This window comes from Thalia democratica, chromosome 2 (assembly GCF_965202585.1).
Source record: "Thalia democratica chromosome 2, ktThaDemo2.hap1.1, whole genome shotgun sequence".
Lineage (NCBI taxonomy): Eukaryota > Metazoa > Chordata > Thaliacea > Salpida > Salpidae > Thalia > Thalia democratica.
This window is the reverse complement of record NC_139166.1, coordinates 49,867,219-50,011,397: the sequence shown is the minus strand read 5'-3', so window position 1 is coordinate 50,011,397 and position 144,179 is coordinate 49,867,219. Positions and strand designations below refer to the sequence as shown.

The 144,179-nt window shown below is 25.6% G+C and overlaps 6 protein-coding genes across 6 annotated transcripts; 5 read left to right on the top strand and 1 right to left on the bottom strand.

The window, feature by feature from the left end:
* Positions 1-15,519: 15,519 nt before the first annotated feature.
* Positions 15,520-23,043, top strand: LOC145829409 (interferon-induced protein 44-like). Its single transcript, XM_082937189.1, has 8 exons — positions 15,520-15,571; positions 16,511-16,571; positions 17,069-17,273; positions 17,528-17,680; positions 19,163-19,334; positions 19,751-19,860; positions 20,386-20,555; positions 22,118-23,043. Exons 1-8 carry the CDS (start codon positions 15,553-15,555, stop codon positions 22,425-22,427), a joined length of 1,200 nt encoding a protein of 399 aa, XP_082793315.1. The 5' UTR covers positions 15,520-15,552; the 3' UTR covers positions 22,428-23,043.
* A 24,263-nt stretch (positions 23,044-47,306) lies between these two features.
* Positions 47,307-64,266, top strand: LOC145830284 (splicing regulator ARVCF-like). The gene is made up of 18 exons (XM_082938240.1): positions 47,307-47,549; positions 50,133-50,267; positions 51,365-51,432; positions 51,848-51,913; positions 52,158-52,337; positions 53,818-53,907; positions 54,902-55,009; positions 56,423-56,568; positions 56,904-57,098; positions 57,821-57,995; positions 59,154-59,274; positions 60,104-60,257; positions 61,531-61,715; positions 61,933-62,083; positions 62,351-62,543; positions 62,716-62,871; positions 62,992-63,091; positions 63,270-64,266. Exons 1-18 carry the CDS (start codon positions 47,337-47,339, stop codon positions 63,324-63,326), a joined length of 2,493 nt encoding a protein of 830 aa, XP_082794366.1. The 5' UTR covers positions 47,307-47,336; the 3' UTR covers positions 63,327-64,266.
* Positions 64,267-72,521: 8,255 nt separating this feature from the next.
* On the bottom strand, positions 72,522-102,230 carry LOC145828656 (uncharacterized). The gene is made up of 11 exons (XM_082936412.1): positions 101,768-102,230; positions 101,281-101,447; positions 101,094-101,212; positions 88,558-88,698; positions 87,797-87,997; positions 80,791-80,917; positions 77,540-77,638; positions 76,924-77,007; positions 76,484-76,591; positions 76,055-76,286; positions 72,522-72,634 (listed from the first exon to the last, which is right to left on the bottom strand). The coding sequence occupies exons 1-10, from the start codon at positions 102,228-102,230 to the stop codon at positions 76,059-76,061; spliced, it is 1,737 nt and encodes a 578-aa protein (XP_082792538.1). The 3' UTR covers positions 72,522-72,634; positions 76,055-76,058.
* A 1,655-nt stretch (positions 102,231-103,885) lies between these two features.
* LOC145828655 (tubulin alpha-2 chain-like) lies at positions 103,886-113,455 on the top strand. Its single transcript, XM_082936411.1, has 7 exons — positions 103,886-103,897; positions 110,481-110,697; positions 110,973-111,274; positions 111,791-112,022; positions 112,341-112,606; positions 112,888-113,081; positions 113,314-113,455. Exons 1-7 carry the CDS (start codon positions 103,886-103,888, stop codon positions 113,453-113,455), a joined length of 1,365 nt encoding a protein of 454 aa, XP_082792537.1.
* Positions 113,456-124,815: 11,360 nt separating this feature from the next.
* LOC145829239 (PSME3-interacting protein-like) lies at positions 124,816-125,830 on the top strand. The gene has a single exon (XM_082936982.1). The coding sequence runs from the start codon at positions 124,849-124,851 to the stop codon at positions 125,461-125,463; it is 615 nt and encodes a 204-aa protein (XP_082793108.1). The 5' UTR covers positions 124,816-124,848; the 3' UTR covers positions 125,464-125,830.
* Positions 125,831-127,545: 1,715 nt separating this feature from the next.
* LOC145828654 (methylated-DNA--protein-cysteine methyltransferase-like) lies at positions 127,546-128,094 on the top strand (the record flags this gene model as incomplete). The annotated part of the gene is made up of 1 exon (XM_082936410.1): positions 127,546-128,094. A coding segment is annotated over one exon (549 nt), but the record flags the coding sequence as incomplete, so codon positions are not given.
* Between the last annotated feature and the right edge of the window lie 16,085 nt (positions 128,095-144,179).

Below are 144,179 nucleotides of genomic sequence, written 5' to 3'. Positions count from 1 at the left end.
AAAGACATATGTTCAACTTTTAACTAAGCTTATAAGTATACCGATCTTAGGTTAAGAAAACTTTATTAACTAAAAAATATATTTTTAACAATACTAATTGTTTTTTAACTTACACAGAAATCTTATTCTTAAAAGAAGATTATAAGAACAAAGACTTTATGTTTCTTATAACTTGTTAGGTTTTTATGTAAGGAACACTTTTAAACAAACCTTAAAAATCAAAAAAGTTTTATTTCTACTGGTTTTAATAAAAACAGTATTAAAATTAAAAAAAAAGAAAGTTTTAAATTTAATTATAAAAATCTACTACTCATAAACTTAATAATATTTATTAAACTTAATTTTTTATTTATTAATAAAAAATTAGTTTTTTATTGCTTTATTTTATTTTTATTGATCTTTTTTAATTTTGATACCACATAAAAGTGTCCTTTGAAAGTATATGACTACTATATTTCAATTTGTTGCTATTGAAACAAACTTGTAAATTATAGAATTAGTTTTTACAATATTCACAAAAATATTAATTTTTTATAAATGCTTTCAAAACTAATTGATATTGTTTTTATATGTTACTGTTATTGTAACTTAACTTAGTATACTTTAATATTTGATACAAGGATATTCTACATTTTTCGAAAGTTTTAAAACTTTATACAAATTATTTGAAACTTTATAACTAATTTAAAACTAATGTATTTTCGAGTCTTAAGTAGTTACGAAAATTTGTTAAATTTGTTTACTTTTAAGAAGTTTTTTCTTTGTACTTGTTTTTAAGTTTCTTAAAATAAAACAAGTCTAGTAGAACAGGTTTTCGCTAAAATAAATTTGATTAAAACAAAAATTTCACCCTTACTTTACCAAGCAAGCCACTTTGAGTTATAAAGTATGATCTATTTTTTGTTTAAAACTTTTATGACAATTTGTTTTTTAGTTTTTCCAACTTTTAATTCTAGTGTTTTAATTAACTTTTTAACAAATAATTTATTTTATCAAACAGTAAAACAAAGTTTTATTTAACAACTTACAATTTTGTACTTGCAAACTATTTTTATCATAAATGTTTGTAAAAAGTGTTGATATTTCCTTAACTTCCTTCTAGATATCGAAACAATAAACCGGATTCCCATTGTGTCACACCTGTAAAAATCTATAAATATTCTCCCAAATTTATATTTTAAGAACAAAGAAAAGAACAAAAGTTCGGTGGTCTGTTTAGTTCTTACATAAACAGTTCCGGTCTTAACTTAGTTTAAAATATTGCAAAACCTATTTATATAAGAGAAACTTACTGTAAGAAATACAACATGTGGTCTTGAGTGAGCTTCTTTTTAAGTCGGAAGTAAAAGAGAAACACATTTTAAGCGGTTTATTTCGCGTTAAAAACCCGTTTAGGTATTAGCAAACATCCAATCATAGCAAATAAAGCAGACCTAAAAATAAGACTGCCCTAAACAGAATCGATTTAAATTTGAAAATTTTCTATTCATTTGTTTGTTTGCCCTTAGATAAGTTTAAGTTAATATTGTGTCAGGTGAAAAAACTATAGTACAGTAAACATGTTAGCAGTTAAACACTTTGTGAATTAATTTATGAGCATCAATATAACTTGTTTAGTAACGTACTTTACTAACAAGTATGATATTTGCTAACTTTAGTTTACTTGTTGTTCAAGGTTGATACGTTTATTGTATTGGATAAACAAACAAATAACTTATTTAAAAGTTATTTTGGCACTTTGGCAAATAAAAAGTTAGCTCTTGTTAAAAAGCTTTCGGAAACTTGTGACCTATTGTTTCTTTCAAGAAAAATTTATTAATGGAGCGGTAACTATAAATAAATACTGGTTTAACAACAAAGTCTTATAAACGTTTGATAAAAGTTTTACATTTACTGTAGTATAATAAAATAAACTTATTTTTATTTTAAAATCTATCTTTTCTGTTACGAAAGGTACCGTAAAAACTAAATTGATTTAAAACTTAAAAATTCTAACTAATAGTTTCTAGTATCTTAAAAACTAAATGGGTTACAATTATATAAAAAATTCAAGAGTTTTAAAATTTCATGAACACTTTTTAGGTGTAACTTGCATTAATTATATACTACAAAAAAGTTTTAACACCATTTAAACCTAAGATTAGCGAATGATTGATTTAATTTACCTAAATAGCAGTACAAAACAATAAATAAACTTTAAATAGTAACATCTGAAGTTAATGAACCGTTAAATTAAACTTTTAACCCTAGAAACAATTTTTTAAAAGCATAAGTGTGTAAAAATAAATTTATTATATATAGTAACTTCACGTAGATAAATAAAAAGATTAATACTACATATATAAAATGAAAATATCAATTAATAAACATTGAATAAGTTTTAGTTGTATTTATCTTTTTTGTCTCCTTCAAATAATAAAGTTATATTTTATTATTGTAAGGCATTAAATATGAACTAAAGTAAATCATAAAAAATAGTTTTACTTAAAAAACGTCGTTAATTCTAAAATTAATGCAGTCTTACGTCCTTTATTATCAATGTTTTAAAATCTTTTAATAATCGATGTATTGTACAATTAGAATGTTTCAAATAAAACCACGATTACTTTTTATATATTTTTATTCTTTTAAAGCAAAATAAATATGTCTAATGAAAACTTATTGTAATTAAACGATTTTGTAGAAAATTTGTATTTGTTTAACAAATATCTTTCTTGGTTGAGTTTATTAACAAATTAATTACAAGAATGATAAAATCTGAAATAAAACAAAATATAATGAAAATAGGTAAATAACTTATACATTTATTATACCTGGTTTTATATTATTAAGTGACACTTTTACTAAACTCTTCAAACTTTGATAGCTTTTCTTTGTTTTACTTTGGAAGTCTTTTTTATTTTCTGTAAAGTATATAAAAAACTTTACATATTTCTTATTTATAAATTTACCAAGTTTGAAACTATCAAAAGTTAACATTGCAATAAAGTACTTTTTTAGTTTCTTTTTTAAAATTTAATGCAAAGTTTAAATTTAGTAGGTCGGAAGTTGTATTAAAACACAAGTTTTAAAAGTAAATCAAAAAGTTCAGCTTAACTTAGTCTATAAACATTCCTAATTAACAGTGTATAGTTGTAATCCTGTATATATATATATATATATATATATATATATATATATATATATATATATATATATATTAAATGCAACTTAACGTTTAAAAGTTATCAGAAAAAGTCATAAAGTGTAGCCATATATTTAACAAGTTATCGTAATTAGTATCTATAAGCTTTATTAACTAAATGCACTTTGAAATACCGTTTTTTTAGCTAAACATGAAAATTATATTTACATTACCTTTCAAACGTCACTCACTTGTTTTGAGTATCTTGTTTACTTAATTCAAAGTTTGACAGTTTTATTACTAAAATGTTGCTTAATTAATCCTTTGTTAAATAGCTAACATATTAATTAAAACTAACTCTTCGAGGTTACTTATATGTTAATTATAAGGAAGTTTAGTTTATTTTTACTGTTGTTACAACTAGTGTTCAGTTTTTTTTTTCAACAATTTATTTTAGTTGCACACTTTTAAAAGGTTTGAATAAGAGCAACAATATAAAAATTAAATAATAGTATCAAGTTTTTAAATCTTTTACTGTTACAATTTTTTTTTAAGATAATTAAATTCTTGAGTAACAATATATTAGTATAATTAAATTAATTTAAAGCTTTATTTAAAACATACGTTCGTTATAAAATTTGATTCAGTGCAATTGTATTAAAAATATTACGCTATAATTTAATTTTAAAAATTAATAAAAGACCACAACAGCCCCTTTTTAAATCTTACATAAATTAGGTTCTAAGAAAATATAAAAATTTTAAAAATAGCTTAAATATTTTTGAGAACATTTTTATTCAAACCCCAAACTTCATACCATAAATATTTTTTAAGCATTTTTGAATAGTTGAAAAATTGTTTATAAGTTTAGTCTAACTTAATTAAAAAATTAACATTTTAATGAATCAATTTCGTCAATAAATTTAGTTATTAAATACATTAAAATATAAATTTTGAATTAACAAAGTGGTAACTTAATCACGATTAATATGATAAAGTAACTTTTTTATGGTCAAACGTTCAACTTAAAACATTTTGATGCTTGATTTATAGGCTTTCTAAAGAATAAAAGTAAAATTATGCTATTTTGAAATACAAAGCAAAACTTGTTGTATACAAAATAAATCTTTATTATTATTTTTATGTAATGAATTAACTTGCTATCAAAAAAATTAATAATCATATTAGACTACATTATCCAGGACATATTGTTAATTAATTTTAATATATACAATATAAATTAAGTTATCTGTAAAAATGTTGCAATTATTCCTCTGAAATTGTAAAATTAATCACAGTTGTTCTAAAAATCACTTCTTTAAAATTCTTAAAACCTTTTTAACAAAAGTACTTATAATTTTTTTTTTTGTAAAAAATTTCAGCGTATTACATTTACTTTTTTTAAAGAAATTGTAGCCTATATGTTAGTGTTGTTTATCTACTTCTAAAAGTTAATCTAAAGTTTTATATTTTTTTTTAGCTCACATGTTACTAAACAAGATTCATAGTAGATTATTAAACACAAATTTCAATTAATTTTCGTTTAACTTTATTTTCTTTCATTTTTCTTTTCGTTTAACTGATTGTTAATTACTGAAGATTAAATATTTAAATGTTAAAAAAATAATGTGTAATAGCTCGTAAGAAACTTTATAAGCATGTCGTGTACGGCTCGATAATCGAAAGGTTCCTTTGTACACCAGGTCCTTAGACCAAACTTTTTGAGCGCTTTTTTATCGTTCAATAAACAATAATAGTATACTTCATAAAACTTAACAATTATAAATAGAAAGAATTAAATATTTTTAGGTTTGTAGTTTGGTTGTATTTCTAAGATATAATTTTTTTAAATATATACAACTATTTCGATATAGTCGAAACACAATTAAAAGTAATTGTTTTAAGTTCTGGAAAACACAATACCTTAAAGTTCTTTACACTTATATCAGCTGTGAAAACACATAAATTTATTTTAAACTTATTTTATTTATTCTATTTTATTATAGTTTATTGTTTTTGCAAAACTTAGTACTAAAAACAATTCCCAGAACACATTAAAATCATCAGATTTTTTTTTAAGTATAATTTTTATAAAAAAAAAGTTTTTACAACTGTTTTAATTTCTCACGAAAAGTTTTGAGTTACAAGTATATTTATTTATCTTAATACAAATATACAAAATATAGATTGTAACTTTTTAAAAAAATGTTACTTGCAAGTTAACTTTTTTAAATCAACCTTTTTCTAAGTTGATTTCTTTTTTATTAATTTTTTAGCTTATTTGTATAAAGTTAAATCAAAAATTCACATTCGTTAGTAAATCCCGCAATAAACAAACATTTACAAAACCATATAAAAAACAAAGTCTTGTAGCCGTAAAAGTTAAAAAAATAAGAATAAACTTTTATTGTTATAAATAAAAGTGTACGATTTATATGTAAAAAAAACTTAAAGTACAAGTAATCACATAAACTCTTTGACTTTAACGTTTTTAGCATTATATTTTCAGTAGTTTAAAAACTCATTTTTGAACAAACAGTTGTAAATAATGTGTTAAATAAGTAATTTGGTTTTAATTTTCGTTAGCTATAAGTTTTAACATGCTCTGTGAATAAAAAGTTTAAGCTAACTTGTTTAGACCATGGGAGTGTAAGAAAACAGCTTTTTGTATATGCTTTTTATTGATAATTTTTATGCTTTTGTTACCACGAAACTAATGTCTTAAAAATTATCGGATTTCGGCTGTTAAACACTGTCTAAAAAATAGATTTTTCAGCTTATGTGTTTAAAATTAAGTCGGTAAGATGAGCGAATTTTTTTTTTAACGATCATGAACATTTTTTGCAAAATCTAATACAAACTTCAAAAATGATAGTTGTTATAAAACTAAAAGTACTTTTTTTGATAAAAACGTTTTAAAAAAAGTATCTGTTAGATATAAATAATTAATTTTTACTGAAAATATTTTAAATTGAATAACTCTTCGTTTAGTATCATATACCTTTGTTTTAAGTAACAAAAAAATGTAAACGTCTCGGTTTTTGCGGTTCTTTCATTAATTTGTACAGATTAGGTTAGTTTTTAATTATCTTAAACTTAAGTTTTTCTTTTAAAATCAAATCAACTAACGATTCTGATAATTTTTTTTTTTTTATAAAAAACTTTTTTATTTGTAAATACACAACTTCCTTTTTTGTGGTTACGGTAATTGTAGCAGCCAAAATTTTTGTTTTTTAGGAGAATATTTAACCTTAAATAAATAGTTTTTATATAATCAGTTTCCTGTCAAACATCGAAACAATAAACCGGATCCTCATTGTTTTGCACCTGTAAAAATTAAATTCTCCTCAACCTTTATTTTAAAGAACAAAGGAAAAGAAAAATTGTTTGGTCTGCTTTTAAAGCCGATATAAATAGTACACAAACAAACAGTTCCGGTCTGTTTTTTTTATTGCATAATTTTAGTTGCGTAAAGAGAAACATACTGTAAATAGTATTGGTCTAATCTAGATTGAACATCTTTTAATGTCGGTTGTAAGTAGAGAAACACATTTTAATCTGTTGGTTTCGCATTAACAAACCGCTTACCTTAGATTAGATAATACAAAGCAACCAGCAGTTTAGTTAAAATAATGCGGTCTTTCCATACTCGAAAAATATTTGCTAAGTTTAAACGTAGTACTTATTTATTTACGGTTTTGATGGTAAATGGGTTTAAAAAAGTACTTTTTTAGGCAAAAAGTTAAAATTAAGCAAGTTTTTAAACAATTGAAACAATTTTAAAGCACTAAAAATAAATAATGAAAAAGATTTATAGAAAGGAAAACATTCTTTTTACCTCCAATTAACATTTTAGTAATTTCTTACTTTTATATTTATAATTAATTTTAATACATTTTACTGGTTAAAGTCTTTACTAACTTACAAATTACTTTTTTAATAATAACTTAGTTATCACAAACATATCAAAACTAAATTTAAACGAATAAGTTAGGAAACAAGTAAAGATGTGTATTTTATTGTGTATGATACATACTTACGTAAAAATTACTTTTGCTACGCATAATTCAATTCATATCAAAACAATACAGTAACAAAAGCGCTTTTCACCACAACTCATCAATCTTATTTTTGTTGGAAATTTTCTGTAAGTACTAAACTTAACTTTTATTATAACAAACTCAATTTATTCTTAATAGAATCAAGTTTAATTACAAAAGTTATGCAAAAATACTCTATAAATGAGTGAAACTAAAAAATTAATGAGCCAATTAGTTGCCTACCAAAGCTAGACATTACCCTAAAATTTTTGAAGAAATAATGAATTCAGCTTGTACAGGATTTTTTTCGAAAACAAAAGTTGATTAAATTTTCATGTTTTCACCATTAGGACCAAATATTTTTTACATACTTGTATATTGATATTTAAATTTAATACAAACTTTATAAAGTTAAATTACTAAATGAATAACCTACAGTTTATTATATAAGTTATGCTTACGAAACGTTTACGATTTGAAAAATATTGTTCTTAGATGATCTTTATAACATGCACAAAATCAACGAGAGTACTATAGAAAATTCAGTTAACAATAATTTTATTTTTTTACGTACTTTTATATTAAAATAAGCAAAACTTTTTACGACTAATTACAGAAAGAGTACACTAAAGATAGATTAAACTCATTTTAACTCTTTCTGCCCTAAAAGAAAACTAACTTGATAAATTGTCTTACTTACAGAGCTACGAAAATATGTTGTGATATGTAATTAGAAAATCTATTTTATAACGTTGAAATCTTTTCAGCACTGTGGGGTATTCAACTGCTACGACTATAATTCTTAAGATCATAATAAACATTTCAACATCAAAAAAAAGGTCCTGAGAATTTCTGCTTTTCCATTGTATTTAGCATTAACTTATATTAATAATTAGGTTTTTCAAAACTATATAAAGTAGTTCCTTAAACAAATAAACTGTCTCCGTTGATTAACAAAAGCGACTTCCCACTAAAGTAACCTTATATACAAGTTTGTAAATGAATATAATAACCGGAAAGCAGGAAGTACAGGTTTTTTTTACTGAACAAAATCAAATTATTCTTGTCAAATAGTTTATTTAGTTGGATTGGTTGTACAAACTAAAACACCAAGATTAATGATTTAAACATTAAACTTAGTAATACATCTTAAAATCGACAAAACTTTATTCAAAAATTGAACTGTTGAAAAATTTGTAACCTGAAAGGAAATACCTTTGATAGTATCTATTGGTAGAAATTATTATCATTAGAAAAATTAGAAACCAATAGTGATGGTTTTTCATATACACCAAGACGTTCTTGATAAAGTCTCTATAATCATGTTATTTCTTTTTATTTTACATTAAGTTATGCTTTAAGGTTCTGAACATAAAATTTTGTTAACAGTTACTTAAAACAGCTTTTAAGCATAGTGTTTTTGAAGCTTTACATCTAAACAGCTTCTTTAACTCTAAACTCTATAAACAGTGTGACTTTATCCTTATGGTGAAAATTTTTTTGAGCTTTAAGCAAATAGATTTACATTCCAATTCAGGGGCGTGTTTTGACTGGTTTCCTGTGAACCCCCTGAAAAAAAAATAAAAAATAAAAAAAGATTCATAGAATATCACAAAAAACGTAGTTTATTGACTTTATTTGATATACTTTGAATAATGAATGTTGAATTTATAACAATGAAAGATTGTTAAGTTTCCTTAAACAAAAAATGCTCTATGTTGTCTAGCTGAAATATATTTTAAATAAATTTTTAATAATGACGTCATAGTAGGTAAAAGTTTTAAAGTTTCTTTTTTTTTCTGGGAAACATTTTACTAAGATGCTCTTAGTTTCAATCAAAAATTGTTACTTAGTGTAAATAACTTTTGATTAACTATTTTTTTCAACTCGTAAGTACAATTTTACTTAATAAATGTCCAATATATTCACTAAAGTTTTATTTTACTTAGTTAATTGTATATAATAATGTTGAGTGAAGCTTTTAAACCTTGAAAAGTTCAATTCAAAGAGTTTTCAAATCATTATCATTATTTCAAATCAAAATCTACTACACCACTTGGCAATTTATTCTTTTATTATTTAATGGTATTTTAATACTTTTATTTAAGTTATTTTATTTTTGTATATCTGTTGGCCACAAAGTTGATTCTTTATATTTTGAAATTTTTAAGTCAGACAGATTTCAAAACCATTATTAGAATTCCTGCACCATCAAGCAAACATTTGAATATAATTTAAAGTTATTTTAATTTAGTTGTATAAGTGTAAACACTTTTTTTAGTAAAATTCTTGATTAAGTATTGTTTTTCAACTAGTAAGCATAATTTTACTTTAAAAATATCGAAAATAATCACCTAAGTTTTGTTGTACTTAGTTGATTGTTTATTATAATGTTGTGTGAAGCTTCTAAAACCTTGAAAAGTTGAATTCAGAGAGTTTTCAAAATCATCTTTAGACCAATACACCACTTAGCAATTTATTCTTTTATCATTTAATGGTATTTTAATTTTTTTTCAAAGTTATTTTATTTTTGTATATCTGTTGGCTAGAAAGTTGGTTCTTGATTTTTAGAAATTTTCAACTCAGACAGATTTCCAAACCATTATTAGAATCCCTGCACCATCAGGCAAACATTTAATTATAATTTAAAGATATTTTATTTTAATTGTATAAGTCTAAACCTTTATTTTTGTAAAATATAATTTTTTATAGATTGAATAACTTTAAAAAAAATACTTTTATTATAAATAGATATATAAATGTAAAGAGATGAAAGTTTAAAATAAAATAAACTGTATTATAAAATAAACTAATATAATAAACTGAATGTATTATATTTGTTTTAAATAACGGATTTGAATTTTTATATACAATTTGTAATATCATAACTTTTTCAGGTTCTTTTAGTTTTAATTTATCTAAATTTAATACAGTATAATACATAAATAAATATAATATTTTTCTATAACTACTTACATTTTTAAACACAGAGTTTTTTGGCTAAATATTGCGTAGTACGCACAATGCGTACTTAACTGGCATGCATACCTAAGAAATGCGTACTTAAGTGGCAAATTAAGAACAAAAAAAAATTGTGAACCCCCATTGAAAATGTCTAGACACGCCCCTGTTCCAATTGTTTCTTCACCTAGTTACTTAATGATATTTTTACTTTATTCGCAGTTTGAAATCTTAAATACGGATATTTTTTTAATTAACTTGCTATTTTTAATTAATCGACAAAGTCATAAAAATTCATTTATATACTTTTGAATTTCACTGAATATTGAAAAGTTTTTGCATTGTTTTCAAAATACAACCATGCTTATTTTTCTCAACTCTTTCATTTAGTAACACACTTAAGAAAAAACTTTTTTTAAATATGTAAGTGATTTTTTTTTTGTTTGATTAACTTGTAATATTCTTTATGATTAAAAATGATTTAAACAAGTGCAACAAATCAAAAAAAAGTAAATTAATTATTTTTAAATATATGATTAACAACTGTTTGATGTGGTTTTCGAGTATCCATTTTTTACCTATATCGAATAAAACTCAAATATTACTGAGTTATGTTTATAAACTATTATAAAAATTTTAAAAAGTTTATGTCTAGTGTTCTCTTTAAACATTAAAATTTAAACAAAAAATTAAAAGATAAGTTTGTATAAAATATTGCAAAAACTTCTCCTTTATTGTTAAATTAAGAAAAAAAAGTCTTTAAGCTATTTGTTTAAAAAAGGGCAAGTTATTGGTTAAAAAAGCTTAATAGTTTTAGTTTTCAAAATAGCAAATAATAAGAAACTATTATGTTTGAGCTCCCTTGAACAACTTTGGTGATATATCTTTTCAACTTTTTAATAAATTCAAAGTTCAAATCCTTTATTTAGCTTTGTAGAATTATGTGTTACTAAAATATTAGAAATTACAATTATTTGTGTAGATATCAGATGACATTATCAAGCTTTTTAGCCTATTGCTTAATATAGATTTATTTTAAAATTAACTATAATCTAATCTATCTTTTCTGTTCTTAAATTTTTGTTGGTATTGAAAACATAGTGTAGTAACGTTTTATCAATGTTTATTTTTCTTTTTAAAATGTGACCGCTCACAGTTATGGTCGATTGATTAATTGGGAGAAAACTTTTTGGTCATCGTGCAATAAACCATTTGTTTGTAAACACTGTTTTAGCTGTTATAATTTTTAAAGTAATAAAAAAAACAATTTAAGATAAAGAAGATGTTTTATTTAACAAATAGAATATTAAATATTAAGCACTCTCTTTAAAACCCACTAAAGCCAATATTGACTATAAAAATCATAGTACAATGATAGGTGAATTATACTGTCATAAAACCAGTGTGTCTAAATATGGTTTTTGATACTATCAAGCTTTTAATTGTCTAAAGTTAGAGCTAAGCTTTACTGATGCTTGTACTCATTAGCTACTTTTATCATAAAAATATTTTAATAATTCTTAAAAATCTGCAACACAATAGCATTCTTTAGAAACTGAACTCTGTAGAGCTGTTTATATTTAAAGAGCAGCGAAACCTCATCATTCAATAAATTCTTGCGTACAATAACAGCTGTTTATATGTTATATGCGTTACAATTTCTTCCTTTTATAAAGCAAGTCATTTATAATAATCAGCCTTTTGGTTCTGCTTGAGTTTTTTTAATTGCATACTTTTTGTAAAAATGTATCTAAGTAAAAATTTTGTATTAAAATAATTTTAGCTAAAAAATTAAATATCTTGAAATTGAGAAAAAAATCTAAACATGTTAATGATCTTACAAACTTAGTTTTAGAAATAATACTCACAAATAATCATTGGAAAATGGTAACAACAGAAAAAAAGGCAAATAAGAATTCAGTGGACGATCAAGTATGCATGTATGGTCACTTTTGCACCAGAATAAAAATATATATATATAAAAATACCGATCAAAGCTAAGTTATAATGATAAAGATGATTGTATAAAAGAGATAAATAAAATAAAAGATAAAAAAAGATATAAAATTTTTTTAAATAAATAAACAAAAATACCGACCAAGGGTAAGGGTAAGTGGTTAAAGTGAGAGTAAAAAATAAAACAAAAACAGATAAATAAAAAACAAAAGAATAATACTAAGAAAAAAAATGACCAAGGGTTAGGGCAACAGTGTTAGTAAAAAAAAGAAGAAGAAAAAAAGTTATCCGCCAAGGGTTAGGGTTAATACTGAAAGTAAAAAATAAATAATTAATTAATTCAACCTATTAAAACTATCTTCGTGTAAACAATACCCTTGGTGCAAAAATATCTTCGTACAAAAGTGACTCATTGTGCAAAAGTAACGCCGTGCAAAAGCGTCTTCGTACAAATGTGACCCTTCGTGCAAAAGTGTCCCTTCGTTCACTTTTGTCAGCTATTCAAGAACTCAATTTTACCTTTAATTTTTGTATCAAAGGTGCAAGTTTAAAACTTCATTAAAATTAAAATATATTTTCAAACTAACAAAAGCAAAGTTAAGTTATCTTTTTGTGATTCTTTTTACTGTTGCAACTAGTAATAACTAATATTTTATTAACTTGATATAGTTAGAAAAGTTTTATAAAAGTAATCTTTTTAGTTAATTTTTCACTTTATTTTTTTTACCTATAAAAAGGTCAAAGTTAAAAGTCTTTCTGTCTTTATTTTAAAAAACCATGGTTATAATTAGTATTAATGATAGATTTCGAAATGTTTAAAACACTAATTTAATAAAAAGAAGTTTGTTTTTATATGATTGACTTATATTTAATTAAATAAAATCAGCTCATAATGAACAACTATTCTGCTTTATAGTGTTTCCATTTTAAGACTAAGTACTTTTATTTAATTTTTTTGTTACTTCAAAAAATACTTTGAATTCAGGCAAACTCAAATACACATAGTTATAAAATAACATGCTTTATTGGTACTTAACTTGTACCTAGCTTTAAACAGGAGAATATTTTTTGTTTGTAGTTGGTTTACTTTATTTTTTTTCAAACTAAGTTTTTTAAACTATTGCAACTAAATAATAAATTTAAATTAAACTAATTAGTTATCGAAAATAGTTATGTTATGCAGAAAAATATTAGCAACGAAATCAACGCATTTTTAACTTCAATTAACTTCAAAGTTTACTTTTTATATTCAAAACATTGCTATAGCTGCTTCTCTTATTCGTTTAATTCCTTATTTGTATTTTCGCTTACAGTGTCTATAACAATGAAGTTCAGTTTTATCAAAAGGAAATAAACAAAAATTCACAACTGTTATTTTAAATTATTAATAACTTCACTTTTATTAACTCGCAAAAAAAAGTGAATTTTTACACGAAAACAAGTTTTGAAAGCGCAAGAAAAATAAGTTGTGGGCTGCACAAAACTTTAAGTTGTAGCAAAGCAAAATTAAATAATTGATGAATACTTGTCTTTTTCTAAATTTTGTTACATTGCATTTCTTATCGTACAAAAACTTCTGTTTATTACTCAAGTCAAGTTTATTACTGAAGTCTTAGCATATTTTATGTTAGATGTAGTTATGTTTTATAGAAGTGACTTTTATTTAAAAATTATCTTTGGTGTATATTTTACCTCATTGAAATCATTGGAGTCGTTAAAATTTATTTCTCAATTTACTAAAAATTGTACGAAAAACACTAAAGATCTATAACTTTTCTATGGTTTTGGTTAATAGTCATAAGCTTCTTAGAGTATTTTTAATTCTAAAGTTTAAGTACTATATTTATATACTTCGTTGTAACTGTTAAAAATATAGGTTTAATCGTTTGCTAACAAAAGATCCTAGGGAAATAACTTCACTGGAATATAAATAAAATCAAATTGTACAGTAATCTTCCTTTATTGTACTAACATATGTTTCTGTGTGTTAACGAATCAACACACTTCAACAAACTTTCATTACAGTAATTATTTTTTTACAGAACCCAGTTGAAGTGTGTTGATTCGTTAACACACAGAAACATATGTTGGTACAATAAAGGAAGATTACTGTACAATTTATACTTCGTTGTATAAATAAAAAAAATGCTCTAGGCTTTCTCTGATATAGACTTCAATATAAATTGCACGTTTTTTAGCGAACTTATAGTTTCTGAATTTATCCCAAATATACTAAAAAAAGTGTTAAATCTAATAATTATTATTTTTTTCAGAAATTAAAATACTTAACTTTTGTCTTTAAATAACAAGTGTTTTAGTTTAGAAATTAAAGTAGATTCGTTAAAAATATAACTGCAATTAATGAACTAGAATTGTACTGTAGTTGTTAGACAACGATAAAAAGTCATATCATTGTTATCTATCAATTATATAGGTTAAAACTTTATAAATTACTTTACCTTTACTTATAGCACTAGTTTTAAACAAATTTTAAAACGAGTGGCTTGAGTAAAAGTAAAGCTAAATCATAAAATTATACTTTTTAGTTTAATTAAGTTGTTTTTCTGTTTTATTTGCTTTATAATGTTTTTATGCAAGAAAAAAGCAGATTGTTATTTTGTTGTAACTTTTCTTTTAATTCAATTTAAAATACATGTATATAGAGTACAAAATCGAACTTAAAATCATATAATTTATATGATATGTATCATTGATATTAAAACACTTTTCTAAATTTTCAAAAAAAATTTAAACTTTTTAAGGGTTATAAAAACAATCTTAAAGTATATTCAGTCTTTTATAAAAACTTTTACTTCGTTGAATGTTTTTAAAACTTACTATGTTTTAGAAGGTTTAAAGTTTTAGATTAAATACAGAGAAAAACATACTAAAATTAAATTTTTGATTGTCAACTTTATTAATTTTTAAATTTAAATGCATACTTAAGTTCTTATACATTAAAATCTTTTACAAAAAACCTGGTAGCTACGATCATGGTAAGAAAATATATATTTTAAAATCACAAGGTATGCTTATCTATTGCCGTATAGTTTTTAATTGTCCGTTAGAGTTCAAATCATCAAAAGTTAAATCAATACGGTGCTTGTTCTGTTCTCAGTAAACGAAAGTTTATGCTTGTTACTTAAAGTATTTTTTCCCTTGAACAAATGTGTCAATTAAAATAAAATGTCTTCCACTTCATAAACACATTTAAAGAAGAAATATAAGAAACTTTTTTTTAAACATTTGTATTTATTTTTTAAAAGATATAAAGAAAGTATAAATGTTACAAAACTTTTCGAGTTTTATAATTTATCTAAACTACGATTCTAGTTATATAATGTAAAGTTTTATGAAAATAATACTCGGTACAATCAATAAAATTAACAAGTCTTATCTATTTATTGTTTAACAAATAGTTTTATTTTTTTTCAGTATAATAAATGGTAAAGTAACCAATCTGAGAAGAAAATGGGAAACAACATTCCTCGTTAGTAACTTGATATTTCAAACTCTAAATTAACTATTCATATCAAGTTTGTGTTACCTTTCTGGTGAAAACTATTCGTTTCATTATTTTTAAGTTTTCTCTAATACTTCTGCAAGCTTCCAATTCTGATTTAAAAGTTAAAAACAATTTATTTTTTAAAACATAACTAGTGTTAATAAATTATTAAAATTTGGGTTTAACCAACAGTTTGCTACTTTCAGTTTTGAAATTAGTAAATTTGGAGTTTATATTCTTTTCAAACTTATAAAGTCAGTGTTTCTAATGTAAAACTGTTACTGATGAATTGTTGTTTAGAAACTAATTGAAAAAAAAATTCTATCAAGAGTGGTTTTTAAAGCTAAATTAACATCTAGTAAATTTAAAAAAAATAATACATAAACGGCAGTAAAATAAAAAGGAGACATTTACAAAATTACTTAACCCTTACAAGTATTGTGAATTGAATTAAAAGTAAGATTAGTTAACATTTAAAACAAAATAGATTATAATCTTTAAACCATTTTTTGTTATTAATTAGTAAAACTTTTATAACTTTTAGAAACTCTTTTAGGTAGTTTTCAATACTTGTACTATTTTCTTATTTTCTAATTTTCAAAGTAAAAGTTTCAAATGCTAACGATTATCTTTGAAAAATGTTAACAAAATATATATTCAAGTTGATTTTAAAACTATTTAGTTTTAGTAACTTGCTGTTTTTTCAAACCTATTTTGAGAAAACTTTAAAACTATTTAAGTTTAACAAAAACTGTTTATTCTTCTTTAGTTATATGAAATTACTAAAAGAAAGTTTTAATTAAAAAAAAAAACGTTTTGTTCAGTTTAATTTTTTTAAGGATAGTGATTAAGTTTTTTTAAATTATATTAAACTTTTCTAACTATATAAAATATTTTTTTAATTCTTTTTTATAAATTTTTTAGGGAGTTTGAACCACTCAACTCTAGTTAAAAATCAATGGCGGCCTTTAGAATGGAAAGATCAGTAAGTAATAATTTCACTTTTGTTATTTTCATTTATCAGTTTATTACTTTTACGAAAAGTTATCTAAAAACGCCGTTTCTATTGGGTGCACGACTATTTAAATTCGCACAATTGAAATGCCAACACTTCAAATTCTTTAAAAAAAAGTAAAACGGAACACAAATCGAAAAGTTGTTTATATTCAAAAAAAATCATTTTAGGTATAATTAATACTTAAAAAACTTTTTTTCAATGTTTAAAGATTTTTTTTGAGGTACGGCCAAAATACGTTTTAAAATATAGTGATTTTAGGTTTTCTTTAAAATGAACTTTTAACAATTTTTTTTTTAATTAATTTTTAACTATAACAATCTTTTCAATAAGTCCTACAACCCTTTTTTTTTTCTTAAAAGCATGCATTATTTTTTGAGTTCTAACCTTTTATAAATTTTTTTAAAGAATTTTACTTGTCATTTAATCGTTTTATTTGACTAATGTAGCTTGAATATATCACGCAGAACAAGGTACGAGCTCATCGAAACCATTAGAGAGTACAAGCCTCTCGATCAGGTGGGAGTGAAGCAGGCTCGCATCCTACTCCTCGGACACACCAACGTCGGCAAGTCCTCCTTCTTCAACACAATCAACTCCATTTTTCGGAATCACGTGACCGCACAGGCGGTTGTGGGCAGTCCGGATGACCAACGAACCGTAACGACTAAGGTTGTATAGTACATTTTAAAGTTTTTAATTCTTTTCAAATCTATTTTGTACTATAGTTTAAAGCTGTTGAACTTTTTATCTTAACTTTTAACATGTTTGAGTAAAAACAAAAAAAAAGTCATATAATTTAACTAAAAGTTCTTTTAAACGGATTGTACAATTCAGTAAGGTTTTATTAAATTTTTATTCTAACAATTTTAATTACTATTTTCATTCACAAATGCTGGTGCATATTATTATAAACCTGAATTAAGATGCGAAGTTATCAAGTTCGCGATGGTAGGGAGGGAAAAGTTCTGAACTTTGAAATAGTCGACACGATGGGGGTTGAAGGGAACAGCGGGGAAGGTTTCGACCCGGCAGAGCTTCCTTACATACTCGACGGGCACGTCCCTGATAACCATCAGGTGTTATTGAAATATTAACTTACAGTGTGGTATAGTATAAATTAGTTCGTAATATCTTTTTTTAATGACAATGGAAAAACTATTCTTCAACCTCTATGCATAAATCGTATTCAAGTCGCAAGCAAAACAGTTTAACTAGTTTTACTTTTTATCCTGTCTTAATTCAAAACATGTTTTGTACGATTAAGTAATAGAATAATTACTACTCACCAGCTATGACCACTCAGTAAATTCTATATCATTTACTATTTTAAACAACTACAAACAAGTTTTAGTAAACAACAGTCGTACAATAAAAAAGGCATTTAAAATGTACAGCGTGTTTGCAGACTTTATAAACTTACTAAACGAGCCAGGTTTAAATTTCAGTTTGAGTATTACGTAATGATACTCATGAAATTCATATAATCTATTTTTTTGCAATAAACTTATTGTTGGCTGAAGATGATATAATTATTTAAAAAATAATAATTTCTAAACGGTATTAAAAAGAGTATGTACTTGATTTTATTTATAACTGCAATGCAGCATATAACTATTTTATTTAACTGATATTATAATTAAGCTAGTTGTAAATTAATATCTAGTCATTTAAATTTATAACAATTAAGTATTCAAATATTTCAGAATTTAACTTTTTTTAATCTAACCAGCAGTTTTTTTTTATAATACTTTTTGTCTTTTTGTTTATTATTAGAAACTTATACAGTTGTGTCTAAAAAAAAACATTAAAGTTTTATTTATAAGAAGTTAGTAGACAAGCCGTAGTCGTTTCTAGTTTTAAAAGATGTCAGTAATTGATTATATACGACTAATAATAAATTACCGTGTCACCATAGTTTCTTATTCAAATATTGGTAGAAGTTAATAATGCATTAGAGAGGGAGAGCGTTTTAGCATGGAACTTATTTATTTTAGGTTGTAAAACTTAAACTAAAAAAGGTTAAAGCAGTTTATACTGAAGTCAAAAAGATTAAGAACAATGTTTTTATACATAACAAATGCAATTGTTGTTTTAATTTTCTGTTGACTTGAACCCACTATAACTTTTTTTACTACTTACGTTTAAAATGCTTAAAATTTAAAATTAAATTATGTATACTTGATCTTTTGTCGAAAAGTGTTTATAAATATACTAGTGCAAAAAGTATAATATTAAAAACCTTGTAAAATTTAATTAGCACAAAAATAAAATATATAACAAGACATATATATTTATATACATTGATTTTTTTACTAGAATAACTTTGAGTAATGAATATATATCCATGTATGTATATTGAAAATAGAACAAATTAATTTCGTGGTTCACAGTAACCTTTTTTAACATTGTGTAGTTAAAAAATAACAAAAAAGTGTTATTTAATTAGCGCTAAATACCGAATTACTACTAAAAAGTATCTTAAGAAACAAAGATTACTAAGACTAAGTTTACTTACTAGTTTTTGAAACAGATAACTAGAAGTTTTTCTTTCACTACAGTTTGATTCTAAAGGCAATATTTCTGCTGATATGCACGGGTTTAAAAAGTCACCGGGACTAAAAGAAAAAATTCACTGCTGTGCATTTGTGCTTGATGCTACTAAAATTGAAAATATGGATGAAGGCCTAAAGCGAAAGTTGTCGGAAATGCGGAAAAAAATTACTTCGAGGGGTTAAAAAAATACTGTACTAACACATTTAACATACTCTTATTTAGCCAGAGACTAAGTTTTTTATGTTTTAGTTTTTAAAGATAATCAACTTAATCTTTTTAACATTTTTTGAAAAAAATGTTTTGTTTTCCTTTTGCACAAAAAAAAATTTTGCAAGTAAATTTTTCAAATTTAGATTTTTAATTCTTTTGTTTAAAATTTAAAAAAAAATTACTCAAATCAAATAAATGTTGACCTTTTTATAGTTCAAATCATTTTAAATTAATAAATGCTACATAAGAGTCGTTGTTTAACTTAATCAATAAAATCATTACAGTTTTTTAATTTACTAATACTACAACAATAAAACTTAAAGTAAGATATTAATACATTTAAAGTTATTTATTTGTACTAAACTTTAATTGATAAACTAAAGGAATTCCATTGCTTGTCCTTGTCAGTAAGATAGATCAAGCTTGCTCGCACACATTAAAAGACATTTCACTTGTGTACAGAAGTTCGAAGGTTCAACAGCTTATTGCACAAGTAAGATAACTACATATACATTCGTTGATTATAGTTTTATTAATTTGTTCGTTCGTTTTAGTAAGATGAAAAAGCTATAGTAATTTTAAAATTTGCACCACAAGTGAGAACTTTACAATGGTAATCGAAATGTTAAAATAAAGTATCTTCTGGTTCGAAATTGACATTTATGTAAATTTTATGTTCTCTGTTTTTCAATGTTTATTCAATCCTATATAAAAATATATTTTGTTTAAAATATTTATTTTTTTCTTTTAGAAAGTTATGTGTCTACATATAACTTTTATTCATATAATATTTTACAACAAAATGTTTCCTAATGTATTTTCCATGAATGCTTTATAATAAGTAATGTTAGCATTAATCTTTCAAGTTCTAATAAAATAAATGTGTCACTAATATTTTCAAAACGCAGCTTTTCTTCATGAAAGTAGTATTCAAAAATAATGTTAGAATATAAAACTAGCCTTGATTTAAAACTAATCAGTAGATGTAATGTACAACAAAAACTTGTTTTTTGTGTAGGCCAGCCTTAAAATCGGCATACCAGTTTGTCATATTCTACCAATAAAAAATTACACCCATGAAATAGAATTAGATACTTGTGTAGACATTCTTTCGTTATCTGCACTTCAACAAATGCTTCGATTTACCGATAACTATTTTGATGAATCCCTAGTAACTCTTGGAAAAGGGTTTGTATTTGTTTTTTGTTATCAAAACAGTTCTTTTTTAAAACCTAAAATTTAAATTATGAGATCAAGGTACTTTTGAACATGTTTAAGTTTTAATATTATTATACTATAACTATATTTATTATTTCAATTATAGTAGTGTAAGCTGATACAGTTCTATCAGAAAAGATACTTTGTAAAAAATAACCAAAGTTTATTTAGTTTTATTAGACCTATGATCAAACTACAAAAAAAATTAGTGAATTTAATAAATTTAATAAAGCAATAATTTATAAAAGTATTCTAAACAATGAAATGTTTATTTAGGACCGTTATAATAATATTTTGAAGAATATATTAGGTTAAATAAACTTTTTACACATCAAATGGTATTTTTTTTATAAAACTTTTAAAGCTATAAAAAGTGGAGTTTTTTTTATCAAAATTAATGACTTAAAAAACTAGTATGTTTGGTAGCGTTTATTAGTAAAAAGTGTACAGAAAACTGTTAAAAGCTATCAAGAAATTTAAGATTTTAAGAAATTTTCGTTCTGTAAATTATTTATCAACTTCTATCAGATAGTCAAATTAGTTGGAAAGTGTTAAATATTTATGCTAAGTTTTAACAGGATGCTCTTTTACACCATTAAAAACACTTAGCAGGTTTAAGTTCATAAATTTTAGTACAATTTTTTGTCCTAAAATTTTATATATAATTCAATTTATCTTTTATTATAATAGTCCTAACTACTAAAACGAAGTGTAGTATCTTTTAATAGATAATAAACTTAATTATAAAAGCATTTTCTAAATAATATTAAATAGAAAAGTTTTGCAACTAAACTTTAACTTTACTTTCCGAACTAAGTAAATCAAATTTCTTAATAACTTTTTCATTTAAAACTTAGAGCTCAAGACTTAAGGACTTATTTTTAGTTTAATTTTTGTTTAGATTTTAATTTTTTACGTTTTAAATTATTTTTTCTAAAACACTAAACTATTTAAAATATTAATTATACTTAATAAACATTTTTTATAAATAATTTCTGTAACTGCAATAAGTACTCCATAGAAACTACAGATACAGAAAAAATAAAAACTTATAATGCAACAAAAATACCTTTTGTTAAATTTGTTAATAAAAGTATTTTAAGTTAAAAATTTTGTTATAGTGTTTTGAAAAACTTAAACTGTCACATAAGATTTTCCAAATACTATCTTAAGTTTTTGGACAGCAACTTTTTAACAAAAGCACAACATTTTTACTCATTTTCTACAACTAAACTATTAAATAATCATAGAACAAAAATGGCATTAAAATATTGTAAGTTATGTTTTATTTTAAAAATAGTAATTTGTTATTTTCATACCCTTATTAAAAGACAAAAAAGGACTCAAAAAATTTGGTCTAAATCCTTTTGTACTAAAAAACCTTTTGGTATCGAGCCATTTACCACAGATACAATTTGTTATCTTTCCTAGGATTCAAGTACTATTATACTATTCAAAGCACTCGCGCAATTTAAAGTAATGCAAGAGAAAAACGTTTACAATATAATAAAAATCATTTTCATTCAACGCAGATATGTACAGCCAAGTGAGACAAGCAATGACGCTTGGACAAAAAGTGCCACTAGAAATCACACTCCAAGCCCTAAAATAAATGGAGGAGTCGTGTTACGTCCTGAAAAAGAAATAAAGGTGGCTTGGGTCAACGGCAACACTTTAGCTGTTCCGGCTCAGGAAGACCCAAAAGCTTCTAGTGGCGCGGAACAAGGTATTCCAAACCAGATCGTTGATGTCGAAGTTGATAAACCAGCTGATAATGACGTGCAAGATAAAAACGAGAAAGTTTCGGATCTTCAGCCAGTAACTGCTGATGATACTTCTTAAACTTTGTATGAGACAATAACTCATCCATATTTCTTAATAAATTTTTTTTATTACAGTGTCTTTCACAATTTTTATGAATTTAAACGCTATAAAATAAGATTTGAGTTTAAACATTTACATTTCTACAATATATCTGATACTTTACATATATGTGATAGTTAAAGAAACACTTGTAACGAAACAAATAGATTACTTATAAAAACTGTATAGACATAAATGTTATAAAAGTAAATATAACAAAATCATCCAGCATCGTAAGTAACTTAATTAACTTTACATTTAAATTTTTTTGTTTTTTTTTCAAATTTTTTTCAAAAAAATATCTTTTGTAGTGCTAGTTGTGATAATTTTAAAAAGTTTATTAAGATATTTAACAAGTTTTCGTCAAATTTAAACCTAGAAAGATTTTGAAGCCCATTTATATTTGATGAAAATATACAGCAGTAACGTTTCATTTAAAGTGTAATCATTTATAATGCATGCTAATCCTATTATTTTATCTCTGTTTAAGCTGTATCTTTCATTTGAAATGTCATGGAACTTAAAATAAAAGGAAGTATAAACTCCTAAGCATACTATTTTATCAGTTTGATAAACTATAATAATAAAAACTGTCAACAATAGGTAGTTCTAGGTTCATAAAAGAACATTTAACTTTGCTGTATCTTTTCTAAAATAGTTTAAATAAAATTAAATAACAACAATACACCTTTGCTACATACTTTGAGTTAGTGTATTTCTACTTTTTAAACAAAGAATCCTCACAAATTACTTTAAAAATAAATACTCGCATTGCAAATAAAAAGTTCATGACAGTTTCTACAATATGTAGATATACTTTTAGTTTTTTAATAGTTGTAGAAAATAAATTACTTTGCAAGATATATTAAATAACATAGTTATACTTTTATACAACAATTATGACCGTTTTTGTTCAATTTTATTTTTCTACAAATATACAATTTTAGTACTAAGAATATAAAACTAATTGTATAATAAGTTTATGCTGCTGTCTTTATTATACTTTATCTATGGATTTTCATTTATTTATAAAAATCAATAAAACAGGTTCTTAACTTTATTAAAAATCATTATTGTTGTAAAATTTTATTTTATCCCGTTTAATAATTAGAAAGGGTGTATTTGTTAGATGAATCAAAGGAGATATTTGATATAAAAACACACTTAAGACTATTTTGATTTTTTTTTACTTTACTTTGCATTGCCTCTCAAACAAGAAAAAACAACTAAAGCCACCAGTGGCGTAGCGTGGTATTTTGGTCAGGGGAGCGCAAATTTTTTTTTTTCAAAAAATCCCCTTAATTAAAACTTTTGGGCCGCAAATTTTTCGGGGTCAATTTTATCGGAAATTCAAAAAATTACTAAAAATCTATCTCCTACTTCATTTTTCAAGCAATCTTCTTCAAATTTAAGAAAATGTTTCTTAAATTACAAGAAAAAAATGTTACTTATGAATTTAGATAATTAAAATAAATAAAAATTTTATCACAAAAATTTAAAAAACTCTTTTTCTTTCAAACAAAATATATTTTTACTACAAATTTTCAAATTCACAAGTAAGGTTTTTCTGTTATTGTATAAAGATCAAACTGTTAAAGTTTGAAGAAGATTGCTTGAAAAATGTAGGAGGAGATAGATTTTAAACAAACTAGCCTTTTTTCGCTGTTTTAGTTTTTCCTTCCAATAGGTAACCTATTATGCGGCCCGACTTTGACTGGTCATATCTAAAAAATAATTCGAATTTTTTAAAACAATAAAAAGCATCTTAAAGCTTAAAAAGAAATATTTCAAATAAGATCAACTTCTAAAAAACATGGCTTAACCCCCCTATGGCATTAAACTACAAATAAATAGTCAACTAAGTATAACAAATAATACCTCAAAGGATTTTTCTCTGTGCAAATTCTAAATAATGTTCAATATCTATTTTATATCAACAAAAAAGAATTGTATTAAACTCAAAATGACTCATACGTTTAGTTTGTTGCAGCTTTTAATATACTATCTTTATCTTTTATATAAAAATGTTAAATCTTTAGTATTAAAATTGAAAATTTTTAATTTTTTTTACGAGAAGTCTAAAGAGCTAGCTTTTTTTAACTTCTACATTTTTACCTATATTACAATGTAAAACTTTAAAAATAAATCTTAATAAATGAAGAAAATCTGAAATATAAACAACATTAAAATAAAAAAATTCATACCACTTGAACTGCAGTCTTGAGTAATAGTAATATCTGGTGTTGGTCTGCTATTTTTCAATTCAAGCTTTTGAACTTCAGATAATTTTCCTACCTGACATATTTTTATACTAGCAACATTCCATACAATATTACTTTGCATATTTTTTATTAATAATCTAAAAATTAATGAAAACAAATATTTACTTTTTCTTTAGTATTATAAAACATATTTTACAAAAAAAAAACAAAAAATAATTAACTTTGAAGATATCAGGATTGCCTTACCACTCTTTGAGTCAAAATAACTGTCCTGAGTTAGTTTAAAAATGTCATGTGTCATCATAAGCATTTTAAATTCTTTTACAGATTTTTTAAAGGTTTTTAAACTAATAGAAACTAAGCTTTATAACAAAGCTTTTAAAACCACTAAATCTACCCTGAGTTTAAAAAAAAACAAATCTATCCTTAGTCAGCCTGAGCTTAAAAATACTTAAAACATTCAGAGTTATCATGATTTTTACTCGGTCATACTAAAGTTTTCCAAAACTTCATAAAATCCTGAGTTATCCTGAGTGTGTGGAAAGATTTTAATTAATGTTTCTGATACAAAACAAAATGTTTGAAAGATAAATTTTTCAAGTTCAACTTTTTCAATGCTTTTAAAAATTCACAAGAAATATAACTTTTCACTTATCTTAAAGTCAGTTTTTCTAAGATCTTTAGGGAATAGCATTTTTTAAATACTACAAACAGTTGGTAGAAAGAATTTTTTTTTATTAAAATTTGATTTAAAACAAAATGAACTTAAATTTAAAATTAATCAATTATTTCTTTTAGAATAAAAATTGATTGTAAAAAATTCTGTTTTACAAGTTGCTACAAATTTATTCATGATGTGACTAAAGAAATTTTAAAATAGCTTGCTACAAAAATTGATTAATTTTTAAACTTTATGGCTGGTAAAATAATAAAGTTCGATTTGTTTGTTATCATAATAATAAAAAATTACTTAAAAAAAAATTTAAGTTTAGTTAATTTAAACAATACTTTTTGTATAGTGAGATTAAAACTGTAATCACAGTATGAACTGTTTGTTTATTATTTGTTTTAATTTTATTTTTTTTCTGTTTTTTATTATTTTTCTTTTAAATTATGTTGTTAGTGTTTTCTATTTTTATTATCAATTTATTTTTATTTTATTAGCAGTTGTTTATTGCTATTTTTACTACAGTTTGTTTATTCTTGAATCATTATCACTATAAAACAGGTTTAGCTTTATGATTTGTTAACAAAATGTTAGCATTTGTCTATCTAAAAAAATCCGTCATAAGGTTATACTACTGCGGTGCACTAACTAGTTGCGTACTGTTTGAGTCTAAATTCTTATGAAGTTAATGAAGTTACAACATTTTTCCTTATGGAGTTTTTCATTAACATCGGTGCGCATTTGCAATTACGCACCGAATCAGTATACTGGGTAATTTCCCTAACTTGTCACTAACTGGTATTCGAAACTTCGTTTTACTTTTTGAATAGTAGAAAAACATAGTTGAAAAAAGGCAAATTAAGCGAAAAAAAAAACAATAAAGGATAAAGATATTGCATTTTTTTTTTTAATTATTTTTTTTTGGGTGGCACGCATGCGCCAGCGTCCCTCCTCCCCTGATTCAGATTAAGTAAACATTTTATTTACTTATATTAAAAGATCGATTTGGCAATTTACCGCGTTAATAAGTTTTACCGTAAGATAGAATTATTAAGACTTTGAATTTATTTCTTCTTTTTTCTCAGTTCAATATAAGAAAAAATTCTTATTTGTAATTTTTTTCATCATTGTTTGCAGATAAATTATAGCTAAATACCGACTTTTTTTGTGTTATTGTATTTACTAATAAATTTTCAAAGTATAATTATTGACTTGTACCTTAAGAAGAGTTAGTGATCAAACAAAAAACATAATGCTATACTTTACTAACTGTTTTATTTAAAATATTATCAACAAGTAAAATAAAAAGAGTTTTGTCTTTTCAACCGTTGTAATTTTAGGCTGATTAATATATTTTGTAATCGGTATTACTATCGAAGTAATAAAGTTGATGTAAACTGTTATTGTTTATTGAACAAGTAAAAAAAAGCGCTAAAAATATTTTGTTATAGGACCTGGTGTACAAAAAACCTGTAGGTTATCGAGTCGTACACCACTTGGATACAGTTTAATGTCTTGTCCAGGACATACGTAATCAACTATTTTGTGAAAAAAACAGTATTTATTTGTGTGATTGATTAAATTTTGTTGCATTAATCATCAAATTCAATTTTTGAATGAAGACTAAATTAACGATTTTGTTCTTTAGATAAATTTTAATATTTAAATTTTAGTGATAAACAACGAACTTCACCGCACGATCAACAACAACAGCATCCGAGACAATCCTACGACCGGTATCGTCCTAATTAGGACTCATCATGTAGGAATAGTCGCGAGAAACCGCTGTTGTGATCTAACCAAGCGGGCTTAAGTACTGGTTACATTTTAGTAAGAAAGACTAAAGTAAAGTGAAAAGATACGACAATTAAAACAAATATATTTTTAAAATATTTTGATAGTTACTTGCTAATAAAATTTTAAATGTAGAAGTTTTTAAAACTTGGTTTACTTAATAATAAAAAATAAAACCGATTTACTAAAGCAACAAACTTTGTTATTTTAATTAGTTAATTTTTTGTAATAAGCAAGCTGATTTTAAACTTAGTAAGTAAATGTTTTTCTAGGTATGATAGAAACTTATAGGGTTATTAGTTTTATGGTATACAAATATATGTATTGTTAAACAAAAACAAGTAATTTTCGAACAAAAGTATACTAAACAATCGAAGTGTTCATAAATTTTACCTTCACAGTTTTTAAAGACATTTGAAACCATTCATATAAGGTATCATATGTTAAAAGCTTTATTATTCTAGATAAAAGACAAAGCTTGTAAGAATTCAAGTTAATATAATTATTAGGTCAGTTTGAGTTTTTACTTTAGGTATGAAGATGTTTGTTACACAGATATTTAGATTTGTAGTAAATCAATAATTGTAAAAAATAAAATAACTTAATATTAAACTTACTAAAATAAAGCTACTCTAAATATAAATTTAAGCGTTTGTTAACTGACATAGCGAAACAATTTCACTGGAATGTATAATAATAACAAATTATACAGTATTCTTCTTATATTACACTGACATATGTTTCTGTGTAGTAAACGAGTCAAAACACTTAAAGTGAGCTCTGTAAAAAAATAAGTACTGTAAGGAAAAAATAGAAGGTAAAGTAGGTATATAATTCATTTAAAATAAAAATAATTGCTATAGGTTTTTATAAGTTAATAATAGATAAAATACTTAATGTTAAATCCGACTGTTATAAAACTATATAATATTTATAATTATTAAGTCTAAGTTAAATAAATTAGAGTAAAAATTCAAAATAAAGTAACAAATCAGAACATAAACTACTTACATCAAAATGAAGGAAGTGCTATGAATTAGCACTTCCTTCATTTTCATGTAAGTAGTTTATATTGTGATTAGTTATCTTATTTTGAATTATTACTTTAATTTATATCAGTGTTATAAAAGAAGGATACTGTATAATTTGTTATTATAACATATAACTATCTTTTAGTTTTGACGTAGAACAGAATTATAAATATAATAAAGCATATCTTTAAAACTTTTGAACAATCAGACAGCTTAATTTTTTATTACATTAATAAATTCAAAATAAATAAAAAATAATTTACTGATGGATTAATTAAAAAATTAATTTAAGTTTTATGCCTTATACAATTTGAGCTACAAAAAACCAAACTTTTTTTAATTCCAATTCAAGCTTTATCTTTATGCAGTAAATACATACAGAACACAAGTTTTATGCATATAGAAAAGTTATAAAAACATATTAAGAGGTAACTATAAAAATCAAGAATTGAAGTATGCATTTGAATTTTTTGTTTAATTATATGATTAGAAATTATAAAATATTCTCTTATCTCTAGTTTAAACTCGAAGTTATTAAGGTGTTTAAGTGAGAAATATGTTTAAGGAAATATAAATAGAACAATGAAAAGAATTAATTTAAAAAAACCAAGTATACTGGCGTTATTGTTTTTACTTATTGTTATTGTTTGTATTTATATGAGTAAAAATGTCGATGAAACACCAAGAGAAACGTAAGTTACTGAGATTTTGTGAAATTACATAAGAAATGTTTTATTTATTTATATTTTTTAACGTTTATAAAATACCTCGTTCTTTTAACTGTAAAAAAACAAATTATTTTTGTTGTTAAAAAGTTATTTTACAATCATTAACTTTTCTAAAACTTTAAGCAGTTTCATACACTACTTTTAAACATTTATAAGCATTTTATTTTATTTATAACGTTTTGAAATGTTGAATATGTCTAAAAAGCTTTTATAATCTTTCAGGATCTTTAAACCAAAAGTCGTAGACGTATTTTCATCTGGAAAAATAAATGAAAAAGAGAAAGAACTAACTATATTTTCAAAGCAAAAAACCACTACTGTCAACAATTTTTATGATAAAGTAAATGGTTTAAGATGTGAAAGTGAGTATTTACTATTCAAATTACACAAAATAAACTAAGTTAAAAAAAATCAATACTTTTTATTTTATTTTAGGACTCAGTTTTTCCAATAAAACTCTTAGAATGTTCAGGTTGTCTGTTAGTTAAAGTATGAAAAATCCTAACAAAAGTAAAAATCAAACTTTATAAACTTAACTCTTTTACCAGCTATATTTTTGTATATGAAAACTTAACAATATATTTTTCTAGTTGTGTATTTAAAACCAAATAGTGTTATAAGAAAAAAAAACTATTAACAAAAATAAAAGAAAACTATGAGTTTTAGTGCTTATAACTTTGTAATTCTATAGCTTAAATAAAAATTTAATTTATTTAAGTATTGCTTAGATTTAATAATTAGCTAACCAGTTTTTGACCTTAAAATCATAGCTAAAGTTTAACTTTTTGAAAGGTTTAAGCTTCTTATTTTTTGCTTTTTTATTTTTTTATTTAATTTTTTGAAACAACTATAGTTTCAAACAAGTTTTACATAAAACAGGTCAACTGTTCGGATGTTTTAAGTTTAAACTAAATATAAAAAAGAAAAAAAGTTTCTCAAGTGTAACAAATATTGATTTTGGAGAAAAGGCAAGTAGAAAAAAGTGCATTCAGTATTGCTCAGAAAGGTTTTAGTAAATTATATATAGTTACCTTATGTTTTGAAATTCCGAGTTAATGTCAAGTAACTTATCGTACATAACATAAGTTTTTACAAAGTTAATTATAGATATTTTTTTTTGCAATAGCGTGTTAAACAAAAAAAAACTTTTAGTTTAAATTGTAATAAACTTAGCATAAAAAAACTGACAGATCAAAAACAAAACTTTTCAAAATTTATTTATTTCAAATAGCATCTTAAACTACAACCAAAATATAAATTAACAGAAATACAAACTACGCTGGACTGAGGTACACAACATGTTTTTGTTCAAATAAAGTGAAAAATTTTATAAACATCAAAAATGTTGATAGTTGCGATACAAAATGTTCAGGAAATTCAGAAGATAGTTGTGGAGGAGAGAGTGGCGTAGATTTGTACTTTATTACGTCACGATGCAATAAAAGTTTGTACAGTTTGCTTATAAGCTTTTCAAAAGTAAACAAGTTAAGAAACTAAAAAAAATAGCAGTTGTATTACTTATGTACTTTTCTATTAAAATAAACTAGTTTACTAACTAGTTTACCTTTAATATTAAACATACAATAAATTATTATACAATGAAATATGTTATGTAATAAGAGATTTTACTAATGACTTTCATTTTTATTCTGAAATAAAACTTTAGCAAAATGTTAGCATATGTAACTATTCAAAGTACTAATAAAAGTAAATCTAACAAGAATTTTATTTAAAATAGAAACAATTAAGTATTTGTTTTTATGTTAAACTTTTTAAGTTTTAAAATACAGCATTTTTTTTTTAATTAACTATATAATTGAAGAATTGGTTAGCTGTAAAATTTGCACGAGCGTACAAAATATTGCACGATGGGATAAAATTGTACGAGTGCACAAAATTGCACGAAGACAATTTTGCACGAGCAGCCAATTTTGCGCTGAGACATTTTTGCACGGGTTTTAATTTTATTTTTATTTTTAAAATTTTTATCATTAACTTTAATATATACTTTTTTAATTATTATTTTTACTACCACTGATACCCCTAACCCTTACCCTCGGACGGTAACATATATATTTTTTTTTTGTGTACTATCACTGTTACCCCTAACCCTTACCCTCGGTCGGTAGCTTTATTTTTTATTTATTTATTTTTTCTTTTGATAATAATTTTTATTAGTTTTTTTTTTTGACTATCACTGTTACCCCTAACCCTCACCCTCGGTCATAATTTTTTTTTTCTTTTTGTTTCTAATATTTTTTTTTCTGTAAATTTTTACTCTCGTGCAAAACTAACCCTTTGTGCAAAATTATCTTTGTGCAATTTTTTTCTCTCGCGCAATTTTGTGCCCACGTGCGAATTTGACTTCGTGCAAAAGTATTTTGTGAACTCGTGCAATTTTATCTTCGTACAATTTTGACCCGTAGAATTATATGTGACTTATTATTATTTTTCAGAGCCTATCTCACTTCAACAAAAGCTGTTGGGGTGTTTTAGAATAAGTGCAAATATCATAAAATATTCTCAAGAAAAATGGACTATGTCCCAACAACCAACGACTTTATCTTGTTTTGTTTATTGTGAAAATAAAGGTCAAGTTGTTTCAGGATATAGAAGTTACGATGAGCAGTGCTTTTGTGGAGAATTTACAACAAAGTAAGATTTTAAATTTAAAAACAACACAAAAAATATATGATATCTACTAAATAGTAAAATTTTAATTTAAAATTTAATTTATCTCACAACTGATCTACTTATTTTTTTGGAATTTATTTATATTTACTAAATAATTCTAAATAACTAAACTTATTCTTTAAAGTTATAGTTTATGAGTAGTTTATTGTTCTTGTCAATTAATTTTAAGGTTTTAAACAAAGATTTTTTTTTATTATCAGAATTCAGACAAATTATAAAAAAAGTCAATTTTTTTTTAAGTTTTTAGCTTTAGTTTTACATTATTTTTCGTATTTTTTTATTCAATAAGTAATCAATTGAAGAGGTTTTAATTCGTTTGATTTAAAATGTGCTTCAACTCCAAATGTTTAAATACAAGTTTAAATAACAATGACTATTCTACCTACAAGTTGCATTTTTTGATTTTTTAAAGCTTGATAAAAGAAAATAAGAAAATTGAATGTTAATTAAACTAGTTTTATAATAAGCCGAATGTAAAAAAAATTAAACTTACAGCTAAAATATTGTTTTTTATTTAAAATAATTTTATTTTTAAAGCAAAACGTTGGTAGTACAAAAACGTAATACAACTTTTATGACACTTTTAACTAATTTTTATTTTTTGATAGTTGTGCAGTTTTGGTTTTAAGTCTTATTAAATATTTAAGAATTAATTCGTCTTCAACGTACTGTATATATTTCTATTTATTAAATTCTATAGTTACGATAATAGTTTTAGTATTATAAGAAAGTATGATGATTAAAGTAAAAGCTTTTACGGTAAATTGAATCTTTAATATATTAAAATACTTTTGTTCGTTATCTAACCAAGCAATTAACTAAAAAAATAATCTTTATTAAAGCTTTAATTTGGAACAAAAAGTGTCAAATACGAATTGTTCATTGTATTTAGAAGAAAATAAGCAGCTTGAAGCAGTAAATGTTTTTACTTTATTTAAAACATCAGTAGAAGACAAACGCTGTTCAGAAATGAAGTAATGTTTTATTTATTTCAACTGTATAAATATATTTGGTAAAACAACGACTGTTTTAAATAACAAACAGCATTTTCATAAGTTTTTTATCAAGATATTAAGCTTTAATGTAACAAAAAATATATAAAACATTAATGTAACAAAAAGCAACGTCTTGTTTTTTTTTGTCCCAGAATGAATAATGGAATAGGAAAAGAATCAAGAGTTGGTTTAATTTCAGCTCCTTCATCTGGAAACACTTGGACTCGATATTTATTGGAAAAAGCTACAGGATACTTCACTGGGAGCGTTCATGGAGATAAAGATCTTTACGAAAAGGGTATTTTGTATAAAAATGTATAAAACTTTAAATAAAGTGATCAAAGCTTTTATTATATTCTTACCTCAAAAACTTAACAAACGAGAAATTCAATTAAAGTTATCTAAAAAGTTATAAATTGATAAGTACTTTTTATATCACATTTAGGTACATATATTAAAACTATTTTATCCAATCCGATTTGTCAATCACCGCTGTTTGACATTATACGATTGTGAACTCTAACAATGGATAACATTTAAGTTAATTAGCTTGTTGAACATTTGCTTATGTTTCATAGTCGAAAGGTTTGATTTCATTAAAAAAAATTCTAGTTTTGTTTAGCAAAGCGTGGGAATTGGCTCTAGTGTCAAGCAACTCTATTTATACCTATAAACTTACTTGTTTAGCAAACAAATCAAGATATTTTACATTTATAACTTTTCAAAAACTTATTGATTTCTTATACTTTTTAAAAGTATTCTTAATTATAATATACTTTAATAAAAGTAAATTTTACTAAATGGCGTTTTATTTTAAAAAAATTTTAAAGATGTCATGCTGGTATTGTCATAATAAGCATATTTAAAGCATTGTTACACAACTCACTTAAATATTTTTGCCGTTACGATTTTAAGTACAACCTATTACCTTAAAACAACTTTTGACTGCTATTTTTACCTGTGTTTTGTATAGCTTTATCACTTAAGGTTAAAAGTTTTCACGCTTGTGTAATAGAAAACAAAAATAAAAAACATGTTATTAATTTTATGGAAATACTTTATGTAAAAATACGGTATTGTACAATAAAAGTTTAAAATCAATCCTCTATCTAAAGTTTTGTAAGTTTTATGTAAAAACTTGGTACTTATCATAGTTAATTATAATCAAATGATAACAACTCTTGGTTAAAAACTTAAAAATAAGAGCATTAAAAAAATAACTCTTTTTTTTTTGTAATCACTATCAAAGAAACTTTAAATATTGCTATTTGAATTGCTTTTGTCGGCTATATTTTTGTTCTAACTATAAATAAGCTTTTATAAAGGTATTTCAGTGCTTTTTTGTATTCTAGCCTTGTTAATAAAACAAACTTTAGTAAGTGCTTCATATATTTCGTACAAACATTTAGTCTAAAACCCTGTTTACTTAACTAATACTGTTTTGTATTTTTTTTCAACAAAAAAGCTTATTTACTCAATATAACTTTTTAAACTCAAACAGGGTATTTGGGTGACCACAGCTTTAACACAGTGATCAGAAAGGATCATTTATTCCAGGCGGTTCAACAAAAAGTGCCTTCGGAAAAAATCGTCAGCAAACTTTATTCTGCCGTCGTTTTTATTGTGAGGAATCCTTACAACACGCACATTGCCGACTTTCAAAGAATAAGCACCAATAATCATACCGGAGTGGTCAACTTCGAAAATATCACAAAAGGTCAGTTTATTTGGTATCTTTTATTAATTAGTTTTGCCATTATTAGACTTTTTTGAAGTTAAAAATAATTTATACCATGCTTGTTTATTATTGTACCATACGTATTTACATGGATACAAGAGTACAAGTTCTTAAATAAAGTAAAAAAAACTAGATATTACGCTATGTTTTGCCAGTTGTGTCATCGCATAGCAATAAATACACTAAAATACAATAAAACTTTATAATAAGACTACGATTAAATCAAAAGATTTAAATTGTTTTAATTACTAACTTCAAGTCTTAAAAATTAGCTACTAATCTAAAACAGGGCTTCTAAAAGAAATTTACAGAAAATTAGCAGGCCATAAGCAACAAAGGGGCCCAAAGGGACCACGGAGGCCATGAGGCCACAATTTAAAGCTTACCTTAAGATTCTGAAGTTGACGATCAAGAGCAGAAAAAAAGTTCCTAGGTGTTTTTATGGGGATTTTTAAAACTTATACTAGATATTATGGGAAAATTACAAAAACTTAGGGGACCATAAACTGTAAAAAGGGGAGCCACAAGGCCATGAGTTGAAAATTACACCAGATATTCTGGAGATGGCGATAAAGAGCAAAAAAAGGTCTTAAACGCATTTAAAGGGAGTTTTTTAAGAAATCTTGTTGGATTGGGCCATAGCATTTTTATTTTTTTAAGGGAGCCTTATGAAGATAATTTTAGGAAATCCTGATGTAAAACGTTTGCTGGTGTTGTATTTTCTTTTACTCTAAACAATAAAATATAAGAAATTCTTTAAGTTATGAACTAACTCTTGAGTATTTTTAGAAAAGTTAGTCTAATAATGTTTTGAACTAGAGTATTCTAGTTTCAAATCTTTTCGAAGAAAACTATACTTTGTAGAATATAATTTTCAGTTTATTTATTACTACACAAAAGTTAAACGTTTTAATTTTTGTCTAAGGCGAAGCAAAAAGCTAGCAGATAAAGTATCTACTTAAACTTTTTATAAAGAAATAGGATAATAATGAGACGTTTAGATACCAAACGTTTATTTAGTACTACCACAGTATCACTACTTTATAGCAGATCTTTAAGTACAATAGTAAAACGACGATCTAAATCACATTATATACATAGAGATAGGAAGGTAATTAGAAGTAATTAGTGATACTTAGATAAAATGTAATTAGAGATAAAGTTGATCAGCATTTATAAGTAGTCATTAAAACAAAAATTTTACTAAGATGCAACTAAATGAAGCAGTCCTTTCCAAGTTACATATTGTGCACGCTTCTGGTTTGTAGGAGGTTTTTGCATGTAGTTTTTCACATGACTGACCACGATATGTCGGTGTGATTAAAGTTGTTTTTTTTGTATATGCCGACAACGTTGTTTTGGTTAAATTTGCTAGGCTTGAAGCTTTATTTGTTCTGGTTTTATCTGGTCTTAAAAGGTTCACCTGTGGCGCCTATGTATTCTTTAGTTACATTCTGGTGTAGACTGTGGCTTTATATATATATAATATAGACCAGGGTTTCCCAAAGTAGGCCAAGTGGCAGAATTCATTACAGAAATTTAGGGGCCATAAGCAGAAAAGGATACAAATTTTGGCCTTGAGTAGTTAAGGGGCCACGAGGTAATAATTTGAAATTTACACTAGATTTTCTGGAGTTGATGGTAAACAGCAAAAAAAAATGAAACTATACTAGATATAAAGGAAAAATTTCAGGATATTTAGTGGGCCATAAACTGTAAAAGGAGAAGCCACAAAGCCATAATTTGAAATATACACTAGATATTCTGGAATTGATGATAAAGAGCAGTAAAGGTCTTAATGGCAGTTTTCTGGAGAAAGTTTTCAGAAGGGGTCATAGCTTTTTTTATTTCTTTAAAGGGAGCCTTATCAAAAAAAAAATTGTGGAGCTCTGCTGTAGAGCCTTTATTTTATATATCCTTTTCTATAGACCTTTTATGTATCATTTATAGGATATACAAAGCGACAATTATATATCAGAATATAATCAAAGAATACATAGGCTCCACTGGTGTTCCTTTAAATACCAGATACAACCAGCACAAATAAAGCTTCAAGCCTAGCAAATTTAACCAAAACAACGTTGTCGGCATATATAAAAAAACAACTTTAATCACACCGACATATCGTGGTCAGTCATGTAAAAAAACTAGATGCAAAAACACCCCTACAAACCAGAAGCGTGCACTATTGCGGCGTATAACAAAAAAAATTGTTGAATCAGCGAACATAGCTCGCTACCCTGTGCCCTTAACTTAAAATCGTGCTATTTTTAATTTAATCTTTTTATATTTATTGTATCATAGTTTATGTTTTAAATCGTCCTCTTAATTTATTTTAATTTTTTTCGTTGTAAGTGCTTAATTTAGCTGCATCTCAGTAAAATTTTAGTACTAATAACTACTTATAAATACTGACCAACTTTAGTACTATTAGTTACCTCTAATTACCTTTCTCAATATATATATTTAGCCAGTAAATTTAGATATATTTATTTCGGCAATCATAAACAAAGTTGAGATGTTTTATGCCATCGATAATAAACAATGAACTCAAGGATGAAACCGGTCGTAGCTTGTCTCAAGTGCTGTTGTTGTTGGTCGTGCGTTGAAGTTCATTGTTTATTATCAATGAATATATATATATAAGGCTTTAGTTTAGACTGTCGTTTTTTCAATGTACCTAAAGATCTGCTATGAAGCAGTGAAACTGTGGTAGTACTAAATAATTGTTTGGTATCTGAATGTCATTATTATCATTACTGTCGCTCACGTTTGTGTTTGAGCACTTTACAATTATCCAGTTAGAGACTTTTATAGTCTGTTATACTTATAAGAAATATAAAAACTTTAAAGTTAATCACAATAAATTAAACTTAGTTTCCGTCTAGAATTTCAAATTAAGTAAACTTACATTTTTATATTAATTCCACAGAAATAACAATGTTTAATCCAATGCACCTTTCTAAACTTTCAAAGTCTCTGACTTCAGAAGGAGTGCCGCTATACGTAATTGTATACGAAGACCTCGTTAAAGATCCCATTGGTGAAATTAGAAAGTTATTGACAACTTTTGCACCTTTGAAACCTATTCTTCCGAACAAAAAAGAACTTGAAGATAGGTTAATGTGTTTGTCTTCTCAACTGACTGGTCTTTTTAAAAGAAAAAAACAGAAGTTGAATTATGATCATTTTTTCTCAAAGAAAATAGAAGATATATTAAATGAAGACATCAGGCAAACAAGAAAAACGTTGGTTGAAGCAGGTTTTGCGATACCAAACTACACAAAACCTATATTTTAATGTGTTTAAATGTTACAGGTGTCTTAGTAACTAAACACAAACTTTGTAATTGTTTTTTTTCATGTTTTAACAAAAATAGCTTATAAGCCACTACAAAAAATTTAATTAAGAAAGTGTTTATCTTATTACATGTTAAACAGTCGTCTTAACATCGTAAGTAGTAAAATGTTACTTTTTAATGTGTTAGCAATACATGAGTAAGATTAGCAAACAAGTAATATAAAAATTAGTAACGACTTATTTAAAATATATTCCACAATAGTTCAGTCAGAAATTAAGCATTATTGTTATTTATTTTAAATTACTACTTGATTGATACCCTAATTGCTACATGTGAAATATGCATAAACTCATCAGGCAAAAAATTTGTTCGGTTAAAGTGTATTTTAAAATAGTTTACAATGATGCTTACCTTGACTTGAATATTAAGGAAAATGATTTTTTTTGGATTAATAAAATTTTAAAGATTAATACTAACACTTAAATCAAAGTATTACATTTTTATTTAAATTTTGAGTTCAATTGCACATAAGAAATTAATGTTTTTATTTATTACTACAGTATGAACATTTTTAAGAAAGTTATTTTTGATATATTTTTAGCCAACAACGTTTTTACTTTATATTTATATAATGTTAATAAAACAAATATCTAATCTATAAATAAACTAAATTAACTTTTAAGATATATATGCCATTTTTTTTCTTTTGACTTTAGAAAAAAATTGTTTTGAACTATAAAATTAATTAGAGAACTATATCTAAAATGTATTTAAGTGAAAAATGAAATAATAATGTTTTTAAATTTGATTAATACTGTTAACGACTTTCTTTTAAATATTTTTTCTTATTAGTTTTTACGTTATTGATATCATTTTTAAATATCAAGAAAACTAAATAAAGGCAATAAAAAAAAAGTTTCTTGAAAATATTATGTATTTTTAATATTTAGTGTGTACAGATTATGTCTACTATGCAATTGTAGATCGTAATCTACTTTACAAAGCTTCTAAAATTTTGGATATACTTGTTTTAACTAACGTAAAAAACAAATTTATAATAATAAAATTTTAATTTTTGTTCATTTTATAGACACACTCAATTACAAAAATAAAAAAACAAAAAGTTGTTTTTAGTTTAAAAAAGGTTTTGTTTATTTTTCAACCGAAAAATTTGAAGCAATTTGTATATTACACAGGGGAATAACATATTTCAAAAACACAAATTTCTTTTTCTACACAGTGATTTTTTAAAACTCACATTAAAAAATAATAAAATTAGTTATTGACTAATTAAAATTTGTTTTAAGTTAACCATTAAACTAAGAGTTTGTTATTATTTTTATTTGTGCTAAAAAATTTAAGAGTATAGTGCTTCTTATTTTTATTCTAGTTGTTTATTGAAAATTTTCTATTTAAACAAATTTACTAAATAATAGTATAAAATATGTAGAGACTTTGCTTTATGGTATTCTTTTAACTGTTATACTTTAACAATTTTTTTTAAATGTTATTGAATTTAAATATTAAGGAAAAAAAGTTTTTTTTTTTTAAAGTACAGTAAATTGTCATTATTAAACTTTAAATACGTAATAACTTATTCAAAATCGATGCAATAGTTAAAATTAAACAAAACTAAAGACAAGTTTTAGTCGCTAACTATAAGTCAAAAAGATACTTACTTAGGAAGAGAATTTAGTCATAGATTATAAGATTGTAGCAAGATTATCATCTTAAATGAAAAACGTAAAACTTTTGAAATTTTTAACTTATCACAATAGTGTTTATATCAGTCGCCTCTTGCGAATCTACGCACATTTTGTCCACAGCAAAAAAGCGTAATTAATCGAAGGAACGTAGCTAAGCAAGAAGTAAAAAATATACCAATACATTGACTGTTTTTTGAAATTATAGTCTTTGATTCGAGGAACCTCATATTGGAGAAAGCTATATTAAATGCTTTTATAAAAGCTGATTAGAAGATGAACAAATTCTATTTGACTGGTTGATAAATAGTTTTTCAAAACTTAACATTGACTTACCGGACAAAGACTTAAGCAATTTTATTACAATAGATGACAAAACAATTGCTAAATATTCAGAAAATGCTTCAATGGATGTTGAAGCGGCCAACAATTATGTTGAACCCAAGAACATGTCTGAAACTTTAAAAGTTCTTCATGAACTGATGAAGAAAAATTTAGAAGGAAAAACAAGAGTTTGAACTCGATAGTTTTAAACCAAGTTTCGGAGACAATTAATATCAAACACAGCTGTGTTCTTTTAAAGCTCTAGCTAATGCTGGAGAGCACTACGAAGAATTGAAGGCAACGTACGAAAAACTTCAACGTTTTCTGTGTAAAGCAAGAGCTACAGAAAAACCATTTTAATCAGAAAACAAACATTTATTTAGGATAAATGATATGTTTACCAAGAAAAACAAATGAAATTTGTGTAATTTATATGCATGCTTTTATTTAGGAACACGTTCAAAATCCACCCGCGATCAAAATCCATCCGCGTTCAAAATCCACCCCATTAAAATCAACTCAGTCGAATTCGAGAACCGCTTACCGTCGAGGGTAAGGGTTTAGGGGTAACATTGATAGTGAAAAATTAAAAAAATAAATATATAAAAATACAAAAATATTTAAAATAGTTAATAAACATAGGAAAAAAATCGGTTAGATTTTAAATGCGGATAGATTTGATAGTTTACCTTTATTTAATATCATTGTTACATTTTGCTTGCTAGTTCATTTTGAGCTGTTGCTTTAAATTAATATTCACACATAGTGCAAGAGCGTTGTATTATGTGTTTGTGTTGTGAACTTACATTAATCTTAGTAAGGTAATCATACTTCTTTTAGAATGTTAATTAGGATTGCTGTTAACTTTTACAATTTATGGCACACCAAGGTACCATTAAACGTTTATCCACCAGTCAAGGAACACAATTTTACAAAGTCTAAAGATATACAGAGGTGAGTTAGTACTTAAAATTTGGTATAAAAAAATTAAATATATTTTTTATTCAATACATACATTAACTTTAGTTAGTACAATATTTTTTTTTTGAGATATCTAAAATGCGTATTTTAACAAGAGTGCATAGATTCGTGAGAGGTTACTGTATCTGGTCATAAATATAATAGTATTTTTCGTTTCTTAAAAATAATTATTCATCATTGTATGCGTTTTCATTTTATGCGTATTTAATATGCGTTAAACTGCTTTGAACATTTTATATAAGTGGTGTACGATTCGATGACCGAAATGTTATTTCGTACAGCCATGTCCTTAGACCAAACTTTTTGAGCGTCTTCGTTTTTGTTTTTGTTTAATGAACTTGCTACTATTTATTTTATTAGTTCCAAAAAAAAAAAAAAAACGTTTTCAAGCAAAAGCATTTATTATTTTTTCAATTATCAACTTCATTCATAACTTATTTCAAAGTATGATCACTGATTATTTTATAATAAATATACACTTTAGTACTACTATTTAAAATTAATTTCAAAATATAATATCAGTTTAATTAGTAACTATCAGAAATTTCAATTCCGAATAGGAAGATGCAATAACAACATTACTCAAAGCTTAGTTTGCTCATAAAATTCGATGCTTAGAATATAATCACTAAAATATGGTAAACTTAATAAACATATTTTCGTTAGATAACATTGTTAATGTATTACAGTAAATTCTAAGAACTTTTGGAAATTATAAAAAAAAAGTTTTAAACGTACTTTACTTCATAGCTAATTTTTTTTTATTATCTTAATTATAAAATGAAAACAAAAAGTGATTTTTTAAGTAGTTTGTAAAAACAACGAAATTAGTATAAAAGTAAATTTAGTTTTACATCTAAATATAAAGAATATATATCAAATTTAAAAAATATTTTAGTTAATTAGGATAAAGCAACTAAAAATAAAATACTTTGAAATTTTTTTTTTGATTTTAGCCCTGAATCTAGTTTAGACTTAAGTAGAATACAAATTCTGTCAAGAGTTTTTTTCAGTTAAAAGAAGAAATCAAACTACTTTGTAACATTCTTTGTCTCGCCTAATTGTAAAAACACCTTTATTATATTGCTAGATTTTTTTTTATCTTATCAGCTTGCGTAGTAATAACAAAACGTAGATTATTTGTTCAAAAACAAAATAAAAAAAAGTTTTATGTAGTTTTATATAATATTTTGATATCTGTTAAATTTTCTGAGCTTTTGTATAAAGTATTTGCTGTAAGTATCTTAGTTTTGTTTTGATTTATTTTTTTTTTTTTCAAATTTTTATAATTTTGAGTTGTTAAGAACTATTTCTTATTTTTATAACTTTTTCACGATCATAATCAAAATAAAGTAGTTAGAGCTTCTAATGCTTTTTTTTAAAGATTTTTTTCAGGACTAGGATGGCTTCGTCCCTTAAATTTTTCATACAAATATAAATTGAAATGTGACAATTTTAAGTAGTTTTATTTTATGATATAGTTGTTAGTTGCAAAAATCCTAAATTTTATAAGGAAAACTTTAATTAACTGTTTTCTACTAAATACTATCAAAAACTTTAACTGATATTTTTATTTTATTTATTGCAATTAAACTACTTAAAATTTTTTGCTATTAAAACTTTTGAATTAAATAAGTTAAACATTTTTAGAAAGTCATTTGCTTGCGATAAATTATACCTACATAAAATAAATTAATGAAATCTTATAATACATTTTATTTTTTTGATAGATACAAATAAACTTAGACATGTTAATTGTATCGTATGTATAATCAAAAAAAAAACGAGAATGAACTTTTTTATATTAAACTTGATTATCAGTAAACATAATACAAAAAATTCTACCACAGTATTACAAACAAGCTACTTAAGACTCTAGTGAACAACTAACAAACTTTTATTTAAAATTCAAAATATGAAAATAGAAACACTTAAGTAGTAAAATATTTAAAAAAGAAGTATCAAGTGTGCTCAAATGTTACCCATAGAGTTATAACAATTCAATTTGGATTAGTACTTATTTTCCGATAACTTTAATTTGATTATCAGCGTAAAAAAAATAAATCTTAAACAGAGTTGAGTGTTGACATAGATATCAAAGCAGTTCATAATAGTTTCATTAGTCAGCTAAATATTTGTTATGTTATTTGACTTTGAAGTAAAAAACACGTTATACTTTATTTAAAAAAAAAAATACTTTGGATTTATTGAAAAATTTAGAGAAAAGTTCTTAATCATCTAAAAAAAACGGAATTAAAAGCAATAGTTACTCAAAAAGTACCAGACTTTAGCAGTTTGAAATTGTTTGCGCATGCGCCTGACAGAATTCCCTACAAAGTAATTTGTGTTGATGTGAGAAGCTAAAAATTAAAATATTCGAAAATACTTTACAATTGCTCAGGGCGTGGTATATTTTCTAACATAATCTATAGTTGTAGTAAAATTTTGAAAGAAAAGAAATACTCACAAAAGTAATAGTTTTATAATACAAATTTGAGTATCATTTCTATTAAATTTGATTTATTTGATGTTTTTCCGTAATCAGTGTAAATAGTCAGAGTTATTAACTATAACTTGTTTTTTTAACTACCAAGAAAGAAAGAAAAAAGTGAACGCTCACAACTATGGTGATTGGTGTTGGAAAAGACCTTTTGGTCATCGAGCCTCAAACCATAAACACTGTTTTTAACTAGTTACAGCAACAGAACACTTGTAAAAATGTTTGCAAAAAATAAAAGTAAAATTTAGTACAATTTGTTATGTTTACAAAATTAATCTTGTATTACTTTTGTTACTCTCCATTTCAAGAAACCAACTCGTTCAGCAGGAACTATTAATCATTATCACAAGGTCCCCATTCCATTTGTAAACTTTCAGTTAAAAAAGCAGAATGAACTGGATTATTTAAAGAAAAAACACAGAATTTTGCATTTTTGCTTATAAAAAGACCATTTATTAATGATCTCTGGAATTTTTGGTAATTACCTAGGGAAAAATTTAAAAAAATGACATAAGTCAGGAAAAGTCAGGAAAAAATGGGGGGTTTTGAAAAAAGTCAGGAAAAGTCAGGAAATTTGATAAAATTAAAAAAAAAGTCAGATTTTGTCAGTTTAAATTTACAAAATTCCTTGTTTTCCAAAGCCTTCAAATGGTAAAAATTAATTAAAATTCCTTCAAAGTCAGAAAAGAATTCCAAAATTTTCCTAGAAATTTACAAAAATATTTAATTTTATTTACAATGCCTTTATCTGGTATAGATTAGTAAAATATCCTTTATAAAGCTGCAAAAATTTTCTATTAACATATTTAACAAGTACCCTACTTGAACAAGCAGATTTTGTAAGCTTTTTAGTATTGATGGTCTGTAGCAAGGACACTTCCATAGTGAAACTGTGGTAAATACACAAAAGTTTATCTAGCATAATTTTAAAATCAAAGTGTTTTATCCCAGTACATACATTTAAAAAAACAGTATTTGATTAAGTTCTTTATTGTTTTAAGGTTACAATTGTAAAAGTCCGTTATTGTTTTAAGGTTTTAGTTGTGAAACTTCCTTACTGATTTAAGGTTTTAAATGTAAAAGTTCCTTATATGTCATCTTGTTATTTAGATAAATTTATGCTAGGAAATTCTAAAAAAATATGTTTTTTATTGTTTTAAGGTTTCAAATGTAAAAATTTGTTATTGTTTTAAGATTTTAGTTGTGAAAATTTGTTATTAATTCAAGGTTTAATTGTAAAAGTTCCTTATATGTCCTTTGTTTATCTAGATACATTTATGCTAGGAAATGCTAAAAAATTGTGTCTTTTTTCAGACAAGCTGTGTTTATAAGGTAATAATACAAGTATTTTGCTGATAGAGCTGTTTATTACAAACATCAATCATAGACAGATGGTTCAAGTGATGTACTGGAAGTTTGATGATAGAATTCAGCAAAAAAATGTTGTTTTTAACCTGTATTAAAATTAGATTGAAAGCTTTATATAGTTTTAAGTGTTAGATTATGTATTTTAAAATAAGTTTAATTTAAGAGTTTGTTTTGGAAAAGTCAGGAAAATTCTGGTAAAAAGTCAGGAAAAAGTAAGGAAAAGTCAGGAAATTTTTCTCAGCTGGATCAGTGGCAATCATGTTATTTAGGCTAAAAATTCATACTTTATAAATACATTAGTAAAATTTAACTTATTTATCATGAATTAATATAACTTGAATAGTTAATCGATTTTATTTGACAATCCTAAGCGATTATATCAACACAATAATTTATATAAAAACAAATTATACAGTAATCTTCCTTTATTCTACCAACATATGTTTCTGTGTGTCAACGAATCAACACACTTCAACTGGGTTCTGTAAAAAAATAATTACTGTAATGAGAGAATAGAAGCATAGAATAAAGTAGGTGTATATATGTTTTCATTAAAATAAGATATATTCTACAGATAATAGTTATTAATAGGTGAAATACTTAACATTAAATCCGACTGTTATAAAATTATATGATATTTGTAATTATTAAGTCCAAAATAAATAAGTAAGCTAAATTACACAACAAAATATAATATAAACAAACAACTTACGTTAATAGGAAAGATAACTAAATCAAAATTCACGGTTGTTAACTAACAAAAAAAATACATTTTTACAACCAATAATTACGTTAATAGGAACTTAAAACTTAAAACTACATTTTGAACAGTCACAATAATTTATATTGATCACAATATTGTAAAATAAAGTTGATTAGATATTTTAGTTTATCATAAATAATTTAATTCTTACTATGTATGTATATAGGTTTTTTATTAAAAAGTATTTTTTTTTAAACATATTAGCCTAAAAACATTGATTATTAGCCTATAATTATGCTTAAAAAGACATCAAATATAGTATATTTTCAGTTTGATATTGGTGCAACATCATCCTAGGTAATTACCAAATTTTTAAAATTTGGTATTTACATTTTGTTATTTTAAACATTTTTTTTTATTACTTTTTGTAAACCTTAAAAAAAACACTAGTTTTAGCCACTAAATAACTAAAGGTGGTTTGTTACTGATTTACTCCTTTATACTCCAGCAAACAGCACCTTATAGTAAACATAGACTTTCAAACTTTACTTTTTAATTTAATGAAGAAGACAGGTGTTTAATTATCCAATACTGAGTTTTATTTTTGATAGAATATTAATTAAATTTAACTTTATGCAACTATTTATGTTGAGAATAAAAATAATTGCTAATAATAAAAAGCGCTAATCCAAGATTTCTTAATTCTGGCTAGCAGAATAACCTGTTTTTGACAAGTTTTAGTTTAATTTTTAAAACGTCTCTCTGGAAAATTCAAAATGGCTTAAAAGATAAAAGAAGTTTGTTTGTTAATCTTTGATCTTTGTAGATCATTATAAAAAATGTTTTTTATAAAAATAATAAAGTATAAGTCATGAAGGAAGCACTAAAGTTGATCAAGTTTTGTTTATGTTGTCAAGTTGAATAACACACATGAAAACATAACATATAACAATTTATCAAGGTTTTATAATAAACTAAGTAAAAAAAATAGATTCCTGAGTTTTTAAGCAAAACTATAAAATAAAAAAATACAATAAAAAAATAAACACATTTTAAAACTGGGTTGAAAAAAAAAAAATTTAAAAACAAAATAGCAAATTATTAATTTTTTTTTAAGTTAAATATTACTTAAAGTATTCTCTACTTAATTATCTTTTTAATTATTTTTTTAGCATATTATGATCATTAAAAACTTCAAGAATTTGTTTTTTTGTTATGTTCTATTGTAAAAAAGATAAATGTTATTTTTACTAGTTATTTTGTTGAACTGAACTGAAAATAAATTAAATCAACTGTATTACATTTTAATAGAAAATAGAACATTTGATTTTTCTATACTTGTTGGAAGTTAGTTAATCAAATTTTTGTTAATGTAAGTTTAAGGTTTAATAGAATTTAATAAATAACTGTTTATATAGTTTATAAAAATACTTCAGTATGTTTCAAAATCTTATAATATAACTTACAAAAAAATGTTTGCCTAGTTTTATGACACAAATAGTGTAACTAACAGATTTAAAATTATAATGACAACAAATAACAAGCTAAGTTTAAGTATAAAAGTGAAATTAAAACTAAATATAAATTTTAGCATATCTTGTTGAACTATTGTTCCTAGACTGATAGTAGCTTAAAACTGTAGAATGATTTGGACTGTTTTAAATTTTTAAATTCAAAAAAATATTCAAGCTTTTTAAAAACCTAGCTAGTTTTGATTTTAATAAAATTTGACTTAATGAATGATATTTTTTTTTTTTTTAAATAGTTATATTTAACAAAAAAACATTAATGCTCAAATATAAACTTTTCATTTGTATTACTACTTTTAAATAGTTTCTTCTTAACAACTTGTAAACTTAACCCATAAACCTAATTTACTTAGGCTTGCAAATTCTTAAATAAAAAGATTAAGTTATTTGGTCTAAAAAATTACTAATAATATGTGTTCAAGTTATACATATATTTTATATTAATTTAAATTACTCTGTTTAGAACTTAATGCATAAAGCATCAAGTTTGAAATAACTGTCAATAAATGTTTTTTTATCTAATATATGCTTAAGTTATATGAGTTTTCATACATAATTATTAAGTTAAAATTTTGTACAGCATTAAATGTTGCTCATGAGCTAAGTATAGATGGCAACATCATTATCACACAATACATCATCAAGTTATCACAAAAACACATTAGAAGGCGCAGAAAGTGACTCAGTTGGCAGCTCATTATCCTCAACAGTTGGATCTTCATCTAACCTTTTAGAATCTGTGCACGAACAAGAATTACAATTTTCTAAACTAGCAAAAGAAATTGAAGAAGAAAAACGACTTGTCAAACAGCAGCTTGATATGGTACACTGTTCTTTTTTTTACTTTAAATGTAATTATAGTCTTAACAACTCATCTTACATACTTTAAAATTTGAGTCTTTTTAGATAGTAATGTTTCTTATTGATAGTTGTGTTTTTAAAAATATTAGTTATACATCACAACATATTTAAAAAAAAAATTTCTCAAAACTATTTTTATTTTAAAGCTTTGAAAATATTTTTATGATGGTAATTACATTATGATTTTAAGTATTATTTTGCAGTATAACTTGTGGTTTATTTACCTTTTGAGCTTGTATTTGTTTCCAAACTGTTGTTCGTTAAAATGATTTTATTCATTATTCCCTAAGGCACACGTTTAATTATAAAGTAAAATATATTATAAAAAATATAGTATTTCTATTTAATACAGGGTTACCAAAAAATCTCAAAACCTGGAATTTTAAACAATTTTTACATGTTTTAAGTAGTAAAATTTCGATTTGACACAAAAAATGTATCCTATAGATATAAAATTTTTGTCATCATCAAAGTTTTTATTATTAAAAAACACATTTAGTGTAGCTTTACAGTATCTTTTCAATGTTTTTTTACTATTTAAGACAGTTTTTTACCTTAAACATAACTTTAAGCTAAAAATAGACCTAAAAATGTGTACTTTTAAAAACCTGGAGGAAAATTTTGAAAACTTGGAGAAAATTTGCTAAACAAATTTGGCAACCCTGTTAATAAAACAAATTAATACATAGTAGGACTATTTAAAATTTATTGTCATTAGATTTACTATTACTAATTTTGTTTATTATTTTATATTTTGAGAAAAAAAAAATATTAGATAGACTATTTATTACTAAGTTTATTTAGTATTACTTTTTATCAAAAAAAATGTTGTGGCTGTATTATCTCAGTATCTTTTAAATTGTAGTTGTATTTACCTAAAAATTCTTAGTGTTTTTCTTATTTTTGATACTGTTATTTGATTGTCACTCAACTTATTGACACTTGAAACTGTGTAGTGAGATATAGCTAGTAGAAAATAGTATGGGCTGGTTATTAATTTAGGCTTATTTACTTCTTTTTTTTTACATATTTAGAATTTCACCTTTTGGCAATGTACAAAATAGTCCTTTAGAATTTTAAACTTCTACTGAATTTTTAGACTAATATGCTTAAAAATCAAAGGTAACTACTATCAGTTTTAGCCACAAGTATAAGATGTTATATCTTATAAAGACACCATTATTATTTGTTACAAAATAATTGAGTTAGGCAATAGTATTTTTGTATTAGCTTTAAAAAAAATAATTAAATATATAAAATTAAATAAAGAAAAAAGCTATATTAAAATATAATTTTCAGTTGGGCAATATTATTTTTGTATTAGCTTAAAAAAAAAAATTGAATAAAGAAAAAATCTATATTAAAATATAATTTTCAATTTTGAAACTTTTGATGATCTTTAAATAAATTTATAAAACTATTTAAGTTAAGTTATTAAATTTTTGATACTTACCAAATTAAAAAACATAGTTAGTTACTTTTTTAGTGAATATAAACAATTGATTACCTAGTTTTGTAACATTTTCTAATTAATTTCACCAAATCTTCTTAGCTTCATAAATTGAAATGAAGTTTAATTTTTGTAGTTATGTTTTGATTGGTGTCCAAATTCCTTCAAAATTGCCTTTTTTTACTTAAGTAATACAGTCTTGTTAATCAGTCTAATTTGAAGTAATCTGAGATAAATTTCCTGTTTATTGCCTTATTACTTCCTCAATTACATACTTATTTGTCAATTAGATTTGTATTGTATTAATTAGTTATTTTAAAAATTCGAGTTTTAACTTTAAACTACTTATTACTTTTTAAAACTAAATAAGAATTTTAGCTTTAAAAAGTTGATATATTTTACTTTGTATATTAAGAAATAAGTTAAACTAAGTTATAAGAAACATTTACTACATTTATTTTAGTATACTTTATCGTTTTATAATCCATTGAAATCTTGAACTTAATATAATTGAATAGCTTTAGTCCATACTTTTAATTTATAAAAAAAATGTATTATAAAAATTAAGTTATTGTTGTATCAAATTAATTCAACCGTTTTTTAAAATGAATATAATTGTTAATTTAAATTTTTTAAGCGTGTGAATTTAAAATAATTAATAATTATTGTTGGAATATATACTTATAACTTATTTTATAATTTTATTTTAAGCATCACTAATAAAAAAAAAGTTTAGAGAATTAAAGTATAAATGTCTGTAGCTTGTTTAAAACTACACAGTACATATTAGTAGAAGCTATTTTTTTGTTATATAGAAAATATGAAACTTAATAGTAAATGTTTTATAAATAATTTATATGTGTCAAATGGTATTAAGGTATAAATAAATTTCTTGAAAAAACATTCTTTATAAGTTTCTTTAGAACCAAATTCAAATGTTAACACAATTAAATTAAGTTTTTAATAGTTGATTAAAACTTTTTTTTGACAATAACTCTTGTAAAACTGCAACTTTGTCTCTAGATACAATTACATTCAAAAACATTACAAAATTATTTACTGTTCAAGTCACATAATGGAAAAATATTTTCCTAGGATCAGAGATCATATTCAGGCGGATCAGACGGGTACCACCCGGATGTTTACGTCACTCACACTGAGGAGTACGGCGATCCGGAAGAAGAGACTTCCGTGCTCATTGACGAGGATGGCAACGAAAAAACTGTTAAGGTCCATTTTAGTTGTTGAATTTTTTTTAATGCAGATTCTGCCGTGTTTGCTTAAAGTTATAATAAATTGTAAAGGTGTATATGTTATATTTAAATAAAAAAAAGGCTAAAATAAATGATTGTTTAGGTCAAACTAGGTTAGACTGTTTTGCTTGTTCAAATTAGTAAATACTTTTACTTCTATATGTGCTATTTTTAAATTTGAAATTATCTTAATGTTTTTTTATTTCCATTACCTTGTTGTTTTTTAGTTTGAATCTGTTAATTGCCTTATCATTCAAACTAAATTTTGAAATTTAAAAAACATTTCATATATTTAAAATAACATTCATATAAAATTATTTATTTTACTACATAATCATAGTAGAAAGTATCTATTTGTATTAATAAAGTAACAATTTTTAAAGTTAATGATAAGTTGTTTTTGTGATAATTTTTTTATTTCATCTTATTTTCAATAATAGATATCTAGCATAATAATAAAAAAAATAGTTATATCCAATATTTTTGCTTGAGTGAAAAACATTCATAAGTATTGTGTTACGTTGATGAGTTTTGAGTGTGACGCATGGCTGATCATAGTATGATGAGAAACATTTCAAGCATGTTGCTATTATTAGAAATATTAATTTCTCCATATGGAAGGCGTCTAAAGTGTTTGTATCAAGATTTGTTAGCAAAGTACTTGCCACTTGTTATCTATGCACATACGTCTGACCTTTCAAGTTTTATTGAACAAATATGCTCAAAGCATATATGAAAGCACTAGAACTTTATTGAGTTTTTGCAAAACTTTACATGCCTTTAGATTTCCAATGCTACTTGCATTTATTTTCGAAGCGAACTTAATCTGTAAAAAAAAAACTCCAGTACAAGTTGAATTTAAGTTTTCATATGCATCTACTCACTGATGTTTAAAAGTCAATCACTATTTCTATTAGTTCATAAACTTTCTATATTTGAGAGTTATTTGTAGTAAATAGATAAAGCATAAAAGTATGAGCATATACTTTCTGCTGTAATTTAAGTTTAATTATTGACATTTAAAAGTCTTTAAAATATACACAATTTAAATCAAAAGTAAAAAAAAAAATTTAGACAAGAACTGTAACAAAAACTGTGACAGAAAAAAGAGTTCATCATCAACAAATTCCTAAACATATGAGGTAAAATAACAAAAACAAATACTTTTTTTCTAAGGCTGAAGAAATCTGTTTAAAACATTAACTTCTTAGACTTTTTTTTTGTAATTAACATTTAAATAGTTTCTTTTTTTAAATATTTAATATAAAATAACTTATAAATATGAAAATTTTAAGTTTGTACTTTATAAAAAGTATTAGTTGTGTTTGATATGGATATAAACTTTGCTTTAAAATCTAGACTAAAACTAATTTCTTAGTAATGCAATATCAAAGATATTGTAAAACATATTTCTTAGGTAATTTTTTTTTTACAAGCTTATTTTTTTGATTAAGTAATTTTTAATACTGAGTTACTACTAAATATTATTTATCAAAAATCAATACTGATACATAAGCCTTTGGTGCATTTATTTTTATGTTTATATAACTTCTACAGTCCAAACGGAGGAGGAGATCATCCAGCAAACGGAATGACAGACAGAGATTCTCTCTTAAGGAGAAAGTTTGTTTTGTTCTTTTTACCATTAACATTACCTTGTTTTGAAATAATCAATTACAGTATTTGAATATATAAATAGTCAGGCTATTTAAATTAAAACGGGTAGTTTTTTTTTAATTATATATTTTTTCAAACTATATTTATGTACTTTAAACAACAAACAAAAGTATTAGAAAATATGTAAAAATAAAGGAATAAATATTTAAGAAGTTTTATCAGTTTTTCTAACAATTCTCAACAATTTAAGTTCGTCGAGCACTGCAAGCGGATCTTCGTACGGCGATAACCGAACACCTGTTCCTGAAGTTTCTTACGATGCCACTGACGGCTCGATGCCACCGTCTTTCAGGGATTTTTCACGCGAGGAAGTCGTCAGGACGCCTGAAAAGTTCCATGCCGAAGAATACGGGTTGGGAGAAGATGATGCGTAAGTTTTTATTTCAAATTTTTACTCAGATCACTGATGAAAGTAGGGAGAAGCAGCATTTTATTGAGGAACAGGAAAGATTTACTTAAAAAAATTTCTTTGCGAGTTATATTAAAAAAATGCTTTAAAAATTTTCATAAAGAATTAATATGCTGTAAAAAAAAAGCTGGCACAGTTTATTTACAAGTGAAAAAAAACCATAATTTAAGTTGTATTATAAAAATCTTAATCTTAATTTTTTTTACTTTTTTGATTTTTAGCTTTAGTACATGACGTAGCCATATCTTTTTCCTTTCGCAGAAAGTTACATCGTGAGTGGGTTGCTTTTTTTCATGGCGGGCTGCATCTAGCTCACTGGCCGTAGTTTGCCGACCCTTTGTTTGAACTTACAAAGTTTTTTGCTACTTACTAAAGTTTAAAAACATCCAGCATTTTATTTTTTATTAAAACATTAATCTTTTTTTTTAGTGGTAGTCTTTTATTAATTTTTCTTAGGTTTTGAATATTGTTTTTAACAGCTCGAAGCTAACAAAAAACAGTTTGATTTATGAACCTATAAAAACATTATTACTTTTACCTTTAAAACTAAAAAAATGGCCATTTTCTTTACGGTAGTATATAATAAAAAAGCAATTTGTAACAATATATAACTGCAAAAAAAGAGAGGTGTGACTGAGTTTTTGTCAAGTGTAAATATTTGTTGATGGATTTTATGGTGACGCATTTGCAATTGGTTGTGCGAATTTTCACTGAAACTGAAAATGGCTTCAATTTTAATTTTGATTGTTTATAAACTTTTAGGTTTTTTATTCATCAAATTAAAGTAATGAAGCTTCCGTTTCTAAATTATAAATTAAGTCTTCACTTTTATCTTTCTATAAGTACCGTTTGAATTTAGATAAATAATCTACAGTAACTTTGCGGCAAAGTTGCAACAGAACACTGTTTGGCAATTGTTTGTATAAAAGCCAGTCACGGCAATTATTTCGATTCTTCTAATAAACTTAGCGGAACAAATTGAAAGCAGCACAGGTACAAAAAAAGTGTAAGAACAACGAAAATTTTTGACAACAATGGCAATTTTCACTACACAAAAATTACATTCAAACTAGCTGGGCACTTTAACACCGGTGAAAAAGAGCTGAATGTTTGGTTTCGCTGCAGAGTAGACTTGATCAGAGCGTTGCCTTTGTTTACCCTGCCGCGCGCCTTCTTCTCTTCGCAGTTTCCATTCACATCTCGTTTCGAACCGCTCCTCTCTTTACCTTTGTTCAGAGCTTTTTTTGTAATGTCGCGCCTTTTAACGCGACCGTCGTTTTGTTCCAAATTAATTTTTTTCAGAACTTTCATCTCGGCTGTTTGAAGCGCGCGCGACGAGCATAATTTTTTATCAAAAGTTTCTTATAAACCTTAATGTAGTTTTACTTGAACATTATAAATTTTCTTCAATATTTTTCTGCATAGTAAATATATTGAGCAGGGGCAGCGATTACGGCGGAGAAGACAATGATTACGGCTTGGACGCCAACGAAAAACCAGGCAGCGTCACTTCAGATGAAAGCGGACAAAAGTAAGTTTTATATCATGATTTTTACTGACTACTAAGCAATATATATTTATTATTTGTTTTTTTAACTATTGCTGTCGTTCTTACGTGCAGCATTGTACAAGCTGTTGTTACGTCATAATTGTCACTGCAAGTTGGGTGAGTGGCACTTGAAAGTCGCAAAAACAAGTTCTTGTTCGACAGTCGTTTAGCTGTTTTTTTTTTTTTTATACTGTTAAAGCATTTTGAAGTTTTTTTTTCAAAGATTTTTTTTTAATATGTATATTGGCTATAATAGTTATATTATTCTATGCGTCTTTAAATTTTGTTAATTAAACTGTTAAGTAGTTATTGTAAGTTAATTGACTTGGTATTGTAATTCAATTAAGTTATTGTTAAGCGCTCAAACGAAGGTCCTTCGGGAAATTTGCATACTTATGTTATTGTTTCTCTTAAACAGGTACTATTTTAAATTAAATCAAACTCTGTGTAATCTATTGTTAAAATGAAAATGTATTGATCTACATCAGAAATGCTGGATGAAAATATTGCAAGTTTTAATATTTTTAATAAACTTAAACACAATTAGCTTGTGTATTTAATATATCATAAATTGCTTTTTTGCTATGTAATGAGAATATAATTGCTTCATATTATGTTTAATTAGAAAAAAAAATCATATCGATTTAACCCAGTTCTTTTTTTTATTTTTCTTTGTTTTTAAATTTGACCTAATCTAATTGTAAATTACAACTACTTTTAGCATTACAGAACTAAAACCTATACTTGTCTGTTATAACAGATACAAACATTGACTTTGGTGTCCAAAAAATATAAATGTTAATTAGTACTGAATTTCTAAAATTACAAAATTCCCCTTGTTTCTTCACAGTTTAATATAAGTTGTTTTGTAGAGTATTGCCTACCTAATCTCTCTAGGACTCCTTTTTATTTAACTAATAATGTATAACTAATTTTAATATGGTTTCACTGTTTATCAATGAACTTCACCATTCAGATATTCGAGTGATTCGAGCGAAGAAGCGAACAATCTTCCGATTGCAGCTCCACGGGGAAGCGCGCCTCTTGCGCAAGTCGAAAGCGGAAGCCGCGCCACTCTTGACGGGTAACTTATATATATATTATTTATATTTTCATTAATCAATTAATAAGCACATATCCCAATATATCATTAGGGTTTTAGAACCTAATTATTTTTTCTATATAATATTTAATACTTTTTATAAATAAAAAACTTATTTTGAATATTCAATGCGGATTTATTTGTTTTATTTTATTAACTAACTACCAAGTAAAGTTTAAAACTGTAGTTTAAGCTAACACTTAATAAAGCATAGTACACTATTTTATTATGTTAGTAAATTATTTCTATTGGGTTACAAACATTTAATTTTATAACTATTATTTATTATGTCTCATTTTTAGATAGAATATTGTTGTTTAGAAATAATACTGAAAAATCAAAAGTTTTTGCCATAAGTACTTTACATGAACAAAATCAGTAATGATAAAACAATGCAGTTCTGTATGTTTATGTAAAAGTTATACATCAAAACATTTTCAAATGATTTGTAATCTGTACAGAATGTTTAAATGCATGTTTATGTCGTTTATTATGTGATCTGATAAACATTTCTTAAAGATTTACCAGTTAGTTTTGCAACTGTTTTTATAATAAATATCATGATTTGATATATTAGTATGTAGTTTGCCACCTTTTAATTAAAGTTATTTGTTAGCATAGTTGTTTTTTCTTGATGATTCCATCAACACTATTAGTTAAAATTTATTAGTATTAAGGGCATAGGATATAAAACACTTTTTTCACAATTTGATCTTATTTTATATAGTTTTTACTAAGCTACAAGATGCTTTTTACAGATTTTGAAATTCAAATTTTTTTTTGAGATATAGCCGGTCAAAGTCGGAGGCAACAATAGGTTCCTTATGGGAGGCGCAAACTAAAACAGCGAAAATAGACTATTTCACTAAAAATCTATCTTCTTCTATGTTTTTTAGAATATTTACTTCAAAATTTTAGGAAGTGTTTTTTGATATATTTAGAAAGTTCTGTCGGAAAATTTTTTAACAAAGTTAAAAAATTTAAGTTTTATTAAAAAAATAAACAAAAAAAACTTTTTTTTTTGTTATAATATTTATATTTTAAAATTTAGTTTTGACAGAATTTTCTAAATATTGCAAGGAACATTTCCTGAAAATTTGAGGTAGTTATCTCAAAAAACGTAGGAGAAGATAGATTTTTTGTGATTTCTAGTTATTCGCCGTTTTAGTTTGCGCATTCAAAACTATTTTGAATTTTTAAAATCTGTAAGAAGCATCTTGTGGCTTAGTAAAAACTATATAAAATAAGATCAAATTGTGAAAAAAGTGTTTAACCCCCCTATGTCCTTAACAGCTCAAAAACCAAGTAAGAATATAATGTATCTATTCTGACAGAATTTATGATCAACTCTTGTGCATATTAAAGTTTTTTACAATATGATCATAATTTACACAGTTTGGGAGGTTGGAAGACGCCGACGTTGGAGGAGGTGATCAGGATGTTGTCTTACAACGTTCCGGTGGTGCAACTGAACGCCGCCGCGTACGTTCAGCACCTCACCTTCAACAACGAGTCGCTCAAAAAACAAGTCAAAGACCTCCGTTAGTTGTGTTACGTAAAATAAGGAATGAGATAAATACATTTAAATTACAGTCAGCGTTTTGTTAGTCCTAAGTAAAAAAAATAGTTGTTTTAAGATATTTAGCAAAACTGAATTACCTTATTTTGTTAAAATTTAGTTTCATAATATGTTTATAAATCACTTAATTAAATTATTACGTTTTGCTAGTTTTGAATTTAAAAAACTAAGTACTTTTAGGATACTTTTGCGAAACTGACATGGTTAATGTTTATTTCTGAAAAGCTTTATTTCATTATATCTTCAAAAAACCACTTTATTTTTCTGCTATTATTAATTTAATTTTTTTAATATAAGGTGGAATACCACCACTGGTCAGATTGCTCGATCACCCGGACGAGCAGATTCAGTTGCACGCTTGCGGCGCCCTGCGCAACATTTCGTACGGAGAAGACGCCAACAAGATCGCCATCAAGAAGTGCGAGGGAGTGCCCGCCATCTGCAGACTGGTCAGAAGCTCCGAGAACAACTCCATCAGGGAACAAGCTACGGGTTGGTTTTTTGTTTTTTAAAAGTGTTTGTTTCTTTTTTTTTTTGATTTGAAAGTTTAATAACCATACGATTATCATAGTATTTAGTTGTAAGGTCTGTTTTTTGGTATATTTGTTGTTTTGTTTTTGAAAAAAGATTTATTCTGTTTTATTCGTTTAAATATCCAATAGTCTTGTGAGAACACTAATTGGTCATAAGTTTTTCATAGTATTTACTTGTAAGTTATTATTTTAATATGTTTTACAATGTTAAAAAAATAGAAACAGTTGAATTTAAAAAAAACAGTAAAAAAGATATTTTTTCTGAACTTTTAACTAATAAACTTTAATTGTTGATCGTTTTTATGATATTATAATTTTAAAATATTACTTTGAGATACTTTGTAAATGTAATTTAAGTGCAATTTTATTGTATTAAGATTTAGTCTTATTCATAGTTCAATGTTTATTATGGCGGTTTTGAACTAGAATAGTAAAAAGGCTATGAGTAACACTTTTTTACAGTAGTTTTTATAAAAATATGTCTTTATACTTAAACTTTTTTCTAAAAATCTTTTAATTGATGTCTAAGTCTTGAAACAAAGTATACAAAATAAAACCAGAAGCTATATTAGACCATAGACATTTTGTTATACTGTGTAAATACATAATATTTTGTATTTTTATGAAATAATACTTAACATTGTAATAAATTAATTTCAAACATTTTTCAAATAACGATAGGAACCTTATGGAATCTATCAGCTCACCGCGATTTGAAAGGTCAACTGTTGGAATTGGGATTAGAACCTCTCGTCAACCTTGTAATAATTCCTTATGCTGAATCAATCAGTGCTAGCGGAAAAACACAACACATAGACATGCTCGATTTATTCACTAATGGATGTGGTGTTATTAGGTAAAACATTATTTTTTTAAATGATTTGAGTTAAAAAAGAACTGTTATTGGCATAAATTATTTCGTATATTTTATTAGAAAAACTATCTTAGTAAGTTTTTTATCATTAAAGCTATTATACGCAGAAAAACAAAATAATTTTAGTTAATACTTGAAAAAAAAAGTATATATACATTGTTTTTTGTAACAATCCAACATACTTCGAAAAACAGTTATTGAGCTGTGGATTGTTTGCATGTGAATAAAAATAAATAATAACATTAGGCAACCAGTAAACAATACAATAGCTAGCTAGTGATCTTTAAATCTCTTTTTAAGACTAATATATAGAAAGTTTATTTTAACACTGAAATTTATTATATGTTCAATAGACGATACAAGGATTAACAAAGCTTGCCTATATGTGGAAAACTTTTTGTAACTTGTTGTAGTTATTGGTAGAAAACTAGTTCTAAACTTTCATACTTTATGTCCTTTATCGTTTACTCTTTGATTTTTAATTAGTGTAAATGTTATTAGGATGTTAATAAAATTTAAAATTTTAATGTAAATTTCAAAATTAGTACAAAGCTACTAGCAGTGATAGATGTTTAATAACTTTATTAGCAAATATAAGATGCAAGTGTTTTGAGACAGGTAAACAGTATTTATAATTTTTAGCATCAGCTACGTATTCTTTTGTGAGTTATATTCACAACAATAGCTGAAATACATGGGCATATAATAAGTTTTTCTACATGTTGACCTTATTGTTAAGTCTTTATTTTCTTACTTTGCGAATGAATGGCATTGTTATTACAACAACTATTCCAAGTGCGCTAAAGTTTGCTTTAATTTTTAAAGTTTGTATTTTAAATATAAAAAAAGTGTGTAAATGGTATGCTTTTTCAACATCCATTTGTGTTTATTGTATTAGTGATATTTATACTATTTAAGAACTGTAACTATAGTTTAGGTAATTTAGTTAGTAACTAATTTTATGATTTTTTTTTACTACGTTTGTTAGTATATACACTTGAAAATTACTGATAAAATGTAAATTAGTTAGTTATATTTCTTCAAATGCTACGTACCACATCTCATAGATAATATAATTCTAATTAAGTTTTCAGCTCGGACGTTTTATTTACAAATCTAATAAACAAAAAAAATTAACAGAAATTTGAGTTCCACGGCAAGTTCTGAATGCAGAAAGCGACTGAGGGAATGTCCAGAGCTGGTCAGAAGCCTGATGAATGTCGTGCAAGCCAACACTAAAACTGGCATGGTCCTTAATAAGGTGAAATGATAATTTTATATTAAATTCAATGTAGTTTTATTAGATTGGTGTTGATCTGATGAAAAAAGTTGTATGCTTAATTTTTTTATTACTATTGATATTTTTTTATGTTTAATATAAAAGTATAAGTATTTATATAGCAATAACTAACAGTTTTGAACTAACAAATTTTATTTTTTCATAAAATAAAATAACTTTTTGTTTTCATAGCTTCGCATAGATAAGTGAAGTTTGTTTTAGGTAATTGCGCTCTCGCTAAATTAAAAGTATATGATTACATAAAATTGGCGATTTAATGAAATACTTAAACTGAGTTTTACTTGTTTATGATTTTTTATAAAGTTTATAAATTACTTTCCACTGTACATTCTATTTATAAAAAAAAGTTTATTTCAAAAAAAAAAAAAAGGAACATATGTTTCATGCGAAATAATCCCTTTTAAGTGGACTCACTGAATTTTTTATTTGTTTATTTTATTTTGAATAATTTAATGTATACATATAATTTATTTAAAAATACGAAATTAAAAATATATAAAACTTATATTTTTGTAGTTTATTGCTACAATTTTCAGGTATTTGAATTATAAATTAACTCTACAGTTCATGAATAAACAAATTAAAAACATTATGACGTAATTTTGAATTGTCCAGGGCGTGTTTATGCCAAAAATCTAACTTCGTTCCAAACTAATTGATTGTAGCAATATTCTACATGAAAAATTTGTTCCCTTTTTTTTTTGAATTTCGCATTTAAAAGCGCTTCAAAGTGGGTTCAATCAAACTTGATTCTATTTGATTATATATGCATTACTTGTATAACTGACAGTCGACGGAGAACAGTGTTTGCGTGTTGAGAAATTTGACGTTCAAGCTTCAGAACGAGACCGACGACTGGCACGACCTGTACATGCTGGAAGCAGCGCAGCAGGAACCTCAGCAGGATACAGGGTTCCTCTGCTTCAACAAGTCAAAACCTAAAAGTTTGTTTTTTGCTGTTAATAACTACAACATCATAGGCTTAATGAATTAGGAAAGGGTTTAATTTTAGCTTTGGTGTTTAATTGTCTTAAGAACTATGCTGGAAAATAAAAGTTGGGTAGTTGGTGTTTAGAATGACAAATTGGTGTTTTAATGTTCATTTGATTTAAATCAAAGTAGTTCCATGTTAAATAGTTACATTTTCAGAAATAAGTTATTGTTAGAGACAAAAGATTTAATTGTCGATAATTGCTCTTATTCAAATTAAGCTTGTCAAGTACACTTGTAAATGAAGCTGTGAATAAACATTAACATTGATGCTTGTATAGGTTTATAATCAATCCTTTCTCGATATGTATCAAATTATGATTTATTTGTTAATCATAGGGGTGATTGCTGTGACAAAAATAGTTTTAAAGTTTATATAAAAATCTAAATTTATTTTAGTGTTAAATATTAATTTGTGGTATTACAACAAATATTTGTTTTTGTAATGAGAAAACTAAAAATAATCCAAACAAGGTTGTATCTAAATTTGTTTTAGTTATTTTTTAGTGTTCGTTCTTGATTGTGTTAATAAATAATAGGGGGTAATTTTGGATATTTAAACAACATTAAAAAATAATCATCTTTCTACAAATAAGTTTTTAATTTTAATGAAAAATAGTTCATGCTATATAAACATCACTAAAATTTGTCATTTCAAATTTGAAATAAATACAACAATAAAAGAGAAAGTGTGAAAACAAAGCTTTCTCAACACTCGAAAAATATTCTTACCATATTTGGACTTGCGCGACTTTCAGATATTTTATAGCGACAATTTAATGTTTATTTATTTCTCAATTCAGTTGTTTAAGCGTGTGACAAAGCTTGTGACCATTTAGAAATATATATTTTTTCGGTTTAATAGATATTTCACGTGAAAATGTTACTTTTTTTTTCTGTTTCAAAGTTTTCATAGATTGTAAAAAATGTTTTTTATGTAACAATAGCCTTAAAAGTATTTAGTGATAGTCACGTACTTTATGACTATATATTAGACTGTTTTTTCTTTATTTGTATATAATGCAGTAAAAGTTTTAGAAGTATTATTAGTATCGAGTATCTATTAAGTTTTACTTTATGATATTTTTTCTCTTGATCTCGAATACTAAAAACAAAACTTTCAAAACATTTTTTTACGAGCTTAAGCTTATATATGGATATTAACCAAACTGTACGTTTTAAAAATTCACCTGGTATTCTAGCAACAGTTTATGTTTTTCTTAACAGCGGTGCAACCAGATTACGGCGAGCAGCTTCCGGAGAACGACGCGTTGGCCGAAGGTGCCGCCGTATTGTGGCAGCCCGAAGCCAGCCAGGCCTACTGCAAGTTACTAGCTGACTGCCAGGGTTCGCCCGACATCACCGAAGCGACGCTGGGCGCCATTCTCAATCTCACTTGCGGCGTTTGGAAGGTTTGTTATTTGCTGCTATTTGCTATCGTTTAGCGGTGAATTTTATTTACAGATGTTTAAATTGTAAATGAACTTTAGTTAGCATTTCTTTCCAAGCCTAATAAATATAAACGTTACTATATTGTTTAAACTGCTGTACAGTATATAGTTTGTAATAGTATAGGTTAACATTTTTTTTAAAGCAAGCTCATAGGTTATTACCATTTTTTACAAACAGTGGGCGGTGTTTTCCCGTGCCATCATTCGCAAGGAGAAAGGTCTTCCCGACATCATAGACCGCATGAGAACCGACAACGACAGGATTGTGAGGAACGTGGCCATCTGTCTCACAAACCTCTCCCAGGACCTGAAAAACAAGGACCTCGTTGGTTGGTAAAAATTTTAACTTTCAATATGGTTTTCCGAGGTTTTACTTTTTGAAGATGTCTACTAAAGTACAAAGTTTCAAATAATTATGTTATAAAATAAGGTTTAACACAATTAGAGATTATCATAAAAGTAAATGAAATTAAAGGCATCAGGCTTTCTTATATGTGTATTTATGTCCTCAAGCGCAAGTTGATAATTTCAATCGTTGCGCTTAAAACCAAAAGTACAAAAACATGCCAACAACCACTCATTGTACAATTCCACAGGAAAGTTTGCGATGAAGGATCTCGTGTACAAACTGCCTGGAGGCACGGAAGGAGGCAGCGGGGTGCGGCACTCGGATCCGACAGTCATCGCCGTCCTCAACACCATCAGGGTTCTGGTGGACAAATGTGCTGACAACGTCAAGTACCTGCGCGAAAGTGCGGGCATTGAGCGGATCACCACCATTAATAAAAAGTTAGAATTTTTGTGAAGTATTTCACGGGATTTTATGTTTTTTCACATGTAAAATGTGATGTAGTACTGAACTTAAACAAAAACAAAAGTAAATAAAGAAAAAGAGAGATTATTTTTCCCATTAAAATTTTATTCAGTTTTGTATTGAAATAAGAACAAACAATTTTTGCAGGGACAATTCGCCGTACCAAGCGAGAGTCGTGAAGGCGGCGGGTCAGGTGCTGCAGGCCGTGTGGGCCAACAAATCGACCCACAGCATGCTGAAGAAGGATGGTTGGAACAAGAACCACTTCGTTCCCACCGTTACCATGGAAACGTTGCCCAGAAGGTTGTTCGAATTCCATAATATTAGTCAAAGCTTTTACATTATAAAAATACTAAGAACGCATTTTTAAAACAAGTTTTGCTTTTTTTTTGTTGTTTTTAGCAAGATATACAACCCAAACAGGCAACCGCAAGGTGGCGGAATCGCTTCGCCGGCTCACTCCACCTACGGAGGGGGAAACACCATCGGCAGGAGGGGAGAAATGCCACCCGGGTACTCTACTGTTAGTTCGGTTGCAAAAAAAGACAAGTGTTTTTTGTATGGCAAAGTATTTACCTTTTGAGATTAACAAAACTTATTTAGTGAATGAGATATATTAAAAAAAAGCTTTATAAAATTAAAGGTTGATATGTCAAATATTTGTTAAAATGTATGACTTGTTAAACTTGTACTGATTTCAGCTGCCGCCAGCCAAATCGACGAAGAACAACGGAACGCACGCAGATTCGTGGGTGTAACTTCTCCTTACATATGTTCCACTTGAATGCGTGGAAGCCGAAGTGTTCGAACTTAAAAGTGCCTGCAAAAAAATTATTCACACCTTGCTTTTCAAAAAATGACCTTCATTCGACGCGTAAACATTTTCGGCCTTCGAATTCTTCCTCGCTTTAAACAAACCTGACGTTTTTTATTTCTCTTAACTACCGAGGCCTAGACTATTTCGTCGTATCCATTTGCAAGTGACCGTTTGTTGTTAATTTTTTTTTGAAACGAAAGCATTAAGCACAAAGTTCTGTTTGTTTTCCGTTTAATTGAAAACATAATAATCGTGTTTTTTTTGTTGTTAATTAATTCAATTATAATAAGTCATTTAATTTACGTTTTTTTTTTTTAAATAATGTTTGTTCATTTTTTAAATGTAAATAATGTTTGACGTTTGCGCGGTACTCGTCTAGCCAATTGAACCAATCAAAAATATCAGTATTTTGGTTGCTAAAGTTAACTTGTTTTCTGTACATTTCTTTCATTGAAACGTTGTTCATTTAAACTCTAACATTGTGGGCTCTGCAGTGTCAAACCAAAATGTCTTTGTTTACTGGTGCTTTGTTTTTGAACATCAGTTTGAAATGTAAAAGTATTAAAAATAACCGCTCTTTTAATTTTACTAAACCCTCGTTAATATTTTTAAACAAAAAAATAATTTATCAAGAATTTTTGAATATGAAAGCTTGGTGATGAGTTCAATCGATTATAAAGACAAGTATTTTGTATCATTTAAGTTATACTTAGCTGCGTATAGTATATGTGTAAAGTTAAGTTTTTTTTTTTAATTATTAGTTACGTATTAATTGTACAGGGATTTCCCAATTCATATAAATTCTTTTTAAATAAATTTTATAAGTATTTGAATTTTTGTTTTGTATACTTTGTTTTATTTTAATAAAACTTTACATCTAGTGATACTTTGTGTTTCTTCAACTTTGTATTTTCATCAATTTTAAATATGTAATTGCAGTTTACCATTGAGCTTAAATAAAGCTCTGTTTACTAGGTTGCTTTTGTAATTTGCAGTTTTGATTTCCATTTGATAAAATGTAACTCCATTTTAGAACAGCCTAGCGTAAAAGTTAGTACGAAAAATGCCAACAATGTTATGATTTACTAATAATCCACATTTTCAGACTTTCAAGACGCAACTTTATATACGGAGTAGCTTTTTGTATAGTCTAACTGGTTCAATAGTTTGATTTATATAGAGTTTCAGCGTTATTTATAGTTTTTTGATTTATAATCAAACCGGCTTACACCCAGTTACAAAACAATTATTATTCAATTAGTTTTGGATAAAACCGAGTTTTGCAAATCCGGTACATTATCTCTTTGAATCTTAAGTTTAAACTTTTATTGTTTAATTTGAACCAAAAAAAAAAGTACAGCAGTTTCATTGCTTTTTTTAGACTAACAACAGTGTTTTCAAAAAGTTTGAAGAATCTCTTGTTTTTCGTAAATTCATTATTAAGAATAGCTTTGAAAAAAACTTGGCAATGAAGCCATTTTAACAACCTAAATAATGAAAATAAAAAAAAGTTTTAATGCTTATCTAAAATAGTCTAACATTTTATTTTACTTATTTTATTAAAAATTGATTTTTATTAAAGTTTTCAACTATACTTTATTTAGCTATAAGACAAAGCATGTAAAGAAGGGGTGGGTATTGAAAACTGTAGCGCGTGACGTAACTTTAGCATGAAAAATCTTGTGGAAAATTAACGAAGTTTCACTTTTTGAAAACGAATATATAAAAGTATTTCTGTAAACTTTGTTATAACTGCACATTATTTCTTTTTGAATGATTATTTAAAAATAATTATTATTTTACACTTTTTAAAAGTTACGTGGTCTGCTAAAACTTCTTTTAAGGAGTCCGGGCCCCAAAATATTTTATCTGTCTCGCCTGCTGTAAACCCTTTATACAAAGGCTACCTACTAAATAATAAAAAAAAAACGGCTTTTAGTGATCGAAACAGCTTTATTATTAACTAAAATAATATTGGAATTATAAATTCAGAAGTATTTTTAAAGGTGGCAAAACATAATAAAAACCTGGAGTTTGATTTTTTAGGAGAAATAAAACAGCAGAACTACCCCAGTATGTTCAGTTCATTTGTTTTTTAATTAAAAGACTTTGTCGTAGTTCATTATTTAGATATTTTAGTCGTAAGGTTTTGCCGAGCACATAAGAAATTTGTAACTTATGTACTTACCGAAGACAAAACTTACCAAAGATAAAGAATATATATATATAATCGCTGTGGATGTTGTTATAAAGTGCTACTGACTGTATAAGAAATTGTTAAAACTTTTTGCATTGTAGTCTCACCATTTTATATTAAGTTAAATAGTAGATAACTTGAGTAATAAAAGTATTTTTGTTTAGTTTTTAAACCTTTCTCTACAACAAACTTTTGAGTAAGTTATAATTTTTGCAAACACATAAAAACTTCAAATTTAACTTAAGTACTAACTTACTACAATTTAAAGTGTTACAAAAAAATCTAAGACTTATAAACAACCATTTGACAAGAATTCGATGTAAAATTTATACAGATATAAGTAGAATTATAGATAAGTGATTGACTACCTTTAATATAACATTAAATACACTTTGTAGATGAACCTTACTAGTTGTCTGAACTTTAAGAAAGGTATCACACTTTTATAAAACAAAATATAGCTAAAAGTAATTTATTATACTGCTATAATGTGATATACACACTAATAAAAATTATTTAGATTGAATAATATCGTAAAAATGTATATAGTGTACACTATTTAATGAAAATGTTTATCATCACTATTTATAAAAAAAAAAAAGATAAAAAAAAAACGATAATACTTAGTTATTTATATATTTTGTAAATAGCAAAGTTTAGATATTTTAGAGCAACAAATTTGTTTTGCTATATATTTCTGTCGATAAATTAAAAATAAATTTAATGATAATATTTCAACTTTTTTTTTTTAAATCGAGGTAGTTAAAGAAAAATTGCTTAACTGCATCTGTATCTACTTAGTTTTATAAAAGAATTAGACACTAGTTTTTACAAATGAATAATTTACAAGTTTTTATTTTTAATCATTTAGCTGTAAACATCATTTAAAAAATTTGTGTATAGAGTTATAAAAACTTAATAAATATTTTTTGGTCTAAGTAAACTTAACAGTTAAAAAGATAACTAGCATAATATTTTTTTTTGAAATGTTATTACGCTTAAAAAGATAAGAGTGATATTTTTATTTTAAAGAGTATAGTGTATTAAGCCGGGTTAACAAGAACAAAATATTAAGTATTGCCATTAATCTATATTTAGCATTTTAGAATTTAATTTATGTAAGTAAAGCTTCAGACTAAATTTAACTTGTAAAATTATATTAGCTCTTCTAGACATAATGTACAAATGTTCCAATCTACAAAACTTTAAGTTTGTCAGGTATTTCTTTATAAAACAAAATAATGTCTGGATTTAAACTATGTTATAAAAAATTTAACGAAATTTTTAGTATTTTGTATGTGCTAAAACTTTTTTAAATGAATTCTACTTTAATTTTATGCGCTTTTACAGCGATTAAAAGTTAAAGTTTAAAAATAAAACATTAGTTTAGCATAGGCCTTTCAATAGAAATAGTTGTGACTAAGCGAGCTAAGAGTAACATCTCAGGCTGTAAAAGAAATCTGTGTTAAATTAGTTCTTACAAGTGTAGTCCTAGGTTTTAAATAATTTATAGTGAAACTTCTAACTTAAAATTCTATTAGTAAGTATGTTAAGATAAGTTTTATATAGGGTGTACTGATAATTTTATATTAGAAAACAACTGGTATTTCTCAACTTATCTTTTTGATAAAATGTTTGCTATTGAATTTTTCATCTGAATTTTAAAAAACAGGTAATTCATTAAGTCAGCTAAGCTTAAATCATGAATTAATTCTTAGGAAACAAAACAATTCCTGTAAAGAAGCCTGTACTTAAACGTATTTATGCAGAAAAAAAATAATAAGGTAATTCAACAGAAAGTATTCATTATGCTCGGTTCATTCTAAACAGGTAATTCTGGATCGTTGGCTATAATTTAAAATTTACTCATCAACTCTAGCCAGTTAAGACTTCTTCAGGCTATTTTAAAATTCTTAATTTAATTTTCTATGTAAAACTAGGGCTATATTGAATCTTCTATCATATCTCCTGCTAGTTTTAAATTGATATTTTTTTTCGGTATTTAAACTTGGTTAATAGTTTTTTTTTTATTCATTAACACTTACTACAAAAAAAACAAGTCTGTATTTTTTTCTTTTAAAGAATGGAACTATTCACGCAACATTATAAAAACCATTATGAAATGACTAATTATTATTAAAAAAGTTTATTATTTGTTAACTGTAGCTAAATTATTATTTGTTTACTTGATGACAAAAAGAGACGCTCAAAATAACCTGGTGCACGAAAAACCTTTCGGTTATCGGTTGTACACCACGGATACCTTTTACCGTTTTGTCTAGAACAGTTAATTAGTAAACTTTAATCAGAAAAATTTAGCAATTATTTAATTTCATCAAAACAGTTGTAATTATGAAAGTTAAAGGTATAAGTTTAGAATACAAAATTGAAAAAAATCTAAATAAAATAAGGCAACGTTTTCAAAGTAGTTTGTAAATATTTTGCGAGAAGTTAATCGAACAGTACTAATTTTTGATTGTATATTTGATTAAATTTTTAGTATTAAATTTTTAATTTCTGTCTAACAACTTATTGCAAATTTATTGCTAATTAAAAAAAATCTTGAAAAAACCTAGACACGCCCCTGGGCTAACTCGTGACTGTTTGAATTTTTTAACCCAATTTAAAAACTCGAGCTTTTGTTGAGCTTGGTAAAGAGTATTTTATTTGACACCTACTGCTAAAACCTAAACAAAATTCAGGCTGGCGTTTTTGCTTTAAAGAATGTAAAACTGTAGACATTGTTAGTTACACTTTTATTTGTTGAATTTAAAAGCTATGTTTTCTATTTCTTCATAGAGTAAAAACTGCTAGACTAATTTATATTTTTATTATCCTAACATGTCCAGAGTTTTATTGAACTTTTATCTGTGTTTATAAAACAAAACAAAACTATTAAACATTTAAATGAACTTTAATAAATATTTTTAATTTTTTTTAAGGTTTCAAACTAACGTTAAATAAAAATATTAAGTTCAGTTTTTCAATGAAAGCAATGCTTTTTATTGTCAAGTAAAGAGTTGAAAAAATGATATTTAATTTCTTCTTTGGAAACGTTCTGACATACACTTTTTAAAATTGTTTGTGATACAATGACTATAACTAAACCAAAACATCATCAAATTCTGTTGGAAGAGAAACATCTAAAAACGAAGGAACTCAGAGGCAAAACTGTTGAAGATCAATGCTTAGCAATCCGTAACAATAATGTTAAACCTATCAAAGATAGGTTTTTTGTACCGCTATCGAAGAGTAGTTGCTTTTGGGATAAAAAAGCTCTGAAAGATTTTAAAAACTTTACACTACTAGGTCTAATATTTTTTATTAACACATTTTTTTATAAAAAGTAGTTAAAAAACTACTTTAGTGTTTTCTATTTTTTTATATTACTAAGTTATAAAAAATGTTCTTAAAACTGTTATTTTGTCTATAATTGATTAATAATGTATAATAGTATAAAAAACAAAAAATTTTGAACTTTATAAACAAAAAACAAATTAAAGTTTATTGAAGAAAAATGTAAAACTTACATTGACTAGTTCATAGTACTTCTAAAAACTGTTTTAGGTACAACAAATAAAAAGTAAAACACTACTAAACTAAGTGCTGAAAATGGTATCACTTTGAATACAAAAACTAAATTATTTCAGATTTCGTTATACAAAGCGATTACCAGTGTAAGTTGGGTTTGTAAGAGCAAAATAAATCATACTCTACGATAATATTGAACTTAAAGAAATGCAACTACATAATAAGAAAGAAAAATTTTGATAACGTTGCTATATGTTATTAATTTTCTGACTGTTTTCGTGCACCAGCCGTCGCTAAAGTGGCATTCATTTAAATAGGCCATTGTTTTGAAATGTTTGTTGAAACTAACAATTACTTACAACTTGACTTCAACCTCATAGATAAAATATTTTCAAACTCAAGTGTGCATATTTAATCGGAGTTAGAAATATGTATTTTTATTTTTGCTTTTTTTCGTTTTCCTTTACTGTCCAAGTTTGCTTTAGAAAATATTTCAAACAAGCTATCATCATTATTTAAAACTAAAGAGTCACTTGCGCTGTTGAACGATGTTTCACAGAAAAAATAAAATTACATCTTGCACAAATCTTGCAAAACTTTTACAAGCCGATATTACGACGGAAAATTGTTCAACGTTTTACTTTAAGGAGTTGTCAAATTAGAAATTAAAAGTTATATCAGAAACATAAAGCTAGTTGATGGAAGGAATTTAAGTTATCATGCAAATCTTGACTGTGTCGCATAGAGGAGGGAGCCCGTAGCCGTTTATTTGAATGACGAAGTTTTCATTTTCGGCGGTCACAACGCTTCTTCCGAGTACGCCGACAAAGTTAAAATTTACTCATTTGCCGCAAACAAGCGCAAAACCGCAGCTGAAATGTGTTACAAGCGCTCTTAGTTTCTCTGGTGGGCGAAATTTATATTGTCGGAGGTGTAGTGGAAGACGATCGCAGTCAAGAAAAAAAGACCGACACTTTTGTTTGGTTCACCCCAAAGAACGGAATGTGGAAAGAAGTTGCTAGTAAGATGTTCAAAAGATCGTTGGCTGCCTGCGCGGTTTAACGTCAGGAAAATCTGTTGAAGTTTACAATCACGTCAGCGACTCTTGGTCGACCGACATTAATGACGTCAGACTGGGGCACGCGTCAGTCGCCATGGGAATTTAGCTCTCTGTGGTAGCAGGAGTCCTTTGGGATGCAACACCGCCTGCCGAGGTCTTTGACGCTTTTTCTGAAATTTTTTTTTTGCATCAAAGTGGTGAATTCGCGGTCAATTTGCAAAAACTTTGAAGGCTTTTCTGCGGCCGTTAGTATTGGAACGAAAATATTTGCTTTCAATCGTCGAAACATAAAGGTTGTTTATTGTTACGATACGGAAAATGAGAAGTGGTCGCAAGAACCTTGCGAGATAGCAGAAAGCAGGTATGCCTGCGTTAAGTTGCCTTGGATAGCCGTTAAAAAAATATTTTAGTTAAACTTGTTGCAGTTTAATTATGTATAAGCAGGACTTTATAGATTTTTTGTCTTGATTTGAAAGAAAAGATGTTTTTTTATACCAAATCTTTCAATTTTGTCTTTAGAACCATACTTAAAACTTTGTTTTCGATTTATAATCAGAAATTTTGTAAACTTTTTTTCAACAGAAAGTGTGTTACTTGGGCAAAAAGTATTTCTTTTGAAAACTTCTTTATACAACTTTTTTATTTTTATCGACATTACATAAAATAAATAAAGAGTATTATTTACTTATTTCAAAAACGACTAAAATAAAGTTTGTGAAGATAAATTGATTTAATTAGTTTTAAACTAGAACATAATAATTTATTAATGAAAAGTCTTATAATTTGTCGTAAAAATTTTTAGATTTATGGTCTATGTAAAAAAGGTGCTTTTAACTATAACTTTTTTACTTACTTTTCTAAACAGAAGAATAAAAAACAGGCCATACTACTGAATCTTTTTATTTAGTATTGAAAAATATAAAGTAATAATCAAAAGAATTAATAAAACTTAAGTATTTATTATTTAAAGCACTACTTTTCGAAATTTTAACCTGTGATTATTCGAATTATCATTTTAAATAATGTTTTGAAAAGCAAAAAAATGTTGTGAATTAATTAAAGCATTTCGAAAATAAATATATATTACTTTTTTTTTTTTAAGGAATTTTGATTATTAATAAGAATCTTAACAAAACATTTATCAAACAAAATACTTAAATTACAATAAACTAGTTAAAGTAGTACAGTAAGCACAGTAAGTTGTCAAAAGTGAATGAAACTTTAGTAATTTTACAGCACACAACTTTAGATAACTTGAAAACAGTGCTTTAAACTAGTACGTAAACTAAATTAGTGTGTTTACCCTTTTGTTATAAATCTATCTACCATTTGTTTTTAAAACAATTGTGCATTTCTAAGCAGAAAAAATAGATTGTTTACTAGATTAATCAGATAAAATTTAATTTACTAACAGATTAAAACTTAAACAAAGACAGTTACGTAACAAGTATTAATGTTAAACTATTCTAGTCTGTTACTAAATAATATAATTTCAGTACAAAAATGTAGTACTTTTTAATCATATTTTAACTAGTGATCTACCGGAACTAAGATCCGGACCCAACTATTTTTGACTGGATCCTGAACCGACCGGATCCTAACTTAAAAAAAAGAATCGGAACCGGATCCGGCCGGATCCTAGCTGAGATTTTGCCGGTTCCGGATCCAGTTAGTTTGAAAAGACTTTGTTTTACTCGATCAGCTTCTTTCAGTTTTATAAACTTATATTATTGTATTTTAAATAATTATATTTAAATAAAACTTGTCAAGCGAAACAAACTACTTAAGTAGTTCAATTAATTGTTGTAAAAATACAGGTACATACTTCCATTAGAGTAAAAATAGTGAATTTTTAGTTTCTTGTTGATTAGATTCTTCTACTAACTCTATAGTTTAGTTCTACTTATAAACTTAAAATATTTTCTTTTGTTAATATAAAACACACAAGTTGTTTTAACGTGTTAACGTGCACAAGAACTTTTAAATGTTGATATAAAACATGTATTTGAATTTTGGTGTGTTTCAATTTGTTAGAAGTCTTTACGGTTTTAATTTAAGTATTTTATTCTCATTTAATTGTATTTAAAAAATTAAAACTCTAGAAGTACAGCTCATTTAATAGTTGGTTACTAAAACTTTAAGAGACAACAATATTTCAACAAAATTTTCTGCGCGACAATTTATTTAACATGAAGGTTGGTTAGTTGTTCATGGAATCCTCTTCAGCACCCTGTTTCATTCACACGCATCAACTGATAGTTAAAGATTCACTGTTTTCAGATAATTCCATAAGTGCGTTAATAGCCGAGGCCCGTCAAACTGTTGGCCACTTTAATCATTCTTCTACAGCGTGCAAAAAAATAAAAAAATCCAGGTCACTTTAGGTTTATCAGTGTCAATGCAAAAAATCTTGCTACTTGTGCAAGATGTTGAAACAATGTGGAACTCAACCTACCTTATGCTGAAAAAGAGTAGAAAAATTAAAAATCAGTGTCTAAAACTACGTGGCTAACAACAAATTTAAACCCGAAAATATTCTTAAAGCAGATGAATGGAAACTTTTTAGCCTCCTTAATGAGCAGCTCAAACTTTTTTACATAGTAACTCAGCAGTGTAGTAAAACAACGCATTTATGTTAAGTGTTAAGCATGCAGCAGTACTAAATAAGTTTTTAATCACAAAGCTTATAGTCCACCAGGTCAAAGTAGTTCTACAAACTTCGCAGAAAATATAGAATTGGCTTTAGAAAGAAGGTTTTATACAACTAATAACAGTACCTTCATGATAACGACTTGTTTTTACTTACAACAGCTGTTGGTCCTCGGTATCGACTTGTTTTTACTTACAATAGCTGTTGATCCACGGTATCGACTTGACAACTTCCCTGTTAATCTCAAATGGAAGATTATAAGGCTACTAAAATCAAAAGTAAAACAATCATAGTTGTCGTGAGACTGGTCAAGTTCCTCTAGTACCGCCTAATAAACCTAAATCTCAACTACCTAGAAAAGATGTTCCCAAATTTTTTTGTACTATTCTGCAATTAAATTGAAAATAAGTGCAACACTCACGAAAGTGAGCAACAAGATTCAGTTGATCAAGAGATTGAGACAGAAGTTAAGTTTTTCTTGGCTGAAAAAATTTATCTCCTGAAGAAATTAAAGAAGCTGAAGTATTTTTTGGTGAAACTCGAACAAGAAAAAATACACACATCTTGCCAGGTTTGCAAGAACGTATCTTTCGGCACCACCGTCTTCTGTTTATTCTGAAAGTTTATCTATAACTTGTACGAACAAAAGCGAAATCGATTGCTTTCAAAAACTGGTGAAAAACTTTTATATCTTCATAACAACTTGAATAAACAAGAATAGGTTACTTTGTAGCTTAATGGCGTTGATATGGGTAAATGTAATTTACTAAATTACATTATTTTATATTTGTAAACATAAACAGTTTGCTAAAGAAGTTATTGTTCATCTTATACAGGATTGCCACTCTTTGAGTCAAAAAATGTTCTCTGAGTGACCAGAAACTTCCCTGAGTAACCTTAAACTTCCCTGAGTTTTTTTTCAAATCCTAAAAAAAAAAATTCATGTTAATTCTAAGAATATTGAAGAACTTGCCGCAACGCTAAAAAATTTATAAATAACCACAAAAATGAATAAAATTAACTTTTTGAAAAAATATTGAAACTGGATTAACTAAACCTCATTCTAGATCTAGAAAAAAATTACCCTGAGATTTTTTAAAAAATAATAGAAAAAACCAAAACTGCCCTGAGTTAAAAAAAGAGAATCAAAATTCCCTGAATTTCCCTGAGATTTTATACAACTTGAAAATACCCTGAGTTTCCGGAGTCTGTGGCAACCCTGCTTATAGTTCGAACTTTTATAAATAAAAGTATAATGTAAAGCTTAACATAATTAAAATAGATAAAAATCGTTATTTTTTAAAGCATCGTTACATTTAGTTTCTTTTTATTTTACGTCATAAAAGGTACAAAATTCAAGTATAATCGTATAAGTAGCTTGAAATTTAATATTTGAACTGAAATTTCGTTTAGGTCGATTTTTTTTTTTTACACCGTTCTTTTTCCTAGTCTTAAAATACAATATTTAGTACAAACAAATACAACATTTAGTAATATACTAAAAATAACATAGTGTTTTTTTTTTACAAAATATTTGTATTAAATAATTTTTACTAATTAATGGTATTATAATAATTAAGTTTTATAAGTTTGTTCTCTATTGAAAATACATAAAACATTTAGGTTCCGGCTAGACCTTAACTTAGAAAAAAGATCTGGAACCGGCCGGATCCTAAAAAGTGGATTTGGTAGATCTCTAATTTTAACTATTTAATATATACATATGTATTCTTATAAATGCTTAACAAAAAGTCTTACAAACGTGATTGTGAATATTTAGTATGTACTGTACGTAATACAGTGAAAAAAAATAAACGAATATAATATTAAACAGATTAAAAATGAAATAACTTTTACATAAAAATAAATAACTTTTAAAGTAAGCAGGAATTTTATATGTCTTTGCTTGCTAAAAAAATTAAAAAAACGAAACAGGAACTATTATGTAATAAAGTTTTTTATAAAAAAATTTAAAGCTAATCTTAAGTACAAAGATTAAATTAATTGATGGTAGTAAAATTCAAAAAAAAAAAGTAGAATTGTGTGCATCATATATATTGAAGTACAGAAATACTTACTTTCAAATGGTAAAAAGTAGTGCAAATATATTTACTAAGTACTAATTAAACTACTATGATTTTTATTTAGTAGCTACTTGATATCACATTAGATTGATTTCAAATTATTTAAATCAGTTATAACATTTTTTAATGCATTTCATTTTTACTAAATAAACTATTTCAGCTTTCAAAAATAGCTAAAAATAAGAGATTTAATTTACATTCACTTATATTAAATTATTAATTTGTGAGAATAATTAACAAAATAAAAAATAAATAAAACCATTACAACTGCAAAAGTTGTACTCGTTGATCAAAAATTATTAAAATAATTTGAAAAATTGAAAAAATGGCAATTACTAGATGTATAGAAATATTTAGAACTAGTAATTTATGATATATAATAAGTTTAGTTATAAAAACTGCAAAAACAATAAAGGTAAAAAATAATTTAAAAAAGCTAGAAAGCATAGTTAGATATTAAGTTAAAATATCTGAAACTGTCTAGAATAATTTTAATTGGAAATGCAAGCGAATATTGATTAACAGTATCTAGTAAAGCTAATAAAGTCTTTAAGTCTTAAAGACATAAATAAAATAACTTGATTTCACCACATAAAACTTTATAGTTATGATAAATTAAGTTCATTCATATAACGAACTATCAGTAAATTTTATAAACATGTAAAAATTGTTTAAAACTCAATGTTTTTTAATTATTTTTGTTCAAAATTCAAGGTTTCTCCAGGTATTTTAGCCTAAATTGTCAAATTCCAGGTTTTTACAAGATTCGAGTTTTTTGCAACCCTGATTCTAACTTATATTGTGCAAATTAAAATACAAAATATATCTAGCAACCCTGATATTTAATTAAGTGGCAAAACTTAATGGAAAATGCATGAGTGTTGAAAACTTTAACCTAGTTGATGTAAAATATCTATTAAAAACATAAATCGAATGAACAAACTTAAACAAAAGCGAATCAATACACAAGTAAATGGCAAAAAAAATCAACTTATCAACATCATTGCAACTTAAACCAACATTTTAACTAATCTCTTGACTAACAACAACTTTCATGACTTTTTAAACATTTTATTGAAGAACTTTTAGTTCTAAAAGCACTTTTAAAACCATTCCTTGCAGAATGAATTAAATATAAAATCTTCACCTTTTCAAGCCTCTTGTTTCCTCCTCAACCTCATCTTCTCCTCGTTCTTCACCACGATGGCGGGAGGCGGCTTCTGATTGGCCGGCCTCTCGCAAAACTTCACTTCAGTTTCGCCGCAGTGCAGCTGCACGTTGACGAAGGTCACGTGGTGTCCGTCTATTGTGACGTCACGAGTGCTCAGGTGCGTGTACTCGACGTTGCTGATTCCCGTGCGACCCCCGTCGACCACTTTCTGGAAATGAATAAACTTTTCAGGACTTAAAAATCAAATAAGAATGATGTTTTTTTACTGGATAATATAAGGAAGTTACAGTTATTACTGATTTTTTCTTAAAATGAACTAAAAACTCTATATTCAACTTTCATTTATTTATAAAAAAGTTTATCAAAAAATTGTGTATACTTCAACCTTATTAAAAGTAAACTTGCCATTTTTTCCTTGTAATCGGACCTATCGAAGTCGCGAGGTCTGTTTCTCCTGTCGTGAATGTGCTTGAAGGTGTCATACCCTGTCGTCAGTCCCGCGGGTCTCTGCACCTGGAAACATTTTCTGTTTTTACAAGTTGTGTCCACTTTGTATGTACAATTAATTTACCTGAGCAAGACATAATGAAAATTATTTTGTTATAAGCTAATAACTTAATGTAATATAGCACAGTTTATTAACAAGGTTGAACTATAGGCTTTTTTTTTTGTTTTGCAAGGTCGTATACTTTTAAGAAAATTGTCTTGAAGTACTTTTTGAGACAGTATATACGCTCTTACAAAGGTTATTTTAAAAATTCCAACTTACACAAACTACTTAATATCAGCAAACTATTACAACAAATAAATAAATTTAACAGAAAACGAATAAAAACAACTCTCACTTTAAAGTTGTTCATTTTAAATCTTTTGTAAAGCTCATCATCTTCTCTACCCCATCCCCAAAACAAATTGGACATTCCGTTGCACTACAGTGACAAAAAAATGTGATTTCAGTTGTTTAAGCAGTTTGTTTTAAATTTAATATATACAGGGTTGCCACTGGTTTTTGAGAAATTTATTCCAGGTTATCTGAATTTCTTCCTTGTTTATGAGAGTAGACATTTTTGGGTTTATTTTTAGTTTAAAGTAAAGTTTAAGGTTAAAAATAGTGTAAAATAGCATAACAACATTTAAAAGATAGTGTAAAGTTACTTTTAATGTATATATTAACAAAAAAAATTTGATGATAACAAATTTTTTTATCCATATGATAGAATTTTCGTGTCAAATCAAAATTTTATTACTTAAAATATAAACATTGTTTTAAATTCCAGGTTTTTTTAGCCTAAATTGCCAAATTCAAGGTTTTTCCAGGACTCCAGGTTTTACAGACAACCCTGTTTAATAAGCTCGGTGTTTTTTGAATGTAAACTTATGCAAAGAAAATTTTGAAAAATACTGCTTTATATCTTACTTAAATTTTCAGATTTTTTCAATAATATAATTGTAAGATAAAACCTTTTCAAAGTCCCTGTTGTTCATCATTAGAACCCCTCCAATGTAACCCTTGTAGTGGTAAAGTGGATGGTATTCTGGTGATGCTAAATGATAGGGCCCCTTCAGAAAATAAAAAGTTAATATAAATAACTAAAATTTTTGTTTATATACAATTTTTAATAGTGATATAACGGTAAATAACTTTATAAGTTGTTAAAAAACTTGAAGTTACTTTTTTATATTGTACAAAACTACATTGTTAAAGTCGTCTTATAATATAACAGGAAGTCCAAACTATTAAAAAACAAGCTTTATTAATTAAATAAATTTATAATTAAGAAATCTTGTAAAGAGGTAATTTCCATTATAAAACATCAACTACGAAAAAAATATTTAAGTAGTTATCAGGGTTGCCAAAAAATTTTGAGAGATTTCTTCCAGGTTTTAAAAGATTCAAGTTTTAGAGCCTATTTTTAGTATGATAATAAGTTTAAGGTAAAAACTGTCTTAATTAGTATAACAACATTGAAAAGACTATGTAAAGCTACTTTAAATTTATTTTTTAATATAAAAAATATAATGATACAATTTTTTTTTAATCATTAAGATAGATTTTTTTAGTCAAATCGAAATTTTGTCGATTAAAGTGTAAAAATTATTTAAAAATTCGAGTTTTAAGTGACTTTTGTTTGAAATTCTAGGTTTATTTAAAATTTCACAAATTCTAGGTTTTTCCAGGATTTCAGATGTTTTAGCAACCCTGAGTTATAGATGAATCAAAAAATCTATATAATTAACAATATATTATTTAAACAATCTTTAAAGTATCATGTTTTTTAAACAATTTAAGTTTAACCATTTAAAACAATTTAAATATGTATAGTGTTAAAGCGAACTATAATATAGTAACAAAAGTCTTATTAATGTTTAACTTTGAAACTTTGTATAAGATAAAAACTTTTTAGAATATGTTATGTTTAATAAATAAAGTTTCTGTTCAATAATTAGTTAGTTTTTGAGTTGCAAATATTTTTCTAAACAGTTAGTCGTAGTCAAATTAAGTTTATGGAAAAAAAAACTCCTTTTGTTTTTAATGCAACTTTGCTTTTATCTATACTTAATAATAAAATATTTGATAATTACTAAACGCAATACTAGAATTACTTCTCATTTTGTCTTTTAAAACAGTTACAGTTTATATTTTATTTAAATGAAGAAAGTTTAACAAACTCTAATTTTGTAAGCTGTAAGGAATTCTTAAGTAAGTGAGTTGTTATGTTTACTTGAGACTTAAGTAAAGTTTAATTTTATTTAAAAAGTTTGTTAAAAAAAGTACTTAAACAGAAATCTAAAATATTTTCAAGTTTTGGAAACATTTATTTTATAATAACATTAACTATCTTTTTTAAATATGTAGTAATTAAACATATTTTTTTCAAAAATAAAAGCATAAAAAATTTCAATTAAATATAAATTAGGAAGTCACTGTTTAAAATTACAATAATTTCCTTTTATGCGTCAAAAAATACAAGCATTTTGAGAATTTATTGAGAAATTCTAGGATTTCCAAATATATTTTAAGACATTTAATTTTTAAGATAACCAAAAGAACTTGTTTCTTAAATTTTGCTGACTATGACAAAAATATAGTGTAAAAATAGAGGTTACCAAACCACAATTAAGGCGATATGTGTGGGTAAGACACATATTTACAATTTAGTCTTAATTCAACTATTTTTAAAAATAAGCTGTTAATTGGTGTTAACTTTTTGTTTGAAAATCGAAGTATCTTGTAACAATAAAGTAGAAAAGTTAATAGGTTTTTTTAAGTAAGGATAAAGCTAAGAAGGGTGAAAAATACCAAAGTATCAAAATCTACTCTATTATACAGTACTTAAGCAATGGTTTTGTGCCGAAGGCATATGCTGTTAATAGTTTGTAGAAATAATTTATTTTAAAACGGAAACAATTAACAGCAACAGGCTTTTTTCAAATCAATATTCTCTATTTTTCAAAACAACATTGTTTATTCGAAGGAGTTAATTTCTTTCTGATGCGTATATATCGGCGTTGTCTTTCAAATACGCGTCAGCTTTAAATTGTGGTGCAATCCGTGTGTCGATGATCAACGTATCAACAAGTTAAGCCTTAAAGTATAATTAACATCGAAGGAAGTATAGGTTGTCTAAAGAAGAATAAATTATACTTTGTCAAGCGACCAGAACACCTAGTATACGTCTAAAATCATCGATCTAAGTGAATTTCTTAATCGACCAACTATTTTGTCAAGATTGTAAGTATTTTTGCATGCATTGTATTATAATAGATTATTTCTTTATTTACTTATACAGTTTTTTTTTTTTTGAGTTTTAATAATAATTGTTTTATAATAAACTACTTAACATTAATTCAAAGTGTGTTTTATTCATAATTTAGGAATAAGTTACTTTAAGTAAGACCAATATTTAAAACTTTAGTACTGTAAGCTACTCCTAAGTAAAGCAGCCAGTTTAGCTTAAGTACTTGGAGACTACATATTTAAGACCATAAACATAACCAGTATTATAAATATATCTCTGTGGTTATAATTTTAAAACTTTTTCAATCTAACTTTTTTAATAATGTACAAATTAGATTAAGGTTTCTTTTAATCAACGGTTTAAAAGAAAATGTACTTTTATTCAAGTCAAATAAAACTTTTTAAAACTTATAATTTATATATATATTTTAATTTTTGACTAGCTTGCAAATTTTTGAAAAAACTGAAAAATAAAATTATTTGCCTAACAAATGTAAAAGATTTCTATATAAAGTTGACTATATCTCAATTTCAGTAAAAATAACTCATAGGTTAATATTTAAAACTTTTATTTGGAGTCAATGATAAGTTTTGTAAAATTTTTCCCGAGTATTTGTAGCCACTAAATTGTATCTAAACAATATCAAAAAATAAGAAGAAAATTTAACTAGCCTAAGTGAATATTAAATTTTCAAATAAAAATCTTTATATAAAGAAAACTACTGCCATGATAATTATAACATACAAGTTTCGAGTATTTCAGAACAAAAAATATATATATAAATTAATATATTACTATAATTTTAATATATTCCGATAAGCTAAGCTTATCAGGATCTCCAAGATTTAACGCCTTTTAACGTTACATCTTAAAAAAATAATACATACTTATCAACTTCTACTTTACAAATAATTGTAAGAAACTAAACAATTTAGAGTTTATTTTTAGAAACAGAACAATTGAAGTGTTTACTTGTTCAGGGTAATTGTAAAGCAGATTAGGATTTAGTGGGAGCAGATCAACATCATGCATTACTATGTAGTCGCATGTAGACCTGCTTAAAAGATAACCGATATTGATCAACGCTGCTCTGTTGAATCTGCAAGTAAAATTTTCAAAATCATTAAGATAAAAGCAAATAAAATTCAACAGAAAACTCATAAAATTGTGTTAAAAAATGTTTATTGCAATAAAAATTTATTTTCAATTTATTCAGAAATGTATATCCTAGTTAAAATTTTGCTATGAAGTTTACATAAATATAAGATAATTTTATAGTTTAAAATAGGGGTGGAAAACGTACAGCCCGCTGTAACAGCATCGCTGTTATTTCTTCCTTTTCTCTCAAAAAATGCTTAAGTTGAGTAAAACGCGAGTTTCTAGTCAGTCTAGTTTTACCTTTGTACTGATAGTGTATTGTTTGAAAAGATTGTGGTCGCCTCGTACTTCTTGTACGAAGGCGACTGTTTTTTATATTAACTTGTAAATTGGAATAGCTTGTTTGTATATTTTGTTATCATGTATCGCAGTTTATATTCATTTCAATACAATTTGTGTTTCTAGACTCGATTTCTTATATACAATTAGTTAAGCATTCTAACAATCTAACTATTTAATTAAACTAAGCTTAAAAGATAGTCTAAGTTTAGTTCGCAATTCATTAAGTCGACTTAGCTAAATAACTTAGCTAAGTCATATCTAAACATTTAAATAACATCACCGAGAAATACTTATAACGCGCACGGAGTCAGATAATAACCAGCATTGCGCGTATAAGTAACACTATAAGTAAATCGGGATAGTTAAATGATGACCCCTAGTTGTGTAACACGCACCTTATTTAAGTCCGTAACTTCTTTTTATTTTCTACTTTTCGTAGTGGTGACCCAAAATTAGTTTAAAACTTTATTAAGACTTTAAACAAAATCTAATAGTATCATGGATATACTTTATTTTAGGCTTAATAGATGCCAATTTTATAGGGACTGGGAGGAATTTAAACAAGACAAATATAAAACATTAATAACAGAGTTTTCCTCGTCTGATTCACCCAAACCAAATACTTACAAGAATTACGCGAATTAGAAGCCGAAAGAGCCGCACTCGATCGAAGTGAAGCTGCTAGAGAATCAAAACGCAATCGCGCTGTCGCCATACCAAATTATGACGTCACCAGTACTTCGTCAAGTAATGCAACAAAAATATCTATTAAGAACCAAAGTTCTGAGCAACCACGGCCAGAATCACCAAGGCTAGAGTCAACGACCAAAGCCAAAGATCAGAGCCAGGCCAACTAGCACCAAAACGGGCAGTCCCAACGGTCCAGGCAACCGCAGCCAGAATCGACAGGGCCAGAGTCAACAGTCAGAGCCACAGCAGCCAGTACCTCCACGACCGCCAGCAACGATCAGAGCCATCATAGCCAATACCACGTCGGGCAATCCCAAAAAGCTGGAAAACCGCAGCCAAAGCCAGAACAGTTCAAGCCAACGGCCGATATAGAGGCTTACAAAGAGCCGTCTCCACCCGTGAGAACACAAGCATTACTTGCACCATCAGATAAGGATGCAGAAACAGAGCCAATCATAAAAGGAAGCACAGCAGCGACTACAAACTTTTCTTCCAGCGTTAATACGTCCAGCAAAGAAGCAAACGCACGAAAGTTGCCCCATTCTCTAAACAAAAGCACAGCAGCGACGGCACAAAACGGCAATACTAAAATAAATGTTAAAACTAATCGCGAATTCTTACGAAAAAAAACATCTTACTCTAAACGCAAAACGAATGCGAATAAGAAAAAACCTTTAGAAATTAGCTCAGAGCAGATTTTTAAAACAAACCACGATTTAATTCGGCTTATTTCTCACAAATGGCGTTTTAAAATCGAAAATTTCTTAAACACTATCGCACGCATTTTTAAAACTAATCGAAAATTATTTTGGTTCATTTTTCACCGATGGCGTTTTAAACATATCAAAATCGAAATACTCGTCAGAAACCGTTGCAAAACTTTGAGTTTTTGTTCAGACGCTATTTTTCACCGCTGAAAAATTAAACTAAGATGTTATTGAAACTTTACGGTTAATTAACTTTTACAGCAAAACGTTAAAACCACCAAAAGAGTAATGAACTTTTAAACGCAAAGTTAAGACCACCAAATAGTAATTTATTTTATTTAATTATGGCAGACAACTAGTCTAAGAAGCTTTCTGAACAAAGCTTAGGACGAAATCGAGTCATAAGAAATTGAAGGAGTATTTTTAAAGTTTATTCTTTAACTTAAAATTTTATTTTGAGCTCTTACTAATATAAAAAATTGCCTTAATTTGTTAAGCTTTATTTCAATTTGTTTTTTAACAACAATTTTATGTTCAAACTTGAACTATTAATCTACAGTTGTACTATAGTAACCTTAGTGATTGATGTCAAGAAGGTTTATTGCCTTGTTTTTTGTTGTTATACACTTCAGCTTACTTATAAAAACACAATTTTAATAAGGTCATTTGAGCTATTAAATATCTTATTCAACATTTAAACGCTAACAACAACTTTGTTTTTAACTTTCTTAGAATATTAAAGTTTTATAAATTAGTATAAAGTTCAAGAGCTATATATTTTTACGAAAACAAGTTTAAGCTTTTGAAATGAATATAATTGTTTGTTTTGTCAACTAACTCATGTTGAATGTGAAATGTTTTTAATATACTAAAAGTTTTTATAACGAATAATTAGTTTAAACTGAAGCTATAAATGTTTTTTAAGTTTCTTATAAACATACTTAAAAGTACTTGAAAATACTTGAAATAGTATTTTCTTTATATTTTTGCTTAAACTTTTTTTGAACTTCGCACGAAAACGGCTCGAGAAATCGAAAGTCGTCAACAAGTCGGCGAAGGTGACAAAGAGATCTGATCCACTATCAGCAAAGCGACCGAGTGGAGTACAGATGAGGAGACCGAGAATGCACGAATAGCGTCTACGGGAAACAACGACTCGCGAGCACTACTGGCGAATAAAATTCTAAAAATTCTTTCAGATTTTTTCATTTTTGTAAATTGTTAAAACTTTTTTATTCTACGCGTCATTTACGAAACTTAAAGCACTTACAAATAAAAATAATATTTTTTACAAATAACAAGAGAAGTCGACGATAGTCGACGGTCATATTTCATTTATACTTCTATATTAGAAGTTTTTTTTTAATGTTTTTTACAAATTCAAAAAAAATTAAAGACCATATTTTCTTAGAGATAAGTGTGAACTCCGAAATAGCGGGTTTAAGTCGAGAGAATGTAACAGCATCGCTGTTATTTCTTCCTTTTCTCTCAAAAAATGCTTAAGTTGAGTAAAACGCGAGTTTCTAGTCAGTCTAGTTTTACCTTTGTACTGATAGTGTATTGTTTGAAAAGATTGTGGTCGCCTCGTACTTCTTGTACGAAGGCGACTGTTTTTTATATTAACTTGTAAATTGGAATAGCTTGTTTGTATATTTTGTTATCATGTATCGCAGTTTATATTCATTTCAATACAATTTGTGTTTCTAGACTCGATTTCTTATATACAATTAGTTAAGCATTCTAACAATCTAACTATTTAATTAAACTAAGCTTAAAAGATAGTCTAAGTTTAGTTCGCAATTCATTAAGTCGACTTAGCTAAATAACTTAGCTAAGTCATATCTAAACATTTAAATAACATCACCGAGAAATACTTATAACGCGCACGGAGTCAGATAATAACCAGCATTGCGCGTATAAGTAACACTATAAGTAAATCGGGATAGTTAAACCGCGGGCCGGATTCGGCCCGCAGATTGAAAACGACCAGCTCCCAAACCTTTTTAAAATTTGAATGGAATCCGGCCCGCGGACAAAATTGGTCTGACCTGCAAGTGGATGATCCGGCCCGCTAAGCATTTTAAAAATTTATATTAAATCCGACCAGCTAATGTAAATTATACAAAATTTGTACAAAACCTCTTTTGAATTATAAGCTAGAGCAATAGAGCTTGACAAAATCTAGCCAGACAGCAGAATGTTTTTAATAAAAGTAAATCAGCCGAGGAAGCTTCCACTCACGCCAGTTTTTTTGGTTTCATCAAACATTACTAAACATTGTAAACCTTTTAGTGATGGTGAGTTTTTTAAAAAGTGTATGCTCGACTAGCTGATCAAGTCTATCCCCAGTTCAGAATAAAGTTTGAATGAGTTAGTTGTCAAAACGAACAGTTGCTCGTCGCATTGAATCTATTGGTAAAGATCTGACTTTACAGTTTAAAATGCGTGTACCTTCATTTTGGCATTTTTCATTGGAATTAGATTAGAGTACAGACAGTGGCAACACTGCACAGCTGCTTGCCTTTGTGCGAGCTATTTCAAGCAATTTTTAAATCACAGAAGAATTGCTGTCAATAGAGTCAATGAAAGGCACAACTACTGGTAAAGATATTTACTAATGTGTTGATAATGTAAGTTGTAAAATGAACTTATCATGGGAGAATATGGTAAGTGTTACTACTGATGGCTGTCCAGCATTAACAGGAAAAAATGTTGATTTGCTAAAAAGACTTGGTGATAAAGTTGCAGAGGTTGGTTGCGGAAAGGAATTGATATTTTTACACTGCATAATACACAAGGAGGTGTTATGTAAAAAAGTTTATAATATGCAACATACAGTAAATCCAGTTGTAAAGATAGTTAACCTTAACAGAGCAAGAGGGCTTAAACACAGGCAATTTAAAACGCTTCAAGAAAATTCTGACTCTGACCAAAATGATACTCCATATCATACAGCTGAACGCTGGTTGATTTTACGTAAAGTTTTGAATTGTGTTAGAGAATTAAAACCGCAAATTTTTTTAGAGATAAAAGGTAAGCAAAACGATTTTTCTCAGTTCAAACATACGGAATGGCTTTCAGATTTAGCATTCATGGTTGACTTATTTGGGCATATAAACGAGCTAAATACCAAACTGCTGGGGAAAGATACTTTTGCCTACGAATTGTACTTTGTAGTAAAGCGATTTAGAGTAAAGTTAAACCTTTTTCTCGCCATCTTAATGAGAACAACTTTACGCATTTCGCAAAACTTAAGACTACAGAACCATCAGTGTTGACAATGAAAAAGTATAATAATATCACAGTCTCACTTAATAATGAGTTTTGCCGCTTTTTTCCAGACTTTCAAAAACTAAGTGAAGAATTTGACATTGTTTCATAACCGTTGACGTTTAACACCAAAAATGCGTCTGGTAATATACAGTTAGAACTAATTGAACTACAATGTGACAGTACACTAAAAGAAAAGTTTAAAACAGAACGAGTTGACAGATTTTATGCCCTACTTAATAAGTAATTTGTTAGTTTAAAATAGATGGCAATGAAGTTACTTGTTCTGTTTGGGTCTAGATATACTTGTGTACAAACATTCTCAACCATGAATATAAACAAAAGTTAGCTGCGTTTAAATCTTACTGATACCAATCTGCAGTCATTACTGAGAATACCTACTTCAAACATACTTCAAGATTTTGAACAACTTCTTAAAAACTTTGATGGTCCACAAATGTCTCATTGACTTCTTTTTCGTGTACTTATTCTTGCTAAACTCTTTATACTTTACATTTAAAATATTATGTGAGTTTTATGTGTTAGTTTTTTATTTAGTAATATTTTCTTAATCTGAAAGTCTATTAAATTTTTACGTTTATCCTGTTTAAAATATTAATCAACCTATTTTTTTATTTTAATATTTCGTTTTTTATGTTAGTACTGTTGAAAACTATTTTAGATGCAATGTTTGATAACATTATTTTTAAAGTACAGAATTTAGTTTAATTACATAAGTTGTTCAGAACTGTTTGATATTTTGAAACTAAAAGTATTAAAACTTTAAGCCAAAGCATTTTGTTATCTAGCTTTAACTGTTTTGTAAATAAGTTGATATAAAAAAATTAAATCAACACATAATTTTTGTTGGTTTTAGTAGATTTTTAGATAGATTTTATGTATTAGTGAACAAGCCAAAGTTTGTCAACTTCAAAAGATGACCATGAAACTAGTTGTTTTGTTCTAGACTTCATACATTTGCAAACAAACATTGCCTAACATAAACATCAACAAGGATAAGCTAATTTCAAACCTAATCGGTATTCCAGTGCACTTGCAGATTAGCCCAAACCGTCATGCAACTAGATTAAAACAACTTTAATATATTTATCAACCTTAAGTGTTTCATCGGCATCTTTTAATTTTTTTGCTTTTTATGGTAAAACTGTTTATTATATCAGAATTATTTGTACGTGCCAAACTATGTAATGAATCTTTATTAGTTTACTTAAATTAAATGGTAGTAGTTTAATATTGTAATGTTAGTTAACTTCTTAATAATATTTGTAAACTCCAGCCAGGGATTGCCAAATTTAGACAATTTCGAGTAGTTAACAATTTTTTAATGTTTCAGCTTGAAATGTTACGCTCAAGTAACTTTTAGTAAGTAAATTATTGTTTTTATAAGACTAACTATTATTAATTCGGTCCAGAGTTATAATAGATATAGAATTATGAATGGTTAATAAATATAACGTAAAATTTCATACTTGAGAACCTTGGTAATTAATAAATTTATTCAAAATTCTGAAATACCGATCAATTAGCATCCAGCCGGATCCAAATCTTTTGAAATTAGTTTCCATTTGGATCCAGATCTTTGTCTAAAATTAGTATTAAGCCTGATCCGGATAATATTTTAAAATTAGTATGCACATCTACAAAAAATTCCAACTGAATCTGGTAGATTACTTACTCAAAATGCTCCGACCCGCTGAGGACTAATTTTTTTTTGGATCCGGCCGTCAATTATTTACGTTGCCCACCCCTAGTTTAAATACTTACAGTTTAATAAAAGAAGCTTAAATTTTGTTAACTATCCATAAGATACAACAGATTAAAAAAAGCTTATGTTAACAAAATCAACAAACCTAAGATGATCAACCTGATTGATCACATATATCGAGTGTTGAATTTTCTGGTTGTTGAGAAACTTGTGCATGTGAGGCACAAATTCTTGCAACTCTTCAAAGCGATCTCGAAATGGCACAACAACAGCTAATTTGTGTTTGGACCAACTGTCATCAATTTCAGGCTGGTTTGGATCAGCTTGTTTTGGTACATCTATATACCTTTTTTTAGAATTATATTATTTATAAACAACAGAATTTGATGTTTAAGTTTTTTTTCAGTTTGGAATATGGTTTGTAAAAACATTATTTAGTTTAACTTCATAACTTGTAAGAGCTTTTTTTTTCTTCTCTAATCTAGTGTAAATCATTAAGGCATAAATATTTTGAGCTTAATATCTTATATGAGTTAACAAAAAAACTATTATTCATAAGTAATTTGTTTTCAGATATTTAACATGATAATTTAAATCATAAGGTTTTTCATTCTCTAAACATTCTTTTAATATACATTTATTACACATAACTAAAATAAAATCTAAAACTCTTCTTAGTAAAAGTTTACATAAAAATCAATACTAAAAAGTATTTAAATATCTTTGTGACATATTACAATAATAATAAAAGTAGTTATCACTTGTTTATTACAGTAAAATATTGCTGCTCTTATAGTTTTTTTTTTTTGACCATTTACAAATACATATACAATACTTTATAATAATTTAATATTTATATGTAATATTTTTATAAATTTTTTATACAATTTGTAATAAAGTTATAACCTTTTTTCATACTTTATTACAGTTTTTTCATTATCTTGGACACATCCCATCAGCTTCCAGGTACATATCATTAACAAAGAGCAAAAGCAAATAACAGTAATTTTTAATACTGATATTCTAACCATTGTTTCAAAATCATTTCTAAAAAAATCAAATATTGAAACATGTAATTATTTAAGTTTTTTTTAATAATCAATTGTACTGTTTTAACTATTTTTAAACAGATATTTTTTTTTTCAAATCATTCAAACTTCATAATATCATGAAGTATTATTTTTAATTTTCTGTTATTTGCACACTAGTTACAGCAGTTGTAATGTTTTTAATTTATGCTTTTAATTATAATCTTTCATTTAAGATATCAATTGTAAGTCTAGAAAATTTATAAGTAATTTTATGACTGATAAGTCTAAAAATCAAAAAATATCTGATTTTTGGGGTTTAAATCAGTTTTTTTGGGCAGCAACTTTTTTTTTGTAAAATTATAAATTTACTTTAGATTCTTTTTAACTAAGCAAAAACACATCCAAATCATATGTACTTATTTGAATTTTACAATATGACCAAAAAAATGTGCTGTACTCCCTGCCCCTAAATTTTAAAGACAAATTCTGCACATTTAGGGTGATTATGACGTCATAATACATCAAAAGCAGTTAATATGTCTTTAAATATATGTCAACAAGTACAAGCTTTCATTTAAGACATAAATTTTAAATCTAGGACATGTATAAGTGATTTTATTACTGTTTAAGTCTAAAAATCAAAAAGTATGTGATTTTTGGGGGTGAAATTAGTTTTTTGGTCGGCAAACTTTTTTTTTGAAAATTGTTTCTATTATTTTTCCAGATATTTCTTAATGAAGCAAAAACACATCCAAATCATATGGACTTAAATGAATATTACAATATGACCAAAAAAATTTGTTGTACTCCCTACCCCTACTTAAAAACTTAAATAAATTCTCATAAATCTCGAAATAGAAAATATAAAGTTTTGAAAAGAAGAAAACCTGTTTTTCAAACAATGTATAGCTCTTTGTTTAGTTCTTTAGTCACTAAAAATATACATTTTTCTGCTTTCCAGACCACCATGTAGAACCTTAATAATGTATGTTCTATAAGTACCTTATACAAAACAAGATTGTAGATATAAAATTTTAATTTGTTCATTTTATTAGTGTCTCTTAGGGCTACATTCTCCTATAATTTAATTAGTAGCAGGGTTGCCACTCGTTTTTTCAAAAATTTTTCCAGGTTTTCCTAATTTCTTCCAGGTTTTTAAAAATAAACATTTTTGGGTGTATTTTTAGTTTCAAGTTAATTTATATAAAAGAAACTGTGTTAAATAGTACAAAAACATTTAAAAGATGCTGTAAAGTTACTTTAAATGTGTTTTTTAATAAAAAAATATTTTGATGATGACAAAAAAATCTTATTTATATGATAGATTTTTTGTGTCAAATTGAAATTTTAATACTGAAAATTTTAAAAAATTTTTAAATTCCAGGTTTTTCCAGGTTATTTTTGCCTAAATTGTCAAAATCCAGGTTTTTCAAGGTTTTTCCAGGTAAAGTGGCAACCCTGTTAGTAGGTTAATCTTAACATTTATGCAAAAAAATTCTTTATACAAACAACTAAAACTTTCTAGGTATTTTTTTCAATGCTTACTTTTAATTAAACTCTTTTACTTCTTTTCTAACCTCATGTTTTTTAAAATTTAAGTTCTTTGAACTTTCCCTATAATAACTTGTATATTTTCTATTTTAATATAAGCTATGTCTCTGATTTGTTTACAAATAATAATCATATAAACAACTAAAACTTTGCAGAATTTTGATCAATGTTAGATACTTTTGATATTTGATTTTGAACTTATAAATATTCAAATATTTCCTTAAATAATAAGTACAGTGATTATTTCAAAACATAAACTAGCACCATTTGACTGTTAATAAAACAATCAATTCCTTATGTAGTAACTAAGACTGTTCAAGCATATTGTTAAATGTTTAAAATTAATGAAACTATTGTATTCTGGTTCTAAATTCATAGTGGTTTTTTTTATTAAACAAAGCACTCCAAAAAAAACAATTCAATTTTTTCAGACTTGTTGTTAAATGTACAGCCGATATTTTGTTTGTTTTTAACCATTCTTACTAAAAGATTAAAATTTTCTGAACTTTCCTTGAAAAAAAAACAACCTATACTTGGTTTTTCAAAGTAAAAGTCATTACCAAAAGCACTCTACCGCAAACAAATCTTTGTAAAAACAGTTTAAACTTCATAGATATGTTCTTAAATATATACTTATTATGTCATTAGTTTTTTTTTCCAAGATAACTTTACAACTGAATGAATAACACCTATATTTGTACAATCTAATTTTTTCACTGAATAAACAAATTTTTTTTAACTTTTTTTAGTAAAGAAAGAGTACTGTTAAAATTTGTTATTATTATATATTCCAGTGAAGCTTTTTTGCAAGGATTTTTATTAGCAAACACTTAAATTTATATTTTCAATAGTTATTTTTAACTTGTGTAAATTTTTTCTTATTAATCTAATCATAGTCGCCTAGAAAAATATAGCCCGAAGAGATACCAATTTCTATATTTTTATACTATGATTTTCAAATTCCATTTATTCAATCTAAACCTTTTTTCTTTTCCATATAATATTTAAGTGTCCTGTTTTGAATTAACAAATCTTGCATACTTATGTAATTCTTCTTAGGTAAGATCTCTAGTTTTTAAATTTTTAATTTATTTTTTTATTTTTTAAAGTTACAATAATGTTTTCTAAAAGGGAGGAGATATGTGTTACTAATACAACAACTTTTATTGGGCAATAAACATGTTGTTATAAAAATTACTAGTGTACAAATATAAAATTAGAAACATTACCTAAGCTAAAACTTAATAACAAAGCTTAAATACGGGCTACAAAAGGGAAGTTTTAAAAATCTGCAACTAATTTGCCTATATTATAAATAGAGTTATTCTTATTTTCTTTTTTATATTTTTTTAAATCAATTTATTCTTAATTTTTTGATTATTTTTTTGTTTTTTTTTTGAGTTAAGTGGGTAAAGGATAAAGGGGTAGAATTAGAAATATACGTGTATATATTATGGGAGCCGATCATTTCTAACCCGCTATCATTTCTAACCCGATCACTTTTAACCCGATCACTTCTAACCCGATCATTTCTAACTCGATCACTTCTAACCCGATCACTTCTAACCCGATCACTTCTAACCCGATCACTTCTAACCCGATCATTTCTAACCCGATCACTTCTAACCCGATCACTTCTAACCCGATCATTTCTAACCCGATCACTTCTAACCCGATCATTTCAAACCCGATCATTTCTAACCCGATCACTTCTAACCCGATCATTTCTAACCCGATCACTTCTAACCCGATCACTTCTAACCCGATCATTTCTAACCCGATCACTTCTAACCCGATCATTTCTAACCCGATCATTTCTAACCCGATCATTTCTAACCCGATCACTTCTAACCCGATCATTTCTAACAAGATCATTTCTAACCCAATCACTTCTAACCCATTTAAACCCGATCATTTCTAACCCAATCACTTCTAACCCGATCGTTTAACCCATTTTACTTATGTTACGTTTTTATTTTTTAATCTAGATTTCATGCAAAAACAAAATAGTCTTATTGAAGTTATTATAATAATTAAAAAAATTAAACTTTTAGTTACTTTAAAACATAATGATTTTCATGTGTTACGTATAAATATTTTTAGTATAAATTTTAATTTTCGTATTAACTTAACATAATCTTAATATATTTTTTTTACCTCATTTTTTTTATTTTTTTAGCTACACATTATTCAAAATCTATTATTTTTTTTGTTTTTTCAATACATTTTAAGAGACATTTTTCGTTAATCATATACAATTTACTAAATTGTTTACTAAAGTATTTTGAACTCTTCTTTGTAGGATTTTAATATAAGCAATGATAATTATATTTTAATTGGATCTTATTGTAATTAACGTGACTACAATAGTTTTAACATAAGCAAATTTTAAAAAGTACACTCTTACAATTGTAAAATTCAGATACAAATACTTTTATATTACGGTTTAAAAACTACATTGAGAGTCTGACGTAAATGTTTTATTATTGCTTACTAATATATTAACCTTTTATAGTAGGGTAGTTTTAAGTTTCATCTTAATAACTTATACAAATTGCTATGCAACTTGCATAAGCCTATTAAGATAATGGAATTCAAAAAAACATTAGGAGAAGTTTAACATTTTTTTTATATTGAGTGGATAGCATGGTTTTTAATAGAAACTAGCTGTTAAAACAGTTATGTCATATAACTAAACCGCAAAAGTTGTTATGTCGATTGACTGTCTAGATTTCACATCATTAATAAACTTACTTAGTTTTAGAGCAAAAAAATTTGTTTAACACTAATAGTTAAACAGACAAGTTTATTTGTATAACAAGTTCGAGGGTAATTAAACCTCGCCTATGTTTTAATTGCGACTTAAATTAGTAGTTTAATTGATCAACATTTCTTTAAAATTACTTTATTATGAGCAGTTGAAATAACGTAAGTAATAACAAAATAAGTATTAAAGATAAAACATTTTGAAAAAGAATAATAAATTAATTATAGTAAAATTTAGTATAATTAGGAGCAGAATTTTATAAAAACTCAATTAAGTTCTTTGTTTATTTTAATTAAATGTTTTTCCAGACGATTATTACACAAAACATATTTATTTTTTATTCATTACAGTAAAGCTAGCTTGCAGTCTATTGACTTTATTCTCGGTCGTTTTTTGCACCTCTAAATTTCTATATATATGATGAGTTTTTTCTTTATTAAAAATTTAAACCTATATAATAGGTTTCACAATACAAACTGGTTTTATTGTTTTATAAGTTTTTAAATTATATAGTTTAATCTTATAATTTATATTTACATTTAATATTTAATGATCGCTAAATATCTAAAGTTTTTGTGTTTTTGAAAACCTGTAAAACAATAACTTTTAAAAGATATCAAGAAAATTATTTTAGAAATATCTGCTATTAATCGTGAGAATAATCGTGTTTTTGCAATTTTAAATTTTGAAAACTTTTAAATTTTTATGAAAAATGTAAATTTATTTAGCCCTACATAAATTATATTTCAAAAGAAAAAGAAAAAATGCCTAATAATAAGTTTTCGACACTAAACTTTCATAGTTAAGTTTATTATAATTAATTATAACTTAATTACAATAAATCATTATATACAATTTACCAGTTGATTTAAGAATTAAAATTAAATTAAAGTTCGAGTAAATGACAAGTTCTGAATATTTAAAAAACTTTCTACCTCTACTTTTGGCTTTGTATTAAACAGTATATACTTTCTTTTAAAGAACTTAAAATTTAATGATATTAATTTTAAATGAAACCACCATCATAATTACAAATACTAAATTTTATTAAATGTATTATTTTAAGTTTCATAAACGCTGATATTAATATTTTTAAAATGTTGTATTTTATATAAATTCTCCCTGAATTTGGAGGCAAATTGATAATCTGGTTTCTACACTTAAAAATATATATTAACCATATAGAATCATTTCAAAAGAAAGCACAGAATAGACTTTAACGGCTGCGATACTCATTATATTTCTTACATTGACGACTATCAAAACTTAATATTTAATCTTTAGAATACAAAAGACTTATACTTTTCCTTTGCTTTTTAAAACTAATAATTACACTTAATTAATAATCCAATTTTAAACCTTATTGTCAAAACAGTAAATGAACCAATTAATATCAACAATTTAATTTTAACAACAGCTATCTGAATATTAGGTTTTATTTTAAACAAAATAAACTAAACTTAAAAAAATAATAAATTAATATATTATAAATTTCGGGTTAGATATGATCGGGTTAGAAACGATCTGGTTAGAAATGATCGGGTTAGATATGATCAGGTTAGAAATGATCGGGTTAGAAATGATCGGGTTTAATTGGGTTAGAAGTGATTGGGTTAGAAATGATCTTGTTAGAAATGATCGGGTTAGAAGTGATCGAGTTAGAAATGATCTGGTTAGAAATGATCAAGTTAGAAGTGATCGGGTTAGAAATGATCGGGTTACAAATGATCGGGTCAGAAATGATCAAGTTAGAAATGATCAAGTTAGAAATGATCGGGTTAGAAGTGATCGGGTTAGAAGTGATCGGGTTAGAAGTGATCGGGTTAGAAGTGATCGGGTTAGAAGTGATCGGGTTAGAAGTGATCGGGTTAGAAATGATCGGGTTAGAAGTGATTGTGTTAGAAATGATCGGGTTAGAAATGATCGGGTTAGAAATGATCGGGTTAGAAGTGATCGGGTTAGAAATGATCGGGTTAGAAGTGATCGGGTAAGAAATGATCAGGTTAGAAATGATAGCGAGTTAGAAATGATAGTAAACCATATATTATACATACTCGATGTAGTTAAAACAGGTTTTCAAAAGTTTGCTAAATCACTTCTTTAAGAGCGGTTTTGACTCTCAGAGAACAGTAGTTAGTGTAAGGGGCTCAAAAGAAAATAGGAAATAGCTAGTTAAGGAGCGATATCTAATAAAGGAGGGCATTCTTTTTTTTTTTAACTTCTGCCCAGTCGGCAGTTATGTAAAATAATTTTTTAAATTCTAATTTAAAAGAATTTACTTTATTAATTTGTTTTTAACTTGAATACTTAATAAAGGTGAGAATGGTACTATATTATTGAAATAAAATAAAATCTTTTAAATTGTTAATACCTAGTTTTAAATTTTTTATAAATAATTTTAACTTAACTCCCTACAAATTTACTTTATTCTAGGTATAAATATTTTTGTATTTGTGTTTGTTACACTGTCCTAATACTAGTATATAACGAAGTAAGTAAGAAATTTATTATTTCAAAGTTTAGCAAGGGGAAAAAAATAATTTAAAAACATCAAAGTATAAATTTTTAAATATAAGTTTATATTTAAAGATTTTAATTGTTCTATCTAAGGTTTCTAAGCAAAAGACAGACAGTTATAAAAGTTTTCAACAATAATAGTCTTTTAGTGTTAATTAGTTCTTTTTGTTGTGTTGGATTATTTTTTTTAGCTGAAATGTTGTTAAAACGAGCTGTTTGGCAAAACTATGTTGATAATGTTTTTTATTATTAAACTATTATTAAATTGAAATTGTTATAAATTATCGAATTTATGAACTATTTTTAATGAAATCAAACTTTCCCTGATGGCGTAGGTGTCCATCGTTTATGTTAATGAAATATCTAAACAAGAAATAAGTTTTCATAAATTTAAATAAAGTATAAACCCATTAGTGTCAAATCGGTATTAGAAAATATTTTGTAAAATTTCTCAAATAAAAAAAAGACATTTTTAGCTTCTTAGCCACTTTTATTAACTATGATATCGTTTATGTAAGCTTTAAGTTTTAATCTAAATCAGTTATCATAGTTGCTTTCAGTTTTTATTAATGTACCTGCCGCGTAACTTTGCATGCTGAACCAAATGTCGAAATTTCAGGGATCTATAGCTGATTCAAACTTTAAGTTAAAAACATATTTAATTTTCATTTAATATATTTAACCCGATTTGTAAAAAGTTACTATACATAACTTTTATGGATAGAAACAAACAAAACAAGAGGTTTGACAATATCGCACATTTACGAGCTTTAATTAGTAAGGCGACGAAAAATTTAATGGGTAATTAAATAGTAAAGGGGCGATATCAAATAAATTGGAGGATTTATTTTACAATTCTCTGCGAAGAGAATGTTTATAGAATAAGCTTAGGAAACTCTGATTTAAGTCAATAAAAAACTAAACAGTTTAGGGTTCAGAATAGTTATCAAGAATAATTAGAACTTTCTTTTACCAACTCAACTTTTCACATGATAATCAAATACAACACAATTAAATGTTTATCATTTTGTAGATTGTAAAAACTACTTAATGTTATAGAAATTGTGTGTTTTTTAACTTTTATCTTTAAGTGCCTTCAAATAAAAACTTTTAAACAAAAAATGTGTCAAAGTTTATAACTTTCGATAAATAGTAAAACTTTAGTATATTCTGTCGATAAAAATATTTTTAGGTTGTTTTGTTTTTCTCTTCATTCGGAATTTTTTTAATTCAAAAACAAAACTAAGTCTTGAAAAAATATTCATAGATTTGTTGAGATGAAAATTCACAAATAAAGGAATAAACTAAATTTTTATTTAATTATAAAACTTGTAGCAATTAAAACAATATGTTTATTAAAATTGGTCTTAGCTTTTATAACTTTTAGTTTTTAATCCTCAATTTTTTTAGTAAAACACTTTGTATAAAAGATCATACAAGTAAAAACACTTTTCGTCAAAAAAAACTTAAATATTACTACTAAGCTATGACTGAATTAAGAAACTATGTAAACTTGTTCAAGGTCTAGACTAGGCAAATAATTTTTAACTTTTTTTTGTTAATTTAAGGCATTAAACAATTTAGAAAACTTATAATAAATACAAAAAAAATATAAACTAAATAATAATATAATCTTTTTCAGTGTAAAATTTTAAAACTAATCAAAAAGTTTATAAATATACAGAACCTATACAAATTAAATATAGTATATAATTTGAAAGAAAAATAGATTTCGTATTTTTTACAATTTAATTCTAAATAGATAGTTTTTTTGATACTGTAGTGTTTTGTTGCCTTTTGAAAAAAAATACTGATAAGTTTTTGATTTTGAGTAGTCAATAAATTTTTACTTTATTAATCTTCACTAGTGGATTTATTGTTTCAAAAATTTATTTTACAAACTAAGTTTCGGTCAAAGACCTCGTCAGTGCTTAAATAAATCTAAAAAAGATATGTGACAGTCATGGAAAATAGCATTTAAACAATTAAATTAACATAAAACCAAATTTTTACTTAAGAAACTAAACAAATTAAATTTTAAATTAAGACTGAGTTTTAGGTAAAGTTTAAATTTTAGTTAAGTTTTAAAATCAATATAACAGCAATAATAATAATTATAATAAAAGCTGTATGTAGCTTTCTTTTTTCTTCTAGTTAATTTACAGAGTGAACATTGCTTGAGCAAAAATGTAATTAATAAAGTGAGCTTAAAATTGAGTTGAATTTAATGTAGCTTATTTTAATGGTGACGTAACTATTATAAATTTAAACAATCTTGTACTTGTAATCGCTATAAAAATTTGAAATCTCGCTCAAATGCTTTATATAAAAACTTATATTTAAAACAAATTTTTACCTAAAAAAAAACACGTTAAATTATAATACTAAGTTTAAATTTGTGGCAAAGTTTAAATTTTAGTTAAGTTAAAAAATCAAAGAACAACACAAATAATAATTATAATAATAATAAAATCTGTATGTAGCTTTTTATTTTCTTCTAGTTGATTTTCAAAGTAAAGATTGCTTAAACAAAAATGTAGTTTATAGTAATAAGTAAGTTTAAGTTAAGATGCATTTTAGACAAGCTAAATTTTATTGTGACTTGAATATTGTAAATTTAAGTAATTTTGTGCTTGTAATAGTTACGAAAACTTGAAATTTTGCTTGAATAATAAAAAAAAAACTGTCAACTTAAAGAAAATAATAACAACTTTTAACTTCAAGAAAATAATAGCTACAAAAATTAAAAAGCATGCATAAAACCTGTATTACGGGTGACTTAAGTTTTGGAGTGAAGTTTTCGGAAGTGCGGGCATTGTTTTATTATTTATTATTATTATTGTTGTTATATTAATTTTAAAACTTAACTAAAATTTAAACTTTACTTAAAACTCAGTTTTAATATTAAATTTTGATTTCTTTAGTTTCTTAAGTAAAAATTTTGAGTAAAAATTTGGTTATATTTTAATTTGATTGTTTAAATGCTATTTTCCATGACTGTCACATATCTTTTTTAGATTTATTTAAGCACTGACGAGGTCTTTGACCGAAACTTAGTTTGTAAAATAAATTTTTGAAAGAATAAATTCATTATTTCTCCTTCAGTAGTTGAGATCTCTCTATTTGTTTTCTTAAAACCAAAACATACAATAATCTTCACTAGTTTTATATAACATAGGTTTTCTTCTGTCAAAACTCATAAATATTCACAGGAAATTTGATAAAAAAATTTAATTTAAATTCATTGTAAAACTAATAAAATTTCTACTTTATATTAAGATAAAATACAAATTTTTAAATATTAAATATAATCATAGAAAAAACACAATTTTTATTACTTATCGAATGTTACATAGTTGTTAGCTTACTAATAAATATGAAAAAAAAAATTACAATCACAACTTAATGACTACAGAATAATTTCTGTAAAAAACTTAATTTGTAATTGATTATTTTTTGTTTGATAATTAACTATTAAGGTTTTATACGTTATAAGGGTCTTTATTAGTAAATGATTTTTGTATCTGTCATCAAAGTTAACTAAAGCAAAATTGCCATGAGTACGTTGAAAAACAACCTAAACTTGCTCAAAAAAATAATTCTAAAACATTTCTTTTTAACATTTTTATACTGGTCAAATAATTATTATAATAGAAAAAAAAAGAAAACATATAATAAAACTGGATAGAGTGATTGAAACATAATTTTAAATTTAATAACTTTTAGAATAAAACTTAATAAAAGATTAACAATATGTTTTTTTAATCAACTTAAATTATAAAATATATAATACTTAGCTTTTGTGTTTTAGTATATAAAATTAAATTTACCCTTAAAAATAAATAAAATGCTACAAAACATAAATATGTGTACTGTACACTGTACAGAACATACGTGAAAAAATTCCTTAGTGAGAAATTATTAAATTACTAATTTATGTTAGCCATTAGTTAACAAAAAAGAAAAACCTCCTTTACAATATATTTAATCATTAAACGTAGTGTGCAAATAAATATGCTTTAATACACTAGTTTCGTAAGGATAAAAAGGTTCAAAAATTTCTAATACGAAGTTTTTAAATGACAATGTGTAGTTATTTTAGTACATTATTAAAATTGAAAACCTTTAAACAAATTAAGATCATATATAAAATATACATGTTCAAAAAATTAAAACTTTGCAACTTTTATGAAACTAGTTTTTTAAGTCTATTCAAATGTAAATTATTTTTAACTAGATGTTTAATTAAAAAAGGTTGAAAATACTGATCAAGTAATATTTGAATTAAGAGTTAAACACGGTTGACAAAAGTAATTTTTTTGCTGCACGTTGAAAAAAGATAATAACAGAAATTTGTAATTAAGTTAATACAAAAAGTAGTTTTCAAAGAAGTAAAACATAATGGCCGAAATCAAATGTGCGTGCTTAAAAAAATCAACCATGTACGGTATTAGACTAACGTTAAAATGTATATAAAGTTATGGTATACTATCGAAATCCACCCGCGTTCAAAATCCACCCGATTTTTTTTCTTTATTAATTAATTTTTTTTACACATTTTTTGCATTTATTTATTTATTTTTCATTATCACTGTTACCCCTAACCCTTACCCTCGATCGGTAAGCGGTTCTCAAATTTGATCGGGTGGATTTTGATCTGGTCCCAAATTTATAGTCAACATAACTTATACAGAAATATGTTCCCATCCATTTTTCTAAGGTAATTAGTGAAACTCTTTATATAAAATACTACCTTTTATGTTTGTTTTTTTATCAATTTTGTTATAAATAGTATTTATAACATTTTACTAAACTTTGGTAAAACAAAAGTTTAAAAGCTAGTTCAGCTTTACTAAAAACTAGTACTTGTTATAATAAAAGTAAGTTAATAAATTAATTTTCTGGCATTTAAGGTAGTTTTTTCTTTATTAAGACTTTAAAAATAGCTTTAACGTTTTCCGAATAATTACTTTCATAATTTGAATTAAATTATAAAACTAACTAAAACTTTGATTATTATAAGCTAGTATTTAGCAAAAGCTACCTGCTTAAAATTAACCGACAGACAAAAAAAAACATGTAAAAAGAGTACCATAACTTCAAACCAAAAACAATAAAGTAAAGTTAATAAAAAGTTTGTTCTATGTTTTTATAAAAAAATATTTTTAGCTTTTTATACAAAAAGCCAATCCGAAAATATATACAACATCTAAAAAAACGGAAAAAGGAAAAAAAAAGTTCCAAAGCTTAAATAGAGATAATCATTCCTAAGCAGACATCATTCTTGCTTCATTTAATTATTTGAGCAATTTTCAGACATCTCTTCAGAATTTATTCCTTTTTTGTTAACACACCAACAGTTAGTTGAGCTCGAACACTAATTGAGATTTTTATTAGATAACAAAGTGACTATCAAAATCTAACCAAAAAATAAAAAAAGCAAAAGTTATGACATACTACTGTCAAAATAATATTTTTTAAACAAAGAAAAAAGAATCATAGAAAAACAATTTTAATAGTAATATAATAAAATATAATTAGCTTTTGAGAAATATATTAAACAGTTTAATTATTACATTCTTACCTGTTGTACATCTGTAGCATAAAATCCCAGTTCATCGCATTTTGGCTCCCAATATTTTTCCTTTCTGATTTTCATTCTGCTAACATGATTTTTATGACGATGACAGGGATCCTAAAAACATTCAATCTAAAACAAAAATCCGTGTAGAATAATATACTTTCTTAGTCTTTATAACTTACTCGCGTTATTTTGAACTTTTCAGGCAGTTCATTTTTATCGAAATCATCATGAATTCTTCTGGATGAAGACTCAGTGTTGGTATGATGTAATTCAATTTCGTCAACCAAGTTGTAAATTCCAGCTTCTTCAAAAACATTGGCGTTCTCTTCAACAGTAGTGTTTTTCGCTAAATGTATAAAACAAACTGTAAACGAATTTCTCGGTTATTTAATATTTTAGTTGGTTTGAAATAACCGTTTAGACTTTTGTTATTTAACGCAAACATTTAGAAAAAAACTTCTACATATATTGATTATTCAATATATCAAAAACGCATTTATCTCTGTTGACTTAGTTTTATATATTTTTATAACTTCTAACAACATTTTTTCCCTTAATTGTCATTAAACGATGATTATATTTAAAATTAAACTATTAAGTACATTTAAAATGAAAATTTATCACGAGAAGTTGCCCTTCATTAACTAAGATCTGACTAAGACTTACTTTTACTCAGTAAAAAATCAACTTCGTCTTTTGGCAAATTTCTCACCACCTTGACAAAACTGTTGCTGCGCTGACAAGTCATGTTAAAAAGTTCGGTGAGATCCTTTTCGACGCTTATTATTGAAAGTTGGGTTGGCAGGCAGAACAAACCGTCATCACAGGGCGGGCTCATGGCATTGATGTCCCCACAAGATTCACCTTCCGTTATGACGCAATAATCGCAAACAACACCGTACAAGTTCATTATTGTTTTGGTTTTGCAGTTTTCTTTGGTTAACGGCAAGCAAGTCTCTTTGCCGTAATTGTAATTGGCAAATATTTGGTGTATCACGTCTGAGTAGAAGTAGTCGTTCACTGACTGAGACAAACTTTCTTCGCTTTCGTTTGATTGGTGCGTTGGTCGGCACTTACCGAAACACACATACGTTGAAAACAGTAGCACGGTGATTACAAAATTAAACATTGTCTTTGAAGATCTGTAAAAAATTACAAGTATTTATATTTACATTTTTTGCTGTTTAGTTATTTTTATTAATTTTTAAACAAAAGCTTAGCTTAAAACTGTTCAATAAAGTTCATTAGTAGCTTTCTGTGTTACTAACTATAAAAGTACTAAACATTTGATGCACGAATGTATTTGAGTTTGTACATATTTGTTTAGTAATTCAAAAATTTTTGTAAAACTTTTTTCTTGTCTCTCTCTACCATTATCTACCATTACCACTATTAGTGGAAAATTACCGCAAAAATTTTACGAATTTAAATAATTTTTTCACTACATAATGGTTAGTTCTAAAACCCTCTGTACTGACATGTGATAATAACTTAAGGTATGTATTAGTATTAGACAGGCTTCGATGTTACAGTTTAAAACCAACAGCATGTGATGGTAAAATAGACAAGTCGGATTTTAGTGGTTAATTTGTAACAAATAAAAAAAAGTGATTACTCGAAAAACCTTTTAGTGTTTTAAGCTTTATACGATATGTGTCTAAAAAATAAAATATTTAAGTAAATATTATAAGAATGATCTCACAGTTGTTAATAGTTATTGTTCTATTACTTAAACTAAAATATCAGTACTAAATATTACGATTCCAATTTATTGAAACAAATTGTATTTATTTTATAGAAAAACTTTAACGTTTAGTTTTATATTAAAACTTAAATAGTAAAATACTTACTACAAAAATCAAAAAAGGGATGATTAACGATTTATAAGCAGTTAGTTACTATAAAAATATATTTTAACTGATATGTAAGTTTAACCTTTTTTCTGATTATAGTAATAAGTCCTTCTGTCAAATTAGCACGTAACCTGTTTTAAGTTTTTGAACCAAAATTTAGCAAAAAGCTTTTAAGGTGCATTATTTTTAGATCTAATTTTTTTTTCAAACTTTTAGTTAAAACAAAAAACTACAGGTGCACTTATTTTGGGTAAAAAAAAATAAATTTTTGAAACAATGATTTTGTTCACCATTAAAATGAAAAAATATAATTCTAAAAACAGAATTTTTGTTTAAGTCTAAGTTAAAAAAAGCATTTAATTTTTCCTTTGCGTTTATGTTATGTAAATTTTGTAATTATTGGTCGTACTGAACATTTTATTGACACACTTTTATTTTTGTTCTGATAAAACTTAAAATAAATAAATACAACTGCAAAGCTACAACTTGTATTTGAAAATTTTCGGTACATTAACATTCTTAATCAAAATATTAGTAAATCTTTTTATTTACTATTAAGTAATTAAGTCTAATTCAGATATAGTTTTGTAATTCTACTAAGCTAAAACTGATATGTGAATAAATACAATTACTCTTAAAATTATCCTTTTTTTAACAACTTTGTTTTAGTAAAACAAGTAATTTTTCGAATTTTAGTTTCAGTATATTAAGTTAAATAAAATGTTCTAGTTTCAAATCGTTTTATTAAAACTTAAGTGGTTAATGACATTAAATAATGTATGAATGGTGACTGATAAAAGCTATTCATTCATAAACGATTCGAGGGTTTACTCACACCCTTATGAGCAATTGAACTTTACTTCAACTCTTTTTAAATAAAATATAAGTCGAAATTTGCGCGGATATTGACTAAAAAACTTAAGCTGGAGAAATGAATAGCCAAGTTGGTTAAAGAATGAAAAGTTATTACATAAGATAAAGTAAAAACTATACGTAAAATAAAATTCAGGGTAAAACGTTTAAATTATATGACAACTACATTTTTTGATTATGAAGCAAAACGTCAATAAGGTTTAAATAAGTGGTTTTAAGTAATTTAAAGAAAGTATAGTACATGGTAATGTATCAAAATATTTTATGATAGCATGAAAATAGTATGAAAAGACTAAATTTCCAATATGCGATCAAAAAATTATATATTTTATAAAATTCTTAAACTTCGAATTTACATTATTTATTTACTATCTTTTGAAATCACATCGTCAGTTTAGAAATAAATTCAGCTTAAACTATTTCAACTGTTGTTAAAGTACGTTGAAAAACTTATATTTTTAGATATTAAGATGAATGTTTTTTTTTTCGAGAAGATTTCTTAAAAATAATATTACCATTAACTATTTTCTTTTTCTATGGATTTCTATACGAAAGTGTATCTAGTTTGTATATTATTTGATAATTTTAAAGTTTTTTTTTTATATATACTAGTTGATAAATGTTTCCAAGCTTTATTTGTTTTTTAAATTCTACTTAAAACTTTAAAAACTAATAGTTGAAATACTTGAACATAGCATTTTGAAAAAAACATATTAGTACTACTTTAGATTTCACGTTTTAGTTTTTACATATTGTTTGTCTAATAGCTTATTGAACTACAAAAAAGATGTTCATAATGTTTTGTCCTAGGACCTGGTGCACTAAAAAACTTTCGGTTATCGAGTCGCATTTCACGGATACCTGTCCAGGAAAAAAAAATTATAAAAATATATTATTAAATTGATAAAGAGTATATTAAATGATCACTGTTTATTTCCAATCCGCTAACTATAAATATTTATGCGTTTCGAATTAGTAAACTTCTTATTTCAATATTTCAAACCTAAGTTGATATCTAAATTTTATAATATGTAACATACATAGAGATCTAGATAACAGGGACTATGAAGTATGGAATAGGTGAATATTTTAACGTATTAAAGATAAAGTCAAACTAATTTAAAGAAGTTTTGAGTTTCAATTTAGCAGTTAGGGGTTGTAATTAATGACTAGTTTATTACCTGAGTAATTAAGGCTAAACAAGTAGTAAAACAAATGCAAGTATGACACACACCAAATTCATTAAGTTAAAACATATTAGCTAGAATTTGAAAATTAAAAAAACGTCAGTTTAGAAAGTCCTAGTTTAAAGCTAGCTCATTTAAAAAAATAGTATTAACTTATTATTATGAACATCTTAGCTTGTATTAAAAGAATTAATTTACTTTTACCAAGACTTCTTATGAATTATCTAAATCTCCACATTGCTTTAAAAACTGGGTAGATCTAATTTTAAAATCCTCACTTGTAATCGAAAAAATATTCTAAAGATAAAAATTAATATACCTAAGTTGATACCAAACAAAGTATAGTTTAAAATTTGTAAAGCTTTGTTATAAAAAAAACTACTAAATTAAAAAAATATATATAAAGTTGATAGTTATATTCTAATAACATGTTTTTTTGATACTATGTAAACTTAAGTACTATCTTAAGTACTTAAATTTAAAAGGTTTTGGTTCTTAAAAATTAGTCTTGAAATTTGAGTCTTTTGTTAAGTATATATTAACTACTTATAAAACTTTTAGACTTATTATTGACTTCGGTGTTTAGCCAACAAATTTATGTTTACATATTTTATAATTAATGGATAACAAATAAATTATTAAGAAAAAAGAACTTTTTTAAGCATTGTATTGCTAGCTAATTTTTTTCATTTAAACAAGGGGTCGGCAAAGTGTAGCACACTAAACAAAGTTTTTTTTACCCGCGACGCGTTTTTAGCTAAAAAACTCAGACATAAGCAACAAATTTAGGCCTTTTGTAATAAAATTTTTAAATAATCACTTTTTATGTGCTTGTCAATAAATATATTGTGTGTTTTATGTTTATTATATTACACAATTATTGTACAATATACATTTTCTAGTTTTAAAGCTAATCTTTTAAAATACTAGGCCCGCATAGGTCTTTTTGCTTTTAGTGTGCAGTGTTCACGGAGAATGACTTTTAAGCTTGCCCGTTCCTCAATAAAGGCTGCCGATGCTTCTTTTAAATTATTATTTCTTAATTCTGTAAATTCTTAACCGTGTTTCCTGTTTAATTATAGCTTAAAAAGCTGTAGGTAAGTCATCATTTTTATACATTTTACCAAGTAAAATGTAATTTTTACGAAAAATATGTATACATACTAAATTAATATTCTAGAAGTAAAAATTACTTTTTAACTGATTAAATTAATTAAACTTTTTCTATGCAAAGCTGTTTTTCAATTAAAAACATTAAATGTATTAACTTTAGTATAACACACAAAAAAAATCTGACACAAAACTATCCAAAGTTATAGCTTGTTTAATTTTTCTAGATTTATTTATGTATTAATTTAAAACAAAAACTATTATTTAAAACTTAATAGTTTTGATAAACAGTTTTGAATTTAGATTGATAAGTTGTTTCGAGACTTAATCCGTTTTTGTTTTAACATTAAAAAAAATTTTTTTTTACAAAAATGTTTGTGTTTGTAGCTTTAAACATAACTTTATTTAAGTATATTTAATTTTTGCAGTAGTAAAGAAGTTTTATACATCTATTTAATTTTTTATTTTTATAAATACGTAAACATTCTACAAAAGTTACACCTGACTTCGTATTATAAATAAAATAACTCATATTATAAAAATAAAATAATTTTTTTAAAGACTTATAAATATAAATTACTAAATTGTGTACTCTAATAAAGCTTCTTAGATAAACACTTTGACATTACTTCAGAAACTCATTGATGAGGATTTTTAGTTTTTATATTTATTATTTAAAGAACTCATTTTTTCATAAAAAGTGTAAAGAAAATATCTGCTGATCAATTATAAAAAATTGATAAAAGATACGCTCACGACAGGTATATGCTTATAACTTTAATAACTAAAACGTAAGTTTTTAAAACTTTATTGTTTTGTTTCAGTCTTTATGTTTTACTTTTGTAAAAACTTTCAACATTTTTAATGCAAAATAGTGTAAAAAACTTATTAATTATATTAAAGTTATAAACGTAAACTTTTTACACCACCGAATATTTATCTTTAATATCAAAAACCACAAAAGTTAAGCTTACGTATTTAGTGGTTTTCACGTATTAAGTTTAGATTACGTATTTTTTAAACGTATGTAAATAAATGACCGAAAAGTATTTCTATACACTAGGTGTTTTGACCGACATTTTTCAGCGTATATTTTTTATCGTGATAAATAAACTTACGTCTAAAAATAAAACATAAATCTGATATTTATCTTATTAAAGAAATTACTATAGCTACCATTATCTATAAAAATAATTTAAGTAGTTTTTGCCTCTGTGTTACTGAAGGAAAAATATTTTGAAATTACTTCATACTTGAAAGAGTTAATTTTTAAGAATATTATTGAAAATCTAATAAATGAGTAAAAATGTTTTAATAAAACTCAATAAAAAATATAAGAAGTTTTGTAGTAATACGTAAATTAAAGAAAAAAAGAATTCAACCTTCTTCTAACTCAGGTATTTTAAAGGTTGTATCGCCCCTTTTTGGGTAACAACCATTGATGCAGAACCAATTTTTCATAAAAGAATAAGTTTTCATAACGGAGGATATTGCCCCCTAGTCGCCCCTTACGTTTGAAACTACTACTCAAGGTTCTTCAAAAAAACAGGTTAGGCAAACATTCAAAACAAATCTAAAACACTACTTTTTTTGAATACTGCTGTTTTAAAGTTATAACTTTAACTATAAAAGTAGATTTCCCTAAGTTTTAGTAAAATGTATAATACTTAAATTAGCTAATAAAAAAATATAAATAATACATCAATAGATTCCAACTAAAACTATTTAACTGTAATATAAAGTTCATTCACCTTAAACATGTTATTTGTCATATTTACTTTACTAGGGTAGGTGTCTTTGCACGAGCGACCAAAATTGCACGAGGGGACTAAATTGCAGAAAGATACTTTTGCACGAAGACTTTTTTACACAAAGGGACTCAATTGCACGAAGAAAAAATTGCACGGAGGGTCACTTTTGCACAAGCAGACAATTTTGCACAAGTTGAATTTTTTTTTTATCACTGTTACCCCTAACCCTTACCCTTGGTCGGTAACTTATTTTTTTTATTAATAACATTTTTTTTTTTTTTTTACTACCACTGTTACCCCTAACCCTTACCCTCGATCGGTAGCTTTTTCTTTCTTTTTAATTAATTTATTTTTATTAATTCATTTTTATTAATAATAATTTTTTTAAGTTATTTTTTTATTTATATTTTTACTTTCACTGTTATCCTTAACCCTTACCTTCGGTCAGTAACTTTTTTTTCTTTTTTTTTTATTAATTTATATTTCATTTTGTTTTTTTGTTTTTTTGTATATATTTTTTTTACTCTCGTGCAAAAATGACCCTCTGTGCAAAATTGTAACTCGTGCAAAATTTCCTTTGGTGCAAAATTGTCTTTGTGCAATTTTGTCCCCTCGTGCAAATTTGTCTTCGTGCAAAATTGACCCTTCGTGCAATTTTGTCTTCGTACAATCTTGACCCGTTCCCACTTTAGTCAGCAGCAAATAAAATGTTAGTTTGTAAAAAGTTATACGAACAGTTTTTCAATATTAGAGAAAAATAAAGAATTGATAATGATTAACATAAAGTTTAACAAAAAGGTTGATCATACTTGTTTTATACTTAAAAACTTGTTTTTCGGTTGTGACTGACTGATGAGTCCTAATAAGGACGAAACCGATCTCAGTCTACCGAAGACTGTGGTCTGATAATCGAATCGGTATGATCAAACCTTTTGTTAAGAATGTAAATAGAACCAAATTAATATTTTTTAATAACTTTAGATTAGCGACTAAAAAGTAAGCTTTATTTAATTTTTTTAATTTTTTAAAGTGAACATTTTTTAAAATTAAAAGTATAAATGTACCAAAGAAAGATGAAATATTTTTTAAGTGTTAAATTAGGTAGTGGTTAAGTAAGATACAAGATATAAGTAAGATACTAGAAAATTAAGAAAAACGGTTGCTTTAGTGCTTATGTACTTATCCCGCTTGGTTAGATCACAACAGCAGTTTCTCTCGAGTATACCTGCCTGATGAGACCTAATTAGGACGAAACCGGTCGTAGGTGTCTCGGATGCTGTTGTTGTTTGTAATGTGGTGAAGTTAATTGTATTTTATTAACTAGTAAAAAAGGTTTACTCTTTTATCAACTATAAAGAAAGTAATTTACTATAGTTAATGCTTGATAAATGGTTTTGTCGTGATGTTACTAAAACAAAGTGCATTTTAAGTTTGTATTTCAGTGTGTTTTTTGAACTTTCACGCTTAGTTTTACCAAAGTAAGGCATTTTCTGTTTATTAGAATAAAATATTCTAACTTTTTGTTTGGTTGAAATTAATACATATATAACAACTATTAAATTAAGCTAGAAAAATCCTTATTCGTATAGCTGTCAATTTGATCAGTCATTACAGCTTTTGTAATCTAGCTTTCATTTACTTAATATTATAATCTAACATTTATTAAAAAACATTGACTTATATCTAAGTGTTTTACAACTTAATTACATAATTTAATTTTCTTTTAAGCACAATTTCGAGCATTATAGATAAAAAAATTATACGCGATCTTAGAACATGTTGTGTAAGTATTGTTAATATATCTATAAAAAAAGTGTTATTATTATATTAGAGTTTAAAACTGTTTCTAGATTAAACATTTCTTTTAACAAATTATCAAAATAGATCATAAGACACAAAGTTTCTATATATCTTTTAACAAAACTTTAGCTATTTTCTCCATAGTATGTTTAGATTTGAATCGTTGTCCATATAGCTTCAAAATATTTAAAAGTTATCTAACTAATTCTAAATAATATAAATAAATCATTTTGATACAAAACTTAAAATAAAAACAAATTATCAAAGTACTAGTAGTAAATTTTTACTTAAGTAAAACTTTTAGAAAAATTATGTTAATCTTTTACCTAATTATTTTATAATTACAAAATGTTTTTATTTAAATGTTTATGTGTAAACCAGTTAACACAATTATGTAATATTTTTGTAAGTAGTATAAAAACTAAGTAAAAATAAAAACAAATGTAAATTTCTTTACCAAACGAGCATAAAATTCGTTTATCAGAAATAGATTCGTTTTGTGATATTTTGAAAACAGTAACAAATATATAAAAATGGTTCGTAAAATTAATTTCCTTTTAGTTATATTTAATACTTTAGCAAAATTTTGTTCACTTTAGTCTAAAACTCATTTTTAATTATTTTGAAGTTTGAAGTTTGAAGACTATTCAGCCAAGTTCTAGAGAAAAAAAGTTAAAAACACTGTTTTAAAGATCGATTTCGTGTTTTTAGCTTTTATTTGTTTTTTTTTGAGTTTACCTAAACTTATTGGCTCTTAAAGACTTAAAATTTATTTTTAAATTTTTGATGAACAAATTATTTTCAGCGTGAGGTCATTGGAATACATTTAGGTCAGGCAGGCGTGCAAGTTGGTAACTCATCTTGGGAACTTTACTGCCTGGAACACGGAATCGGTCCTGATGGGCAACTTATTGACGGAGCTAAGGTCAGAGATGACAACTGCGACTCCTTTTTCAGCGAAAGCACCAAGGGAAAGTACTGCCCGAGGGCAATATTCTGTGATTTGGAACCGACAGTTGTTGGTTAGTGCTTAAAGTAATCTTAATTAATATATATACACGAATATATTCTAAAATACAAACATGACGTTTTGTCATTAAAAAGCAAGTAATTGTTTAATCTGAAAGATGAAAACAAGTTCTACGAATTAATATTTTAAACTTAATTTGCAATTTTTAAATAAGTCAGCTAACTACGTATTATTTTTTAGTTTTAATCCTTTAGTTTAGGCTACCATATTGACAACTTTTTTGTAAAAACCATTATACAAATATATGTAAATTATAAAAAAAACTAGACCAAACACGAGCTGGAGAGTTCAGAAAGCTTTTCCACCCATCCCAACTCATAAGTGGCAAGGAAGACGCTTCCAACAACTACGCAAGAGGACACTACACGGTTGGCAGGAACATGATCGATACCCTAACCGACAAAATGCGCAAACTGGCTGAAAACTGCGACGCGCTGCAGGGTTTCACGGTTTTCCACTCTTTCGGCGGTGGAACTGGTAGCGGTCTCACTGCGCTGCTGATGAAGCAGATCGCCGCTGAGTTTGGAAAAAAGTCCAAGCTGCAGTTTTCCATCTACCCTTCACCACAGGTAAAAATAACATTCGTAGTACAATGTATAGTTTCTAAAAGTATTTTGATGTAAGCACAGTATTTATATTATTTGAGTTGTTAAACTTCAGCTTTTAAGATTCCAACATATACTGACTTACTAGGCTAAAAAACTACCTACTTTTTTTTAAACAAATTATGCTACTCTATATGCACAAAGTAAATTATTATTCAAACAGAAAACTATCTTATTTCGTTATTGTATATGCTTCTACAAAAAGTGATGCTTGATAATACATTGATAACGTACATAAAAATAAAACCCGGCCCAGCTTAGAAACGCTATTTATTCTAAACATGCAAGGTTCAAGTTTTCGGAATACAATTTAACTTTTGGTCTTGAGTAGCAAAGTATTATAGTTTTGGCAATTCAATTTTTTTTAAACACTACAACTACTATTAATTTTTTTGCTGTAATAGCATACAGTAGTAGCATAACAACATAAAAAGTACTTTTACGAACGTAAACCCATTTTAATTTACAAAACCATACCAGATATCGTCGGCTGTTGTGGAGCCGTACAACTCGGTGCTGACCACCCACCAGTGCATGGACAGCACTGACTGCTCGTTCATATGCGACAACGAGGCCATATACGACATCTGCACCAGCAAGCTGGACGTCCAGAAGCCCGGCTACAAGGACCTCAACCAGCTCTTCTCCCAGGTCGTCTCCTCGATCACGTCGTCGCTGAGGTTCAAAGGGTCTCTTAATGTCGACCTCAACGGTTGGTGAGATTGACAATTTAAGAATATTCTTGCTCGACGAAGTTTGTTATGTACTGTTTAAAAGAAAATTATTATTTAAAACGTACTAGATTAAGTAACCAGATTAAAGTTTTTTTTTTCGATGGTTTCTAATGAGTAACACATTAGCTTTAAATTTTATAAAGAATTTTTATAATGACCTTTTACTATGCAAGTTTCTTAAAGATTTTTTTTCTTAAGGTTTATTTAGGTTTACAGAGTTGTTATTTTCATATAAAATCCAAAATTAGTGTTACGAAAAAATATTAGAGACTTAAACTGTTTTCTCATCATCGCAGAGTTCCAGACCAACCTGGTGCCTTTCCCGCGCATCCACTTCCCTCTAGTGGCGTACTCACCGATCGTGTCCACGCAGAACGTGTCGCACGAGGGCACCACAGTCGGCGAGCTGACCAACGCCTGCTTCGAGGAGCACAACCAGATGGTGAAGTGCCAGAGTAGCAAAGGGGAGTACATGGCGTGCGCGATGCTGTACAGGGGAGACGTGCAGGCGAAGGAGGCCAACCAGGCGATCCGGAATGTGCGCGAGAAGAACAAAGTGAAGGTAACATGATTTGTACATGGACTAGAATAAAACTCAGTTTATGCTTTACTTTGTTTTTATTTCGGTAATGTGTGGTTCGATCTACATTTAAATAAACTAGTATTTTATTTGTAAGTTTGAACAAAATATTCTTAATTACATATGAATGCCTTACAAGTTGTGGAGCACAGGAAGTTTTTGCAACTGTCAAAATGGTGATTTTTTATAGTAAAGTTTTCAGTAAAAATAACTCTTTAAGTTATTTATAATATTTTATTTCTTATTTTGCTATAACTTTTCAGTTTGTCAACTGGAGTCCGACGGGCTTCAAAGTGGGAATAAACTCGCAAGCGCCGATGCAGATGAAACACTCGTTGATGGCAAGTATGGACAGGGCGTGTTGCATGATGGGCAACACGACCGCGATGGGCGACGCTTGGGGGCGAGTGTGCGACAAGTTCGACCTCATGTACAAAAGAAGGGCCTTCGTTCACTGGTTAGCTCCTTTTTGATAAAAATTTTTTTTAGAAATTTTTAATTATAAAGCGTTTACTAACATTAATTAATTTTAGTTAGCACATAAAAGTTTGAAATTAAAAAAAAATGTAGCTCAAAGATAGTAAAAAAGCTATTTAATAACAAGTTGTAGTTAGTATATGTTAGGTATTGTTTTATAAAGCAAAATTACTAAACTTTTTTTTCATTGGGCTAATCATTGTATTTAATAGGTATGTAGGAGAAGGCATGGAAGAAGGTGAATTTGATGAAGCGAGAGAAAACCTTTCAGTGCTTCAGAAAGACTACGATCAAATAAAATCAGATTATACTGGTGGCGGGGAAGACACCGATTATGAAACTGACGAATACTAAAGCGTATTCACTTCCTGTGTTTATTCTATGTTTTGTTTCAACTGAGCTATAAAAACTTTATAACTAAATTTTGTGTTAACATTTGTTAGCTTATACAAGTTTTTTACTTTAAGTAGTCTTAGACATTAACGTTTTTAGTATGTAGTTATTTATTTTTAACTGATAAAACAACTAAGAATACTGACGCTTAGTTGTAATTAAAAATAAATTACGCTAAATAGCACATATTTATTTTATGATTATTTTCATAAGTCTATATTGAAATCTAGTAACTATAATTTAAAAAAAAACCTATAAATTGTAAGTTTTATCTTGTATAACTAAATATAAATTTATAACTTTAAAAATTATGAATTTGTACTATTAGTTTTTTCAAAAATGAGCTACAAGTGAAGTTTAATGAAAATTAGCTGTTTAATTCTTCAATGTTTTAACTTGCATAGACAACTCAAGCGGCTTGACGATCAAAGTTTATAAAATTTAGATCTTGGCATCTACAACTCCAATATTTAAGCCAAGCTCAAATTTTAGCAACAATACTCCTGACAACTTTCAAATCTATAATAGTAAAACTTAATAAATAGATTTGGTTGTTAAAAAACATCTTAAGGTCTCTACTTTGTAAAAGGAGAACAAATACACTTTTTAAATTTTTTAAAGTATTATTGTATGTAAATTAATTTTATTTTAGTTTAATATAAGTACTACTAAGTTATTTTAGCAATACTTATTTTGCCTAAAAAAAACATTAAAGATTAGTTCAAGGTTGTAAGGTCGAAACCCCAAAATCGTTACACATAAGAAAAAACTACAAACTAATACCTAAATTAGTAGAAGGTTTTTATAAAAATAGATTGACAAGTTTTAAAAAGATTTGGTTAAGATAATTCAAACAGTATTAAAATAAGTTTTTATTAAATTATTTCAAAGAAAGTTTAAAAACATTAATGCATGAACAAGAAATGCCGAATAACGCTATTTCCGCACCGAATTTTGTGCAAAATTAGGTTTTTTTTTTCATAGCAGGATATTTATAACTGTGTCTTTCTTGAATTAATTTTTTATACTTTTGCTTTTTTTTTTTTGATTAATTTATTAATTATCAATACTAGATACACAACAATAAAAATAGAAAGATAAAGTATTTTTAACCTTTAAATTAACAAAAAGTCAAGGTATGGCAACTCTGCTAAATAATGCAATAATGCATAGTAAGTTTACCCTTGATAATCCACTTGGTTGATAAAAGTTATTCGATCATGACATGAGAGTTTTAGTTAATAATAATGTTTATTAAGTGTCCAGGGTCGAAAACTCTTTATTTCTGGCAATGTGTTGTATAAAAAGGGAAATTCCCAAAGTAGTCACTAGCTAAAGCTTCTTTATTTGCAGAACTACTAGAAAATTATAAACTTACAGTTTTATCAGAAACTCTCAAATATAAGAATGTCCAAGACGATTTGCTTAAACTATAAACCCTGTTTATCATTCGTGTAAATACTACACTAAACAGGGTGAGTATTGCTATAAAAGCTGGAATTTTCATAACTTGGGCAAAAAACCTGAAATTTTAAATAGCTTTTTCTGTAACATAATGTAATTCAGTTTAGATTTTAAAACTTAAGCATACACAATAATTTTGTAAATCTTATTTAGAATTTTATTTATTATAATCTACATCTAAATTTGCATTACAGTATATTTATTTTTTTAAAGATTTAAGACATTATTTTTGTTTAATATAGTTTTATACTATTAACTTTGACAAAAAGTTGTACTTTTGAAACTATTAAGAAATTCAAAAAACCTAGAAAAAAACTAAATGATCTCTAGCAACCCTTTTTTACCTGGAAACCTGGGTTTTGAAAATTTAGGTAAAAAAGTACATAAAACTTGGTAATTTTCGAAAAAATACTGGAATTTTGAACAATTTTGTATATAAAATAGTAAAAATTAGACAAAAAAATAAATAAGTTATTCTTTTTGTTTTTTTTAGAGTTTTATTTATTTCAAAACACATTTTAATTAGCATTACAGTGTCTTTTCAATAATTCGGTTCTATTGAAATAATTTTTTGACCTGAAGAAAAAAAACCTGAAACTTGGAAATTTAGACAAAGTCTCATAAAACCTGGAACTTCAAACAAATCATCAAAAACTTTAAAAAACCTAGAATTTTGAACAAATTTTATAAGGAAGTAAATAAATTTATATTAGTTACAGGGTTACCACTTTACCTGGAAACCTGGAATTTGAAAACTTAGGCAAAAATAATCTGGAATTTTGATCAAAAAACATAAACAAGAAGTTACTACGAAATTTGAAATTCAAAATTTCGAAATTTTAGTGCACTGGTCTTCTAATATTTTAACATACTAAACCTTTACTTAGAACGTTGAAACTTTTTATTTGTGTACTATTAGGTCTTGTCCCCAATAGGTGTCAATAAAATTGGTCATTTGACCATTTTCGTACAAATGGTTAAGTACCCGAAAATTACTATAAAATTTAACGTCTAACCAAAACATAACACCTTTTAACATACTAAACACTGGTCTTCTAATATTTTAACATACTAAACCTTTACTTAGAACGTTGAAACTTTTTATTTGTGTACTATTAGGTCTTGTCCCCAATAGGTGTCAATAAAATTGGTCATTTGACCATTTTCGTACAAATGGTTAAGTACCCAAAAATTACTATAAAATTTAACGTCTAACCAAAACATAACACCTTTTAACATACTAAACACTGGTCTTCTAATATTTTAACATACTAAACCTTTACTTAGAACGTTGAAACTTTTTATTTGTGTACTATTAGGTCTTGTCCCCAGTAGGTGTCAATAAAATTGGTCATTAGACCATTTTCGTTCAAATGGCTAACTACAGTAACCTCTCGCTTATTTACGCACATTGTGTCCACAGAAAAAGTGCGTAAAGATATGAGAGATCGTAAAGAAACAAGAGGTACAAAATATACTCACTATAATGGCTGTTTTTTTAATGTTGCTTCTAGTTAAAAGCAGACTGGGCACTTTCCCACTTTTAACTATTTGTTTTCTTTATTTATAAATGTGAAAACAACAGATAAAACTATACACATTTTAAAAAATAGAATTTAAATTTCTATAATATAATAATACGAGTAGAAATAATTTTACTATTTTAATAATAAGTAGAAATTATCTTTATCTTTATTTATATGTGACATTTATATTCTATTCTACTTATCAAATTCAATTTATAATTAAGCATTTCTTTACAATTATAAAATGGTGTTTATTAATATATAGGGCAAAACTGCTGTATTATTTCTTTGTGTTTTAAACTCTCATTATTTCAATATACTTTCATTATTAAACACAGTCATATTTATTTCAGAATTTTGATTTAATCTCTTAATATTAACAAAATTTCTGATATACTGAGGTATAACTAAATGTTTATCAATTAGTCAAGGAACATAAACTTACAAAGTCTAAAGATATAGAGATGTGTTAGCATTGAAAAACATATTTTAATTTAAAAATATACATTAAACCTAATTTGTGCAATATTAAAAAAATTAAAATTTTTATTTTTTGAATTTTATAGAATTCCGAAATGCGTAACTAAACGTAACATCACGAGTGCGTAAAGATCCGAGAGGTTACTGTACCCGAAAATTACTATAAAATTTAACTTCTAACCAAAACGTAACACTGTTCTTTTGACCTATACTATCATTATACCTACTACATATACTATTATTTTACCTAAACCAAAGCATATTTAATATATAACTCTTTGACATAAAATTTTTAAATTTTTGTTTGTTTAGTTTTATGATAATTTTTTATTTCATTGCTTTTTGCAGTCATGTCAATTTTTATAATATAAACAAACAATATCGCATTTAACGGTTTATTCTTCAATTTCATTCGGCTCTATATAGTCACAAAAACTACAAAAGTATTCTCTGTTTTCTAGCCGATCGTATTCTTCCTCTGTCATGTCCAGGCAACATATGTGATACCACTTACATGTATCCTATCCATGTATTAGTTATGACATCCTAACTGAAAATTAATGATTTTAATTAGTTAACTATCTAGTTAAATTATTAGTTTTAACTTTATTTAGTACTAGTCTCTGGAATATTAACATAAATTTGATACAATCAATTAATCTAACCAATTTAACTTTTTTGTTCTTTCCAGTTTTTTCAGCTTGCCTTCTAACAGGGTGAAAATACTTGCAAATGCTGCAAGCATTCGTATTTACAACTGTAGAGAAAGTTTTAGTTATATTTGAAAACTATTTTCTTATATAAAACATGTAATCTTATTAGTTATATAATTTTTATAAGTGTTACTTTTTTTATCTTAGAAAGTTTTGTAACATTTAGTTTTACCTCCATCCCTTATCAACTTTGTCGCCACATTTGTTTTAAATAGTTCTCGTCCCCCCTGTTTTTAGTGCTATTTCTTTAGTCAGAAATAGTTTTAATATACATAATTAACTAGTAAAGCAAAATGTTTTTAGTATTTAACTAAAATTGATTTTAATAGCTAATCAAAATTTCATTTGTTGTATTTTATTTTCCATTATATGTCTTTTCAGAGCTTGTTATTGCTTTTTGCTTTTATAGTTTGTTTATGTTCATTACATTATGCAGTACATAATGTTCAAAATCTTAGTTTTTAATATATTGTGTGCTGTATTGCTTTGCAGGACCAGAATTAAGCTTTTTGTATTGGAAATTTGCATATGTTTAGAATGCAGCCCACACAGATTGAAGTTGCAGCCCACATAAATATCTTATATTTTAAGATTTAATGTAATGTTTGCAAATTAAACAAATTTATAAAATAAACTCAATAAACAAGAAAAATAAAAATATAAAACAATACAAAAATGAATAAAAAAACTGTGAAATTGAAATAATTTGTTAAAGAATACAATTACACAATTTAATAAAGTTTAAGCAAAAACTTTAGTTGCATATTATTAAACTATCAACTGTATTACTAAAAATTTTAAGTTTTTTAAGATGCTTATACAAGATTTAGCTGAGTTTAAGCATGAACTTTTTAATTAAAATGAATAGATCTATAAACTAACTGAAAAATCAGAAAATACTGCTTAGATTAATGTAGTTTTTAGAAAAAATCTTAAAACTTTTTAAATAGTACAATTAAAACATTTAATTAGATATTTTCTAGTACTTCAGTAGAAACTAAAAAATAGATTCCACCATATTTTTACTTCGATTTTAAATCCGTCCCTTTCACTACAATTGTATCTAGAATATTTATATGATATAAATAGGTCTATAACCTAAACTCGTAAGAGAAAGGTGATACACTTTTATATCAACTATTTATTTTAAAACAAAAAATTTCAAAACTTTTATGCAAAACTATTTGGTCGATGGAGTATTGATATACGATAAATAATGGTCAAAAGACCAATTTTATTGACACCTTGTAGTACACAAATAAAATGTTTCAAAGTTCTAAGTTAAGGTTTATTATGTTAAAATGTTAGAAGACCAGTGTTATGTTTTGGATAGACGTTAAGTTTTTTAGTAATTTTCGGGTACTTAACCATTTGTACAAAAATGGTCAAATGGCCAATATTATTGACACCTATTGTGGACAAGACCTAATAGTACACAAATAAAAAGTTTCAACGTTCTAAGTAAAGGTTTAGTATGTTAAAATATTAAAAGACCAGTGTTATGTTTTGGATAGACGTTAAGTTTTATAGTAATTTTCGGGTACGTAACCATTTTTACGAAAATGGTCAAATGACCAATATTATTGACACCTATTGTGGACAAGACCTAATAGTACACAAATAAAAAATTTCAACGTTCTAAGTAAAGGTTTAGTATGTTAAAATATTAGAAGACCAGTGTTTAGTATGTTTTAAAAGGTGTTATGTTTTGGTTAGACGTTAAATTTTATAGTAATTTTCGGGTACTTAACCATTTGTACGAAAATGGTCAAATGACCAATTTTATTAACACCTATTGGGGACAAGGCCTAGTAGTACACAAATAAAAAGTTTTAACGTTCTAAGTAAAGGTTTAGTATGTTAAAATATTAAAAGACCAGTGTTATGTTTTGGTTAAACGTTAAATTTTATAGTAATATTCGGGTACTTAACCATTTCTACGAAAATGGTCAAATGACCAATTTTTTTGACACATATTGTGGACAAGACCTAGTAGTACACAAATAAAAAGTTTTAATGTTCTAAGTAAAGGTTTAGTATGTTAAAATGTTAGAAGACCACTGCACTGAATTTCGAAATTTTGAATTTTGAATTTCGTAGTAACTTCTTTTTCATTCAAAAAACATGGAAAAACCTGGATTTTATAATTTTAACATTTTCAGTAGTCAAATTTTGATTTACACAAAAAATCTATCATATAAATAATATATTTTGTCATCAAAAACAATCTTTTTATTTAAAAACACATTTAAAGTAACTTTACTGTAATTTTTCAATTTTAACACAGTTTCTTATATAGAAATTAACTTAAATCTAAAAATAGACCCAAAAATGTGTACTTTTAAAAACCTGGAAGAAATTTGGAAAACCTAGAAAAAATTTTGAAAAAGAGAGTGGCAACCCTGTAAATAGGATATATCTTATCATTTGCATAAAGTGTACTTATCTAAAAGGTAAGTAAATAAACTAAAATAACTAAAATAAATAAACCTTCTTCTAATGTTTATTGACTACGCAAAGCAAGAAAAATTACATAGTTTTAGCTTTCTGTTCAAGTTACTTTTAACAAAGTTTTATGAGCTTTGCGATCTTGGCCTGGGGTTTTGCAATCTTTATTAATAAATAATTTTATTATTAAAAAAAACATCACCAACTAATACCATCAACTATAGAAAACTAAGTTAAATTTTTACAAAATTTTATAAATACATAGATTAATGTGTTTCAAAATTCTACCCATTTAGTTGTAAAAAGAAATAACAAGTAAAAAAGTAATTAGAAAGAATAATAAAGAATTTATAATTAAACACACTTGTATTATGACTTTAGCTGGGATACAAAAAACAAAGTCACCAAATGATTAATTTACATATAATTAGTTAACTAATATGCATCAAAAAAGTCTTCTTGATAAATGAATCGAAAATAATCTAGTTCTCTTTAAAACTAAATAATAAGTAAATAAATAATAATAAATAATTTAAAACTTTAATGCATATTTTGATTAAAATGTTGTTATAGTTGTTATTCCATGTCTACAATTAGACACAATATTTATGCTTAGTAAAAACAAAAAAAAAGATTTAATTGTTTTTTATGCTTACACGTTTTTGCAGAGCAATATATGTGCTTTGTATAACAAAAAACAATAATTATCTTATTTTATTGTCTCTACAAGTGTATGAACGTATCTATTTTTTACCAAGAGTTGTAATCCTTCTCATTAAGGGCATAGGGGGTCCGGCACTTTTTTTACTAAAAAGACTATTGGATCTTATATGATAGCTTAAAGTAAAAACTACAGCCAGTTTTTATAGATGAAAAAAATTTTACTTTTGAGATATTGTAATTGTTATGAAATACAAACTAAACATATGGACCACAAATTTTTTTGGGTCAAATTTTTTTGAAATTTTAAAATTACTTAAAATCTTTATTCTCCTTTATTTTTTAGTTAGAGACCTCAAACTTTAAGAAACGTTCCTTATATAGTTTAAATAACTTTGGATGTTGCAATTTAAAAAATTAAAAAAAATCAAGATTTTAGACAAAAAAAAATATGTGGTTTTTTTAGTAAAAGTTTAATTTTTCAAAATTAAAAAAATTCCTGCATAAAATCTTTTTTAAACTTTTTGTGATTAAGACTTTTTGTGAAAATTTAAAGAATATTGCTTAAAAAAGGAAGGAGGAAAGAGATTTTTAGTGAAATAGTCTTTTTTTGAGTTTTTAGTTTGCTCCTTCCATTAGGAACCTTATTGAGTTCACAGACTTTGATCGCTCATATCTCAAAAATTATTTTGAATTTTTCCAAGCTGTTAAAAATTTCTGATAGCTCAGATAAAACTCTATCAAACAAGATCAACTTGTAAAAATCAAGGTGAACCCCACCCCTATGCCCTTAATGTTTGCTTTTATTTTAAATTAAATTAAGATTAGTAAAAAAAATACATCACTTTAATATCTTTTCACCTTATATATATTGTTTAATCTTAATTTAATAAAACTTTATTCATAAATAATTTGTTTATATATCTTAGTTTTTCTAAAAACTATTTATCATATTAAAAACGGAGGAAGCCTTAGCTGACTAATACCAAAGAAAAAATATATATTTAACTGCAAAATATTTTTAATTCACATGTCAGATTCAACTTCTTTATCAATTAGACTTTTTTTTAATGCATATCAATTAGTCATAGGTAAACTAATTTTGTGGTGATTTGTTTTTTTTTATTGCAGCTAATGTTATAATAGAATTGTTTTGATATTAATTTTGTAAAAAATGAAAAAAAAAAAACTTAAATTATAAAATTCAATATATTAGTAAGTGATCTTTTTTTTTGTTCTTTAAAAAATTGGTTTATTTAGAAAAACTGTTAATAATAGTTATTTTAGTTTATTTACTTATGTGTTAGATAAGTACATTTTATGCAAATAATAATATGTTATTTAAATTACTAAGTTTACTATTTTTTTTTGTTATAAACTTAGTTTAGACTAAATACAAACTTTCATAATAAGAATTTTTATTTATGTCACAATAACGTTTTGCATGTAGATAAAATGTTGAACGTAGTTGAAATATCACCAGAAGTTACATCTATCTTTCCTCTAAAAAGCTTGTCTTCATCTCGATCTGTAAATATTTATTGTTATTTAAATTTTATAAGTTCCTAAAAACACCACTAAATATAATAGATAAGTGTGAGTAAGATATTTTAAACCTAGTAGTAAATAAAAATGTATTGCTTACCTTATGCAGATGCAGACTTTTTAAAATCAGCACATTATAAATTTATGGTTTAGTTAAACTGTTAGAGCCTAATTTAAATGAGTATGAATATAACTTCAGTTTGAAATTAGTGCAAGATCATCCTAGTTAATTACCAAATTTTTTTCAAACTTTCTTTTAAAACATTGTAACCTCAACAATTACTTACAAGGTTATTTGTAATTTTTGCAAATTCAACTTTTTTTTTATTGGCTAAAATAAGTTTAAAAAAAAAGTAATTTTGAAAATTAATTGCTAATAATGTTTTTTTCTACATTTTTACTATCATAATCTTATTAACTAGTTAGACTTACATTAGTATTTTATATTTTTATCAAGTTTATATTACTTTTTTAGATGTGGCGCCTTTAATATTTTTTAAGATTTAGAACTGTCATGTAACTCATAACTGTACCTTCCCAGTAATATATGGCATTAAATATTTATTTTACTTTTAGCAAGTTTTATACTAAAAAGGACAAGGAAATTTCTACTTAAAAAAACCTAGATAAACTAAAAAAAAACAATTATCATTCTGGCAAGAGAGAAAAGCCTTCAATTCTTAAGTACTTTATAAAATACTTTATGCCTATTTTTAGATAAAGCCCAAATGAGATTTTAAGTTATTAAAGTTTGCTTTTTTTTAGTAAAGGTGGCATAAAGCATTTTTAAACAAAACTAATATTAGCTCTTAAATGAAAGTTTAAAGTAAGAACTACAAGTCAAATTTTATAGGAAAAAAACAAAAACAATTTACTTTTTAGATATTGTCAATTTTGTGAAAACTTTTAAGCTGATCTTTTTAATTAAGAAAAAGTCTTTTGTTTACTGTTTGAACATAAAGTTTACTATCTAACCTAGGCAAGGCATAATGCATCATATAAGGTTAGAGGCAATTTAAACTAACTTAAATGTTATTGTATGTTATGTTATAATATCCAGTTATGTTATCTATTTTTTATATAATATTTTTGTTTTTAAACTACTTATATCTTTGATAGACTTATGCTAACTTGATGTAGCTCAGGCTAGTTTTTGGTCACTCAGGTTGGCTTTTTGCCTTGAAGGGTGGAAACCCTGTATCTTATGATATTGCATCAGAAGTTAAATTTAAGTAAGTTATATTTTTTTTAAGATCTAGACCAAAGTTTATCAAGTAACTCAGATAAAGAGGACTGTAATATAGTGTACAGTTAGTAGGAGTGTTTGAGAAACAAAAACAACGTTAGCTAATAATCAAGATATGTGTTTTTTCAATTTATTTTCTTTGTTTTACAAAAAAATAGTATTGGTTGTCTTTGTTTGTATATTCAATGTCTAAATACTATAAGTCTTAACTAAACATTAGTTATCATTATAAATAAACTGCTATATGTAATATTATGTAATTTTATTTTTTAAACTAAAGTAAATAAACAGTTATTGATTCAACTATGTATAAAATTATAATTAGTCTTAGTAATTCGTTTTAGTAAACATAAATACTACACTTAAAGTTTCTGTGCAGAAGAAAAATATTAAAATCCTTTAGTTGAAAATATTCAGTACGCTTGGTTTCTACCAAACTGGAAAACTATGATTTTTTTTTACAAGAAAAAGTACAGGATTAATTAAATATAATTAAAAAAATACAGACCAGTTCATGACTGTATGAATTTTTTCAGGCCATTTTATATACTCTAATTTAAAGTTTTTTTTGTTTTTTTTTTAAGTTTCAGGCTATGTAAGAAAATTTAAAAATATTTTCCAGAGTTTTAAATTTTTTTTCTAAAAACCTTATTATATTTTATATGATTCTTTTTGTTATCTAGATTTTTTGTCACTATTTAAGATTTATACACAGTATTGTTATGTTTTTTGGCACTTTTTATTTAAATAATGCAAGATTTCAGGTAAGCTTTTGTTCTTCAAAAAGTTGAAACTTTTATGAACTAGATATTTTTTTTGATTGCTAGGAATTATTAATTGTTTTTTATTTTTTTTAATTGGAACAAAATAGGAACTTTAGTCAGAAATATTATTGAAATTAAACAGTTTTGCTGAAATCATTTAATAAAATCAGTTGTAGCTAAGAAAGATGGTTAGGTGTCAAATTTGCACAAGCAGACAAAATTGCACGAATATACTTTTGCATGAGCAGACAAAATTGCACCACTAGAAAATTAAGTAAAAAAAACAATTTTTATTTTATTGTTTATATTTAGCAAGCACTAATCTGTGCAAGTATAGTTGCTTTGATAGTAATTTTTAAGTTAAAATTATATGCACTTTACATAGTAACTACTGTAAATTTTAAAGTTTTTTTTTAAATAGTTAAGATGTAAACAGAACTCAAAAAAAAATATTAAATTTAATATTTTAGAGACTATATAAAGTATTTGTAAAAAAATAGACCCTATAATGAACAACTTTGTGAGTGAGAATGTGTTGGCTGAAAAAAGAAAAGTTCGGCAGGAAGAATGGGAAAAAACGAGGAAGGCTGATGATCCGCTTGAAGCTCCAGAAGAAAAATACGACCCAAGGTCCTTGTACAAGCGCTTGCAAGAAGTTAAAGACAAGAAACAGTCTGAGTTCGATGAGAGCATCAAGTTCAAAAATCAGTTCAGAGGAATTGACGAAGACGAAGCTGATTTTCTGACCAACGTTCATAACAGATCTAATGACATTGAAAGGCAAAAGCGCATGGAGGAAGAAAAAGAACTCGATAGACTGCTTAGCATGAAAAAAACTCCAGAAAATGTTACACCTGTATTAAAAGTCAGTGAAGCTTCTAAAAAAGCTTTGCTGATGAAAAGCAAAAAACAGAATTCACAGTTAAGCAAATTAAAAGGTGCTATAAAAAGAAAAGCTTCTGTTACTACATCTGTATCAAAGGAAAAGTGTACTAAAGACATTAGTAGTAAAACAGAAAAAGCAGCGGATAAAGACTGCAGCTTACCAAAGAAACAAAACATAGCAATTCCTGGTTTAGGAGGTTACGGTAGTGATAGTAGCTCATCTGAAGATGAAAGTTGATTTAATAGATATTTAATTGAATTTACTGTAGTGCTGAAGTTTATATAGAATTTAGAAAAGAGGACATGTATAGAATTGAAGTTATATACTTATAATAATTATATATGTTTTAATATAAAAACTTATTAAGTGCTTTAAAATTTTTGAATAATATGCCTGACAGCTTTTTTTAATATAAGTTATTTTAAAATAAAATCTTGTTTTTGTACTTATAACATCCATTTGTACAGTTTCATTGCATTTAAATATAAATAATTTTTATAAACTTTAAAGTGTATACTAATAAATACTTTTGTAATGAAAGTTAAAAGTTTGATTTATGTAAAGTAGATAGCTGAAGAAAATTTATTTTAAATTAATAGTTATTTTATTTAAATAAGTTTTGCCACTTTAATTTTAAACAATTTTTACATGTTAAATATAAATTTTCTATAGGACACATAAATTTTTTGTATATATACTTTTTTTTGGTCATCCTCAAAAATATTTTATTCAAAAACACATGTAAAGTAGCTTTACAGTATCTTTTCAATGCTTTTATACAATTTAACATAGTTTTTTACCTTAGTCTTAACTTTAAACTAAAAATAGACCCAAAAATGTGCACTTTTAAAAACCTGGAGAAAATTTTGAAAACCTGGAAAAAATTTGAAAAAAACGAGGGGCAACTCTGTTAAATAAATTTTTTGCGTGATTTGGCTTGAAATTAATTCACGACTTGATTTATTAAGTTTGAAGAAAATGGTAATATTTTATTTGTTTCTTATATTAAACGTTAATATTTTATTTAAAAAGTTTTATTTAGTTAAATATATGTTTATTAAATTTTAATGCTACTCGTTAATTTGTTTTCTATTGACTAGTATTGTCAGTAAAATAATTGTTTAAGTTTGAAAAATCTTATAATTTTAAAAATCCTACTTACAATTGTTCTTGGTTAGAGAAAATTATTTGAATTTTTTTATACATAATTAAACATAAGCATTTATTTGAACGTTCAGATTATATAGTACTAGATGCCTTTACAGAACATAAAATGTTTAGGTAGTTTTTTAAGTATAGTTGGTTTAGAAAAACAATCAGGTAAAACTTTTTATTGCTGATTTTATCAGAGTTATGAGAATTTTACTAAATACTTCTCTTCTACTGAATTCTTTAAGAAATTAAGCTCAAATTTGCATAAAATGTTCCTAATTATAACAAAAACTGTACCAATAGAATTTAGAAGTATTACATGACCTTAAGTAATAAAGAGTTGTTGTTTAATTTTTTGGAATAATTTATACTATTGTTCAAAGTTACTAAGATTTTACAGAAAATTGTACATTATTATTTAATTATATAAGACTAACTGAGAATGTTTTAGAATTAGTGGTTAAAGACAACAAAAAAACTGTTTTTGTATTTAATTTGGTACTTTTATTAACAACCTACTGAATACTCTAATATCTCCAAATGTAACTTTAAAAAAAATATTTACAGATCGTTGAAATAAACTTGTAAAAAAATGCTTATTAAGCTATTTCTTAGTTTTTAATTAAAAGTATGTTTAAGCTATAAGAATAACTACGCATGCTGATACTTATTGTTGATAAATATTTTTGTTTACTTTATGATTTAATAAACAAAGTTATTAAATAAAAAATATTTAAATATATGAGTCAAGCATGTTTGTTTTTTCAATTTATTCTCTGTTATTAAAACTTTCTTACACCTCAAAATTATTTTAAATATTCTGACGTGTAATATTGTTTTACTTTGAAATGATAAAAAATAAATTTGGTATTTTGGTTCGTATATTATTTATCTATAAAAGTTCTTGTTTGAGTACAATAAAGTAAAATGGAATTTTAATCTGATTAATTTTTATAGTCCAAAAACTAATATTATCTATTTGACTTTTTTCTAGGTAAAGTTTAAATTTATCTAAGTTGTATACAGTAACTTAGATATATAAAGTTAAAAAGTTATTTTTATTTCAAACAAAACTCACAAAATTTAGGAATACTGATCACAAGTTATAATTTCGATTGAAAATTGATGGTGCACATATAAAAATAATTATAATGTTAAACAAAAAACTTACAGATGTTACATATTTTAGTATTAAGTACACCAATTGGTGTAGTCAAAACAACATATACAGAAAAAGGTGTATCAACTATTGATTTAGATAAGAATTTTAATAATCAAATAAACTTAAATGATTTAGAACTTTCTGGTTCAAACATTACAGTGTTAAAACATACAAACGAGAATAATGAAATGCAAAAACTCATTGAAGCTTGGTTTATAAATTATTTTAGTGACCACTACATCGAAAACCAAGTAGCTATACCCGTAGATAATAAAATGCTATCTGCTGAAAACTTCACTTCAAGAGTTCTTAAAAATTTAAAAGAAGTACCATTTGGGTCCACAGTTACCTATAAAGAGCTTGCTGAAATTTCAGGCAATTCAAAATCATCTAGAGCTGTAGGGCAGGCAATGGGTAAAAATCCTCTGCCTTTGCTGTATCCTTGTCATAGAGTGGTAAACAGCAATGGAAAAATGGGAAACTACATGCACGGTCAAGGAAACAACATTAAGTGTTGGCTGATTAACTTCGAAAAAAAGAAGCTTAAGCATTAAAACTTAGGTAAACTTGCAAAGTTGATTAGTAAACTTTAGATTTGTCAAAATATAACATATTAAGTTCGTTTATCTAAGCGTTTTGTCTTAAATTTTAAGGTATATTTTAATAAAATTACTCAAATTTTGTAAATAAAGATTCTATTTGAGTTATTATAAAGCTTACATAAATTGGTATTACTTTCTAACATTTTTATAAAATAACTAGTACTTAATTAAGCAAAAGTTTTCTACCCTTTGAAAATGTTTCTTAAAGAAAGCAAAACTATTAAAGAAACCACCATTTAAATATTTAGGATAAATCTTAAGAGTGCTTGATTAAGTTTTAAAAATGTTAGTCCCATAATTGCTACACAAACTAGTAGAGTAAAAACATAACTTCACGTATTTTACTTATGAAAAGTTAAAAAAAATATTATCTTTTCAGAAATAATTTTTTCTGGTTTTTATGACGTGCTGAACGTTTATAAACTCTGATTAAGATAGAAGTTTTTTATTTATAAATAATGCTATATTGTCAAACATAGAATCTAAATAAAATAATACATCGTTCTTCTATGTGTTGTTTGTATATTTTTTGATGTTAAAAAAACTCTAACTTCACTAATTATTTCCTATAAATCATAAAGTCAGTTTTAGTTTGTTTGTAACTATCCCTTAAATATCCACTAATTAGCTTGAAGAAGTTTTACATTATCATTGGTTTTTTGAAATTAGTTTCTGAATGATATTTTAAAATAATAGGTTTCCTCTTATGATGTCGCTGACATCTTCACGGAATTTATAAGTGTTAAGTCAGTTTAGATTAGAAATTTATTGATAAACGCAGTATTGTTTTCGGAGTTTAAACTTTTCGCATAAGTTGTGCTCAACAAACCATGTGATTTTTTTATGCTCCAATGCAAAATTATTTATTAGTTTCACAATAATTGTTTTTTTTTCGATTTTCTTGTTATCATCAATACGTAAAATTGAGTTAATGTGCGTAAAAAAAGGCTAAAAATTCTAGGTTTTTAATACATTATTTTTACTAAATCCAAAAGAACTGTAAAAAAGAGCACACTTATTCAGATTACTTTTCAACTTGTCTATTAGTTTTATGTTATTTTGCATAATAAGGGTTCTGTTTAAGTACTAATAAATTTTTTATAACGTTTGTAATATCAGGTGCTAAAATAACAATGTAAAGATAAGTTTTAAGAACTCTCTTGTCATTGTTGAAGAGTTATTTATTAGGAGAGGAATTGTTAGGGAAGCTAGAGCTATAAAAGTATCACTATAAAAAAGTAGAATGGTACCTTCAGGTAATTTTAATTAACCGTCTATAAAATTCCCAAGCAGTTTAAATATGTCTATTTTTCTGATTGTTCTTTCAATTTAATAACAGTAAAATATTCAGTTTAAATAAGCTATTTAGTTTTGGATTTTATATATCGTACAAAAACTGGATTTAGCTTCATACCCAAAGCAATGGTTTTATTGTTTGTGTAAAAAGAGTATAAATTTAGGTTTTTTTAAATGTATCAAAAAATAACTCATGTTTGTCATATAAAAATTAATAGCGGTTTAAACAAGGTATTTGAGTAGTAATAGTTTCTACTCAATTTTAACCAATTTTGAACATATTGTACTCAATCGGTGCTTGAATTATAATCTGTAAACACTAAAAAATTCTGATTTGTTCTCAACTGCTCGTAAAGCGTTCAGCTGTTGACTTTCAATATTCACGGTTATAAATTTAGCTTGATAATGATTTTATAAAAATAGAGTATATTGACATTCAAAATGCTTTTGACTCGGTGTCACATCAAAGACTAAGAAAGAAATGTCAGAAGCTTTAACTCAGTAAAGATTGCATTAAAGCATAGTAAGTCGGTTTAAGTATTTTCTAAACAAAATATTACAAAACAAATTTGTGAATATTACCCTACAAGTTATTATATTGTTTACTTTTACGAATAATGTATATTAATGATATCGCAATAGAGATCGATGCCCACTGTGACATAAATTTGTTTCTTCATAACACGAAAATATTTAATAAGTCAAATGATGCCTTCTAATTATTGTTTCACCAAAAAACAAAAACAAGAAATTTTTTATTAAGTTTTAATAAAGTTTAAATTCTTAATATCCACAAAAGCGAACCTAAACCTACTGATCTCTTAACTAAAAACACTAAACTACAGTATTCAAAGAATTAGTAATCCGTATACCTTTAATTTAAAACTATACTGTCACGTTATAAATGCATCTAATTGATCGCTTATATCTTAAAGTCTACTTATAAATTTTTTAGACAAAAAAAAATAACTGTTAGATTAGTTTTTTATGTAAAAAAATAGACTAACGTAAAAAGAATAAGTTTACTAAGATTCTGGCTATTACTTAGAATTATACTTTGAAAAAATATCTATTAAGAAAGAACTTTCAAAGTAAATTTATTCTAAAACTTGTTTGGGCCATCACTAAAAAATAATTAAAGTTTTTCCAAGCAATTACTTATAGTTGATATTTAATAGGGGTACAAGAAGATTATTTTTAGATATATATTACTTTTAGATAAATGATCTGTTGAACATCTTTTGAATTTCAACTGTCGGAAGTTGAATAGTCGTGCACCCATTTTATAGATATTAAAGCTAACATAATGTTTGTTTTTTCTTTAATTTTCATTACAATAAAAACATTTGAACGTGGATTAACATTTGAAAATTAAATAAAAAACCTATGGACTTATAAAACTAGTGGTGTGCCACATCTGAATCGTGGGGTATACACAGTAAAACAGTTGTAAGAAAACAAATTTTAACACAATACCATAATATATCTCTTGAGTACGTACTTATCAAGTACAAACTTCTTACCGATTACGCAACTTCGTGCAGAAAAGTTTATGTCAAAAATTCAAATTTCCCTTCAAACAAGAATTACCTTTTTAAGCACATTTGGGGTTTGTTTTAAAATTCATCCTCAAGAAGAAGATTACTGTTTTTTAAAATCAGTTTTCAGAACTATTATAATCTTAAGATTTAACTCTTTAAAAAAAATCTTGGTACAATCTAAAGTAATTTACTTCTTAAATACAGGTTATCGAAAAGTTTCAATACTTAATATATATTTATAATTAAAAGCATTAAAAACTAATATAAACTACAGCTAATTTTTGTATATCTTAAATACATGGAATGTTACTCTATGGATCATTAGTTTTATTTACAAAAAAAGAAACAGATGTTATCAACAACTTAATGCAACACAAGTCAGTGTAATACAAATTAAAAAATTAAACACAAATATATACTTGAAATAAAGTAAGAGTTATTTTTATAAATAGTAGATATGTTTAGTAATTTAAAGCGAGTATAAATACTGTATTAATAGATGAAAATATCTAACAAAACAATTTATTTTCTTATGTTTAAAAGAACTACACTTGGGTCGATGATTTTTATTAAATGGAAACAAATATTTAGAAAACAATTAAATATCAGACTAATTTTGAAATTAATAGGTATAAGTTAAGTCTTACATTACATAAAAGAGTCAAATATATTATTGTAAACAATAAAAAACTATGTTTTCAGCCTATAATTTATCTTTATGAACTAAAATATTTTAATATTATGTTTAAATAAAGATTATTTAGATACGTATGGTTAAATCTGAACCTTTTAAATAAAACTTGTAAGATTACGAAAGATTAACTAACGTTAAATAAATTATTTGTTGGTTAGTATAACAACTAAATGTCAATTTACATAACTTTTAACATTGTATAGAAATTTTAAAAAGCTCTAACAATTCTTACGAACTATTAGAAGGTAGTTATAAAACTCAAATTATAAATGAAACTAACTTTATAACATCTTGAAATTGCAAACACTAAAATAAAAACCACAGTTATATGTAAGAGAACATAATCAGACTATTAACTATTTTTTGAACTAAAATTTAACTCGAAACAAGTATTAAAACCGAACATAATATTAACTATAATTGTTTCTTGAAAACTACTTGAAAATAATTTTCCTCTTGAAAGTAACATCGCTGAAAAAATTAGTTTAGATAAGCCACAACTAACATTTGTTTCTTTTCTCATGTTTTTTCAAACTTATTAAAGTGTAAAACTTCTTGCCACATCTTTCACAAGCATGAGTCGGTTTGAAATGAAAGTTGGTGTGCTTTTTCAAGTTGGACGTAGTGTAAAACTTCTTCTCGCAAAGAGTGCAGGAGAATTTTGGCTCATAATGAAAGTTCATGTGCGCAGTTAATTGAGCTTTAGTTTTAAAGCGCCTGTTATCCGGGCATATCTGGCACTTGAACTTCCTTTCGTCACTGTGAGTCGCCTTGTGTCTTTTTAAAGTAAAACTCATGGCGAATCTTCTACCGCAAATAGAACACGCGTGAGGCTTTTCTCCAGTATGCGTTTTACTGTGAACGTTGAGATTAGCTTTAGTTGCAAATAATTTTTGGCAAATTGGGCATTGATGGGACTTATCGTGTTTATTTATGTGACTATATATGCTATTTTTACTAGCAAATATCTTGCTGCAGGTACGGTACTTTACTACTTTCCCTTTTATTTTCTGCACATCCATTCCGCCTGAAAATATTTAATTGCAGCTTGATTCTCTATAATATATAGTACAAGAAGTTTTCTTAAAAATGAAACATTTTAATAGTAAATGACAAGTTTGTAATACAAATCATTTATTACTTTATAAAATATAAATCAATAGAATCAAAAAATCATATATAAATGTATAGTAATTATCAAAAATTACTTAAAAAAAGATAAACACAGTATTTAAAAATATTTACAGGTTAAAAACAAAATTGTAACTAATAGAACACATGTATCTACAAAATAAGAACAATTCTATCACAATATAATAGTATAAAATAAAACAACTAGTTGAAATTTAAACTAAAAATTAGTGATCTACCAGATCCACAAAACTAGGATCTGGATCCAGCTAAACTAAAATTTTCAAAACTTTTAATGTCTTAAATTACAGTCTAAAGTTGTTTTTTGATTTATTTATTATATTTTCATAAATAATAGAAATGAAAAAAATTTGTAGTCGATAGGAAATATTCACAAGAATGGCCTTTTGAAGACCAAACATATTTGAAATTAATCTTAGTATGCCCTTACTTAATAAACTATATTAAACTGTTTATATTAAAAATAAAAAGTTAAAATTTCAAAAACTAATTTGCTTTTTACTAAACAAATGTTACTTAAGCAAGTATTCTTGATTAATATAAGCAAAATAACTTACTTTGATTACTAGAACTAGAAAGTTGATCAGGCTGTGATGGTTTATGTACAAGTTTTTCACCTGAAAAATCACAACTTTGTGTACTTGTACTACTTAATAACTTTAAGTAGAACAAAATAAATGGTTATTTTATTGTTGAGCACTTAAATATAAACAAGAGTATATGTTCACTAGGGTGCTTATAAAAATACAAGCTTTGAGCTTTCAGCCGTTTTTTTTTACATAAGCCAATTATCACAAAAACACCTTGTGCAAATTTTAAGCTGATTTTGAAAAACTTTCATGCTAGCATATTTTAATTTTCTTAAAGTAACTTTAGTATAAACCGAATGAACCAAAAAACTTGACCTTAGAGTTTTTAGTTAGAAAATGTTTTACACGTAGTAGTTACCACAAAAATACATTGTGCGTAACTTAAGATGCTTTGAAAAAAGTTTGAAAAAGCACTTCTTAATTTGTCAAAAACAAAACTAATCAAAACGATAAAAAACTACTGAAAATTAAAAAAAAACCTTCGTCAAATATTTTTAAATAATTTCATTTTTACACTAGCTTAAATGTAAGAGTTAGTAATTAAAAACTAATTTTAAGTAGATTTATTTTATACATATAGAACATATTGTTCAGTAAATGTAAAAATATTATGCAGTCATTTTATAGAACATTTCTCAACACTTTTATTGATAAAAAAAATTAAGATATATAGCTTAAAAATTGGCCTCTGATATATAAAACAAATGAAAAAAATACCAAAAGAAACTGTACAATAAAAATTATAAAGATTGGGTATAAAACATATATATATTTTTAACCTATTATTATTGAAGTTTATTGTCAAACAAAGGACCTAGGCATTAAAACCTAAGCCACTTAAACTGAAAGACACTAACATAAACAGAAAAAAAACAAATTATTGTTTAATTAAATAAACATAAAACTTATACCAGGCACAAACTGAAAAATCTAAAACTTTTACAACCAAAATATTCAAAGTTTCAAAAGTCACCAATCTCTAATTATACATTCCAAAACAACAAATCTTTAAAACAAGCATCTCTTGTCAAAATTATTCAGAACCTGGCTCGAAATTCTAGGAACCATCTTGAAGACCACTCTTCATCAAACAAGAACTTTCAAAACAGCATTTATTTTCAACTTTAGCCAGAAATCTTCATCTTGCAGAACATTGACCTCAACAACTATTCGCCACTCATCATGTTTTCAAAGTTTCATCACGGCAAATTCAGTCAAAAATCACTTCAAACATGTGGCAGCAACAATTCACAAATCTAGCTTACGAATCAACTGAGCATCCAATAACTTCAAAATCTAAAGCCCCAAGCGTATTAACAACAGACCGGACAAAAAATCAAAATTAAAAAGTACTTAAGATCTATAAGGGGAAGGGGTTGCTTACAAATCAAACTACCAATAAACTACATACCAAACACCAAATCAATGGTTAAAGAGATGAATAAAACTAATTACTTATAAATTTTACTGGTAAATATTTTATTTAAGTCAAATTTTTTTAAGTTTAATCGAAAATTTTCAAGATTTTTGCACGATACTAGTTCCTTTGAAAGTTCGTTCCACATTTTTACCGAACAATAGAAAAAAAAATTTGCCAACCAACAATGTTTTATTGAAAAATACTTTTATTTATTTTTTTAAATGTATCTTACCTTCAGTGACTTCTTTTGTTGAAGTTGTTCCATCTGATGATGAATGTTTGACTTGATCAGCATTTAGTTCATCAAATTCAGTTTGTTGATTAGTTTTATTCTTATATGTAAGTTCAATCAAATTCGAAGTTTTCAAATCAGAGTCCTCAGTTTCTGTTAATGTAAATAATTAAAACAGTTAATGATAGATTTTAAAACAAATTTACTAGCAGCATTAAACTTACCATTCATACTATCACAAGATTTGTTAATACTTTGTTGCAACTCAGATATATTGGATATAACTTCAGTCTCTTTGGTTGGAACAAAATTTGAATGATAAAATTCTTCTGGTTCTACTTTGACTTCACTCGATTGTTTATCTTTTTCATCTCCAAAAACTGATTTTAATGAAACTGCTGCCATATAAACAATTTTTTATACTTACTTTGATTTTGAATTTATAAATAGCACAATATATGATAAAAATACAGTATATCAATCAATAATAAATAAACAATACCTTCATAATTTCCAGTGTGCTTTAAACTTACAGTATTTTGATTTAGTTTATCAACAGGCAAAGAAGTTATCAGTCTTTGTAACCTAAAATAGTTAGTTTTTATATATAAAAAATTCTTTGCTTGTAGATGTTTAACAACAATTTTTTAGCCAATAAAATATGTGTAGATGACATATGGTTAAAATAATATAAAGTATCAACTAGAAACTAAATAAAAACAACCAGTTGCTTTAAAGTGTTTATTGATATTTTAAATGATTATGTTACATATAAGAATTAGTATGTGCATTGATCAACTTAAAATATAATAATGTGCAAAATAACTACCAAATACTTTTTAATTTAAGCTCTTCCTTCAGGTTTACAACTTTCTCTGTCAGTTTATTATGTGATCTAGCCAATATCCTATATTCTATTTCCAAACTATAAATAATTTGTTATTGAAAACTGAATTATTTTTTTAAATGTTATTTTCAAAAAAAGATATTTTTTGCTAAATTTCTTCATTTTATTTCTAGAACTTTCTACAACAGTAATATAAACAACTTAAACTTCATCCTCAATGTAAAAGAGCAAAACATTTATTCAAGATTTTGTTTAATTGTTTAAAACAAGCTGTAGCTATACAGTAGATAAGTGAGATCAGTAATTAATAAAATTATTTTTTTTTAAATCTATACAACTTATCTATTTTAAATAAAAAGAGTAATTGCAAACCTTGAAGTTTTAAAACTTGATTCTTTTTCTAAATTATTAAGTTGTTCGAATAAGGTGATGTTCAAATTTGCAAGGTTTTCATTTTCCTTTGTTAATTTGTAATTCTTAGATTGTAATTGTTTGTTTTCAGTATAATGTTTTTCTATTATTTGTTGTAAACGTGACATATGAAACTCGGCCTGGCTTAAATCTAAAATAAATCAATTGTAATAACTAGTTAATTTGTTTTTTGACTAAATTTAATAAAAAACTAATAAAATTAGTTTTACTTTTTTTTGTTTACTAATATATAAAACTTAAGTAAAAAAGAAAATATTTTTGTGTATCATTACTTATAAAACAAATAAAACTTACACTCATTTAGCTCACTGCTATTGATTGATTTGTCCATTTTTAGATAAATGTAGTAAACTTTCTAATAAACAGTTGGAAAAATATGTATTGAAGTGGTGTGTTCATAAATTATAATATCTATCATTTATTTTAACAGTTTATTACAAACAAAACAATGTTTCACTCCTATACTTGCATATAGGAGTGAAACATTGTTTTGTTAGTAATAAATAATATATACAAATCTCCTTAAAGAAATTTAAGTCGAGAACTTTGAATTGTTTGATTTAAAACAAGTTACATAATAAATTATATTATGTAAAATGTACTTATAATAAACAGATTATCTAATTTCTTAACAAAAAAATTGATTAGTTTTTTACCTCAATTACAAAATACCATACAATATTAAAACTCTTAAAACAAAAGAAAATATATTAAAACATAAAAGAAGCTAGTAACAAGAGAATTAATAACATAAAAAATTGTGTTTTAAAAAATGTATATATATTATTAGTATATTGTTACAAAAACTAACATCTGAAATTACAAATTTTTCTCAAATATGTAGTATGTACCATTTAGTTTCTTAGTTTTTTGTTTAAACTGAACATTGTAAAACATAAATAGTTAGTTTTTGTTTACCCTGTTAACTTAAATGTAAAAATAATTGAAATTTTCTTGAAAATTTTGAAAAATCCTAATCTACTCTGTGTTTAATCATTATTAACCCTAAAAGCACAAACTTATGATACTTATTTAAAAAAGTAATGTTTATTAGAATAACAGCTTATTGAACAAAAAAAAAACGATGCTCAAAGTATTTGGCCTTAATACCTGGTGCACAAAGAACCTTTTGGTTGTGTTTTGTCCAGGACAGACTATCAAACTGACTAAATTATTGTATGGTAGGAAAAAGTGTAAAATAATTTAAATAACACTGTTAACAAACAGCTTAATAAATATTTTTTTAAAATTAACATTTTCCCACTTTATGTTATTTTGATTTTATAAAAGATTTTAATGTTAAAACTAAACTTGTGACACATTATATTGTTTTGATTTAACAGCTTTTGTTGATTTTATTTTCTAAGGTAAGTCCCCTAGACCAGGGTTTCCCAAACTAATTTACTAAATCGCCCCCTTTTTAGAAATTTGAAAATTAATCGCCCCCCACGATTTTAAAAAGTAGTTTTTCTTTTGAGTACAAACTTTTGAGCCTAAAAATTTGTGTTCGATATACAATTTAGTCTGGTATTTCTTACTCACGCACTTTTGGGCTGTGTTCAAAATAGTTTACAGGGCTTAAGTTACATATTAAGTTTGAGATATTAAGTTACAGTTGTTTTCTTATAAGCCCAGTAAAGTGTATTAAATTACTAAAATATCAAAATGCCTTGTTTAATAAGTAATCAATCCTGATTAAATATTAACTGTTTTGAAACTAATGAAACTTTTAGGGTTGTGGTCGACAACTTTTGTTGTCAGAAATTCATGTTTACTAAAAAATCTTTTCTTGTTTCAACTCGTTAAAAAATGTAATTGCAGGCTGCATATTTTAAAAAAATAACATATATGAAAATTAAAAAACTCGAGCATAATTGTAATAAAATGATTTACTATTATTGTGAAATACTAAAGTAACTGAAAACCAAATTGAAAGTGTATTTCAAAAACATAATCATCAAAAAACTAAATTTTGTTTATTTTGCACAAGTAGTTTTCAAGTTACTTAGCGGGTCGAAATTTAATTGGATCTGGATGGACTGTACGCTACCCATCTGAAATCTTAACTGAAACCTGACATTATAACTATCTCTCATTTAACGAATTTCGGAAATTTAGAAGTGAATACTAAGTTACTTATTTAAGCCGCACAAAATACTTAAATTATTTTATAAATAGGCATGTTCTAAAATTAAATACCAGAGATTAAAAAACTATAAAAGAATGAACAGATTATTTTACATATAGTAAAATAAATATTAAAACACCATTGCTGATCTAGTTTTAGGAAGTTTGACCGACTGGCTTATTATCTCATGAAAAGTGGTTTTATCAATAGCTTCTGTTAATGCAGTAAAATTATTATTTTCAATGCTAAGATATATTATAAGCAAGTTAGTTGTAAAATTAAAAATTTAATTTTAAACATTTTAAACTATATTTTTGTAGTAAAATACCATTAAATAGTATTTGACTTGGAATAACCTATAGGCATAGTTGCCAGAATTTTTCTGCTATTTTTGCCCTCATTCAACTTGTATTGGAAAATTGACATATACAGATTTTTAACCGTTAAGTATCGCCCAAGAGCTAAGTTTGGCTTTTTTTGAATTTCAGTAAATAAATTAGTCTACAACTAAAACACTATACTATAGTGCTATTCTTATTAACTTTCAGTTTACGGAAAATAACTTCTTTATACTAAAATACTAAAAGAATAATTCTTGCAAACTTAAAGTACAAATTCCGGTATCATTCTTTAGCTTATTTGAAAGTTGCTTGCAGTTTTTTGTTCATACTTAAAATTTTCAAATGCAGAAGTCTATCAGTTAGGTTCGTGTTTTTTGAGTTCGCACAGTCGCTTAAATTTGCAAAATTTGAGTTCGCAATACTGTTTAAGTTTGGATTTTAAATTTAAAATATTTGCTTAGTATGTAACTTTTTCAATTTTAAGTTAAGTGAATTTGAGTTTAACATAAGCTTCAAAATATTATTTTTAATTGAGTAATTTTTTTCTAATGTATTTAAATAAATATATAAAAACTTTAGAAAAAAAACAAAACGTAAAACTTTTAAATGCACTTTAGGTTCTAATCAAGGAAATAAATTTAATTCAAAACTTAAATTTTATATTTCTGTAAACTCAGTCTCAAAATAACAGTAACAAACACTTTTATTTGAAAAAAAGTAAATTATAAGATTGTTTTTCAATTTTTACTATAAGACGATTCTTTTAAAAATCTTAAAATGAAATTGTACTTAATGTTTAGACTATGATTTTTTTTATAATTCACAGTAACTTCAAAATATGTAAACTTTTTGTAATAAATGTTGGTTTAAAATTTAACGATAACAATGGATAAAAGCATTTTATATTATTAATAGATTAATTTATAAAATACAGTAATTAAGTATTGAACTCTAATATTTATTAACCTTAAACTTTTACACTGAACACAAAGTGAAATTTAGTAAGTGTATTTAAAAAAAAGGTTATTTATCAGTTTTATAATAAGTATTATAAAAAAAAAACTCTTTAGTTTATTTAGTTTGCATATATTCCTACAGTGAACAGGATTTTTGGATAACCTTAGAAAAACAAATGATATCATTTCTAATAATTGGACGTGTACAAATTCGGTGCATTTACCTATAGGATACAGAAAACTTTTAAATGTAAAAAAATCATTAGTTTAAAGTTTAGTTTTTAAAGCTAATTTAAGTATTTTTCCAATACTTGAAATATATTAAGTTATTTGTTGAATAAATTTGCGATAATTAGCTAAAAAGAATATATTAAAAACTAAAGCTTTATCATAGTCAACATATAAAAATTACAAACAATAAAAACAAATCAAAGCAATTGCAGAAATTATTAATTGCAGAAATTGTAAATAGTTCACTGTCTAAAATCCAGCAAAACTATTTACATAACTAAAAAACACCTTAAAAAACATCTTATAAACAGTAAAACTTATTTTACAATAACTTTACAATATAAAACACCTAGAAGAACCTATTTCAAATTTTATGCTGGTCTTTTAATCTTTTTTGTTCATCATAATAATGAAAAACAAATGGATTAAAGCTATTAGAATTAAATTGCTTCTATTGGTACTTCTTAAAACTAAATTATAAAAATAATAGGTAATAATTTAAGCTTCATAATTAACTCTTTTTTTTTTATGTTATTATTTTAGGTATTAATTTGAAAAATTAATAAGAAATAGGTCAAAAAACATCATATAATCTACTGTGAAATTAAAAAGACTATACAAATAGATTTAAGATATTTTCTACACTATTTATTCTTAAAAGGTAGTTTTCACATAAAAAGTAGAGCTTACTTTTGTAGTTTCAAAATTTCATTTCTATAAAAGCTTTTGTGATAAAATAATTATGAAAAACTTTAAATTTGGTATAAAGAAAATTGATAAAAAGATACAGCTTAAAGTGCATTTTAAGATCAAAAATACTGAATATCAAAATGTTCTATTAAAAACAAAACTTCCAAGGTACGAGGTAAAAATTTCACTTAGTTTTAAGCATCTGAACGAAAATATCGGTTTAATAAAAACACAAATTAAATTTAAAAATATTTTGAAATGTTACATAAGCTTGATTTATACAACTAATTTGTTTAAGCATTTCTAAAAAACTAGTAAATCAGTAAATCAACAAGACAAATAAGTTTTAACAAAACCAACAATTCATAAGTTGACACACTGAATAAAAAACTGTTTACTATTTCTAAAATTTTAAATAAAGTTAGTATACTCAACTAGTAAATTTTTACATTAAAGTAAAAAAATAGACTAAATAGACTAAAACTAAATAAACTCTTATTTAATAAAAATAATCAGAAAAAAACATCAGTAATAATATTGTAGATTGTAAAGTTGGCTTAAAACATAAAGAAACTCTAAAGCAATTAAAACAAATTGCTTTAAACAGTAACTGTTTTTATTTTTAAGCCACGTAATTATTTATTTCTGATTGAAAAATAACACTAATATGGAACAAAACTACACAAAGGAGGAATTTTCTAGTGAAACCATTAATTTTTAACATACATCACTTTAAAAAGTCAATTGCTACAGTATATAACTTTTAAAATGTTTGTTCTTTTAATAAACATGACTATAAATAATAACCAGAAAATTATGTTTTTGTTCAAAATTAAATAAATTTAAAAGATCGAATAAAACAAAAAATATTTTTTGAACACATTTTAATTAAAAAACAAGCAGTTTATATCATTACTAAAGTTGTTTTACAAAACAGTTAGTGATAAAACTATTAGTTCTATAACTTCAAAAAACACAAGAACAACATTTTGTGAACATACTTAACACAACTAAACTTACTTAAGTGCTAAATTTGTTACATAAAACTGTTAGTAATAAAATAATAAATATACACTGAACTAATTAAAAATTAAAAGAGTTATATTTTTTTTTATTAATCTGAAAAAACATTTAGAACAAATTACTTCAAGTTACCCTAGCAGTGAAGTATGTTATTTTTAATGTATAATAATTAAAATTGCAAACAATTAGGAAATTAAATAACTGGCATATAACACACTTTTATTTATTTATAGTTACAGAACATATACCTTTATATATATTTATTTAAAACTTTTCTTCTAGTTCAAATGTTTATCTAAATCATTTAATTTTTTATCATTGTAAATTTAAAATTTTTAAATATTTTAAAAATTATTGTGCTCTCAATTTTAAACAGTTATATTTCAAAATTTGTTTAATAAATTAAATAAACAGTAAATAAACAACATAAAATTTAGTTAAAAATCTACAAAGTAAGATCGAGCTATACATTGTTTTAAAATTCTTTAGAATCTATTAAACTTCAATTCAACTGATACAGTATTCATGAAGTAATACTTAAGTTAACCAAAAATAAAAATTACAGTTCTTTTGATCAGAAAGTTGTATTACATGACACAAAGCAAGAGCAAACTATAACAAAAATAAAGCACTTTGAGTATTTTTAATCTCTAATGTTTACTTAAACTTGGATTAGCATTCTAATAAAAATCTTTATACAAAAGTTTTAAAATTTGTTGATTTTTGAGTAAATTTATATCTAAGTTTAATTGATAATTTTATGTTTTTCTTCATTGCAAAAAAAAAAAATTTAATTCAAGGTTTTTTGCTTAAGAACATAAGAAAAATTGTGTAAATTAGTTAAAACTTTTAAATATAACTACAAAAGCTTTGTTTTACATATGTTTGTATTTGAAACTTTTTATAGAGAAGTAGAATTTCAAAAACTAGTTTATCACTCAAAAATATTTTTTTAAATATTTGAAAATCCATTGTAGTTAAATATAATATTATTATACATTTCAAAACGAAGAGTTAGAAAAACAATATAGATATTATGAAGTGGAAAAATTGGAATCATACTTTTATTTAAGTTGAAAAAAAACTTTAGAAAGGTAAAAATCTTTTTTTTATCTAACTTAAAGACCAAAGTATCTTTTTAATTAGGGAAGATGGTCTGAAAATAAATAAATAGATAAATTACAAACACTGATGAGTTATATAGAATAAATGAAATATTAAAACAAAAACTAACTTAAAGAGATGAGTGCTCCTGGGACAATTAAAATCCTACTTGTTTTACAACTTTGACAGGCACTATCAAATTGAAAAATTCTCTTGAAATCTTAACTAACTTTTTGCGGTTGGCTTTACTAAAATCAGTGCTTCAAGTGATATAAATTCCTGTTTAGTCAAAAAAATTTTCTAAAATAGGTTGAACTAGAACAAACACATTTAATACTAAACAAAAAATGTAATTAAAAGTAGAAAGCTATAAAATTTATTCAAGTATAAAACATTAAAAATTGATTAATTTGTACAAATATTTCAATTAAAAAGTTAAACAAAAAATAAAAAACAACTTTCATACAAATACACTTTATCAAACTTAATAGATTACTAGAAATAATTGTATATTTACTGATAATACTTTTATCATGTTTATAAAATGTTCGAATATAATTTAATTAGATTTAAATTGCTTTTATACGCAAAAAAATGTACGTGTAGTATATTATTGTTAGTTATTTTTAATAATAAATTTTAAATTAAATTAAAAACTTAATAGTAAACATTCTTATTAAATGAAAACTGTGGACTTAAATACTTTGAAAGAAACAATATCTCAGTAAAAAAAAATATAAAAGTATTGAATATATAAATATCTCATTTGTGACCTGTGAATAAAATTAAATTATGTAAGCTTAAATGTAGCAAATTTTTCCTTTTTAAAAAAAGAAAAATAAGTTGAAAAAACCTAAAATTTTTATCAAAATTAAGGCCAACATCAACTGCTAAAAAATACTTTAGAAGCTTTTATATAAAAACTTTTTTAGGTTTTTCGATTTCTTTGGTTTAGTGTTAAAAAAATTCAGAATTCTTTAAAAAATTGAAAAAAAAGTGTATATTTTCTCAATTTAAAACTTATAATCTTTTGTAAATTTCATTGATGATTTATGGTAATATACTACAAAGTATTTTTAAAAGAGAAAATTTCAAATGCTTGGTGCTGATCTATCTTCATTTTTTTATGTTTAAGCAAATGTGATAAAAATTCTATGTACAATTTTACGAAATAAAACAATCATTAGGAAATTAACTAATTTTAGGTTTATACAAGCAACATCCTGATGCCTATTTGCAATTTTTTTTTTAAAAAAATATCAAATAAAAAAAATTAAGTTAAAAATTTTAAGTTTTTAAATAACTTATTGTATTTTCCAATACTATTTCAACAAAGTTTAAGAAAAATGCTAAAAAAGTT

What these genes read in the sequence shown, in the direction of transcription:
- LOC145829409 (XM_082937189.1), top strand. An exon ending in CCTTTAGAATGGAAAGATCA is followed by an intron (nt 16,572 to 17,068) that starts GTAAGTAATAAT and finishes TATATCACGCAG; the next exon opens with AACAAGGTACGAGCTCATCG. An exon ending in ACGTCCCTGATAACCATCAG is followed by an intron (nt 17,681 to 19,162) that starts GTGTTATTGAAA and finishes CTTTCACTACAG; the next exon opens with TTTGATTCTAAAGGCAATAT.
- LOC145828656 (XM_082936412.1), bottom strand. Translation starts at nt 102,230, where the DNA reads ATGTTTAATTTTGTAATCACCGTGCTACTGTTTTCAACGTATGTGTGT. An exon ending in TGATTTTTTACTGAGTAAAA is followed by an intron (nt 101,448 to 101,767) that starts GTAAGTCTTAGT and finishes TTATACATTTAG; the next exon opens with CGAAAAACACTACTGTTGAA. An exon ending in CCGATTACAAGGAAAAAATG is followed by an intron (nt 76,287 to 76,483) that starts GCAAGTTTACTT and finishes ATTCATTTCCAG; the next exon opens with AAAGTGGTCGACGGGGGTCG.
- LOC145828655 (XM_082936411.1), top strand. An exon ending in TTTGGAACCGACAGTTGTTG is followed by an intron (nt 110,698 to 110,972) that starts GTTAGTGCTTAA and finishes AAAAAAAACTAG; the next exon opens with ACCAAACACGAGCTGGAGAG. An exon ending in AGAAGGGCCTTCGTTCACTG is followed by an intron (nt 113,082 to 113,313) that starts GTTAGCTCCTTT and finishes TGTATTTAATAG; the next exon opens with GTATGTAGGAGAAGGCATGG.
- LOC145830284 (XM_082938240.1), top strand. Translation starts at nt 47,337, where the DNA reads ATGGCAACATCATTATCACACAATACATCATCAAGTTATCACAAAAAC. An exon ending in TCAAACAGCAGCTTGATATG is followed by an intron (nt 47,550 to 50,132) that starts GTACACTGTTCT and finishes ATATTTTCCTAG; the next exon opens with GATCAGAGATCATATTCAGG. An exon ending in GAAAAACAAGGACCTCGTTG is followed by an intron (nt 62,084 to 62,350) that starts GTTGGTAAAAAT and finishes ACAATTCCACAG; the next exon opens with GAAAGTTTGCGATGAAGGAT.
- LOC145829239 (XM_082936982.1), top strand. Translation starts at nt 124,849, where the DNA reads ATGAACAACTTTGTGAGTGAGAATGTGTTGGCTGAAAAAAGAAAAGTT.